The sequence below is a fragment of the Pogoniulus pusillus genome, chromosome 21 (assembly GCF_015220805.1).
Source record: "Pogoniulus pusillus isolate bPogPus1 chromosome 21, bPogPus1.pri, whole genome shotgun sequence".
NCBI lineage: Eukaryota > Metazoa > Chordata > Aves > Piciformes > Lybiidae > Pogoniulus > Pogoniulus pusillus.
This window is the reverse complement of record NC_087284.1, coordinates 4,453,591-4,594,399: the sequence shown is the minus strand read 5'-3', so window position 1 is coordinate 4,594,399 and position 140,809 is coordinate 4,453,591. Positions and strand designations below refer to the sequence as shown.

General features: G+C 47.6%; 5 protein-coding genes, 1 long non-coding RNA gene and 1 other non-coding gene across 16 annotated transcripts in view; 3 read left to right on the top strand and 4 right to left on the bottom strand.

Moving 5' to 3' along the window:
- SEMA5A (semaphorin 5A) overlaps positions 1 to 6,538 on the bottom strand; it is a 218,561-nt gene extending 212,023 nt beyond the window's left edge. The window contains exon 1 of one of the 4 annotated variants that reach the window (XM_064160820.1): positions 6,457 to 6,538. The gene's annotated coding sequence lies outside the window, so the exon portion shown is untranslated. Of the gene's footprint in view, positions 1 to 5,338; positions 5,401 to 5,532; positions 5,672 to 6,057; positions 6,129 to 6,456 lie in introns of those variants that run through there. The other 3 variants (XM_064160823.1, XM_064160822.1, XM_064160821.1) reach the window with 3 other exon arrangements.
- Positions 6,206 to 10,541, top strand: LOC135184763 (uncharacterized). The gene is made up of 4 exons (XR_010306155.1): positions 6,206 to 6,415; positions 6,490 to 6,666; positions 7,054 to 7,184; positions 9,797 to 10,541. It is a non-coding gene; the product is annotated as an uncharacterized LOC135184763 (long non-coding RNA).
- LOC135184987 (small nucleolar RNA SNORD123) lies at positions 9,631 to 9,699 on the top strand. Its single transcript, XR_010306309.1, has one exon. It is a non-coding gene; the product is annotated as a small nucleolar RNA SNORD123 (small nucleolar RNA).
- Positions 10,542 to 64,539: 53,998 nt separating the features above from the next.
- ATPSCKMT (ATP synthase c subunit lysine N-methyltransferase) lies at positions 64,540 to 78,622 on the bottom strand. 6 transcript variants are annotated; one of them, XM_064160811.1, is made up of 6 exons: positions 78,485 to 78,622; positions 76,683 to 76,963; positions 71,684 to 71,821; positions 68,826 to 68,876; positions 66,394 to 66,467; positions 64,980 to 65,070 (listed from the first exon to the last, which is right to left on the bottom strand). In XM_064160811.1, exons 2-5 carry the CDS (start codon positions 76,959 to 76,961, stop codon positions 66,456 to 66,458), a joined length of 480 nt encoding a protein of 159 aa, XP_064016881.1. In that variant the 5' UTR covers positions 76,962 to 76,963; positions 78,485 to 78,622; the 3' UTR covers positions 64,980 to 65,070; positions 66,394 to 66,455. The 6 variants fall into 6 exon arrangements, with proteins under 6 accessions (XP_064016878.1, XP_064016876.1, XP_064016877.1 ...); XM_064160808.1 differs by lacking the exon at positions 66,394 to 66,467 and having other exon boundaries at positions 64,540 to 65,070; positions 78,366 to 78,622; XM_064160806.1 differs by lacking the exon at positions 66,394 to 66,467 and having other exon boundaries at positions 64,540 to 65,070.
- Positions 78,623 to 78,704: 82 nt separating this feature from the next.
- Positions 78,705 to 91,976, top strand: CCT5 (chaperonin containing TCP1 subunit 5). The gene is made up of 11 exons (XM_064160804.1): positions 78,705 to 78,877; positions 80,081 to 80,141; positions 80,236 to 80,400; positions 81,832 to 82,030; positions 83,051 to 83,243; positions 83,971 to 84,120; positions 84,997 to 85,116; positions 86,452 to 86,637; positions 89,106 to 89,243; positions 89,883 to 90,063; positions 91,689 to 91,976. Exons 1-11 carry the CDS (start codon positions 78,773 to 78,775, stop codon positions 91,814 to 91,816), a joined length of 1,626 nt encoding a protein of 541 aa, XP_064016874.1. The 5' UTR covers positions 78,705 to 78,772; the 3' UTR covers positions 91,817 to 91,976.
- A 17,313-nt stretch (positions 91,977 to 109,289) lies between these two features.
- Positions 109,290 to 119,028, bottom strand: LOC135184705 (serine/threonine-protein kinase SBK2-like). The gene is made up of 6 exons (XM_064160721.1): positions 118,917 to 119,028; positions 118,478 to 118,763; positions 117,697 to 117,805; positions 112,839 to 113,028; positions 111,041 to 111,243; positions 109,290 to 110,448 (listed from the first exon to the last, which is right to left on the bottom strand). The coding sequence occupies exons 1-6, from the start codon at positions 119,026 to 119,028 to the stop codon at positions 109,879 to 109,881; spliced, it is 1,470 nt and encodes a 489-aa protein (XP_064016791.1). The 3' UTR covers positions 109,290 to 109,878.
- A 5,440-nt stretch (positions 119,029 to 124,468) lies between these two features.
- On the bottom strand, positions 124,469 to 139,520 carry LOC135184755 (carboxymethylenebutenolidase homolog). Of its 2 annotated transcripts, XM_064160802.1 has the most exons (6): positions 139,401 to 139,520; positions 133,860 to 134,082; positions 131,714 to 131,821; positions 128,749 to 128,891; positions 126,542 to 126,633; positions 124,469 to 124,658 (listed from the first exon to the last, which is right to left on the bottom strand). In XM_064160802.1, exons 2-6 carry the CDS (start codon positions 134,072 to 134,074, stop codon positions 124,479 to 124,481), a joined length of 738 nt encoding a protein of 245 aa, XP_064016872.1. In that variant the 5' UTR covers positions 134,075 to 134,082; positions 139,401 to 139,520; the 3' UTR covers positions 124,469 to 124,478. The 2 variants fall into 2 exon arrangements, with proteins under 2 accessions (XP_064016872.1, XP_064016873.1); XM_064160803.1 differs by lacking the exon at positions 131,714 to 131,821 and having other exon boundaries at positions 139,401 to 139,517.
- Positions 139,521 to 140,809: the final 1,289 nt, after the last annotated feature.

Here is a 140,809-nt window from a genome sequence, read left to right as displayed (position 1 = left end):
CACTGGAGCTTAGGAATAAATCATGATTTTAAAAGCTGGGAAAAGGAATGAAAATCTGTATTCTCTTGCTACCACACAAGAAATTTCCTAATACAGATAAGCTACTTAGATATGTCTGGAAACAACACTGCAGTTGCAGCTACACAGCATTTAAGCTCTTTCTAAAACAAATCATTCAAACTGTTTGATAAGATAACCTTTGAGAAGACAACTTTTCACAGCTGAGTTAAATTAAAGACTTTCATCTGCAAAGGCCAGAGTGCTGACTTCATATCAATCTCAGCTTTCTGCTACTATCACTGACAAACATCAGCTCCTCTGTGAAGTTGCTCGACTTTCTAATACATAGTGGGACACAAATATAGACATCATTTAGTGGGCATGGCAGTCTTGGGTTGACAGGTGGACTTCATGGATATTAGGGGCTGAAAGGGACCCAAAGAGATCATCCAGTCCAACCCCCCTGCCAGAGCAGGACCATACAATCTAGCACAGATCACAGAGGAACACATCCAGACAGGCCTGGAAAGGCTCCACAGAAGGAGACTCCACAACCTCTCTGGGCAGCCTGTGCCAGTGCTCTGGGACAATCACAGTAAAGAAGTTCCCCCTTGTGCTGAGGTGGAACCTCCTGTGCTGCAGCTTACACCCATTGCTGCTTGTCCTATCCCAGGGAGCAGTGAGCAGAGCCTGTCCCCCCTCTCCTGGCAGCCCTCAGATACTTATAAACATTTATCAAATCCCCTCTCAGTCTTCTTTTCTCCAGACTAAGCAGCCCCAGGTCCCTCAGCCTCTCCTCATCAGCCATGCCCTCCTGTCCCCTAATCACCCTCATAGCCCTCTGCTGGTCCCTCTCCAGCAGATCCCTGTCCCTCTTCAACTGGGGAGCCCAAAACTGAAGGCAGTATTCAAGATGAGGTCTCACCAGGGCAGAGTAGAGGGGAAGGAGAACCTCCCTCGATCTGCTGGACACACCAACCTTAATGATTCTATGATTTCTTCACAAAAGGTCTCCAAAGAGAGACTAATTTTATCAATATATTTATTAAAAAATCATGAGTAGGGAGATAAAGAAATGATTTGTAGAGCAGACAATTATTGGGTTGCATCAAAGTTCCTCAGGGAAGACACAAATTTGTGAACACAAACAAATTTGTTGCATGAATGAATCTCTTAAATGATAAAAGGTTTGCATGATTTATAATTCGGGGGGGGGAGGAGCGAAATCAAGAATGAAGCACTAATTTGATTGCAGCTTAGGGGTCATTAACTCAGTTGACATTTGCTGCCTTCCTGACAAATGTTACTATACTTAGATGCAACCTGGCAGACTTCTTAAACACTTAAGACACTTTTAGGAAGCAAACTAAAATAAAAGCCCCAACTTTTTTTGGAAACAGCTTTGCTTCTTTTTACAACAGTGGCTTTAACAGAAAAGTGTAGTTCAGTGGCACAGTTCCAGCTGTGGGTTGCCCAAGTTTGGGTAAAGATGGCACACAGCAGACTGCTACCTGCCTTTCAGAGACTACAGCTGCAGCACTGCAGCCTGGGAATTAAAACTAGCCTCCTGCCTTAGAATCATAGAATCAACCAGGTTGGGAGAGACCTCCAAGATCATCTAGCCTGCTGCCTTAGAATCACAGGATCAACCAGGTTGGAAGAGACCTCCAAGATCATCTAGCCTGCTGCCTTAGAATCACAGGATCAACCAGGTTGGAAGAGACCTCCAAGATCATCTAGCCTGCTGCCTTAGAATCACAGAATCAACCAGGTTGGGAGAGACCTCCAACATCATCTAGCTTGCTGCTTTAGAATCACAGAATCAACCCAGGTTGGAAGATACCTCCAAGATCATCTAGCTTGCTGCTTTAGAATCACAGAATCAACCCAGGTTGGAAGAGACCTCCAACATCCTCCAATCTAACCTAGCACCCAGCCCTATCTGATCAACCAGACCATGGCACTAAGTGCCAGGGTAGGTATAGGCTGGATATTAGGAAGAAGTTCTTCACAGAGAGAGTGATTTCCCATTGGAATGGGCTGCCCAGGGAGGTGGTGGAGGCACCATCCCTGGGGGTCTTCAAGAAGAGACTGGATGAGGCACTTAGTGCCATGGTCTGGTTGATTGGACAGGGCTGGGTGCTAGGTTGGACTGGATGAGCTTGGAGGTCTCTTCCAACCTGGTTGATTCTATGATTCTACAATCTAATTCCAAAAGGGTCATTTTAAAAGTGTTTATATAGTGTTTGACCAACAAAATTCAACCCACAAACCTCATTCTTTTTCATCAGTTACAGCTTTGTGAAACATATTAGTAAACAACAATTCTGGAGTCCGTAACTTAGACCTGTTCCAAATAGGGATGCATAGACACGCCAAAGAGAATGAAAGGGTAATAATGAAGAGAAAAAGGCTGATTAATAGTAATCCTGAGAACTCAGCACTAGCAACAATTCCCATTAAAACATCTCCATAAAATGATGTTACAGACAATGAGACGTTTCTCAGCAAGAGCCATCCCAATTCGTGTTGGAAGTTGTAGCCACTTTAGAACATACATTACCAAACATCAAGATCTTATAAAAAAGGAATTGTAGAGCAGATGTTAAATCCAAAGCTGAATCATAGAATCAATCAGTTTGGAAGAGACCTCCAAGCTCAGCCAGTCCAACCTAGCACCCAGCCCTATCCAGTCATCTAGACCATGGCACTAAGTGCCTCAGCCAGGCTTTGCTTCAACGCCTCCAGGGATGGCAACTCCACCACCACCCTGGGCAGCCCATTCCAATGCCAATCACTCTCTCTGACAACAACTTCCTAACAACATCCAGTCTACACTTTCCCCACCACAACTTGAGTCTGTGTCCCCTTGTTCTGTTGCTGCTTGCCTGGCAGAAGAGACCAACCCCACCTGGCTACAGCCTCCCTTCAGGGAGTTATAGACATCAATGAGGTCTGCCCTGAGCCTCCTCTTCTGCAGGCTGCACACCCCCAGCTCCCTCAGCCTCTCCTCATAGGGTTTGTGCTCCAGGCCTTTCACCAGCTTCATCATCTATCACTGCTATTCATAAGTCAGGCACCGCAACATATTACCTAATGACACTGGTTTAAGTTAAATACTGCGGTATCAGATTGCACTCACCACTGCCCTCCCAACTCCCACTCCCACGTAGTACTTACTGGTAGCACACGCCTACTACCAACTGATAGCACTCTCAACTATCCATTTACACATCCTACAATACCGCAATAACCCCCTGCCAAGACTGGAAGTGACACAGCACTTGCACACCAGAGTACAGAAAGGGGTCTGGCCCCTGCTCGTCCCAGAATTCAGCTGCTTCCTCGGATGAACTCTTTCACACAACCTCTAACAGAGAGACTGAAGCCTGCAGGAGGTGTTGCAGTTCGTGGCTTGTAGTATAGTTTACTCACTGGAAAGCGATGAACTCCCTTTAATGAAAATCCTGTACTTGTATCAGACTGTCAACAGAAGTTCACACCCAGGTGGTTTCTCCAAGTAGCTGGGGGAAAGAATTAAAGTCAAAACAAACAAACAAGGCCCAACAAACAACACCTCCACTCGATTCTCTTCCTTCTGAAAACAGCATCAACCCACAGTATCACAGTAGCACCAAGGTTGGAAGAGACCTCACAGATCATCAAGTCCAACCCTTTACCACAGAGCTCAAGGCCAGACCATGGCACCAAGTGCCACGTCCAATCCTGCCTTGAACAGCTCCAGGGACGGCGACTCCACCACCTCCCCGGGCAGCCCATTCCAGTGTCCAATGACTCTCTCAGGGAAGAACTTTCTCCTCACTTCCAGCCTAAATCTCCCCTGGCGCAGCCTGAGGCTGTGTCCTCTTGTTCTGGTGCTGGCCACCTGAGAGAAGAGAGCAACCTCCTCCTGGCTACAACCACCCCTCAGGTAGTTGTAGACAGCAATGAGGTCTGCCCTGAGCCTCCTCTTCTCCAGGCTAAACAGTTTCCACCCCTTGCATCCCTGCCCAACGGGAAACGAGTACAACAAACCCGACACAACCCAAGTTTATGGATCATTACAAAGTGCAGGAACACTCCTACTACCTGAAAATATTTTAAGAAAACAGCCCTGGTTAAAGATTAAAACAAGAAACAAATGAGGCTAATGCTTTCAGTTTCTCAACCAAAACAAAACTGCTACCACGTGCTAAGGAATAAGCAGTCCCACTTAAAAGCAAGTTGAAACACTGGAATGGGCTGCCCGGGGAGGTGGTGGAGTCGCCATCCCTGGGGCACTTCAAGGCAAGGTTGGACATGGCACTTGGTGCCATGGTCTAGCCTCGAGCTCTGTGGTAAAGGGTTGGACTTGATGATCTGTGAGGTCTCTTCCAACCCTGATGATACTGTGACACTGTGAAAACAACCACTGGAACTCAAAGTAAACTGCCACCCTCAAGAGCAAAATCTTAGTTCTCAGCAGGACTCCTCACAGCTGTTCACCATAAAAAAGAAGAAAATGAGATGAATCAGTTACTAAATGTAATAAAGTTAAGTCCTCAATACCTGCTGCAGAGCAAGGGGAGAATACAGCACCAAATACAGCCGACTACTAGAAGATTTCATTAGGCTAAGCAAAGCACCTAAGGCCATACCTCTGCTTTCCACAGCAAACACACACTCTTGGCTGAGTACACATGGTATATGTATGACATCACCAAGCTGAACAATTCTTAGTAAATCAAACTTTGCTAAACTGAGTCAGTCTTGCATAACCAACCGAGGACGCTGATACTGCTCGGACTGTGATTTGAGCCCAACTGCCAGTATGGAAAGTCCTATTTTTACAGCATCGTAGCTGGGCTAGCACCACACCTACCTACCTGAGGGCTGTTGAAGCATGCTATTACTATAACTTTAACAAGTGCTTTGGGTGCTAAGATGCTTTTCTTAGCTGTATTCTTGCAGATTCTAAGCACCTTCACAGCGAGCGTGTGTGCACAAGCATGCACAGACCTCTCCTGCTCATGGTCCGGTTTGCTGAAGGCAGGGATGCACTGACAGCTCCTCCCCATCCCTGCCGAGTCCTCCAGGAATAATCCCGTGCAGATTATCCTTCTGTCAATTTACTGAGCGCATTTAGCATCTGGGAATGACAGAACAAGTCCTAACAGCTGCTATTTATCTGATAAACCATCCTGACCAAAAGGTGGATTAATACAACAGACCGAGGCGCTTATCCAGAACGGTACCGCCAACTCCACAGCTTTCAGAATGCCAAAACGGGGTCAGGCCACAGACTGCAGCCAGCCAAGTAAAAGCGACAACAAAAGCACGTTGGGACTCCAAGTCGTACCGCAAGAATATCCCGCTGAAACTCCCACGTTTCTCAGACAAGTGCCGGTGCTCTTCGCGCCTCCTCTCCTCTGCTCCCACCAGAGAAGGCGGCAGACCAAACTTCACTCGCCGAAGTCTAACAAACCCCTTTCAAGACGTTTCAGAGCCACCAACTACCCTCCCGGCAGCCACGGCTCAGCGACAGCCACGCACCTCACGCTGCCAGGCGAGAAAATCCTCCCGAGAGGGGGATCCCGCGGGCCGGCGCCGGCGGGGAGCAGCTTCCACACCCGCTGGAAATGCGGTCCCAGGTCCGGCCGGTTCGGCCTTTCCCGAGCAAACAACACCGCCTTCGGGGAGACCAACTGCCTGCTCTGAGCGGCTCGGGGACTTTTGGGGGTGGAGCCCGGCAATACCCGATCCGCGCTTCGGCCGCCGGCAGCGCTCTCCGCCGCAGGCCGCCGGCAGCAGCGCCGCTTCGCCTCGCTCTCAGCTCCCCCTGCCGGCACCCCGCCGCAACGGCGGCCGAAACGGCGGCCAGCCTCCTTGCCCCCGGAGGGTGCCCCGCCGGAGCGAGGAGCGCAGCCCGGCGGAGCTCAGGCCAGGCAGCCCCGGGGAGGGAGAGCGCGGCCGAAGACGCGCCGTCTCCGCGGCTCCCCGAAAGCCCCTCTGCCCCCGGCACAGACAACCCCTGCCCGAGCACCGCGCGGGGAAACAGAGGGGCCGGGATGGGGTTACCTGAAAGCGCCGTAGGGCTACAATACGCAGGCAGGCACTGATGTTGGTCTCCCTGCCGCGGCGCTACCGCCTCACGCCGCCATGGCCGCAGCATGGACCCGCGCAGCCCTGCCGAGCCGCTCGCTCCCACCAAGTTCGCGGCGCAGCAGCTGAGCGCATCGCCCGCCGGCCGGACCCAGCGCCCCGCCGCGGGGGCGGAGTAGCGCTAGCTGCCCGGCCCCGCCGATGCGAGGGTCGCTCCTCAGCCAACGCTGCCCGGGGCTGTGTTCTCGGATTGCTCCGTTCCCTCCCCCGCGCTGCACCCTCCGGGCCAGCCGAGAAGTTGCAACTCGTTGAGATATTCGTGCTTGAGGCATAGGTTTGTTTGGTATATTTTTGGATCTATTTTCGTTTACTTACCGCAGCCCGGGTAAGTAGGCTTCTCGCCGTCAGATTTGAGCAGGGGCTCCCCAGAGTCAGGACAACTGAGCACAATACACCCGGGCGAGCTGCAGCAGCGACAGCGGCAGGACTGGAGAGACGGTGGCCGAGGCGTAGCTCCACGAGTGCCGGGGGCCGCAGGGCTCCCGGCCGTTCCCCAGGGATCTGAGGACCAGGGAAGCGCAGCAGGTAGAGGCGAAGGGGAGGCGGATGCCCTTGGCTGCCCCGGGGCGTGGGGACAGAACGGGAGCGCCCCGGGAGCGAACGCCCGTGCCGAGGCGGCGGGCTGCCGGCTGCTCGCTCCCCCGAGCGCGCCAGCAGCCGGGCACCCAAAGCCCAGCGCCCCGGCCCGGCGCCTCCGGGACGCGGGGTGGAACGGCGCAGGCAGCAGGAGCCGCGCACCGGCAGCCCCGTCCCACGGCCAGCCCCTCGGCCCTGCGCTGCGCGACTCGGCGTGGGCGGGCGGGGGAGCGCGGCGCTGACATTTTTGCGACCACGTCAAAGCCTGCAGCGAGTCCTTCTCCGCCCCCTCCCCTCTCCTCCTCTCTCCTCCCTTCTCTCCCCTCCCCGGCACAGATCGACGTGTCAGCCCCGAAAGTTCGTCTGTAGGCCCTGGGAGAATCCCGTATGAAGGTCCCGTGGCGTGAGCGGAGCTGAGACGTGGCACTGCGGCGCTGGCAGCCGGGGTGTGCAGGCATCTGCCCCAGGTACGTTCGTTTGCACATCCACACTCACCGTATTTTCCATGCATGCCTTTATGTTCAGCCAGGTACGTTCGTTTGCACATCCACACTCACCCTATTTTCCATGCATGCCTTTATGTTCAGCCAGGTACGTTCGTTTGCACAACCACACTCACCGTATTTTCCATGCATGCCTTTATGTTCAGCCAGGTACGTTCGTTTGCACATCCACACTCACCCTATTTTCCATGCATGCCTTTATGTTCAGCCAGGTAGGTACGTTTGCACATCCACACTCACCCTATTTTCCATGCATGCCTTTGTGTTTTGCCAATCCGCCTATGTTAAGCAAGGAGGTTACTTTTTGTTCGTATGTGTATTTCAGTGAATTCCAGCCAAGTGGCTTTGTCCTCTTTTTATGGCAGCATTTGCACGTTCCCGCTACACAGCGTAGCAGAAACCAACTTGTTTGCAGCAAGACTCGCATTTAATAAGCTTCCATTTAATAAGCACTGGGAGTTTCTTAAAATAAATCATAGAATCATAGAATCAACCAGGTTAGAAGAGACCTCCAAGATCATCCAGTCCAACCTAGCACCCAGCCCTATCCAATCAACCAGACCATGGCACTAAGTGCCTCATCCAGGCTTTCCTTGAAGACCCCCAGGGACGGTGCCTCCACCACCTCCCTGGGCAGCCCATTCCAATGGGAAATCACTCTTTCTGTGAAGAACTTCTTCCTAACAACCAGCCTAAAATAAAACTGTGGAACTGATCCTATTAAAAAAAAATAAACTATAATTAAAACAACCAGAATCAAAACTTACCTGAAAATCCAAATTGCCTGAAACAGCCAGCTCACAGGAGAGCTTCCTTTGGCTGTGTTAGAAAAGAAACTTGTTGAAGGAGAAGAGTTAATGAACGTTTGGAATTACTGTTACACAAATGAAGCTCTGGAATTTGGAACATTCTTTCTGATTGCTTCTTGGTATTTAAAAAAAAAAAGAAAAAACAAAACCACCAAGAAGAAAACAACCAAACCACAAACACAAATAACCAAGGGCCAAACTTTTTTTTTCCCATTGCAGTCACGTAACCCTGACAGATGGGGATGTTTCCTTATTTCTAATAATAGAGATTGTAAGACTCCAATAGATGTAGGAGCAGTTTGCTGTGAAAGTTCCTGAGCTCCATTTTATACTTAAAAGTTGCCATCAAAGTAATTGCAGTACAGGACAAGTCATATATGTACTCCATTGGAGATGTTCAAGTTGTGCTGGGAGGAATCTAGGCTGGATGTTAGGAGGAAGTTGTTGTCAGAGAGAGTGATTGGCATTGGAATGGGCTGCCCAGGGAGGTGGTGGAGTCACCATCCCTGGAGGTGTTGAAGCCAAGCCTGGCTGAGGCACTTAGTGCCATGGTCTGGTTGGTTGGCCAGGGCTGAGTGCTAGGTTGGACTGGATGATGTTGGAGGTCTCTTCCAGCCTGCTTGATTCTATGATCTGGAGGTTTCTTTAGAAAATATCTGTTCACATCATCAAGTCCTATGCTTTCTATATATCTTCACCTATTAGAATAACCTTACATTTTCCAGCTGCTGGGGAAAAAACCCAACCCTAACATCCATACTTTAGATGAGTTGTTCGAGAGAAGACTGGATGAGGCACTTAGTGCCATGGTCTAGTTGGCTGGATAGGGCTGGGTGCTAGGTTGGACTGGATGATCTTAGAGGTCTCTTCCAACCTGGCTGACTCTATGATTCTATGCAGAACAGGTCCTTAAGTGCCAAATCAGATGCACAAAAACTTTGCAGGGTTGTAGGCTTTTCTTCAAGTCTACGATGCCATTTTTTCTTTAGTATTTGCCTAATGCTACTCCTACAGCCACTTTCAAGTTGTTAGGCTGTTTGGGTTTTAACAGTTCTGGACCAAAAAGGAATGGGTGTAAGTAATACCACCTAGTTTTTGCTTAATGAGGAACAAGAAAAAGGGGATACAGTCTCAAGCTGTGCTGGGGGAGGTCTAGGCTGGATGTTAGGAGGAAGTTGTTGGCAGAGAGAGTGATTGGCATTGGAATGGGCTGCCCAGGGAGGTGGTGGAGTCACCATCCCTGGAGGTGTTGAACAAAGCCTGGCTGAGGCACTTAGTGCCATGGTCTGGTTGACTGACTAGGGCTGGGTGCTAGGTTGGCCTGGCTGATCTTGGAGGTCTCTTCCAACCTGGTTGATTCTCTGATTCATGATACTGGTATGATTTAGGCACTTTATATAAAGGGCTTAATTTTAGGAATGTTTAAGGTGATTGTTTTCTGCCCAACTGTAGAATACAAATAACTGCACAAGCTGAATTTTAGTCACTGTCTCTTTGTTTTCCTTAAAGTCACTGACAGATAATATGCTTAACGAAGTTGTTGTGTGAGCCTTAAAGAAGGGTTGGCTAATTTCAAGTCCCTAAGTGTAGCCAGGTATTTTGGTGAAAGTGATGAATTCTGGGATCCTGATTCGTGTGATCTGAAAAAGCCATCCATTTCCTGATTCACCTTCATATCTCCTCCAGGAACAAAACCAAACAAACAGAATATTTTACAATGAATGTGTGCAGTCAAACAATTTTTATATGTGTTTTTCTATCTTTCAGCCACTTCCCTGAGCAGATACTTTGAAAATGAAGAGGAAGGTAGAAGGGAGAGCGAAGAATGCCTTGGAGAATTCCAGCTGAAACATCTGAGTAGAAACAATAGGAAGTATTAATAACCCTGATCTCTTAACTGAGTCAGAGTTTGGACTGAAATTATGAAAGCCACAAACCTAAGGGCCACTGGGATGAGCAGATGGCCAAAGCTCCTGCTGTGAGCACAGACTGAAAGAGTTGGGGCTGTGCAGACTGGAGAAGAGGAGGCTCCCAGGTGACCTTCTTGTGGCTTTCCAGCATCTGAAGGGGGCTACAAAAAAGCTGGGGAGGGACTTTTTAGGCTCTCAGGGAGTGAGAGGACTGGGGGGAATGGAGCAAAGATGCAGGTGGGGAGATTCAGAGTGGAGGTGAGGAGGAAATTGTTGAGTATGAGAGTGGTGAGAGGCTGGAGTGGGTTGCCCAGGGAGGTGGTTGAGGCCCCATGGCTGGAGGTGCTTAAGGCCATGCTGGATGAGGCTGTGGCCAGCCTGATCTAGGGTAAGTTCTCCCTGCCCATGGTAGGGGGTGGAACTAGATACTCCTTGTAGTCCCTTCCGACCTTGACTGATTCTATGATTCTATAATTTAGGTAAATTGGAGCAACTCCTTTGTGAGCAGTTTTGCTTTGTTTTAACCATATCTTAAATCCAGCAAAAAAAATAATGCAAATTAAATTGATGGAATAAAAAATGACTAATGAGAAAAGGCTTTTCCTGTAGATGCTCACTGATGGTCTTTAATGTGTTTTTATTTAAACACAAGACATCTTTGTGACAAAAGTCTCACTCTGCCCTTTCCCTAAAACAACACAAAAAGCTCTAAGCACTTGCTGAGACTTTACACATGAATAGAGACAGGAGATTAACAAGATGCATATTATTATAGATTGATATTTCCAGCCTGGTATTCATTGCCAGATCAGATGATATAGTAGCAGCAGGGAGGGTTAAAGGACTAAAAGAGTTTGGGCTGTTCAGTGTGGAGAAGAGGAGGCTGTGAGGTGACCTTGCAGCCTTCCACTACCTGAAGGGGGCCTACAAAACAGCTGGAGAGGGACATTTTAGGCTCTTAGGGAGTGCCAGGACTGGGGGGAATGGAGCAAAGCTGGAGGTGGGGAGATTCAGAGTGGAGGTGAGGAGGAAGTTGTTGAACATGAGAGTGGTGAGAGGCTGGAATGGGTTGCTCAGGGAGGTGGTTTAGGCCCCATGGCTGGAGGTGTTTAAGGTCAGGCTGGCTGAGGCTGTGAGCAGCCTGCTCTAGGGTAGGGTGTCCCTGGGCATGGCAGGGGGGTTGGAACTGGCTGCTCCTTGTGGTCCCTTCCAACCCTGACTGATTTTATGATTCTAACAGCACCTCAACATCTCTCTTGAATTGAGGAGCCCTCTGCCAACAACTTCCTCCTAACATCCAGCCTAGACATCCCCCAGCACAACTTGAGACTGTGTCTCCTTGTCCTGTTGCTGCTTGCCTGCCAAACCTGGCTACAGCCTCCCTTCAGGTAGTTGTAGACAGCAATGAGATCAGCCCTGAGCCTCCTCTTCTCCAGGATAAACACCCCCAGCTCCCTCAGTCTCTCCTCACAGGGCTGTGCTCCAGGACCCTCACCAGCTTTGTTGCCCTTCTCCGGACACCTTCCAGCACCTCAACATCTCTCTTGAATTGAGGAGCCCAGAACTGGACACAGCACTCAAGGTGTGGCCTGAGCAGTGCTGAGTACAGGGGCAGAATTATTTAACAAATTACTTAACAAATCTTTTAATAACAGATATTATTTAGCAAATTATTTAGCAGTTCTGTCATGTTACAATTACATTTACAATTTTAGCCTTTAAAGTCTTTGTAAACACATGGCTGAGTGAAAAAAAGCCAACACTGACCAGCCTTGTTTATTTATGTACCACCATCAGTGCACACACCAAGGATGCACTCATCTCCTGCTCTTAATTGAGGATGTCCATTGGAGACAAGAAGTGCTTCAGAGTGTGTGTACAGTACCATTCTGGTATCATTTCGATGTCTTCTGGAAGCATTTCAAGCATAATGGTGCACTTAGAAGGTAAACATTGGTTTCATTTCCTTCCTCTAACACAGCCTCTTGATTGAACCACCAAGTCTCATTATGTAGTAAAAAAACCTTAGAAATATAAGTGGACCTGGGACTAATTAAAAAAAAAAAACAAACCAAAACAAAAAAACCCCACCAAAACCCATGGTTCTTACTATTTGATAGACCAGAGAAGGACAACAAAGCTGTGAGGGTCCTGGAGCACAGCCCTGTGAGGAGAGGCTGAGGGAGCTGGGGGTGTGCAGCCTGCAGAAGAGGAGGCTCAGGGCAGAGCTCATTGCTGTCTGCAACTCCCTGAAGGGAGGCTGTAGCCAGGTGGGGTTGGGCTCTGCTGCCAGCTAAGCAGCAACAGAACAAGGGGACACAGTCTGAAGTTGTGCCAGGGGAGGTCTAGGCTGGATGTTAGGAGGAAGTTGTTGTCAGAGAGAGTGACTGGCATTGGAATGGGCTGCCCAGGGAGGTGGTGGAGTCACCATCTTGGAGGTGTTGAAGCAAAGCCTGGCTGAGGCACTTAGTGCCATGGTCTGGTTGATTGGACAGGGCTGGGTGCTAGGTTGGACTGGCTGAGCTTGGAGGTCTCTTCCCAGCTGATGGATTCTATGATCATCATTTTAGGCAGCCAGAACAAAATAAAAGGCAACAAAAAGAAACAAGGTAATTTTTCAATCCTGACACTGTGCTTTCATACAGCAGCTTCTTTGTTAGTGGTGTTTTTTTTATAACTAGTTGTGAGTTTTCTCAGACTAGAGCAAGAAAGAAAATTTATGCATGTACCCCCAAAGTGTAATGGAAAAAAGAGAAAGCAAATAAATATATTTTATAGTCATCTTTGGCTTTTGAGTATTTATTTAATTTACAAAGGTTTTCTACTTCTGATTTGTGTTGTTAAAGGAGAGGCAACAGTGCCAGGATGTTTGTATAGGATATCCACATTTAGGTACTCTTAGAATCATAGAATGGTCTAGGTTGGAAGAGACCTCAAGGATCATCCAGCTCCAACTCCCACCTTAGGCAGGGACACCTCCCACTAGAGCAGGTTGCTCAAGGCCTCATCCAACCTGGCCTTGAACACCTCCAGGGAGGGAGCAGCCACAACCTCCCTGGGCAACCTGTGCCAGTGTCTCAACACCCTCACTGCAAACAACTTCTTCCTAACATCTAGTTTGAATCTCCCCTCTGCCAGTTTAAACCCATTACCCCTTGTACTGTCATTACAAGACCCTGTCAATAGTCCCTCCTCAGCCTTCCTGAAAGCTCCCTTCAGATAACTGCAAGGCCACTGTAAGGTCTCCTCAAGTCCTTCTCATCTCCAGGCTGAAGAGCCCCAACTCTGTCAGCCTGTCCTCATAGCAGAGCTGCTGCAGCCCTCTGAGCATCTTCATGGCCTCTTCTGGACTTACTCCAACAGTTCCATCTCCCTCTTGTGTTGGAGGCTCCAGAACTGCACACAGGACTCCAGGTGGAGTCTGATGAGGGCAGAAAAGTTCATCATCTGGCAAAAGGCAAAGCAGCTGCAAATGATGTATCAGATGGTTGATTTTGTTGCCTTTTTAAGGTTTCTTCACTGCAGGAATTCAGGTCTGGTCCAAATTTGCTAACTATTCCTTTTCCAAACTATTCATATTAGAATCATAGAATCATAGAATCAGCCAGGTTGGAAGAGACCTCCAAGATCATCCAGTCCAACCTAGCACCCAGCCCTAACCAATCAACCAGACCATGGCACTAAGTGCCTCAGCCAGGCTTTTCTTGAAGACCCCCAGGGACGGTGCCTCCACCACCTCCCTGGGCAGCCCATTCCAATGCCAATCACTCTCTCTGTGAAGAACTTCTTCCTAATATCCAGCCTATACCTACCCTGGCACAACTTGAGACTGTGTCCCCTTGTTCTATTGCTGGTTACCTGGGAGAAGAGGCCACCCCCCACCTGGCTACAATGTCCCTTCAGGTAGTTTTAGACAGTAATAAGATCACCCCTGAGCCTCCTCTTCTCCAGGCTGCACACCCCCAGCTCCCTCAACCTCTCCTCATAGGATTTGTGCTCCAGGCCCCTCACCAGCTTTGTTGCCCTTCTTTTCTCTCTTTCTCTTATGTTTTTAAAACTCACTTCTCAGAGACATAACTGAAGAGACATTCTGTTATTTGAGACAAAAAGAATATGAAGTGAAGGAGTTGTTTATGGCCATGAGTGCTTTCCTTCTGCTGCTGTGATTAAGAGCAATGTGTACAGACAGAATGCTGCTGTTTATGCAACTTGATGTTGCAACGCCTGAGGAAACGCAAGATGAACAGAGCTTCTAATCACCCTTTAATAGTTGGCGTTCCCAGGGTCAGCAGGCTTGGGCCTGCCATCAGGAATGTTTGGACATTCTTTACAGCAGATTGTCAGGAAGATCCTCCCACATGCCTGGCTCAGCAGGACCTTTCTTCCTTAATACGTGCGCTAAGAGCATCTGTAAACATTTGGTAGTTTCGGTTAATAGCAAATGCTTGGCAAAGATTTTCTTCTGACTTTACTGGGGGCAAGAATGGGGATATCCTTTCTAGGCTGATACAGCCAAAAGCCTTCTGAGTGTCTGCATCTTCTTGTACACCAACAGGATTTGCAATGGGAGGAAAACTACTCGAGACTAATATCTCAGGAAAGCACAGAAGAGTTTATATCTCCTTTTGCATTTATTTAGCTGGCACAGCATGACCCTGATTTGACTTGGATCTATCAATGGTTGTTACTTTTTTATACATGTAGATAGATAGATAGATAGATAGATAGATAGATAGATAGATAGATAGATAGATAGATATAGATATATGCCAGGCAACCAGCTACAGAGCAAGGGGACACAGTCTCAAGTTGTGCCAGGGGAGGTCTAGGCTGGATGTTAGGAGGAAGTTCTTGCCAGAGAGAGTGATTGGCATTGGAATGGGCTCCTCAGGGCAGTGGTGGAGTTGCCATTCCTGAAGATGTTTAAGGCCAGGCTGGATGGGGCTGTGGCCAGCCTGATCTAGGGTGTCCCTGCTCATGGTAGGGGGGGTTGGAACTAGATGATGCTTGTGGTCCCTTCCAACCCTGATTCTATAAAAGACTGGATGAGGCACTTAGTGCAGTGGTCTGGTTGATTGGTTAGGGCTGGGTGATAGGTTGGACTGGATGATCTTGGAGGTCTCTTCCAACGTGGCTGATTCTATGATTATATGTGTATATATATATATATATATATGTATGTTAATGATCCTTCTCTCTGATAAAAAGTTGTACACTATGACTTTCTGGGGAGGCTGTTCCAGATAAACCCTAAATATGATGAGGAAACCCCATAGGTGTTCAGCTATTACAGTCATAGATAGTGATCTGTGAATTCTATAATGCTGCCAGACCTAGCAATGGAGTGTCTAACTATATCCAATTAAAATATCCCTAAAAGTACATCTGGTTGCTCAGAAATTAATTACCTGACAAACATATGTCTTTTCCTGGTACATTTTCTCCTTTTCCTTACGACTCCATCCTCTGTAAATGAAGACAAAGTGCAGAAGGAACAAACGAGTCCTACTGGTGTGATTATAAATGAAAATGCCTTTGACTAAAGCTTGGAGAAAATCTAATTTGTTGTGCCACAGCCATCACTCAGCACATGTACAACTGGCTTTGATGATACCAGATTCTGCTTGTGATGAAATCAGTAACAATGGCCTCAAGGAAGGAAGGCTAAATGAAGAAAGACTGCTGGCTTGTGGTCTCCAACTAGTGTGGGTCACCTGGAGCTAAAAGGAAATGTTTTAACTTTACACTGAATTTCTATTCTAATGCCAAGGCAGAGGAGTGTAGGACAACTTGACATCTTCTGTTTCATTTTATTATTATTATTATTATTATTATTATTATTATTATTATTATTATTATTATTATTATTGTTATTTCAGATTGGAGAAGGAGGTAAAATATTGTGCTATGTAGGTGCCACTTAAAACATCTTCTACAAATAATGAGGGCATAACAAGAATTACTACATTTGGATTTTCAGTGGAGTTTGCCATGTGCCAATTTAAATTCCACCTACTTAAAAGGAAGGAATACACCACTTCCAAAAACCTAACAATGCCCCACTTGTTTGTGCTAGGTAAATTCAAGGTGATCTAGCAGATCCAGTGCACACAGGGGTAACCCTGCCAGATCCCATCAAGCAGTCAAGCGATGGTGCTGGACCAGGAGATTGGACAGTGCCATTGCCTTGTGTCGTGGCAGGCCTGATAGCCCAAAATAGGCTTATAAATGTCCTGGCTTGCCCAGGCATGTTTTTCATCTCTCCCTCCTTTTGTTTTGGGGAGAAGCTATGGCAGGAAAGAGGGCAAAGAACCTGGAGCCACTGAGTCTGCGGACTCTGTCCTGCCCAGACTTGTTTTGCTCCTGTGGTAAACAAGGTACACAGGCTTAGCTTCTGCTTGACTTGTGCAAGGCCTATGTTTTTCCCAAATTTGGGTAAAGCAAGCCTATGGCTTCACCTAATATGGCCAGTCTTGGTTAACTTCCATTCTGATTGGCTATTCTGTGTCCAAAGATCCATTAGTTTCAGGCTACATTGATAAAAAGAACAGGTAATGTATGTGCTCTGACGTTGTATTTGTGCTTGCTGCTTGCCTGCTGCCATTGCTTACTGCCTCAGTGCATCCTGAATTGCCTGGAAACTGCCTGCCTCCTGTTTACCAGGAACAGGCTCTAAATGCCTCCACTCAATGAGCCTGCATAGCCAGCATGACATCTGTGCTAAGACTGCACATCACAAGACATCCTGCCTGCACTGAAAGTCTCCTGCCAAGATGGGAAGTCCTGGATACACAGATCATCCAGAGGAGCCAGGAGACAAGGTCAGAGATTGTCTGCCTCCTTTCCTCAGAAGCCTGGGAAAATTCTAGTCTCAGCAGTCAACACCACAGTAAAAGAATTCCCTGAGAGCGTTTGGGTGCTGTCTGAAGCTGTACCTAGCCCTCAAGAGTTGAAAGATAATATATTGTGAGTAAATACTTAAAGCCTCTTGTGATTCACCATTGTCTTCTGCCATAAGCAGAAAAGAGCTCCTTCAGTCCATCTCGTGGGCAAGCAGTATATTGACTGCAAGAACCTTCTCTTCCAGTTCATTAATGTTTATGTATTTTTGCAAGTTATTTCTAGATCCTTTGTTACTATCTGTATAAAGTTTCCATGACCATGTGAAGAAACTATTATTGTTAAAATTATGGTCAGGCTGCTCAATTCAACAGAGATGTTGAGGTACTGGAATGTGTCCAGAGAAGGGTGACGAAGCTGGTGAGGGGCCTGGAACACAGCTCTGAGAGGAGACGCTGAGGGAGCTGGGGGTGTGCAGCCTGGAGATGAGGAGGCTCAGGGCAGACCTCATTGATGTCTACAACTCCCTGAAGGGAGGCTCTAGCCAGGTGGGGTTGGGCTCTTCTGGCAGGCAACCAGCAACAGAACAAGGGGACACAGTCTCAAGTTGTGCTGGTAGGTCTATGCTGGATGTTAGGAGGAAGTTGTTGGCAAAGAGAAAGTGATTGGCATTGGAATGGGCTGCCCAGGGAGGTGGTGGAGTTGCCGTCCCTGGAGGTGTTGAAGCAAAGCCTGGCTGAGGCACTTAGTGCCATGGTCTGGTTGATTGGCTAGAGCTAGGTGCTAGGTTGTACTGGATGATCTTGAAGGTCTCTTCCAACCTGGTTGGAACCTTCTATGATTCTATGATCTGTAAGTCACGTATTTATTTCTGTGCTGAGATTTATAATGCATTGAAGTAATGAGTCAAGGAGCTGAATTATTTTTTAATGTCCTTTTGAAACAATGGAGAAGCTCAATTACTCAGGCTCACTGCTGCTCTCAGTGCTATTTTTATAGCCTATTTAAAAATAATAACTGCTCTTCTCAAATATCAAAGAAAAATCCCAGCTCTTTTATCATTGTTCTATTTTATGTATGTTCCCTTCTCTGTTAGCCATAATTACTGCCCGATTCTCTTTGGTCTTCAACCTCATTCCCATCTCCTTCTTCAGAAATGGCAGTGTGAAACCAATCTCAGCTTTTGTGTGTGAGCTCCTTTTATTTGCTTAAATAGTAACAAAGAGGTGGGGGGTGGGGGGAGCTGTCTGATAAATGCTGGGTTTGCTACCTTTTGCACATTCTTTCCTTTAATTTTCTTCTAATATTCTGTGTTCATTAGTTTCCATACTATTAAGTTTCTCTCAAAGGTGCCTGATCTTTCTGACTGTGTTTTCCCTTTGACAGTATCCTCTGTTGCTTAGAAGGCTGTCTTTTGATGTCTCAGACCTTTTCTTTATGGGTTTGCCTTTCATTCTGCTTTCCCTTAGAATTACTTGAAAAACAGAAGTAAACAGAAGTTCAAGCCCATGTTATTAAAAGTATAAAACTTAGAAGTGCAAAAACCTTCATTTGGTGTGCTTGTGTTGTGCTTGCATTGTGCTTGTGTTGTGCTTGCATTGTGCTTCCATTATGCTTGCATTGTGCTTGCATTGTGCTTGTGTTGTGCTTGCATTGTGCTTCCATTATGCTTGCATTGTGCTTCCGTTATGCTTGCGATGGGCTTGTGTTGTGCTTGCATTATGCTTGCGTTATGCTTGCATTGTGCTTGCATTATGCTTGCATTGTGCTTGCATTATGCTTGCATTGTGCTTGCATTGTGCTTGCATTGTGCTTGAGTTGTGCTTGCATTGTACTTGTGTTGTGCTTGCATTGTGCTTGCGTTGTGCTTGCATTATGCTTGCATTATGCTTGCATTGTGCTTGCGTTATGCTTGCATTGTGCTTGCATTGTGCTTGCGTTGGGCTTGCATTGTGCTTGTGTTGGGCTTGCATTGTGCTTGCGTTATGCTTGCATTGTGCTTGTGTTGTGCTTGCATTGTGCTTGCATAGTGCTTGCGTTGTGCTTGCATTGTGCTTGTGTTGTGCTTGCATTGTGCTTGTGTTGTGCTTGCATTGTGCTTGCATTGTGCTTGCGTTGTGCTTGCATTGTGCTTGCGTTGTGCTTGCATTGTGCTTGCGTTGTGCTTGCGTTGTGCTTGCATTGTGCTTGCATTATGCTTGCATTGTGCTTGTGTTGTGTTTGAGTTTTGCTTATGTTGTGCTTGCATTGTGCTTGCGTTGTGCTTGTGTTATGCTTGCATTGTGCTTGCGTTGGGCTTGCATTGTGCTTGTGTTGTGCTTGCATTGTGCTTATGTTGGGCTTGCATTGTGCTTGCATTGTGCTTGTGTTGTGCTTGCGTTGTGCTTGCGTTATGCTTGCATTGTGCTTGTGTTGTGCTTGCGTTGTGCTTGTATTGTGCTTGAGTTTTACTTATGTTGTGCTTGCATTATGCTTGCGTTGTGCTTGCACTATGTTTGCATTGTGCTTGCGTTGTGCTTGCATTGTGCTTGCATTGTGCTTATGTTGGGCTTGCATTGTGCTTGCGTTGTGCTTGCATTGTGCTTGCATTGTGCTTATGTTGGGCTTGCGTTGGGCTTGCATTGTGCTTGCATTTTGCTTGCATTGGGCTTGCATTGGGCTTGCATTGTGCTTGCATTGTGCTTGTATTGTGCTTGAGTTTTGCTTATGTTGTGCTTGCATTATGCTTGTGTTGTGCTTGCATTATGTTTGCATTGTGCTTGCGTTGTGCTTGCATTGTGCTTATGTTGGGCTTGCATTGTGTTTGCATTGTGCTTGTGTTGTGCTTGCATTGTGCTTGCATTATGCTTGCATTGTGCTTTCACCTTCTCTGGAAAAGCTATGCTAATATGTCAAATAACTAGGCATAAATTAGACTAGATCTACAATCGCAGAATCAGTCAGGGTTGGAAAGGACCACAAGGATCAGCTAGTTCCAACCCCCCCTGCCATGTCCAAGGACACCCTGCCCTAGATCAGGCTGGCCACAGCCTCATCCAGCCTGGCCTTAACACTTCCAGCCATGGGGCCTCAACCACCTCCCTGGGCAACCCAGTCCAGCCTCTCACCACTCTCATGCTCAACAACTTCCTCCTCACCTCCACTCTCAATCTCCCCACCTCCAGCTTTGCTCCATTCCCCCCAGTCCTGTCACTCCCTGATAGCCTAAAAAGTCCCTCCCCAGCTGTTTTGTAGGCCCCCTTCAGATACTGGAAAGCCACAAGAAGCCCCCCTCTCAGCCTCCTCCAGACTGCACAGCCCCAACTCTTTCACTCTGTGCTCACAGCAGAGCTGCTGCAGCCCTCTCAGCATCCTCCTGGCCCTTCTCTGGACATGCTCCAGCATCTCCGCATCCCTCTTTTAATGGGGGCTCCAGAACTGGATGCAGTACTCCAGGTGGGCTCTCAGCAGAGCAGAGGGGGAGAATCACCTCCCTGTCCCTACTGGCCACACTTCCGCTGCTGCAGCCCAGGCTCTGGTTGGCTTTCTGGGCTGCAAGTGCACACTGCTGGCTCCTGTTGAGCTTCTCATCCAGCAGCACCCCCAAGTCCCTCTCCTCAGGGCTGCTCTCCAGACACTCAATACCCAGCCTGGATTTGTGCGCTTGACATTGTCTTGACCCAGATGCAGGACCTTGCCCTTGGTCTTGTTGAACTTCATGAGGTTGGCTTGTGCCCACCTCTGCAGCCTGTCCAGGGCCATCTGGATGGATCCCTGCTCTCCAGTGTGGCTGCTGCACCTCACAACTTGGTGTCATCAGCAAACTTGCTGAGGCTGCACTCAATGCCTCTGCCTATGGACCCCACAAAGATATTGAACAAGAAGGTCTTTATGAATCATAGAATCATAATACTTAGCTCCAGCCAGCACTTTCATTTTCCTGGCATGAGGCAGGATGGTTTTGAACAATAACATCATCAGATTCAACTTCAACCCATGACATCAGTGATTTTACTTTTCAGTTCAGTGTCTTCTAAGCAAATGAACTTTCTAAAGTTAATAGAAATCATTTTTCATACACTGTCTGCTTCTAGAAGTGATAATGCTTGATGTTTGTAGTTGCTACCAAGGACTGGTATGCAGAAAGGCTCTTGCCTATACTTGTTTCCATGGAGACCAAGGGCACCTAAATCCACACTGGGGGTACCATAAGGAAGAGGTCACAACTGCCAGACAAGAGAACAGGAGACGTGACACTAAACTAAGAAGAATTTATCATATTCAGGGTAAAGATCATGAGGGTCAAACCTCTTCTTCAATGGCCAGTGTCAAATGGGGATTCTGTCCATTCTGCCTCTGATGTCAATGCATGCATTCCTGAATCTAGTTCCAGAATCCAGCTCCTAAGTTCAGTTCCCATTTGCCACTAAATTAAGTTCTTGTGGACTGGATGCACGCTCATAGCAAGAGTGGCAATGGTGATGTAGTTTCTGTAAAGGGAGCTGGACTCCATGTTGATTTCCTATGCTTTCTTGTATTCTTCACTTTGTTATTATCATTGAAACTGTTTTAATTTCCTTTTCCAATCTGGAAGTGTCTCTGTTATTCCCTTTTTCTTCTAGCCCAGGCATAGTCCTCAACAGCGTGTTGTCCAATGACTGTTTTAAAGTAAAATGTATCAAAATTCCATAACAAGGAAACAGAAAGAATTCCATGGTGACTGGAGTTCAAAGATCCACATTGCCCAACCAATTGTCTGAAATAGTAGAATCATAGGATCAAGCAGGTTGGAAGAGACCTCCAAGCCAATCCAGTCCAACCTAGCACCCAGCCCTGTCCAGTCAATTAGACCATGGCACTAAGTGCCTCATCCAGGCTTTCCTTCAACACCTCCAGGCACAGCGACTCCACCACCTCCCTGGGCAGCCCATTCCAATGCCAATCACTCTCTCTGCCAACAACTTCCTCCTAACAGCCAGCCTAGACCTCCCCCTGCACAACTTGAGACTGTGTCCTCTTCTTCTGTTGCTGATTGCCTGGCAGAAGAGCCCAACCCCACCTGGCTACAGCCTCCCTTCAGGTAGTTGTAGACAGCAATGAGGTCTGCCCTGAGCCTCCTCTTCTGCAGGCTGCACACCCCCAGCTCCCTCAGCCTCTCCTCACAGGGCTGTGCTCCAGGCCCCTCACCAGCTTTGTTGCCCTTCTCTGGACACCTTCCAGTATCTCAACATCTCTCTTGAATTGAGGAGCCCAGAACTGGACACAGCACTCAAGGTGTGGCCTGAGCAGTGCTGAGTCCAGGGGAAGAATAACCTCCCTCATCCTCCTGGCCACACTGTTCCTGATCCAGGCCAGGATGCCATTGGCTCTCTTGGCCACCTGGGCACACTGCTGCCTCCTCTTCAGCCTACTGTCCACCAGTATCCTCAGGTCCCTTTCTTGCTGGCTGCTCTCCAGCCACTCAGTCCCCAGCCTGTAGCGCCAGTTGGGGTTGTTGTGGCCAAAGTGCAGAACCCTGCACTTGGCCTTGTTAAATCTCATCCCATTGGCCTCTGCCCACCCATCCCGCCTGTCTAGGTCTCAATCAAACTGAATCTGCTAATTAAGACTAATTTCTACATATAGTTTTGGGGGCAGGTTTCAGGAAAATAAAATAATTCTATTTTTATATATATTCCTGATTCAGCCACATTAATTCCCTGCCTCCACAACAATAACCAGAGTGACATTGTGCTAAGACTGCACATTGCAAGACATCCTGCCTGCACCTGAAAGTCTCCTGCCAAGATAAGAAGTCCTGGAGATATACAGATTGTCCAGAGGAGCCAGAAGACAAGGTCACAGATTGTCTGCCTCCTTTCCCCCAGAAGCCTGGGAAGAATCAAGTCTCAGTAGCCAGCAAGACAGAGTTCCCTGAAAGTGTTTGGGTACTGTCTGGGACTGTGGCTAGCCCTGAGAGTCAGGTAATAATAATTTTGTGAGTAAATGCTTAAAAGCTTCTTTGTAATTCTCCATTACCTTCTGCCATAAACAGAAGGGCCTCCTTGAGTCCATAGAATCATAGAATCATAGAATCAACCAGGTTGGAAGAGACCTCCAACATCATCCAGTCCAACCTAGCACCCAGCCCTAACCAATCAACCAGACCATGGCACTAAGTGCCTCATTCAGTCTTTTCTTGAACACCTCCAGGGACAGTGCCTCCACCACCTCCCTGGGCAGCCCATTCCAATGCCAATCACTCTCTCTGTGAAGAACTTCTTCCTAACATCCAGCCTATACCTACCCTGGCACAACTTGAGACTGTGTCCCCTTGTTCTATTGCTCTTTACCTGGGAGAAGAGGCCAACCCCCACCTGGCTACAATGCCCCTTCAGGTAGTTGTAGACAGTAATAAGATCACCCCTGAGCCTCCTCTTCTCCAGGCTAAACAGGCCCAGCTCCCTCAACCTCTCCTGATAGGATTTGTGCTCCAGGCCTCTCACCAGCTTTGTTGCCCTTCTCTGGACATGTTCCAGCACCTCAACATCTTTCTTGAATTGAGGAGCCCAGAACTGGACATAGTACTCAAGGTGTGGCCTGACCAGTGCCGAGTACAGGGGCAGAATAACCTCCCTGCTCCTGCTGGCCACACTGTTCCTGATGCAGACCACGATGTCATTGGCTCTCTTGGCCACCTGGGCACACTGCTGGCTCATCTTCAGCTACTATCTATCAGTACCCCCAGGTCCCTTTACTCCTGGCTGCTCTCCAGCCACTCAGTCCCCAGCCTATAGCGCTGCTTGGGGTTGTTGTGGCCAAAGTGCAGAACCCTGCACTTGGCCTTGTCCATCTAGTGGGCAAGCAGTGTACTGACCACTAGCAGCATTTGACCGCCAGAATCTTCTCTTCGAGGTTAATTAATGCTTCTATATTTTGCTGGTTATTACTAGATCTACTTATTACCTGTAAAATATTTCCATAACAATGTGAAGAACCCATTATTAGTATCATTATAGTTAGTGCTCAGGGTAGTGAGAGTTCTGAATATCAAAATTAATAAGCAATATTAATCTTACCAAAAATGCCATCATGCATTAATTAATTTGCCCTTCATAACACTTTTCTTTTCCCAAGTTTTATTCCATGAACATGAACACTGCAGATTTAGTACTGGCAGTCATCTGTCAATACTCTATCTTTAGAGGAATAGAGTGAGCTCAGACATGCACAACTCACTGCAGATTTATTTGTCTAGTTACGTGCTAGCAAGTGTGAAGCTTGTGGTGGCTATGTTGTTTTATCCACTTACACGTAAGAAATGGCATCATAATTCTCCACTCTAGCACAGGGCAGCAATATTCCAGGTCACAAACACATAAATGAAGGCACCAGGACTTGAGGCTCAAATCAAATGCCATCCTCTGTATCACTCATCTCTCTTTACACATCACTAAAGCCTCTCTCTGAAGGCTCATTTTGAACGGTTGAAAAGTTGAGCAGCTGAGGCTCTGTTTTTATTGCACCTCTCAAAGCCTGACAAGCAGGTCTACATCTTATTCTCTGCTGTGGGGGTACTCATCTGAGTCCTTACCAGAAGCAGAGAGACACATTTGGGGACTCTGCTATCAGAGGCCAAGCAGCAGGGGACCCAGAAAGCACAAGAACAATTCCAATACTGAGACATCAGTGTGGTAACCCTGTTCTTTTCTCCTGAAAGTGGCTAGCCAAAAGATATTCACAGCCTGCTTTGAGAGAAGGCCCGTGTATATCCACCCAGTAGTCAGACATGGGCCTCCTGAGTCCTGGACAGATGGACAGAGTCCAATGGGATGGGGTTCAATAGCTCCAAGTGCTGGTGCTGCACTTTGGCCACAACAACCCCATGCAGAGATACAGGCTGGGGTCAGAGTGGCTGAGAGCAGCCAGACAGAGAGGGATCTGGGGGTGCTGATTGATACCCACCTGAACATGAGCCAGCAGTGTGCCCAGGTGGCCAAGAGAGCCAGTGGCATCCTGGCCTGCATCAGGAATGGTGTGGCCAGCAGGACAAGGGAGGTCATTCTGCCTCTGTACTCTGCACTGGTTAGACCACACCTTGAGTGCTGTGTTCAGTTCTGGGCCCCCCAGTTTAGGAGGGACATTGAGATGCTTGAGCGTGTCCAGAGAGGCTGGGGAGAGGCCTTGAGCACAGCCCTACGAGGAGAGGCTGAGGGAGCTGGGATTGGTTAGCCTGGAGAAGAGAAGGCTCAGGGCAGACCTCATTGCTGTCTGCAACTACCTGAGGGGAGGTTGTGGCCAGGAGGAGGTTGCTCTCTTCTCTCAGGTGGCCAGCACCAGAACAAGAGGACAGAGCCTCAAGCTACTCCAGGGGAAATTTAGGCTGGAGGTGAGGAGAAAGTTCTTCCCTGAGAGAGTCATTGGACACTGGAATGGGCTGCCCGGGGAGGTGGTGGAGTCGCCGTCCCTGGAGCTGTTCAAGGCAGGATTGGATGTGGCACTTGGTGCCATGGTCTGGCCTTGAGCTCTGTGGTAAAGGGTTGGACTTGATGATCTAGGAGTTCTCTTCCATCCTTGTTGATACTGTGATACTGTGAGTCTGCATCCAGAGCAGATGTGTTTTTTAGGCACCAGCTGAGCTTTTCTTTATGAATTCAAAGAGTTGCTTTAGAAATCCATTTATACTTCTAGCCCTTGCAAGGTTGCTCAGAGAATTAATTTATAACATAAGGGTACATTGTGTGAAAAAGTATTTGATTTATTTTTAAATCAAATCATTCCATTGGGTCATTCAAGTCCCTGTATTTTGAGAAACAGTGATTAAATTATTTTGCACTTCTAGTCTTTGTGCCAGTCCTGATTTTACAGCTCTCTATGAGATCTTCCAAGCAACATGACTTAAGTTTTTTTACCTGCTGCTGACCAGCCTCATTGCAATTAATCTTGACAAGTTATGCTATTAAAAGCTAAACCTGAGTATTTGTCACATCCCAAATTTTGAATTCTCCTCCTCTCTGAGATGGTCTTGAAATAGGTACATAAAGTTTACACTTAGGACTTACAGAGCTGGGCTGTTGCAAGACTTTCTGTAAAGCATTTGACAATGTTTCCCACAGCCTCCTTGAAGCTCAACTGAAGTAATATGGTCTGGATGGTTGAATAGCGAGGTGAATTGTGAACTGGTTGAAGGAAAGAAGTCAGAGAGCTGTGGTCAGTGGGACAGTGTCTAGCTGGAAGCCTGTATCTAGTGGAGTCCCTCAGGGGTCAGTACTGAGACCAGTACCATTCAATATATTCATCAAAGACCTGAATGAAAGCACAGAATGCACTGTCAGCAGGTTTGCTGTTGACACAAAATTGGGAGGAGCAGCTGACCTGCTGGAAGCATACATTTGACTTGTGCCTGCCTCCTGCAAAGCCTATCTTTTTCCCAAATTTGGGTAAAGTAAGCCTATGGCTTCACCTAATATGGTCAAGCTCAGCTAACTGCCATTCTGATTGGCCATTCTATGTCCAAAGACCCATTAGTCTCGGGCTGTAGTGATAAAAAGAGATGAGCAGGTAACACAATGCACTCTGCCTTAGTATTTGTGCTTGCTGCCTGCTGTTGCCTGGTACCATTGCTCTCTGCTTCTGGCAGTGTTCTGCCTCACTGCCTTATTGCATCCTGAACTGCCTGGAAACTGCCTGCCTTGAGTTTACCAGGAACAGACTCTAAATGCCTCTATGCAATCAGTCTGCATAGCCCATGTGATGTCTGTGCTAAGACTGCACATTGCAAGACATCCTGCCTACACCTGAAAGTCTACTGTCAAGATGAGAAATCCTGGAGGTACCCATATTGTCCAGAGAAATCAGGATAAAGTCAGAGATCACCTGCCTCTTTTCCCCAGCACCCTGTGAAGTCTGGGAAGAATCAGAACCCTCAGTGGCTGACAAGACACCAACAGAACCCCCTGAAAGCATGTTGGGCACTGTCTGAAGCTGTAGCTAGCCCCACGAGTCAGGAGCTAATATTTGTGAATAGATACTTAAAGCCTCTTGTAATTCACCAATTGCCTTCTGCCATAAGCAGAAAGGAGCTTCTTGAGTCCATCTAGTGGACAAGTGATATAATTAACCACAAGTGGTCTGTTGACCACAGGAGCCTTCTCTTCCCATTCAATTGAGTTTGATTAATGTTATATTATTGCTAGTTATTTGATCTAGATACTATGTTATCATCTGTATAATGTTTCCATGACCTTGTTAATGAACCCTGCACTTGGCCTTGTTAAATCTCATCCCATTGGCCTCTGCCCACCCATCCAGCCTGGCAGAATAACCTCCCTTGTCCTGCTGGCCACACTGTTCCTGATCCAGGCCAGGATGCCATTGGCTCTCTTGGCCACCTGGGCACACTGCTGGCTCATCTTCAGCCTACTATCTATCAGTACCCCCAGGTCCCTCTCTGCCTGGCTGCTCTCAGCCACTCAGTCCCCAGCCTGTAGTGCTGCTTGGGGTTGTTGTGGCCAAAGTGTAGAACCCTGCACTTGGCCTTGTTCAGTCTCATCCCATTGGCCTCTGCCCACCCATCCAGCCTGGCCAGGTCCCTCTGCAGGGCTCTCCTACCCTTCAACAGCTCCACACCTGCTCCTAGCTTGGTGTCATCTGCAAACTTACTGATGCTGGACTCAATCCCCTCATCCAGATCATCAATAAAGAATAGCTCACTCCCTATTGTCTTTAAGAACCTTCCCCATGATGGTAAAGATTATTATTTTATAAACCTTTCAGCTTTTTTTGCTTCAAACTGAGCTAATGGATTTCACAGAACTATCAAGACAGACATGGCAATTCCAAGAGCTCTTTCCTGAGTTGTGACTATCAATTATGAGTACATTGAATATTATCACCATAGCATTCCAATCTAGCCTAGCCCCTGTGTTCCAGTGAATTCTTCAGGGCCAGGGAATGCTCTCACACATGAGCACCCCCCTCTGGGTACAATTTCAACACTTTATTACAGCTCAAATACTAAAATCACAGAGAGAAAGTTATACTGGAAACTGCAATGCTTAGAGCTTAAATACTGAAATCACAGAGAGAAAGGTATGCTGGAAACTGCAATGCTTAGAGCTTAAATACTGAAATCACAGAGAGAAAGATATGCTGGAAATTGCAATGCTTAGAGCTCAAATACTGAAATCACAGAGAGAAAGATATGCTGGAAACTACAATGCTTAGAGCTCAAATACTGAAATCACAGAGAGAAAGGTGTACTGGAAACTACAATGCTTAGAGCTCAAATACTGAAATCACAGAGAGAAAGGTATGCTGGAAACTACAATGCTTAGAGCTCAAATACTGAAATCACAGAGAGAAAGGTATGCTGGAAACTACAATGCTTAGAGCTCAAATACTGAAATCAAGAGAGAAAGGTGTACTGGAAACTACAATGCTTAGAGCTCAAATACTGAAATCAAGAGAGAAAGGTGTACTGGAAACTACAATGCTTAGAGCTCAAATACTGAAATCAAGAGAGAAAGGTGCACTGGAAACTACAATGCTTGGAGCTCAAATACTGAAATCAAGAGAGAAAGGTGCACTGAAAACTACAATGCTTAGAGCTCAAATACTGAAATCAAGAGAGAAAGGTGCACTGGAAACTACAATGCTTAGAGCTCAAATACTGAAATCAAGAGAGAAAGGTGCACTGGAAACTACAATGCTTAGAGCTCAAACACTAAAATCAATAGACAAAGGTATGTTGAAAGATAAAATGCTTAGAGCTCAAATACTAAAATCAAGAAAGGTATTCTGGAAACTGCAATGCTTAGACCTCAAATACTAAAATCAAGAGAGAAAAGTATACTGGAAACTACAATGCTTAGAGCTCAAATACTAAGATCAAGAGAGAAAAGTATACTGGAAACTACAATGCTTAGACCTCAAATACTAAAATCAAGAGAGAAAAGTATACTGGAAACTACAATGATTAGAGCTCAAATAATAGAATCAAGAGAGAAAGGTATGCTGGAAACTGCAATGCTTAGAACTCAAATACTGAAATCACAGAGAGAAAGATATGCTGGAAACTGCAATGCTTAGAGCTCAAATACTAAGATCAAGAGAGAAAGGTATGCTGGAAACTACAATGCTTAGAGCTCAAATACTAAGATCAAGAGAGAAAGGTATGCTGGAAACTACAATGCTTAGAGCTCAAATACTAAGATCAAGAGAGAAAGGTATGCTGGAAACTACAATGCTTAGAGCTCAAATACTAAGATCAAGAGAGAAAGGCATACTGGAAACTACAATGCTTAGAGCTCAAACACTAAAATCAATAGACAAAGGTATGTTGAAAGATAAAATGCTTAGAGCTCAAATACTAAAATCAAGAAAGGTATTCTGGAAACTGCAATGCTTAGACCTCAAACACTAAAATCATAGAGAGAAAAGTATACTGGAAACTACAATGATTAGAGCTCAAATAATAGAATCAAGAGAGAAAGATATGCTGGAAACTGCAATGCTTAGAACTCAAATACTGAAATCACAGAGAGAAAGATATGCTGGAAACTGCAATGCTTAGAGCTCAAATACTAAGATCAAGAGAGAAAGGTATGCTGGAAACTACAATGCTTAGAGCTCAAATACTAAGATCAAGAGAGAAAGGCATACTGGAAACTACAATGCTTAGAGCTCAAACACTAAAATCAATAGACAAAGGTATGTTGAAAGATAAAATGCTTAGAGCTCAAATACTAAAATCAAGAAAGGTATTCTGGAAACTGCAATGCTTAGACCTCAAACACTAAAATCATAGAGAGAAAAGTATACTGGAAACTACAATGATTAGAGCTCAAATAATAGAATCAAGAGAGAAAGGTATGCTGGAAACTGCAATGCTTAGAGCTCAAATACTAAGATCAAGAGGGAAAGGTGTACTGGAAACTACAATGCTTAGAGCTCAAACACTAAAATCAAGAGAGAAAGGTATGCTGGAAACTGCAATGCTTAGAGCTCAAATACTAAGATCAAGAAAGGTATTCTGGAAACTACAATGCTTAGAGCTCAGATAATAGAATCAAGAGAGAAAGGTGTACTGGAAACTGCAATGCTTAGAGCTCAAACACTAAAATCAAGAAAGGTATGCTGGAAACTGCAATGCTTAGAGCTCAAATACTAAGATCAAGAGAGAAAGGTATGCTGGAAACTGCAATGCTTAGAGCTCAAATACTAAGATCAAGAGAGAAAGGTATGCTGGAAACTGCAATGCTTAGAGCTCACACACTAAAATCAAGAAAGGTATGCTGGAAACTGCAATGCTTAGAGCTCAAACACTAAAATCAAGAAAGGTATGCTGGAAACTGCAATGCTTAGAGCTCAAATACTGAAATCAAGAGAGAAAGGTATGCTGGAAACTGCAATGCTTAGAGCTCAAATACTAAGATCAAGAGAGAAAGGTATGCTGGAAACTGCAATGCTTAGAGCTCAAACACTAAAATCATAGAGAGAAAAGTATACTGGAAACTACAATGATTAGAGCTCAAATAATAGAATCAAGAGAGAAAGATATGCTGGAAACTGCAATGATTAGAGCTCAAATACTGAAATCAAGAGAGAAAGGTATACTGGAAACTACAATGGTTAGAGCTCAAATACCAAGATCAAGAGAGAAAGGCATACTGGAAATTACAATGCTTAGAGCTCAAATACTAAGATCAAGAGAGAAAGGTGTACTGGAAACTACAATGCTTAGAGCTCAAATACTGAAATCAAGAGAGAAAGGTATACTGGAAACTACAATGCTTAGAGCTCAAATACTAAGATCAAGAGAGAAAGGTATACTGGAAACTACAATGCTTAGAGCTCAAATACTGAAATCAAGAGAGAAAGGTATACTGGAAACTACAATGCTTAGAGCTCAAATACTAAGATCAAGAGAGAAAGGTATGCTGGAAACTACAATGCTTAGAGCTCAAATACTGAAATCAAGAGAGAAAGGTATGTTGAAAGCTAAAATGCTTAGAGCTCAAATAATAGAATCAAGAGACAAAGGTGTACTGGACACTACAATGCTTAGAGCTCAAACACTAAAATCAAGAGAGAAAGGTATGCTGGAAACTACAATGCTTAGAGCTGAAACACTAAAGTCAAGAGAGAAAGGTATGCTGGAAACTGCAATGCTCAGAGCTCAAACACTAAAATCAAGAAAGGTGTACTGGAAACTGCAATGTTTAGAGCTCAAACACTAAAATCAAGAAAGGTATTCTGGAAACTGCAATGCTTAGAGCTCAAATACTAAGATCAAGAGAGAAAGGTGTACTGGAAACTACAATGCTTAGAGCTCAAATACTAAGATCAAGAAAGGTATTCTGGAAACTACAATGCTTAGACCTCAAACACTAAAATCATAGAGAGAAAAGTATACTGGAAACTACAATGATTAGAGCTCAAATAATAGAATCAAGAGAGAAAGATATGCTGGAAACTGCAATGATTAGAGCTCAAATACTGAAATCAAGAGAGAAAGGCATACTGGAAACTACAATGCTTAGAGCTCAAATACTAAGATCAAGAGAGAAAGGTATGCTGGAAACTGCAATGCTTAGACCTCAAACACTAAAATCATAGAGAGAAAAGTATACTGGAAACTACAATGATTAGAGCTCAAATAATAGAATCAAGAGAGAAAGATATGCTGGAAACTGCAATGATTAGAGCTCAAATACTGAAATCAAGAGAGAAAGGTGTACTGGAAACTGCAATGATTAGAGCTCAAACACTAAAATCAAAAAAGGTATTCTGAAAACTACAATGCTTAGAGCTCAAATACTAAGATCAAGAGAGAAAGGTATACTGGAAACTGCAATGCTTAGAGCTCAAATACTGAAATCAAGAGAGAAAGGTATGCTGGAAACTGCAATGCTTAGAGCTCAAATACTGAAATCAAGAGAGAAAGGTATGGTGGGAACTACAATGCTTAGAGCTCAAATAATAGAATCAAGAAAGGTGTACTGGAAACTGCAATGCTTAGAGCTCACACACTAAAATCAAGAAAGGTATGCTGGAAACTACAATGCTTAGAGCTCGAATACTAAAATCAAGAGAGAAAGCTGTACTGGAAACTGCAATGATTAGAGCTCAAACACTAAAATCAAGAAAGGTATTCTGGAAACTACAATGCTTAGAGCTCAAATACTAAGATCAAGAGAGAAAGGTATACTGGAAACTGCAATGCTTAGAGCTCAAATACTAAGATCAAGAGAGAAAGGTATACTGGAAACTACAATGCTTAGAGCTCAAATACTAAGATCAAGAGAGAAAGGTATGCTGGAAACTACAATGCTTAGAGCTCAAATACTGAAATCAAGAGAGAAAGGTATGTTGAAAGCTAAAATGCTTAGAGCTCAAATAATAGAATCAAGAGACAAAGGTGTACTGGACACTACAATGCTTAGAGCTCAAACACTAAAATCAAGAGAGAAAGGTATGCTGGAAACTGCAATGCTCAGAGCTCAAACACTAAAATCAAGAGAGAGGTGTACTGGAAACTGCAATGTTTAGAGCTCAAACACTAAAATCAAGAGAGAAAGGTATACTGGAAACTACAATGCTTAGAGCTCAAATACTAAGATCAAGAGAGAAAGGTATACTGGAAACTACAATGCTTAGAGCTCAAATACTAAGATCAAGAGAGAAAGGTATACTGGAAACTACAATGCTTAGAGCTCAAATACTAAGATCAAGAAAGGTATTCTGGAAACTACAATGCTTAGAGCTCAAATACTAACATCATAGAGAGAAAGGTATACTGGAAACTACAATGCTTAGAGCTCAAATACTAAGATCAAGAAAGGTATTCTGGAAACTGCAATGCTTAGAGCTCAAATACTAACATCATAGAGAGAAAGGTATATGACAAGGATCACCAATTAATTCTATTGATCACAGAGCAGGTTATACTCACCCTATCCAACTGACCAGCAAAACTCCTGGGATGTTTAAATGGCAGGGCTGGCAGGCACTCATCTTCTTAAGGCAGGTGTCCCAGCCAGGAGCCACACTGTCATGGTGGTAAGACTGGTGCTGCTCCAACCCAGCTCCCTAGGCTCTCAATACAGATGTGTTCTGAATTCTGTGATGTATGGCCTGGATGTCTGTGATGGTTTGGGTGTTCCCCACCCCCCACACTTAAGAAAATCACCCAGACTAGACTCAGCCACTCTGGAAATTAGAATGAAGCTTTATATGTACAGCTTAGCACAATATACAAGCAGGTATTTGCAGTATCTACAGCTATAGACAGAAATAGACAAGTTAAAAAGTAATACAGAAACACAGCAGCCCTGCCAGAAACCAGAATCCCTAGAGGGGGCTCTCAACCACCTTTCCACCTTCTCCCCACTCCTCTACCTCACCCCAGACTTAGTCTTACGCTCAAGTTACTTTGGAGGGTTAACCAGGGGGCAGGTTAGGTTAGAGAGAGAAGTTCATGCAGCCTCAGAGACAGAGAGCAAACAACTCTCCTATCTATCTTAACGTTCTTGCTCTTATACATCTCAGCAAGCCTATGAGTGCAGCAGCCATCACCATTGCTTCCTTTTCACAGCCTAGAATCTAATTCTTCTCACCAAACTATCCCAGCCAGGCTCAAACTAGCACAACATCCCAGAAAGCTGAATGAAGGAGAACAGAGCTCCTCCTTTATTTTGGAATCTGTTATGTCCCATCTTCTACTGCTCATGCACATACTTACAAGCCCTGGATCTTATCTCTGGTAACCTGCTGATTATCACCCTGTTGTAACTTCTGATCAAAACACATACCAACTCTTCCCTCTTACACTCTGTTTTCCCAAGTCTTCTCTGCAAAGAAAATATTGAGCTGTGCCAAGCTAAGGTATACTTGTTTGTTAAAGCTCAGTCTCTATTTACAACCAGAATAGATCCAAGTTTTGTTTTCCAGCTCTCTAGTCCCTGCAGTCTAAGCAATCATTCTGCAGGAATCCTCTCCCATCTCTTTTTAACCTGGATTCTTGAAAGAAGCAGGTCTCATGCAATTACATTGTGCCTGCATGTGATAATTTGGCATTCCATTCCCTAGTTTGAACATATTAAACAGAGGGGGGAAAAAAAAAAGCTCCAAGGCCATTATATCCTTAATTTTCATGGAAATAGGAACATGGAAAGAAGGAAAGACCCAAATCAACATCTCCACTAAAGGAAAAGCTTTAGCATGCAATCAGCCTTAACAGAAAAGCAGCACATAAAGATTTTTCAGGGCCTTGCTTGCACAAAAAAGTGTAACTCTTTGGAGTTTGTACTTCAGTAGACATCAGAGAATGCACTCATCAAATACAAACCCATCAGAGACCAATCCTCATTATTTCTACAGTACATACTTCTTTCCCTTGCATAATGACTCGCAGGAAACCACTTAAATTGTTTCATGGCAGGAGAGGAGCCTGGACTGGAGGCAGCCTCAGCTAGAGTTGCCAACAGTCCCTCTCTTCTAGTCTGAAGCTACTCTTGAAAAAAAGTTGTAGTTAGGGTTGTGATTACTACCCCATAGAGCAGTAGAACAGAGGAATAAAATCACAACCCAGCAATGCATAAAGTAAGCTTTTGCACTGCACCAAAAGCCGTATTTGCCAAATAGAAGTGCAACAGTTTGCACAACCAAAGCTAGCAATCAGTTTTGGTGGAAAGGATTAAGAGTAGAGAGAAAGAAGGGGATTGTCTCTACCCCATAGAGCAGTAGAACAGAGGAATAAAATCACAACAGAGCAATGTATAAAGTAAGCTTTTGCACTGCACCAAAAGCCGTATTTGCCAAATAGAAGTGCAACAATTTGCACAACCAAAGCTAGCAATCAGTTTTGGTGGACAGGATTAAGAGTAGGGAGAAAGAAGGGGATTGTCTCTACCCTATAGAGCAGTAGAACAGAGGGGAAAAAAAACACAACAGAGCAATGCATAAAGTAAGCTTTTGCACTGCACCAAAAGCCGTATTTGCCAAATAGAAGTGCAACAATTTGCACAACCAAAGCTAGCAATCAGTTTTGGTGGACAAGATTAAGAGTAGGGAGAAAGAAGGGGATTGTCTCAAGCTTTCCACCAAGCAGGCTTCCATTGGGAACTTTGTCAGCAAGGCAGTATCTGATAACAGCAAAACCCTACTGATGGGTGAGGCAGCAGCCCTCAGCCTATGGTCAATGATGTGCGTACTAGAGGACCTCCAGGAGAGGCAATATCATTCCTCTGTCCCAGTCCCACTGAAACTGAATTGTGCTGCTACTCAAAGAGGCAAAATACTCCAATGCACCCAGTTCCCATGGTTTCCACTAAGCACCAGTCTCTAAAAGAGATATTGCATGTAAGAGTGTTTTGGAGGGGGTTCTCTCAGTACCTATGCCTATTTGGCAGAGGTGAGAAATTTATTTGGGGTGATTTAGATATAAAATTTATATTAAAATATATATTTATTAAATTCAATATTTTGAACTCTTGCCACCCCCAACCACTGTATATTAATATTCAGTTCAGTGCACAGTTATGGAAACAGTTTAGGATAAGATATGTACAGGGATTTGTTCTTTAACTAGCAAACATTCAAACTATAAACAGAGAGAGGAGTTTTCCCTGTAGCTTAATGCTGCTTGGGATCTTTATGCTATTTACCCAGCAGGGTGTGCTGAAACTCTTTCTGCTCTATGGCAGAGATAACTTATATTAGAGAGGTATCAAAGCTTTTACTCACAACTCTTTATCAATTATTAATCACCCTCCGGGGCTGTGTCACAGCCTGTGACTAATGTCCAGACTTCAGGGTCTCTGCCTGTGGACTCTTTGAGGCTGGAATCTTCCTGGCTTGAGGAATCTTCCCAATTTGTGGGGAAATGTTTCTGACCTTTGTTCTCCTGGCGAGGGATGATCTCTGCCGTTGATGCTGCTGTCTTCTTCTGGATGCTGTGTCCAGAGATGTCTTCAAGAAAAGACTGGACGAGGCACTTAGTGCCATGGTCTAGTTGATTGGTTAGGGCTGGGTGATAGGTTGGACTGGATGATCTTGGAGGTCTCTTCCAACCTGGTTGATTCTATGATTCTATGATTCTATGTCAGCTTGGCAGGATTTCAGGAGCAAGAGAAGAATATCCATGCTGTCTCTGGCACAGTTCTTCATGGCTTCAGACCGTGTGTGCGGCTGCTAGGAGTCTGAGCTCCAAAGGTAAATCAGTGCAGGATCTGGTCCTGATAGCACGATAGCTTGCAGTTATGCACAGCTGGCTTAGGAGGCTATAGGCTCCTTATATATATATATATATGCAGGCTTAAATGAGTGAATAGATCAAAGCATGAGGTCTGAGTCTCTAAGCATCGGAGCTATGCAATAGCATCCGAGCGTGGGAGTCTGAGCTGAGCGCTGCAGTGTGGGTCAGAGCTGTGTCTGATCCGTGCAAGTGAGTCAGAGCAGCAGGGCGCTGCAGTGTGATCCGAGCTGAGCTGTGGGTAGGGTCAGAGAGCACTTTGTTTGCCTGTGCAGCCCTATTTATTGACTGTGGGCTGAGATTAATGGCCTCTTTGGCCACTAGAATGACCAATCAGGTTGGCAGTCAGCCAAACCTTACCATAATAGGCAGAAGGCTCTTGCCTGGACTTTCCCAAATATGGGGATCACATGGATTTGCCCCAGGAAGACACGAGCTGGGTGTGTGTGGGCTTACACAACTTGTTTACAACCAGGGGTCCTGGCAGAAAGATATGTCCAGGCAAGGCAAGGCATAAACAGGCCCTCCACAACAAAGAGCCACAAGGATAGCTTCAAACTAGCACACTCTTTTCCCCAGGAACAAGAAAATTCTACTGCACCCAAAATTTCAAGCCAGGCTTTCTCAGGGACTATATTTTACTAATAATTAGTCTACTAGAAATGTTGTGGTTTGTGGGTTTTTTTTCTTTCCTGACTTGTTTTGTGAGATTTTTTTAATCTGTTTTTGTTTGATTGATTGTTTTTGGTTGGGAATAGAGGGGGGGATTGTTTCGTTGTTTGTGGTTTGGGTTTTTCTGTTCCTGGTTTGTTTTTTCTTATGCTCAGGAAATATTTTCTGCTAATAATCTGCAGATTCATACATAATTTGGTGGTTTTTTACCCCAAATTACTAATATTGTGTTGAGAGAAGAAGCAGGCTATAATGTATCTTTACTGAGAGAAACAGCATGAATTTAAAGCTCTAAAGATGCAGTACTAACTCATGCTGCCAAATGCTCATTAATAGCAACAACCTCATTAAAATTTATCAGGTTCCTTGGGTGAAATCACCAAATACAGAAGATCAGCTCAGAGAGACAGAGGAAATGTTTCACTGTAAAGCTACTATAAAAAAAATATTAGTATGCTTAGGAATAATTGCAAAAACTTTCCTTGCAGTCATCTCAACTTTAGGCTGTCTTGGAAACGCCTAAGGGTAAGAAATGAGCAAGCAACAGAAGAGACAGGGCATTTCAATTTCCCAATGCCATACTGCACTGTCTGCAACCTTACACAGGATGTAATAGTGGAATGCAAATGGTTTTCAATTATATAGAACCATAGGATCAATCAGGTTGGAAGAGGCCTCTAAGCTCATCCAGTCCGACCTAGCACCCAGCCCTAGCCAGTCAACCAGACCATGGCACTAAGTGCCTCATCCAGGCTTTGCTTCAACACTTCCAGGGATGGTGACTCCACCACCTCCCTGGGCAGCCCATTCCAATGCCAATCACTCTCTCTGCCAACAACTTCCTAACAACATCCAGCACAGACCTTCCCTGCCACAACTTGAGACTGTGTCCCCTTGTTCTGTTGTTGGTTGCCTGGCAGAAGAGACCAACCCCACCTGGCTACAGCCTCCCTTCAGGGAGTTGTAGGCAGCAATGAGGTCACCCTCGAGCTTCCTCTTCTCCAGGCTAAACATTCCCAACTCCCTCAGTCTCTCCTCACAGGGCTGTGCTCCAGGACCCTCACCAGCTTTGTCACCCTTCCCTGGACACCTTCCAGCACCTCAACATCTCTCTTGAATTGAGGGGCCCAGAACTGGACACAGCACTCAAGGTGTGGCCTGAGCAGTGCTGAGTACAGGGGAAGAATAACCTCCCTTGTCCTGCTGGCCACACTGTTCCTGATGCAGGCAAGGATGCCATTGGCTCTCTTGGCCACCTGAGCACACTGCTGCCTCATCTTCAGCTACTCTCTGCCAGCACCCCCAGGTCTTTTTCTTCCTGGCTGCTCGCAGCCACTCTGTCCCCAGCCTGTAGTGCTGCTTGGGGTTGTTGTGGCCAAAGTGTACAACCCTGTACTTGGTCTTGTTCAATCTCATCCCTTTGGCCTTTGCCTACCCATCCAGCCTGTTAAGATCTCTCTGCAGGGCTCTCCTACCCTGCAACAGATGAACACCTGGTCCTAGCTTCTTGTCATCTGCAAACTTACTGCTTCTGGACTCAATCCCCTCATCCAGATCATCAATAAAGATATTGAACAGGACTGTGCCCAGCACTGATCCTTGGGGCACACCACCAGTGCCAGCTGCCAACTGGCTGTGGCACCATTCACCACCACTCTCTGGGCTCTGCCATCCAGCCAGTTCCTGACCCATATCAGAGTGAATCTGTCCAAGCCACGAGCTGCCAGCTGTGCCAGGAGCTTGTTGTGGCAGGCAGTGTCAAAGGCTTTGCTGCAGCCCAGGTATACTGCATCCACAGCCTGCCCCACATTCCCTAGGCAGGTAATGTGATCATAAAAGGAGATCAGGCATTCAGGCACGACCTGCCCATCCTAAACCTGTGCTGACTGAGCCTGATCCCTTGGCCATCCTGTCGCTGGGCATGGCAGGGCGATTGGAATTAGATGATCCCTGTGGTCCCTTCCAACCCTGCCTGATTCTATGATTCCTTCTCTAAGAATCCAATTCAGATTCTAATGAATGTTTTTTAGCCTTTTTAACCCCTGATACCTGTGTTTCCACCCATCTACCACCTCTTATTTATTTATACAATCATTTATACAGTATTTATGCAAAGTGCCAGTTACAGCAGCTACCTTTAAGAAATGGAAAAGTCATTGTAGATATTGAAGTTTAGCTTTAGTTAGCAGAAGTTTTGGAAGAGAAATGCAACTACTTAGCAAGACTGCAACATTTAGAGCAATCTTTATTTCTTGGAGGTTATTTGTCTCACTGTGAGGAGGATGAGACTCTTTTAAATGTCAGAGTCACAGGTGAGGAAGAAAATAACAGCATTTTGAAACAGAAGCAGCAGGCATTTTTATCATGACAAGGGAGCATTGTTCAAAATATATGTCAATATAAAACCTTACTACAGGGAGAATATGAAAATAATCTCTGGAACATCTCAGTTAGATGAGGTTAAAGTGAGTCACAGTGAATAAGCTCTAGAGTTAGTTCCACTTCTCTTGAAACAAACTACAAAGCACTTTGCTGCTACAAATATTTTCAGAGCAGACAAATCACCAGCTTCTCAAAAGTACTATTTGAGGTGACTTCAATTTTCTTTCTTCTCTTGTCTTTGGTTCAAACCTTCTCTCCCTGCTTGTTGTACAAATTCCCAATCAGCTGATCAAACTGTTTCCCACGGAAGAGTTCCCCAGTGGCATTTCACTGCTCTGCTTTAGAATCAGTAAGGGTTGGAAGGACAAATGCATTTAGAAGTACATACCTCATCTTCAGCTACTACTATCTATCAGTACCCCCAGGTCCCTCTCCTCTTGGCTGCTTTCCAGCCACTCAGTCCCCAGCCTGTAGCGCTGCTTGGGGTTGTTGTGGCCAAAGTGCATGAGAAAGCCCAGAAACACTCCCATGGAGAAGAAGATAGCATCAGAAACTTTGGCCAAGAATGTGACCCACAACTGGTGCCAGATGGACAAAAGATGAAAAGGAGAAGTGAGGAAGATGTTGAGCCTTCATCAAAAATACCCCAAAAGATGACCACCAGGTGGCAATGAACATAGGTGAGGAGGTGGGACATTATGGAAATGAGTTCCAAGAAGTGATAATACTGGAGTAATAACTCTGCCTATTCCTAGAACTAATTGTTCTAGCTCTACCTATGCACTGAGTATGTCTGGTTTTGGGGATTGGTTAGCCTGGAGAAGAGGAGGCTCAGGGGAGACCTCATTGATGTCTACAACTACCTGAGGGGAGGTTGTGGCCAGGAGGAGGTTGCTCTCTTCTCTCAGGTGGCCAGCACCAGAACAAGAGGACACAGCCTCAGGCTACACCAGGGGAAATTCAGGCTGGAGGTGAGGAGAAAGTTCTTCCCTGAGAGAGTCATTGGACACTGGAATGGGCTGCCCGGGGAGGTGGTGGAGTCGCCGTCCCTGGAGCTGTTCAAGGCAGGATTGGACGTGGCACTTGGTGCCATGGTCTGGCCTTGGGCTCTGTGGTAAAGGGTTGGACTTGATGATCTGTGAGGTCTCTTCCAACCTTGTTGATACCGTGATAAGTACCTTACCTAAGCAAGGTGCAGGTGTGCAGGGTTTTGGAGGAGCGATCCTCCCCTGTCACCCAGCGCCAAATAAATACACCTTTCCTTACAACACTCTGAGTGCTGTGAGATATCATTTTCCCTAAGTCAACCTCTATTTTATGCCATGAGCGAGCACATGAGGTCAAGAACAAAGCTCACAAATGTGTGAATAAAATCGACCCTGAGTGAAGAGGTGTGGAGACAATTATCTTTCTGCTCTGTAGATTAACCTTTAAATTGAATGTCCCTCCATTGAGCAAGGAATAGGGGGTGGCCTCTTCTCCCAGGCAACCAGCAATAGAACAAGGGGACACAGTCTCAAGTTGTGCCAGGGTAGGTATAGGCTAGATGTTAGGAAGAAGTTCTTCACAGAGAGAGTGATTGGCATTGGAATGGGCTGCCCAGGGAGGTGGTGGAGGCACCGTCCCTGGGGGTCTTCAAGAAAAGCCTGGCTGAGGCACTTAGTGCCATGGTCTGGTTGATTGGACAGGGCAGGGTGATAGGTTGGACTGGATGATCTTGGAGGTCTCTTCCAACCTGGTTGATTCTATGATTCTATGATTCTAAGGAAGAGATTGCCTTGGGAAATGAGAAATGATCTTCATATTCACAACTATATCATTATCAAGCTGAGCAAAGATGCCTGCACAGAAGTAACAAAAACAGTTGTACAGGGAGAAAAGCAGCAATTCCCAACAACTGCAAAGATTCAGCTTCCACAGGCAGCTTCACAAATTGACTCCTGTCATCACCAGCCAACTGACATCCTTTTCACAGCAAGACAGCCTTAGATGCATTTTCATGAATACCACCCCCAAAATCCTGCTCTGAAGTACTGAACAAAACAGCAGACTCTTGGAGCATGAAGACACTGAGCAGCTGCATACATTGGATGGCTCAGTCCAGAGCCATCACTAAGGGCAGTGAAGTTATTTCTGCCGAGCAGCTAATGTTCATTAGGTTGGGCACAGAGAGCAGGAGAGCTTAGCTGCAGGCAACCGATAAATCCTCATACTCTCACCCAATCTCAGCTAAAGCAGCAGCTGTCATTTTGGGTGCAGATGATATTAAAGAGGGCTGAAAGACTGCAAACTATCTCTGGACTCTAGCCATATCTCCCTGCGGGATCTGGAGGTCACACCAGAGCAGTGGGAGGGCTGTGCAGGTGATCCATTATGAAGAACCAGGCAGGAGCCAAGAGTAGCCACAGCACAGGGTTCCCCTTCACAGTGGCACAGCCCCATATCAGGCAAGGGGAACTGGGCTGATGAGAGCACCACGATTCATCAACAGACCACGAGTATCCTTTTACTTCTAGACCATTAAAATCTGATCACCAAGCTATGAGCAGAAATCATGCAAACTAACACCAAAAAAGTTAAATGCCCTGCAATTGTGCTGCATGAGAGACTCTCATGTGCCAGTTCTTTCCTTCTCAGTTTTCATCTTCCTTACCAAATTCTTCTATCTAAAGCAGACAAAAGTATACCAGGTTTTTAGTTAATAATTCATATGTGTTGATGTGGTTGCTAATTCAATAATTAAAGTCATTGAATCGTGGAAGACATTTCAGAGTGAATCCCAAATCCCTTGTGTTTCATTGAACTGGATTAATGTGATAACCTGAACTTTAAGAAAGCTGATACAGGCATGCTGAGCCCCAGGTCTATACTGAACTTGGAATTGGAAAGCTGGGACTTGGAGAGGGATCTGGAGGTGTTGTTTGACAGTCGATGGAATATGAGCCAGCAGTGTGCCCAGGGGACCAAGAAAGCCAGTGGCATCCTGGCTTGTATGAGAAACACTGAAGCCAGCAGGAACAGAGAACTGATCATTCCCCTCTACTCAGCACTGGTGAGGCCACACCTCAAATACTGTGTTCAGTTTTGGGCCACTTACTACAAGAAGAACATTGAGGTGCTGGAATGTGTCCAGAGAATGGTAACAAGGATTGTGAAGGGCCTGCAACACATAACCTATGGGGAGAATCTGAGGGAGCTGGGGTTGTTCAGTCTGTAGAAGAGGAGGCTGAGAGGAGACCTCATTGCTGTCTACAACTACCTGAAGGGAGGCTGTAACCAGGTGGGGTTGGCCTCTTCTCCCAGGCAACCAGCAACAGAACAAGGGGACACAGTCTCAAGTTGTGCCAGGGTAGGTATAGGCTGGATGTTAGGAAGAAGTTCTTCACAGAGAGAGTGATTGGCATTGGAATGGGCTGCCCAGGGAGGTGGTGGAGGCACCGTCCTTGGGGGTCTTCAAGAGAAGCCTGGATGAAGCACTTAGTGCCATGGTCTGGTTGATTGGTTAGGGCTGGGTGCTAGGTTGGACTGGCTGAGCTTGGAGCTCTCTTCCAACCTGGTTTATTCTATGATTCTACGAAGCGAGGAGGGGCCCTGGCTCTTCTTCTTGGTGTGAGGTGACAGGACTAGAGAAGCAGAGAGGTGGATATTAGGAAATATTTCTTTCTTATAACCCCTTATAACAGAAAGGGTTATCAAACATTGGAATGGTTTCCACAGGGTAGTGGTGGAGTCACTGACCCTGGAGGTGTTTAAGCAGCCTGCAGACCTGGCACTTACGAACACAGTTTAGTGTTGTCCCTTCAATGCTGGGTTAAGGGCTGGACCAGGTGATCTTTCAGGTCACCTCCAACCAGATGCATTCTGTGTATTCTGTGTGCATTGATATACTGAACTCCAGGGAGATCTTGACAAAGGGAATTGGGCAATATCTTGCTACCATGTTTCGAAGAGAACAGTATTCTGTGCTTCTTGTGCTGTCCAGGTCAGAAGAGCAAGACCATGGCACTGATTGCTCTGTCCCATTTGTGCTAATTAGAGCCTCTGCAAATTCAAAGGCTACAATTGAGTGTGAGCTCTGAAAAAGTAGTTAAATGAAGGAAAAAATCTTCTTGCATTCTCCTTATCCTATATGTACCAACAAGGAAAAAGCTCTTTTCAGCTTCACATAAAATATAAATCTGTGGGTTTGAGAAAACAACCAACCAAACAAAAACTCAACCCCCCACAACCCTCTTCTTCCATACAAGACAAGCATTGGTAGAACTAGGGAGCTGGTTTGCAACTTCATGCATAGTCAAGCGTCAAGCTGTAGAAGGAAGGTGTTAGCACCAGAAAATACTTCATGCAGCAATAATTGCAGAAGATTTTGCCAAGATTGAAAATACTGCAGAGAACATGCAAATTTTCATTCAAATGTCTGGAATATATCATTTTATAATCTGTCTACAGCACAAGGAAGGCTGGAAGAGGACGAGGGAGCTGGGGTTGTTTAGCCTGGAGAAGAGGAGGCTCAGAGGTGATCTTATTACTGTCTACAACTACCTGAAGGGACATTGTAGACAGGTGGGGGGTGGCCTCTTCTCCCAGGCAAGCAGCAACAGAACAAGGGGACACAGTCTCAAGTTGCACCAGGGTAGGTCTAGGCTGGATGTTGTTAGGAAGTTGTTGGCAGAGAGAGTGATTGGCATTGGAATGGGCTGCCCAGGGAGGTGGTGGAGGCACCATCCCTGGAGTTCTTCAAGAAAAGCCTGGCTGAGGCACTTAGTGCCATGGTCTGATTGACTGGCTAGGGCTGGGTGCTAGGTTGGACTGGATGAACTTGGAGGTCTCTTCCAACCTGGTTGATTCTATGATTCTATGAATGTGACCTTTCAGTTGTCACTGACTCAGGAGACCTAAAAGAAAGGTCTCCTGTAAGAGGTTTGTTGAACCAGTGCTTGTGTGTCAAGTTCACATGTATAAACATTTCACAAAGCTTCTGCACTTTTCTACACAGCTTCCCCTTCCCTGTCTTTTCTCAGATCTCAGCTTAACTTCTTTGTAGGTTCAGACTAGCTGTTTTGGGATTCATGGGTGTCATGGAGAATTAACTTGGCCGAGCCAGGAATTATAAAAGATAGAATTATTTTCTTTTCCTGGAACCCTGCCCCCAAAACTACAGACAAAAATTAGTTTAGTTCATTAACAGATTCAGTTCTCCTGGGCATTTCTTCCAAAATGATACTATAGACAAATGTAGATATTTAGGAAGGCAGGAAATGGAAAAGACTCAGCTATAAACACAGCTTTACCTCACTATCAATCAGGCTGAGCAGAAGATGAAGGGAACAGCAGGTCAGTATCACTGTACCACTAAGGTTGGAAGAGACCTCACAGATGATCAAGTCCAACCCTTTACCACAGAGCTCAAGGCTAGACCATGGCACCAAGTGCCACGTCCAATCCTGCCTTGAACAGCTCCAGGGACGGCGACTCCACCACCTCCCCGGGCAGCCCATTCCAGTGTCCAATGACTCTCTCAGGGAAGAACTTTCTCCTCACTTACTCACAGGTCTTACTCACACAGGTGAGATAGGCATTTGGCAATGATCCCTCGCTGGATTCCTCTGCAGGAGCAGCCTTCTGACGCTGCAGGCAATACCCAGTAATAGAGACTCAACCACAGAAGCCTGAGGAGAGTATTTGGGCTACCCCTGGACAATGGCCCACTCCATTGATTCTATGATTCTATGTTTTGCATTCAAAATGCTCAAGAACATTTATTGTCTGCTAAAACCCGTTAGAAATTAAACCCTGTCAAGAGCTAACTCTATGAGAATTATTCAACTGGCAGAACAGAACAGCATACAGGGGGAAGTATAGGCTGGATGTTAGGAGGAAGTTCTTCACAGAGAGAGTGATTTGCCACTGGAATGGGCTCCCCAGGGAGGTGGTGGAGTCACTGTCCCTGAAGGTGCTCAAGAAAAGACTGGATGAGGCATTTAGTGCCATGGTCTAGATGACTGGCTAGGGCTGGGTGCTAGGTTGGACTGGATGATCTTGGAGGTCTCTTCCAACTTGGTTGATTCTATGATTCTATCAGGAGTGGCGTTACCACTTGTAGCACAACAGGAAAAAGGGGTAAGAAACAATCAGTGTAAGCATCTATTTCAGCCTGTATTCACTCACATCTAATTCCAACCCACCTCTGTTTTCTGTGCATGGCTGTTGTGAAACGTCGGTGGAGCGCTATGGGAAAATGACTGTGGCCGTTTGAGCTGCTCCTCTAGCTCAGACATGGGGGAGAGATGAACATTCCAGGGATAGGCCACATAAATGGCAACAATAGATAAAGTAATATCATTTCATTGGAGCATCAAGAACTTAATGTCTAGAAGCACAGTTTGTTCTCCCCCTTCTCCTGCTGGCTTCTGCTGCTGCAGCTTCGCCTATCTTCCCCGGCTGCTGTTTTGGCTACTGCTGCTTCTGCTGCTTCGCCACCACTTGACCCCTCCCCCATCTCCCTTAAGGTTATTGTATTGGGTTTTTTCCCCTTCCTTCCTTCTCTAGTTATTATCTCTCTTTACATTGTTATACTATAAGAAAATACAATTTCATCTTTCCCTGACTTTCAAATAAAAGGGTTCTGTGTTGTGCTGAGTCCACTTCTCCCCGGGGGGAACCTCCCCCAACCCGGGACAATGACTCTTTGTTCACCAATATGGCTAGATGGTCAAATCCACTTTATTTCCATGATACAGTGACTTATTGCACTTCTAGCAATAGACGTGCTCCACCAAGATTGGTTACAGTCAGAGGGTCCAGAGTTACATGTAAGGTGTGCATAGGTTAACTTATCACAACATTCTAAGGGTCAGCCTCCTAGACCACCCACTCCAGCCCCCTTGGTTATCTAGTCTCTGCCCACTGCAGCTGTGTGTGGGGTGCTCAGTTGTTTGCAGCTCGATTTCCTGGGCTAACAGGGCTCCAAGGACATTCTCAGCACGGGTGGCTCATGTTTATCAATTCTTGTGTGCTGTGCTAACAAGAATTTCTCCAACACATGGCCTTCTAGAACAAGTACAAAACTAACTTTCTTGCTAATGATATGAAGCACAGCAGATTCACAAATCTGTTGCCGTTCATTAGACATGCAAATTTGCCTTTTGCAACACCCCAGAATGCCAGGAAATTATGGAGAAAGAACAATAATTGATGTCAACCATTTGGCATATCACTGAGCAAAGGAAAGGAATTCGTTGTGCCTTACTGCAGGATAGCAACGTTCTGCCTGACGTCATTAAGAGAGATGCTTAGCATTTGGGTCAGCTGACTGAAACTGCAGTGTGAAGACAAGACTAAGTGGTCTACAGTATTATCACTGTGTTTCCATTTCTGCTACATTTCTTCATCAGAGAGAAAAGAAAATTTCAAAGTTAGATTTTTTTTGTAGACAGTTTAGTATCAATAAAGAGAGGCCTTGAGCACAGCCCTACGAGGAGAGGCTGAGGGAGCTGGGATTGGTTAGCCTGGAGAAGAGGAGGCTCAGGGCAGACCTTATTGCTGTCTGCAACTACCTGAGGGGTGGTTGTGGCCAGGAGGAGGTTGCTCTCTTCTCTCAGATGGCCAGCATCAGAACAAGAGGACACAGCCTCAAGCTGCACCAGGGGAGATTTAGGCTGGAGGTGAGGAGAAAGTTCTTCCCTGAGAGAGTCATTGGACACTGGAATGGGCTGCCCGGGGAGGTGGTGGAGTCGCCGTCCCTGGAGCTGTTCAAGGCAGGATTGGACGTGGCACTTGGTGCCATGGTCTGGCCTTGAGCCCTGTGGTAAAGGGTTGCACTTGATGATCTGTGAGGTCTCTTCCAACCCTGATGATACTGTGATAACATTAAACTCAAACACAGGGAGCAAATTAATAGAAAGCTCCATTCTTCCCACAAAATATCTCCCATGGTGTGAGAGTCTAAATCCTCTCTCTTGTTCATCAACAAAGATAAAGATTGCATCATCTCTCCCTAATCAACAAAGATAGAGATTACCTTTGTCAACTTCCAGGACTCACACTATTTGCTTGGCCGAAAGCTCAGGGATGCAAATCAACAGACAATGCTTTGGAAACTCCTGGACCTCAGCCTGGCTGGAATGCCTAAGGTGCCTACATCTTGTCTCAGCTACCCCAAAGAGAAAAGGCTTATGTGTATTCAGGGTACAGACAGATACAGCCAGGGAGGGGGGGGAGGACCTCTCCCCAGTGGCACCGGACCCCTGCGAATGCATAAGTATGCTAGTCTGAAGCAGAGTGGAATGTTTGGTGAGAAGAACTAGATCATAGGCTGTGAAAGGAAAACAGTGGTGATGTCTGCTGCACTCAGAGTCTTGCTGAAGAAGAAACAAAAACATTAGATAACACTCTGGCCGTTTTGTCTCACTCTCACTCAGGCTTCTGACTGAGCTACATCTCCCTAACCTCACCTTCCACTCACCTTTGCTTCTTAAACTCTTGGCTGAACCTCTGTTCTTCTTTAGGACTGGGGTAAGGTTGAGAAGGGCAGGGGGAAGGTGCAGGGGTGGTTGAGAGCCCCTCCTGGGGACTCAGGTTTCTGGGAGGGCTGCTGTGTTTCTGTATTACCTTTTACTTGTCTACAACTACCTGAAGGGACATTGTAGCCAGGTGGGGGGTGGCCTCTTCTCCCAGGTAACCAGCAATAGAACAAGGGGACACAGTCTCAAGTTGTGCCAGGGTAGGTATAGGCTGGATGTTAGGAAGAAGTTCTTCATAGAGAGAGTGATTGGCATTGGAATGGGCTGCCCAGGGAGGTGGTGGAGGCACCGTCCCTAGAGCTGTTCAAGCAAAGCCTGGATGAGGCACTTAGTGCCATGGTCTGGTTGATTGGTTAGGGCTGGGTGCTAGGTTGGACTGGCTGATCTTGGAGGTCTCTTCCAACCTGTCTGATTCTATGATTCTATGATTCTATTTCTGTCTATAACTGTATATAGTGTAAATCTCTGCTTGTATATTGTGCCAGCTGTAAATAAATAGCTTCATTTGTATTCCCAGAGCCGACAGAGACTAGTCTGGGTGATTTCTAAAGTGGGGGGGGGGGTGGGGGTGGTGGAACACCCAAACCATCACAATGAGAATACACAGGAAGATTTCCTGGAGAGCTGCAGCCAGACACTGAGCAGAAAACTGTATAAAAAGCCAGACTACCAGGTGCACTTCTACCAGACCACCAAGGGCAGACCACCACCAGAGCTGCACCACCACCAGCAGAACCCCTGATGAACTCCACAGAAGATCATCCCTGGGCCATGCACCTCTCTCTGTCCCCCACCATCTGTGACTAAGGGTAATATGATCCCAGCTCTTCTCCTTCCCTGCTTCTTCTCTTCTTCTCCATCATTCTCTTTATCTCTCCCTCTCTCTCTCTCCCTCTGTTTAGTCCAAACTTATCTGCCTCTGTAATAGGATCCTCTCTGACAGCTTCCCAAAGATGTACTTTCCCCCATACACCCATAGCTGAAAAGAGACATTGAAAGTTTCATCCATCTCTGACTCAAGTGTATTGAAAGGTCACTGTGAAGGTTTACATTAGTCATGGAGGCAGGGAATGAACGTGGCCACGTCAGGAATTAGAAAAGAAAACAGAATTATTTCAGTTTCCTGGAACCCAGCCCCCAAAACTACAGACAAAAATCAGTTTAGAAACAGATTCAGTTCGCTCAGAAATTTCACCCAAAAGGATATTGTAAATGCATTTAGATATTTAAGAAGTCAGGAAATGGGAAAGGCTAAGCTACAAACACAGCTTTGCCCCACTGTCAATCAGGCTGAGCAGAAGGTTAAGGAAAAAGCCCATTCCAATGCCAATCACTCTCTCTGACAACAACTTCCTCCTAACATCCAGCCTAGACCTGCCCTGTCACAGCTTGAGACTGTGTCCCCTTGTTCTGTTGCTGCTTGCCTGGCAGAAGAGACCAACCCCACCTGGCTACAGCCTCCCTTCAGAGAGTTGTAGACAGCAATGAGGTCAGCCCTGAGCCTCCTCTTCTCCAGGCTGCACACCCCCAGCTCCCTCAGCCTCTCCTCACAGGGCTGTGCTCCAGGACCCTCACCAGCTTCATCATCCTTCTCTGGCCACATTCCAGTATCTCAACGTCTCTCTTGAATTGAGGAGCCCAGAAATGGACACAGCACTCAAGGTGTGGCCTGAGCAGTGCTGAGTACAAGAGCCAAGTAACCTCTCTTGTCCTACTGGCCACACTATTCCTGAGCCAGGCCAGGATGCAGGCCATTTGTTTGCTAAAAGCAAAGTTCACTGAAGTGCAGGTGGAAAGGAAGAAAATGTTGCTTTATGCTTTAGAGATAGCAGTGCTGTAAAACAAGATACATCTGCATGAGCTACAGGAGGAAAATAATTCACTATCAATCCTCTTTGCAATGATAAGCAGCCACCAGAATGTCAAATGAGAGGCTGGGAAATTGTACTGAATCACAAGCTTGTCAGTCTTCTGACAAATGTGTCAGCTCTGGGTATTTTAGTCAGCAATTTCAGCAACAACCAAATGGCCTTTTGTACACTGAATATGAAGGCAGCCTTCACTTGGCACAGAAAACAATATATCTCAGGCTTTTGATCCTTTAATTCTCATTATTTTTCTGGATGTGTTAGAAGAGATAAATGGGAACTTTACTGATCTCCTTGCTCACATTGATCCAGAATGTAATTTTATTAAGCTGTATAAATTGCATGTCTCATTTAAAAACCTGGAATAAAATGTTGCCTTCATGTGGCAATGGTGCCAGGTCCAGCTGGAGAGCTGTAGCCAGTGCAGTCCCCCAGGCATCAGTGCTACGTCCAGTTCTGTTCAACATCTTCATCAATGACACTGATGAGGGCACAGAGTGTCTGCTCAGCAAGTTTGCTGACAACACCAAGCTGGGAGGCTTGGCTGATGCAGCTGAAGGCTGTGCTGGCATCCAGAGAGACCTGGACACACTGAGAGCTGGGCACAGAGGAACCAGATGAGGTTCAACAAGGACAAGTGCAGAGTCCTGCACCTGGGCAGGAATAACAAACTGCACCAGCACAGGCTGGGAGGTGACTGCTGGAGAGCAGCCCTGGGGAGAAGGACCTGGGGGTGCTGGTGGCTAACATCCATGGCACAGCAATGTGCCCTTGTGGCCAAGAAGGCCAATGGGATCCTGGGCTGTATTAGGCAGAGTGTGTCCAGCAGATCAAGGGAGGTTCTCCTCCTCCTCTACTCTGCCCTGGTGAGACCTCATTCTTGAATACTGTGTTCAGTTTTGGGCTCCCCAGTTGCAGAGGGACAGGGATCTGCTGGAGAGGCCCCAGCAGAGGGCTAGGAGGATGATGAGAGGACTGGAAGGCACTGCCTGATGAGTAGAGGCTGAGAGACCTGGGGCTGTTTAGTCTGGAGAAGAGAAGACCGAGAGGGGATTTAATAAACATTTATAAACATCTGAGGGCTGCCAGGAGTGGAGGACAGGCTCTGCTCACTGCTCCCTGGCATAGGACAAGCAGCAATGGGTGTAAGCTGCAGCACAGGAGGTTCTGCCTCAACACAAGGAGGAACTTCTTGACTGTAAGGGTCCCAGAGCACTGGCACAGGCTGCCCAGAGAGGTTGTGGAGTCTCCTTCTCTGGAGCCTTTCCAGCCCTGTCTGGATGTATTCCTCTGTGATCTGTGTTAGATAGGATTGTCCTGCTCTGGCAGGGGGGTTGGACTCTATAATCTCCTTGGGTCCCTTCCAAACCCTAATACCCTGTGATCTTGTGATCCTGTGAACTTAAAGACACCAGGCTGTATGCACAGCATAGCAGTGCTCATAAATAAATACCCAACTGGCAAAGGAACTCATGGTGCTTTGAAACCCACTTTGAGGGGCAGATAGAAAGTGTTCAGACTCCAAATGTGCTGAAGCTGGGTCCTTGGTAAATGTATTGCTTTTGGCAAAGCATACATGTCAGCTGTGCCTCTGCCAATCACATCCTGCTTTGTAAAAATAATCAAGTTCACTTTTTCTCACCAAAGAGCCACAGGGGATGGAGGCAGATGAAGGACAAGTCTGAACCAAAAGAAGAGTCTCTCTATCAGCGGTAGTTCTGCCAATATGATGAAGTTATTGCATGTTTATTATAGATTCACACCATGGCTTTGGTGAAAATCTGAGTGTAAGGAACTTAGGTGAGAAAAAGATGCCAAAAAGTAATCTTATTTTCTGAGGTAGATATTCATGCTTCTGATAACTCTGTGACCAGAAAAAGAAGATGGCATAAAATCATGCAATCATAGAATCAAGCAAGTTGGAAGAGACCTCCAAGATCAGCCAGTCCAACCTAGCACCCAGCCCTATCCAATCAACCAGACCATGGCACTAAGTGCCCCATCCAGGCTTGGCTTCAACACCTCCAGGGACAGTGACTCCACCACCTCCCTGGGCAGCCCATTCCAATGCCAATCACTCTCTCTGCCAACAACTTCCTCCTAACATCCAGCCTGTACTTCCCCTGGCACAGCTTGAGACTGTGTCCCCTTGTTCTGTTGTTGGTTGCTTGGCAGAAGAGGCCAACCCCACCTGGCTACAGCCTCCCTTCAGGTAGCTGTAGACAGCAATGAGGTCACTCAATTTGCAGCACTCCTGGGGGCACTAGCACGAGATTGGCAGTTCCTAGCAAGAATCCTAGCCAGAATCATTCAAAACCAAAGAGTGATGACAGCCACAGGCTAAGAAAGAAGTTTTGTTACTGTGCCTGTTTTAACAGTTGGCTGACAACTCTCATGTGGCAAACTCAGGCATCTTAGAGCCCAGGCAGCATCTAGGCTCACAAAGGTGACATATTGCCCAGGTTCCTTTCCAGATGGCCCAGGAAGCATCAACTTGCAAGCACAAAAGGGAGCTAGCTGAGGAACTCCTGTTGTCACTGATGCCAGTCAGTGCCATTGTAACCAAGAGTGGTAAGAGTTTGAGCTGTTTTTCACACTGACAAATGCAACTGTGTGCCTGCCCTGAGCCTCTCAGAAATGCTGAACATTCACTTAAGACCACTGAGTGCTTCTTAGAAAGCAAACTTCTGAGTAATGTATTTTTTGTAGACATTTTGGGGGTTTTTTTGAAAAGTATAGATCTGTTTGGGAAGGGAGGGAAGGGAGGAAGGGAGGGGAGGGAGGAAGAAAGGGGAGGGAGGGAGGGGAGGGAGGAAAGGGAGGGAGAGGAGGGAGGGAAGGGAGGGAAGGGAGGGAGGGGAGGGAGGGGAGGGAGGGGAGGGAGGGGAGGGAGGGGAGGGAGGGGAGGGAGGGGAGGGAGGGAAGGGAGGGAGGAAGGGAGGGAGGGAGGAAGGGAGGGGAGGGAGGGGAGGGAGGGAGGAAGGGAAGGGAGGGAGGAAGGGGAGGGAGGAAGGGAAGGGAGGGAGGAAAGGAAGGGAGGGAGGAAGGGAGGGGAGGGAGGAAGGGAGGGGAGGGAGGAAGGGGAGGAGGGAAGGGAAGGGAGGGAAGGAGGGAAGGGAAGGGAGGGAAGGAGGGAAGGGAAGGGAGGGAAGGAGGGAAGGAGGGAAGGGAAGGGAGGGAAGGAAGGGAAGGGAAGGGAGGGAAGGAAGGGAAAAGAAAGAAAGAAAGAAAGAAAGAAAGAAAGAAAGAAAGAAAGAAAGAAAGAAAGAAAGAAAGAAAGAAAGAAAGAAAGAAAGAAAGAAAGAAAGAAAGAAAGAAAGAAAGAAAGAAAAGAAAGAAAGAAAGAAAGAAAGAAAGAAAGAAAGAAAGAAAGAAAGAAAGAAAGAAAGAAAGAAAGAAAGAAAGAAAGAAAGAAAGAAAGAAAGAAAGAAAGAAAGAAAGAAAGAAAGAAAGAAAGAAAGAAAGAAAGAAAGAAAGAAAGAAAGAAAGAAAGAAAGAAAGAAAGAAAGAAAGAAAGAAAGAAAGAAAGAAAGAAAGAAAGAAAGAAAGAAAGAAAGAAAGAAAGAAAGAAAGAAAGAAAGAAAGAGAGGCATAGATAAGAAAGTGGTTGTGTGTCCCTGTCTGTAGGAGTCTGTGTTTCTCCCTGGGCTGCTTCTGTGTAACTAATCTTTCTGCTTCTAACTCCCCTTGATCATCCTCTGAACTCACCTTGCACATAAGGCATACTCTAGGGCAAGGTAGAGGGGTGGAAAGCAAGTGGCAGGGTGGTTGGGAGCCCCTCCTGGGGACTCTGGTTTCTGGGAGGGCTGTTGTGTTTCTGTATCACCTTCAACTTGTCTATTTCTGTCTATAGCTGTAAATACTGTAACAACCTGCTTGGGTATTGTGCTCAGCTGTCAATATAAAGCTTCACTCCTTAACATCCATCGCGGCTGAGTCTAGCCTGGGTGATTTCATAAGAGTGGTGGGGCAGGTAACTCCCAAACCATCACACACCCACACTCATTAATTAATGAAATGGATTCAATCACAACAACCCTCAATTATGTAAATAGAGATCTTGCCTCTGGAAACATTTGGAGCCTGATTGGAAGGTTTAAATTGCTTCAATAGCGAGGCTGAAAAACGCTCATGTATGCCAAATAAAAACCTCTGCACTCATTGAACTGAGATCATGTTATCATTGAGGCAGTTAACTGTTAATGATTTAGATGCTGGCATCAACTCAACATTTTAATCTGAATTTATTTTACATGGGTATGTGAGAACGGCAAGAAACCCTTCAGGGAAAGATTGTAAGACTCTGGGATGAAGTGTAGGCACTGATACCTTAATTATCTAACAGTTTACAGACCTGGATATCTTGGCCCCAAAATATCACAGTATCATCAGGGTTGAAAGAGACCTCAGAGATCATCAAGCACAACCCCTTACCACAGAGCTCATAGAATCAACCAGGTTGGAAGAGACCTCTAAGATCATCCAGTCCAATCTATCACCCAGCCCTAGCCAGTCAACCAGACCATAGCACTAAGTGCCTCAGCCAGGCTTTTCTTGAAGACCCCCAGGGACGGTGCCTCCACCACCTCCCTGGGCAGCCCATTCCAATGGGAAATCACTCTCTCTATGAAGAACTTCTTCCTAATATCCAGCCTAGACCTACCCTGGCACAACTTGAGACTATGTCCCCTTGTTCTATTGCTGGTTGCCTGGGAGAAGAGGCCACCCCCCACCTGGCTACAATGCCCCTTCAGGTAGTTGTAGACAGTAATAAGATCACCCCTGAGCCTCCTCTTCTCTAGGCTAAACAGGCCCAGCTCCCTCAGCCTCTTCTCATAGGATTTGTGCTGTCTCTGGAAAGCCCATACCACCCAAATGCAATTGCAAAACTTAAATAGGGTCATTACTAGAACTGTAGCAGGGAGGTCATTCTGCCCCTGTACTCTGCACTGGTTAAACCACACCTTGAGTACCATGTTCAGTTCTGGGCCCCCCAGTTTAGGAGGGACATTGAGATGCTTGAGCGTGTCCAGAGAAGGGCAACGAGGCTGGGGAGAGGCCTTGAGCACAGCCCTACGAGGAGAGGCTGAGGGAGCTGGGATTGGTTAGCCTGGAGAAGAGGAGGCTCAGGGCAGACCTCATTGCTGTCTACAACTACCTGAGGGGAGGTTGTGGCCAGGAGGAGGTTGCTCTCTTCTCTCAGGTGGCCAGCACCAGAACAAGAGGACATAGCCTCAAGCTGTGCCAGGGGAGATTTAGGCTGGAGGTGAGGAGAAAGTTCTTCCCTGAGAGAGTCATTGGACACTGGAATGGGCTGCCCGGGGAGGTGGTGGAGTCGCCGTCCCTGGAGCTGTTCAAGGCAGGACTGGACGTGGCACTTGGTGCCATGGTCTGGCCTTGAGCTCTGTGGTAAAGGGTTGGACTTGATGATCTGTGATGATCTCCTTGGGTCCCTTCCAACCCCTAACATCCTGTGATCCTATGATCCTATGAATTCCTTGTTGAAATAAAAGAGTACAGTTCTATCTGGGCCAATGCAATAGCATCTATCCACAACAGGAGAAGACCCATACATTTTTTTTCCCTTTTTTTTTTCAGCATAAATAGAACATTTGACCTTTAGCAAGTCACTACAGCATGCTTGATATATGTGCTGCAATTTACAAGCAGTGTCTTAATTGTAGATTGTAAGTAGAAGAATTTGAGAGTGCATCCCAAAAAGGGCTGAACAGAACATGAGATAAATGTATCTGCAGGGGGCCTACAGAAATGCTGGGGAGGGACTTCTTAGGCTGTCAGGGAGTGACAGGACTGGGGGGAATGGAGCAAAGCTGGAGGTGGGGAGAGTCAGAGTGGAGGTGAGGAGGAAGTTGTTGAGCATGAGAGTGGTGAGAGGCTGGAATGGGTTGCCCAGGGAGGTGGTTGAGGCCCCATGGCTGGAGGTGTTTCAGGCCAGGCTGGATGAGGCTGTGGGCAGCCTGATCTTGGGTAGGGTGTCCCTGGGCATGGCAGGGGGGTTGGAACTAGAAGATGCTTGTGGTCCCTTCCAACCCTGACTGATTCTGCGAGTCCATGAAAGCTTCTCCTTTAACAAACTAATTTTCCTTTCCAGGACAATCTCAAAAGCACTGCCTTTTTCTTCAGCTGTTACTGGCTTCTTTCACTTTCTTCACCTCTGCCACATGTAGAAAGAGAAATTTTTGTATTGATTTTTCCTGTTTCCTAGCCTCATGAACAAAGAGGCAATGATGTTGAGGATGGTGCTTCTGGGGGAGAATGGACTTCACCAGCAGAGAATTTTGAGTCATGGCTCTATTCTGGGTTGTTTTTTTCCATGAAGTTAACAGACTTATCACCACAGAAGCACACTTTCAGAAAGTGCATTCTGTTGATTGCTCTGCACACATCAGACCAAAGAAGAGCAATATGCATCTATCAGTAGAGTTTTTTCTGGGCACAGTGCAGCAAAACGAGTGGTTCTTTTTTGCCTCTGTCCCACTCCCTTTGCTCTTTCATGTATTTTATGAGTGCACTGTTCTCAGTGTTAGTGCTTTGTGCCTGTTCCTCCACCTGATACCATTAATGTGCCCATAAAAACTATTCTCCTAGTAGATCTGCCCCAGGTGATGCATCACTGGCAATTTCAGCCCTAGGTCAGCAGTCACTGTGCCACAATTCACTCTGCTGTGCACAATTTAGGCTACAAGAGGTTACCTTTTTATTGAACACTTTAAATCCCTCAGCTATAAATGGCAGAGTTTTCAGAACTCATCAGTGAAACAATAGTCCATTCCTCTCCTCTTCCAGCATACTTTGTGATGCTAATTTAGCTTTGTTAACAAACACAATGAGGAGAGTTCATAGAATCAAGCAAGTTGGAAGAGACCTCCAAGATCATCATAGAATCACAGAATCAAGTAGGTTGGAAGAGACCTCCAAGATCATCCAGTCCAGCCTAGCACCCAGCTCTATCCATTCAACCAGACCATGGCACTAAGTGCCTCATTCAGGCTTTTCTTGCACACCTCCAGGCATGGCAACTCCACCACCTCCCTTATATACAAATCCAGACTCACTCCTGGACCAAAAAAAGACTGAGCAGGAGGGGCTGAGAGCTACCTTCTCTTTCTCCCTCTACTTTCCTAGACAAACAAAACAACCAGCAAAGCTTCCATTGCCAAGAGTAAGCCAAGGTTAGTGGAGAGATACTAGAGGGATGGTGACTCCACCACCTCCCTGGGCAGCCCATTAAAATGGCAAATCAGTCTCTGTGAAGAACTTCCTCCTCCTCACAAGGTATTTTGCTATTTATTTGTTTTCTTAAGTCCTCAGCCAGAATAGATTCATAAAATCATAGAATCATGGAATCAACCAGATTGGAAGAGACATCCAACATCATCCAGTCCAACCTAGCACCCAGCCCTATCCAATCATCTAGACCATGGCACTAAGTGCCTCATCCAGGCTTTGCTTCAACACCTCCAGGGATGGTGACTCCACCACCTCCCTGGGCAGCCCATTCCAATGCCAATCACTCTCTCTGCCAACAACTTCCTAACAACATCCAGCCTAGACCTACCCTGGTGCAACTTGAGACTGTGTCCCCTTGTTCCGTTGCTGCTTGCCTGGGAGAAGAGACCAACCCCACCTGGCTACAGCCTCCCTTCAGGGAGTTGTAGACAGCAATGAGCTCTGCCCTGAGCCTCCTCTTCTGCAGGCTGCACACCCCCAGCTCCCTCAGCCTCCCCTCGAGGTTGAGAAATCTCAGTATCAGGTAGATGAGTGCAACAAAAGGCAGTATGATAACTGACTTTAGGAAAGGTCTTTGGTTTTGAGCACAAGAACTGCAGTTATCACTGCATAACTTAGAATGTCATCAAAGTAGGCAAAGCAGACAAGAGAGAGGTCTAAGGTGTGAGGATATTTGTATCAGTAATTAATAATGGTTATGAATGCTGAATATTAATTTCTGCATGAATGTTATTTTTTCTATTATTAATATTAAAAAATCAGGACAATTCCCTGAGGCCCTTTGGGGTTTTTGGTTGACAGGAAGCAATTGCACAGAATTAAACAGTTTAAACAATCAGAACTTGGAAAATAGGAACTTGAGAACAGGAGGAATTCTAACTATGCCCGTGGAGTCTTGGCATTCACTCCAGTAGATGTACTCACGATGCTTTTGGCCCCTGAGTAAGTCTCCTGTATCAAAGATGCTTTCAAGCTCACAGTGATGATCCCAGGGTAAAATACAATCTATTCCAGGCAGAGGGAAGGAGATGCTGCTGAGCTGGCAGGTATGAGCTGCATACACGTGGCTGCCTTTAACCATCTGCAAACCAGGAGAGGCAGGAAGGCTCCCTGCAGACAAGGGCTGATGTAGAAAGGCAGGGTGCAGAAAGGCATGATCACTAAATCATCCTCTGTTATATACCTCAGTTTGAAATCAAACTGGCCAATAGGTACTAGCACCATTGTTCTGGCCAATGAATTCAAAGCTTGGTGCCTCATTTGACCACGCAGGCACAAGACACCTGGCACCTGGTGCTAAGCCTCCTAGCCCTCAAGGCTTTGCTCTAGCCAAACCCTTATTGTTTGCTCATCTGACTCACTCCCTGACCTGCAACAGGAGGAGGACAGCAAGGGTTAAACCCTGCCTGGGAGGCAGGACAATATTACCTCAACCTTTTCCAGCAAGTTCTCCTGAATTTGTATTCCACTCCTTTCTTGGCAAAGTGCTTAACTGAGAAGCAGGGACACAAAATACAGTAGTAGATCTCCTAGACAACAAAACCAGCTCGTATGTGGATCAGGTAGTGGCAAATGGCTGGCTAACGATACCAAAAGGCAATTAGCAGTGTCCTGAATGTACTCAATTGAGACAGAAGATGCTCAAAAAGTTCTGAAGAGAAAGGTAATAATAAGAGAATTGAGAAAATCAACTACAAAAAACATCTAGAGAGGAAATAGAGGAACTGAAATGTCACAATTCTCAGTCTGCCTTATGTATACTGTGCACAGTTTAAGACAGGAAACCCTATGAAAAGAAGCTGAGGGACCTGGAGTTCTTCAGCCTGGAAAAGAGGAGGCTCAGGAGTGATCTCATTGCTGTCTGCAACTACCTGAAGGGACACTGTGGCCAGGTGGGGGTTGGTCTCTTCTGCCAGGCAAGCAGCAACAGAACAAGGGGACACAGTCTCAAGTTGTGCCAGGGGAGGTCTAGGCTGGATGTTAGGAGGAAGTTGTTGGCAGAGAGAGTGATTGGCATTGGAATGGGCTGCCCAGGGAGGTGTTGAAGCAAAGCCTGGCTGAGGCACTTAGTGCCATGGTCTGGTTGATTGGCCAGGGCTGGGTGCTAGGTTGGACTGGATGATCTTGGAGCTCTCTTCCAACCTGGTTGGACCTCAATTTTATTTTTCATATATTTTTTCTTGTAATTTAACTGACTTCATAAATTCATCAGGTCTTTTAATTTCCTGTATTTCTCTAATAAAGTAGTTTCCTTTCTCTCTCCCCCCTCCACCCCAGCCCCCTCCCCCAGCACTAAATATGTTAATCAGTGCCCTGTTTCTCTCCCCCAACATTTTAACACATATTTATCTAACCTCCTTGGTTTCTTTAGTAGTTTGCATGCTGTCCTAGAATGAGTTTTGTTTCCAGTAAATGAAAGAAAAATACATCCACCCATATGGTATTTAGACTGGAAAATAGCCTTGGCCTACAAGAGTTCTGGCTATTAGTCATTTTAAGCACTTTATTTGATAGGTTTCTTTATTACATATCATCACTTTGAAAATGAACAGAGGCTTTTCATCCATTCAGCAGCTCTTTAGATTTGGGTTATTTGCTCAGGTGGGACTTCTGCTGATTTCTTTTTCTTAGTGTGGCACTGAGGTTTCTATTAGAGGTTTTGTTTGAAATGCTGGACCCATGTTTTTCCTGCAAATTGCTGTGTAGTCCTGGAGGAATGATTGCAGAACAACCCAGGGAGCTGCTAGCATTGGTGAAAATTAAGTGAAAGCTGCTTACCAGCAAAAATGCAGGGAAATTACTGTGCAGCTTATCACAGTATCACCAAGGTTGGAAGAGACATCACAGATCATCAAGTCCAACCCTTTACCACAGAGCTCAAGGCCAGACCATGGCACCAAGTGCCACGTCCAGTCCTGCCTTGAACAGCTCCAGGGACGGCGACTCCACCACCTCCCCGGGCAGCCCATTCCAGTGTCCAATGACTCTCTCAGGGAAGAACTTTCTCCTCACCTCCAGCCTAAATCTCCCCTGGTGTAGCTTGAGGCTGTGTCCTCTTGTTCTGGTGCTGGCCACCTGAGAGAAGAGAGCAACCTCCTCCTGGCCACAGCCTCCCCTCAGGTAGTTGTAGACAGCAATAAGGTCTGCCCTGAGCCTCCTCTTCTCCAGGCTAACCAATCCCAGCTCCCTCAGCCTCTCCTCGTAGGGCTGTGCTCAAGGCCTCTCCCCAGCCTCGTCGCCCTTCTCTGGACACACTCAAGCATCTCAGTGTCCCTCCTAAACTGGGGGGCCCAGAACTGAACACAGCACTCAAGGTGTGGTCTAACCAGTGCAGAGTACAGGGGCAGAATGACCTCCCTGCTCCTGCTGACCACACCATTCCTGATGCAGGCCAGGATGCCACTGGCTCTCTTGGCCACCTGGGCACACTGCTGGCTCATGTTCATGTTCATGTTTCTTTTTTCTTTAAAAGTAGATTTTTAAAGACTCCTGTAAAGCTCATGGCATAAAGTTTTGAGGTGAGCAGAGGTCTTTTGCAAGGTCAGAAGCAGTAAATGAATGGCTTTCAACCTGAGGTTTGTGTCTGCTTTCTCAGGAACCCATGGAAAGTAATTTAAACCTCAGATTTAGCATCAAAAGATTTATGTTGCCATCACTAGTTGTGTCCTTCCATTGGAAGATTTTAATGTGCCTGAAACTGTCATTTGAGAATCCCTGATGTAAAAATAGAATCATAGAATCATAGAATCAACCAGGTTGGAAGAGACCTCCAAGATCAGCCAGTCCAACCTAGCACCCAGCCCTAGACAAGCAGCCAGATCATGGCACTAAGTGCCTCATCCAGGCTTTGCTTCAACACCTCCAGGGACAGTGCCTCCACCACCTCCCTGGGCAGCCCATTCCAATGCCAATCACTCTCTCTGCCAACAACTTCCTCCTAACATCCAGCCTAGACCTGCTCTGGCACAGCTTGAGACTGTGTCCCCTTGTCCTATTGCTGGTTGCCTGGGAGAAGAGTCCAACCCCACCTGGCTACAATGTCCCTTCAGGTAGTTGTAGACAGGGACCACAAGGGTCATCTAGTTCCAACCTCCCTGCCATGGGCAGGGATATGCTACCCTAGATCAAGCATTAAATAAGGGTTTATGTAAAACATCAGCTAAAGGGATGAGTTTATTAAAGCAAAGAGTTTTTCATCTTCTTTCTGTGTTGGCTTCTGTGGCCTGGTGAGCACTGAACCTCTGCTGTATGCAAATTAATGGCCTTCTGTATGTCTTCTAATAGCCATGTAACATCATAGATCTCTGTGTGAGAGCAGCCAAATGGTTTTACACATCCCTGTTGTGTTCTGATAATTCTTGCTTCTTAGCTAATCTGTGATGGATCTATTGGACAGGGCTGGGTGCTAGGTTGGACTGGATGATCTTGGAGGTCTCTTCCAACCTGGTTGATTCTATGGTTCTATGATTCTATGATAGTTTAAGGTTCTCATTGCCTTTTAGTTTTTTAGCAACTTGGGATGGTTTGGGTGTTACCCACTCCCCTCCCCACTTAAGAGATCACCTGGAGATCCTGGGGTGTATTAGGAGGAGTGTGTCCAGCAGATCAAGGGAGGTTCTCCTTACTCTCTACTCTGCCCTGCTGAGACCTCAGCTTGAATACTGTGTTCAGTTTTGGCCTCCCCAGCTGAAGAGGGACAGGGATCTGCTGGAGATGGTCCAGTGGAGAGCTACAAGGATGATTAGGGGACAGGAGGGCATGGCTTATGAGGAGAGGCTGAGGGACCTGGGGCTGTTCAGTCTGGAGAAGACTGAGAGAGGATTTGATAAATGTTTATAAATATCTGAGGGCTGCCAGGAGAGGGGGACAGGCTCTGCTCATTGCTCCCTGGGATAGGACAAGGAGCAATGGGTGTAAGTTGCAGCACAGGAGGTTCCAGTTCAACACAAGGGGGAACTTCTTTACTGTAAGCGTCCCAGAGCACTGGCACAGGCTGCCCAGGGAGGTTGTGGAGTCTCCTTCTCTGGAGCCTTTCAAGGCCTGTCTGGATGTGTTCCTCCGTGATCTGTGTTAGATAGGATTGTCCTGCTCTGGCAGAGGGGTTGGACTGGATGATCTCCTTGGGTCCCTCCCAACCCCTGACATCCTGTGTGCCTGTGACTTCCTGACATTTTCAATCTTCTGTAACATTTACTCCTACCAATTTCTATTTGATTTGGTATTTGAGCTGGTGCTTGGCTTTATATAGTTTTCAACTCTTTCCCTTGCTTATTTATTTAATCATTAAGGGTTTTTTTTACCTTAACTATGAGAACAGCATCAAGCATGTGAAAGATAGAATTGTACTTGATATACACCAAGTGTTTAACTTTTGCCACTTCCACTTTATTTTTTTTACTCCTTCTATATTCCTGTTTTGTTCATAGTCACTGGGCAGAGACCAACACTGCTGTGCTGGGCCCTGGTCCAGCAAACATCATGCAATGTATTTCACTTTCTGCAAATGGCCTTAATGATATTTATTGTCATTAAGAGAACACTTAATCTGAAACAACTCTTATTTGTTAAGGTTATTCTTTAAAGGACATAGCTATGCATGTTGCCCTTTGCTAAATGGATGCCAGAGGGAGAAATCATATTGATGCAATGGGATCTAAGTCTTTGATCACCAAGTAATATAAAGGCCATGAAAATGTCAGACCAAAATTATTTGAGATGGCAAAATGAGCAAAGTGTAGCCATTCTGAGAGTAGTGCAGAATATTTAGCTTGCCTGCAAATAAAATGTTCTTAGATTTTAACTTTTGGAAGAGAAATGTGGAAGAAAATCATTTTGACTTCTGGATTATTTTTCCTGATCAAAGCTACTTACCAAATTGTGACCCAATTCACAAACAGGTTTGACCCCAGAACTGAATTTTCTGTGAGTTAATGAGATTTGATGCACAGTGCACAAGTCTCTATGCAACATCCCATAGCAAGCTGCACGTGGACAATTGTGCAATTTGAATTTCTAATTGCATGGATGATGCTGGCAGTTTTACAAAAGCTCAGGAGGAGAGAGTGGCTGGCATTGGAATGGGCTGCCCAGGGAGGTGGTGGAAGCACTGTCCCTGGAGCTGTTCAAGCAAAGCCTGGATGAGGCACTTAGTGCCATGGTCTGGTTGACTGGATAGGGCTGGGTGCTAGGTTGGACTGGATGATCTTGGAGGTCTCTTCCAACCTGGTTGATTCTATGATCTAGATGTAGTCTCAAGTTGTGCCAGGGGACGTCTGGGCTGGATGTGAGGAGAAAGTTCTTCACAGAGAGAGTGGTTGGCATTGGAATGGGCTGCCCAGGGAGGTGGTGCAGTCACCATCCCTGGAGGTGTTGAAGCAAAACCTGGATGAGGCACTTAGTGCCATGGTCTGGTTGACTGGACAGGGCTGGGTGCTAGGTTGGACTGGATTGGCTTGGAGCTCTCTTCCAACCTGCTTGATTCTATTATTCAGCTTAAGAACTATGTGTCTGTTTGGTTCAAAGAAACAATTTTCTTTCTGCTGGGCTATTAATGAAGTTTTCCACTTTGACCTAAAGTAATGTGAGATGTCATTAATTTTAATTGGCAATTATTAAAGAATAAACTATGTCTGTATTTGTGATTTCTTTAACAACTTAATTCTTTTCTAGTGTCTCAGTTCAGTTTGAGATACCAAAGTAGGTTTATTTCTCTCATTTATTTAAGGTTGATTCTATGAAATCTGCTCTGCCTCCTGGGCAGCCCATTCCAATGCCAATCACTCTCTCTGCCAACAACTTCCTCCTCACATCCAGCCTAGACCAATCCCTGCCACAGCTTGAGACTGTGTCCCCTTGTTCTATTGCTGGTTGCCTAGGAGAGGAGACCAATCCCCATCTGGCTAAAACCTTCCTTCAGGTAGTTGTAGACAGCAATGAGGTCTGTCCTGAGCCTCCTCTTCTGCAGGCTGCACACTCCCCAGCTCCCTCAGCCTCTCCTCACAGGGTTTGTGTTCCAGGCCCCTCATCAGCTTCATTGCCCTTCTCTGGACACCTTCCAGTACAACATCTCTCTTGAATTGAGGGGCCCAGAACTGGACACAGTACTCAAGGTGTGGCCTGACCAGTGTTGAGTAGGGTCAAATTAGTTATTAGCAACTGAGACAAAGCAAGCAGCTTTTCCTTATCTTTGGTTGAAGTATCAGGGAAGTGATCATTCCCTTGTACTCAGCATAGGTGAGGCCACACCTCAAATACTGTATCCAGTTTTGGGCTCTTCACTACAAGAAATTGAGGTGCTGAAGCAGGTCCAAAGAAGGGCAAAAATGGTGGTGAAGCATCTAGAGAACAAGTTCAATGAGGAATGGCTGAGGGAACTAGGTTTTTTTAGCCTGAGGGAAGACATTATTGCTCTCTGCAACCGCCTGAAAAGGTGGTTGCAGAGAGATGGGTACTGGTCTCCCAGGTAACAAGCAACAGGGCAAGAGAAAATTTCCTCAAGTTATACAAGGGGAAGCCCAGATCAGACATTAGGAAAGATTTATTCACCAAAAGGTTTATTAAACATTGGAACACACTGCCCAGGGAAGCAGTAGAGTCACCATCTCTGAAGGTGATGTGTAGCTGTAGTGCATAGGGACATGGGTTAGTGGGAGATTTGGCAATGTGAAGTTACTGGTTGGACTCAGTCTTGAAGATCTTTTCCAATCTAAATGATTCTATGATCATGATATTCAATCTGCATCAGTTTGATATACTCAGCATTATGCCTACTTGGCATACATAATGAAGACAGCTGGGAATCAGAGCTCATTTGATAAGCTGCTTGCACACCACTTCCAACACCACCACCAAATGCTGTGTAGGCTCAGAAAGAATGCATGTATTAACTTCACCAATTTGAGCATTTCAACTTCCATTTCATTTAATATACCATTCCAATAAAATACATTCTCTTGAACAGTACTGAACTGTGTTTTATCCCATCTTCCATATCAAAATCTTCTGCTTCTATAAAACTCCCGTAATTGTCACTAATTAAGTCATTGAACCACACTCTTCCAGAACCTTCCTGTACTTTCAGATAACCAGCATACTGCATTTATTTTAGGGGCTATATTCACATTAATCTCCTCTTCAAGAGATGAAGTCAAAGTGAAAAACTCCAATACTAAACAAAATTAGATGTTTAGGATTTCATCTCTGGTGTAATTTCCAAGCTTTTTGTTTTACAGGCTCTAGAATGTTTCAAATCATAGACCCACACAGTGTCTGTTCCTTCTCCAGCAGTATGATCTGGGATCCAGGAAGGGAAAGGAAAACGACAGGCAATGATTCTGGCATTATACTCAAGTTCTTCTTCCAGCTTCCTCTCCAATTGTGGCATCTGTTGGGCAACAATAAAAAGCTTTTCAAGCAGTAAAGAATAGGAATGCCATTTTTAGAATCTAATTCAAGTGTTCAAGGGAAATCTAAAGTTTGAACAATTACTGAGAAATAATTTAGGAAAAGTATTCCTGATACAGATTTTGGCTTTGATGCATTGACAAAGAACATGTAAAAGTAGAAAATGGTTATTGTGCCCTGAATGGTGGAATAGAATAGAATCAACCAGGCTGGATGAGACCTCCAAGATCATCCAGTCCAACTTATCACCCAGTCCTATCCAGTCAACCAGACCATGGCACTAAGTGCCTCATCCAGACTTTGCTTCATCTCCTCCTGGGACAGCAACCTCCTGGGCAGCCCATTCCAATGCCAATCACTCTCTCTGGCAACAATTTCCTCCTAACATCCAGTCTAGACCTTCCCTGGCACAACTTGAGACTGTGTCCCCTTGTTCTGTTGCTGCTTGCCTGGCAGAAGAGAATCACAGTATCACAGTATCACCAAAGTTGGAAGAGACCTCACAGATCATCAAGTCCAACCCTTCACCACAGAGCTCAAGGCCAGACCATGGCACCAAGTGCCACGTCCAATCCTGCCTTGAACAGCTCCAGGGATGGCGACTCCACCACCTCCCCGGGCAGCCCACTCCAGTGTCCAATGACTCTCTCAGGGAAGAACTTTCTCCTCACCTCCAGCCTAAATTTCCCCTGGTGCAGCTTGAGGCTGTGTCCTCTTGTTCTGGTGCTGGCCACCTGAGAGAAGAGAGCAACCTCCTCCTGGCCACAACCTCCCCTCAGGTAGTTGTAGACAGCAATGAGGTCTCCCCTGAGCCTCCTCTTCTCCAGGCTAACCAATCCCAGCTCCCTCAGCCTCTCCTCATAGGGCTGTGCTCAAGGCCTCTCCCCAGCCTCGTTGCCCTTCTCTGGACACGCTCAAGCATCTCAACATCCCTTTTAAACTGGGGGGCCCAGAACTGAACACAGCACTCAAGGTGTGGTCTAACCAGTGCAGAGTACAGGGGCAGAATGACCTCCCTGCTCCTGCTGGCCACACCATTCCTGATGCAGGCCAGGATGCCACTGGCTCTCTTGGCCACCTGGGCACACTGCTGGCTCATGTTCAGCTACTATCTACTTCCTGAATTTATTCTAAGCCCTATACCTACTCTTCTATCATAGCTGTCGCTAATTTATCCTACCTTATACTATCACAGTTAAACTTGAGCCAGTGTTTTTGCTACTCACGTTTTCCCAAGGCATTTGTTTATTTCGAGTTTACTGAAATAATTCAAGTATTTATATTGCCCCTTCCCAGCACTCACACTAGAGAGCAGGTAACATCCAACACCAGCAACATCTGTAGCACAAGTAACACGTGGTCTCACTAATGTGTCACCTACCAAATGGAAAGGGTGGTGGCTGTCAAAATAAAAGCATTTGCACTTTAGTATCCAGTGAGAGTTACAATTTTAATCTGAAGCAGGTATTTAACTCCAGTTCTGTTAAATAAAAAGAATTAGGAAGCTTTACTATGCTTCTTGTTGCATCTGTTACCACTACAGAAATATTACCAGTGTATGGTTTATGGTATAGAATCACTTAAGACCCTTCATTCATTTCATCCCACACTGGCCTTAGTAGAGGAAGAAGCAACACAGAAGAATTTATAGGATACTTCTGTTTCATTTCTCCATATGCATTCAACCTAATGATAAATCAAAATATCAAGATTATTTAATCACAGAATCACACAGAATTTGTTATATTGGCAAAGCCCTTCAAGCTCATCGAGTCCAAGCATTAGTTTCACACTGACAAGTCCTTGACTTAAACCAAAGCCCTCAGCACAACATCTCATCACTGTGAATTGCTATGGTTGGAAAGGACCACCAGGATCAGCCAGTCCAACCTTCATCCCAGCAGCCTTCATCACCAGACCATAGCCTCAACCACCACATCCACTCTCCTTTTAAACACCTCCAGGCACAGTGACTCCACCACCTCCCTGGGCAGCCTGTTCCAGTGCCTGACCACCTGCTCAGGAAAGAGCTTCCTCCCAACAGCCAACCTAAACCTCCCTTGACACAACTTGAATCCATTTCCTCTTGTCCTATCATTAGTAAATGGGGAGAAGAGACCAACTCCAGCCTCACTACAACCTCCTTTTAGCTAGAGGGCAATAAGGTCCCCTCTCAGCTTCCTCCTCTCCAGACTAAACACCCCCAGCTCCCTCAGCCGCTCCTCACAGGCCATGTTTGCCAGACCTCTCCCCAGCCTCGTTGCCCTTCTCTGCACCTGCTCCAGCACCTCAATGTCCCTCCTGTACTGTGCTGACCAAACCTGGATGCAATACTCGAGCTGTGGTCTCACTAGTGCTGAGTACAGGGGCATGAGCACCTCCCTACTCCTGCTGCTCACACCACTGCTGATCCAGGCCAGGATGCCAGATTTTTTTTCCACTTCAGTAAAAAGAAAACTAGATCAAGCCAAAAGCTGAAGTGAATGTAAAGTCAGACTGCATTTACCAAACATTACTAAAGCAGTTATTATGCAACTCAATTTCTATACCATACTTGAAACACATTTTCCCCAGGAACACAATGAACATCAGCTGCAATGCCTTCCTAAAAGGCAAAGAAGTAGTGGCAACTAGTACTACAGCTATTATATTTGAAGTATTTGCCTCCCTTTCTGATCCCTTGCTTATGTTAGACTGCAAGAGTGCATTTCAGTGTATCAGATGCTGGCCTATTTCAGGTAATCCCATTTTTGGAGAACAACATAAGCAAAATTCAATACTCTCCTCTAACAAGGTTCCCAGAAATCAGCTGTAGACAATTTCCTACTCCATCTGGTGCCTCTGTTTTTTCACTACGAAAACCTGAAGTTTCCAAGAACCAATCTATCACCTTCCTGTCAAACAGCCTCAGCACAGCAGTTTCCATTTTGATTCTGAACTAATAATGGACAGAAAATACTTCTCAAAAAGCATGTATATTTTCAGAACTCCAGTCTGTAGACTGTAACAAATTTTACCAAGCTTCATCATGGACATTCTAATTGTGTCAGTTCTCATTTGAATTCCCAGAGACTCAAATATATTTGATAGAACCAACAACAATTTTATAGAGTGCCATTCCCACTTCCCCCTTCTTTCCCAAAAGAAAGGGATTAGATGTAGAGAGAGGAAAAGGTAAGCACACCCAAATAAATAATCTCACTCTGATTTGGAAGTTAAAAAGAAAACAAAGTAGTTTAACAACAAATTAAAAAGATCTCTGTGGTAGAGAAGTTACAAAGGTATAGGGAAGGGAAAACAAATACACAATGGTGATGGCTTTGTCTGCCTGGTGGATGATGGCCACGTGGCAAAAACAAAGAGAACCAGGAGCAGGATGCTGATGCTGGTAAGCAGGGAGTGCAGAGAGAGGAAACAACCAGTTCCCCTGCTTTTATGGATCTTTAGACAGGAAGGGGGAGTGGGCTAACCATGAATCACCTGGTGGTGTTCAGACCCACCCCTGAGGAGGGGTCAAGACCACCTAGGGTCAGGTTCAAGGTCACTCCCCCGGAGGGTTAACCCTGTACATCCACCCAAAGCATTCTCTGATTCTATAAGCAATGATGAGATACCAAAATGTTGGTATTAGCTGCTTCTGGCATTCTACAGGTTGGTTTATCTTGCAGATGAATGTACTAACTCTGAACACCTTGGTATTAAAACAATTGAACAAGGCAAAAATAGTAAACTTACCATCTGAGGTACCCCAAAAACAACAACATTTGTGTAACAGGAAAAGGAAACCTAAACAAAAAAATTGAGAGCACATCTTAATGAAAAATTGCATTTGCATTGGTAGTTTTCACCATTAGTCTCCAAAATCATAGAATCAACCACCTGATACCATTAATGTGCCCATAAAAACTATTCTCCTAGTAGAACTGCCCCAGGTGATGCATCACTGGCAATTTCAGCCCTAGGTCAGCAATCACTGTGCCACAATTCACTCTGCTGTGCACAATTTAGGCTACAAGAGGTTACCTTTTTATTGAACACTTTAAATCCCTCAGCTATAAATGGCAGAGTTTTCAGAACTCATCAGTGAAACAGTATTCCATTCCTCTCCTCTTCCAGCATACTTTGTGATGCTAATTTAGCTTTGTTAACAAACACAATGAGGAGAGTTCATAGAATCATAGAATCAACCAGGTTGGAAGAGACCTCCAAGATCAGCCAGTCCAACCTATCCCCCAGCCCTGGCCAATCAACCAGACCATGGCACTAAGTGCCTCATCCAGGCTTTGCTTCAACACCTCCAGGGATGGTGACTCCACCACCTCCCTGGGCAGCCCATTCCAATGCCAATCACTCTTACATTCCACTGCCGTTGGAATGGGCTGCCCAGGGAGATGGTGGAGTTGCAACCCCTGGAAGTGTTCAAAAAGACTGGATGAGGCACTTAGTGCCATGGTCTAGTTGATTAGACAGGGCTGGGTGCTAGGTTGGACTGGATGAGCTTGGAGGTCTCTTCCAATCTGGTTGTATCTATGATTCTATGACTCTCTCTGGGAAGAACTTCCTCCTAACATCCAGCCTATACCTCCCCCAGCACAACTTAAGACTGTATCCCCTTGTGCTGTTGCTGGTTGCCTGGGAGAACCTCTAGCTGCACTCTATTAAACAGGGAATTAGATCAAACACAAGAAGAGATCTAGCATCAACTTTTCATCACACAAATTTCCACCTAAAGACAAATTTAAACTGCTGAACAGACTTCTATTGCCCAGCCAAGAATATGGCACCAACTCTAGTAGCACATAAAATATTACACCTCCACAATTTTACTCATGGCTGGTTTTCCACAACTCCTGTATATGTTAAAATGATGTATGCTTTAAGTTTCTCCCCACTATTATTCAATGTTAACCAGCTATGAAAACTTGTCAGGCATTCCAAAGCCTGGATTCTTTCAATTAGTGCCACGAAATCTACAACTGCCTGAGGGGTGGTTGTGGCCAGGAGGAAGTTGCTCTCTTCTCTCAGGTGGCCAGCACCAGAACAAGAGGACACAGCCTCAAGCTACACCAGGGGAAATTTAGGCTTGAGGTGAGGAGAAAGTTCTTCCCTGAGAGAGTCATTGGACACTGGAATGGGCTGCCCGGGGAGGTGGTGGAGTAGCCATCCCTGGAGCTGTTCAAGGCAGGATTGGACGTGGCAGTTGGTGCCATGGTCTAGCCTTGAGCTCTGTGGTAAAGGCTTGGACTTGATGATCTGTGAGGTCTCTTCCAACCTTGGTGATACTGTGAAATTTTCCTATGCTCCTCAATGAACAATAACAAGAACATACATTCACATTTTTTTCCCCAAAATTCCTGTTATCCACTTCAGACATTACAAAATGCCATGCTTAAAAACAACCAAACCAAAAGTCACAAGCAATAAACACACAAACCAACCCAACCGACCAAAAAACCCCACATGACAAGCTCCCCATAGGAATAGCAGGTGAGAGGCCCACACAAACATGACACCAAAAAATTGCATCCAATTAAAGAAGCAATTTTAACACAAATGAGTGAAAATTATGGGGAAAAAACTCCATGTCTAGGTAAGTTACCTTAAAGCCCCACTCAAATCCAGCTAACCTGTTGTATAGCTATTAGAGAACACATCCAATGAAATGCCAGATGAAGTTGTGATCTTACACATCAGCATCAATCTTACAGAATCATAAAATCAATCAGGTTGGAAGAGACTTCCAAGATTATCCAGTCCAACCTAGCACCCAGCCTCTGCCCTTCCTAAACCCATGCTGGCTGGGCCTGATCCCTTGGCCATCCTGTAGCTGCTGTGTGATGGCACTCAAGATGACCTGTGCCATGCCCTTGCCTGGCAGGGAGGTCAGGTTGGCAGGTCTGCAATTTCACAGTTCCTCCCTCCAGCCCTTCTTGTGGATGGGCATCACATTGGCAGCTTCCAGTCTCTGGGGACCTCTGCAGTGAGCCAGGACTGTTGATAAACGAAGAGCAGCTTGGCCAGCTCTCTCAGCACCCTAGGATGGATCTCATCTGGTCCCATGGACTTGTGAGGATCCAAGTGGCTCAGCAGGTCCCTTCTTCCTCCTGGATTACAGGGAGACTATACTGGTCCCTAACTTCATCTGCCAGCTCAGGAGACCAGATGTCCTAGAGACAATCTGTGCCACTATTGAAGATTGAGGCAAAGAAGGTGTTAAGCACCTCTGCCTTTCCCTTGTCCTTTGTTACTATATGCCCCTCTCCATCTCATATTATTACTTACAATCTCATTACTGACTCCACAGAATCAGCTCTCAGTGAAGCCTGACGTTACAGCACCCCACATCATTCATCAAACACAAGCACAATGTACTGTGCTTGAGGAGCCTGCTCTGAAAAAGGACAGCACTCCACCAAAGCACAAAACCAGCAGAGGAGTGTGAAGAGTAATGCTTATGGGATGAAATATACTCTCAATGCCCACTACAGCACCATGAGTCCAGTCAGCATTTTGGGTTCTTTTAAAGAAGTACTTCCCAATTATGGAAATCTCACAAACATCCCAGATTCATTCTTGCATACTTCACCACCTACCTTCCACAAGTCTGAAATATAAAATTTGGTATTCTGATGTACCCCATCTCTCCAGGCACGGTACCTGGAGTACCAGACCAGCCAGGGATTTAATTCACAGCCAACAGCTTTGAATCCCTTTTTTGCAGCTGCTATCACCTACAAAGAAGAAAATTCATTTTTACTTAGAAAGTGTATTCATATAAATGGAAGCACATAGTTTCATTTATAATATCATAGAATCAACCAGGTTGGAAGAGACCTCCAAGCTCAGCCAGTCCAACCTATCCCCCAGCCCTGGCCAATCAACCAGACCATGGCATTAAGTGCCTCATCCAAGCTTTGCTTCAACACCACCAGGCACGGCGACTCCACCACCTCCCAGGGCAGCCCATTCCAATGTCAATCACTCTCTCTGCCAACAACTTCCTCCTAACATCCAGCCTAGACCTCCCCTGGCACAACTTCAGACTGTGTCCCCTTCTTCTGTTGCTGCTTGCTTGGCAGGAGAGCCCAACCCCACCTGGCTACAGCCTCCCTTCAGGTAGTTGTAGACAGCAATGAGGTCACTCTGAGCTCCTCCTCTCCAGGCTGCACACCCCCAGCTCCCTCAGCCTCTCCTCACAGGGCTGTGCTCCAGGCCTTTCACCAGCTTTGTTGCCCTTCTCTGGACACCTTCCAGCACCTCAACATCTCTCTTGAATTGAGGAGCCCAGAAATGGACACAGCACTCAAGGTGTGGCCTGAGCAGTGCTGAGCACAGGGGAACAATAACCTCCCTTGTCCTGCTGGCCACACTGCTCCTGAGCCAGGCCAGGATGCCATTGGCTCTCTTGGCCACTTGGGCACGCTGCTGGCTCATCTTCAGCAACTATCTACCAGAACCTGCAGGTCCCTTTCTTCCTGCCTGCTCTCAGCCACTCTGTCTCCAACTTGTAGTGCTGCTTGGGGTTGTCATGGCCAAAGTGTAGAACCCTGCACTTGGCCTTGTAAAATCTCATTTTTTAATCCCCAGCAGATTAGCAATATAGGGAACAAAAACTATATTTTACTATTATGACTATCCCCACTAAAATTAATACAATATATTCAGATAAACAAAATGAGCCACTTAAACATTCACAAGGCAAAGCTGTGAGCTTTGTAGTATGCCTATGATTTACATAAAAGTTTAATATACCATATTCATGATACTATCTTGGATTCAAAGTGTACCACAGTTGTCCATTCAAAATCAGAGTGCTTAATCTGAAATACACTGATGGGTAGGCACTTCAGAGACCCCTGAATCAGTGCTAAAGTGACCTATCGACTAAAGTTATCTCTTGACATGTTTTGGGTTTTTTCTAAAGGAAGGTAAAGAATTTGCAAGAAGGTTAAAAACTGAAAGCCACCTACACATAAATCTCACACTACAGTTTTCATTCATTTCAAATCCTCATGTATCTTTTTAAAAAGCAAAAGAAAGTTCAGGGAGCAAACAGATTTTCAAAGACATTCATCTTAATTTGAATCTTAAAATTTAAGATCTAGAAATATTAAACTGTATTCCAAGTGTCTTCAAAAAAGAGCAGTGCCTAATAATTTTACAAGAAGGGCAGGGATCCATCCAGAGGGACCTGTGCAGGCTGGAGAGGTGGGCACAAGCCAACCTCATGACGGTCAACAAGATCAAGTGCAGTGTCCTGCATCTGGGTCGAGGCAATGCCAAGCACAAATCCAGGTGGGGCAGTGAGTGGCTGGAGAGCAGCCCTGAGGAGAGGGACTTGGGGGTGCTGCTGGAGGAGAAGCTCAACATGAGCCAGCAGCGTGCACTTGCAGCCCAGAAAGCCAAGCAGAGCCTGGGCTGCATCAGAAGTGTGACCAGAAGGTGGAGGGAGGTGATTCTCCTCCTCTACTCGGCTCTGCTGAGACCCCACCTGGAGTACTGCATGCAGTTCTGGAGGCCCCATTACAAGAAGATGTGGAGATGCTGGAGTATGTCCAGACAAAGGCCACTGGGTTGATCAGAGGCCTGCAGCACCTGTCCTATGACAGACTGAAAGAGTTGGGGCTGTTTAGTCTGGAGAAGAAGAGGCTCCGAGACAACCTTATTGTGGCCTTCCATTATCTGAAGGGGGCCTAAAAAAAAGCTAGGGGATGACTTTTCAGGCTATGAGGTAGTGACAGCACTAGGGAGAATAGAGCAAAGCTGGAGATGGGTAGGTTCAAACTGGACATGGAGAAGAAGTTGTTCATCATGAGAGTGGTGAGAGGCTGGAATGGGTTGCCCAGGGAGGTGGTTGAGACCCCATGGCTGGAGGTGTTTAAGGCCAGGCTGGCTGAGGCTGTGTGCAGACTGCCCTAGGGTAGGGTGTCCCTGGACATGGCAGGCAGGTTGGAACTGGCTGCTCCTCGTGGTCCCTTCCAACCCTGATTCTATGATTCTAAGAAAAGAGGGGGGAAAAAAAAGGAAATACAAAAAGACATAATCTTCTATAATCAAAGTTAGAATCTAAAACATTACTACCAAGTTTTAATTAGGAGTAGCCTGAAGGCAAAGTAAACCTGGAAAGAGGTACATGATTCTTGTTAGAAATTCTCAAACAGCACTACCTGGACAGTGTGTTTCACACTTAATTTATCCTCCATCATGCACACAGCATTTTTGAAAACACTACAAGACTGTGACATTTTTACCATGCTTGGAAATAAAAACAAGCTCATAATTATCCACCAGTTACACTTGAGAACATGCTAATTTTTTTAAAACCATCTAAAGAGAAGCTCATTTTTTTTCAGGACAGGTGCATTAAGGCAATACAAAGTATTCAATTTTAGCCACCTGGTTCTCCAACTAGTCTGCAGCCTCTATTTAGGCACCTACAAATACATATATATATATATATATACATTAAACATGTCATAGTCAAATTAGATGCCTCAGATGAGAGTCAACAACTCTCACTGCTGAGCAGAGAGGCATCAGAAACTGAAATGCTCTTGTACCTGCATGTTTTTTTTCCTAATGAGGCACAGTTCCCTCTAAGCTACCTTTCTCCACACAAAAAAAAAGTGTGAAATATGGCAAAAAGCAGCATTCAACAATTGACTTGTTTCCATCAGAAACCTATATAATCAGAGAATGCTTTAGGTTGGAAGGGACCTCAAAGATCATCTAGTTCCAACCCCCCACCATAGGCAGGGACACCTCCCACTGGAACAGAAAATCTGTGTGTCTGTTCAAGAACATCAATGTCTTATGTTGTAGAGATGCAACATCTGTAGTTTTGCAGTGAACATCTAGCAGGAGGTTTGGGCAGCAAGATGCAAATTCCTACAGCAGCTAGATACTATTGGGGAGTGGTCTCTGAATCAACAGTCTGGTGACTTTCACCTCAATCCTACCTTTTATAGCTCAGTTTTCAGGAACAGGACACAGGTTGTGCTCAAATTAGAACACAGAGCAGCTAAGAAATATAAGAACCAGCTTTTCTGTCTTACAGTAAGCTTAAAATGGTGCCACTAGATGATATATAGAGGCTGTGCTAAGTGCAGGTAGCTTCTTGGAGCAAATAGCTTTCAGTGAGATACAGAAGTCTTACTGAAAATATCAGATTCAAACTCTGAGTTTGAAGGTTTTAATGAGCCAAAAGGCTTTTATTTAAGGCTGGATGCATGAGGACATCATTTTGCAAAGTCCATGCATGCTGAAGAGGGTTTGGATAGTTTTATAAAATACACATCAATACACATTCATTGCTGATATGAGAAACCATTAGAATACTCATCCACCTTTCAGAGCTGCTAATATATATTAGCTCGTGCTAATACAATAATATGCCATCCTGTTGCTAAAACTGCCTTGAAGCAGACCATTATGAAATGGTACACAAAACATCACCACTACAAAAAAATCCCACAACACTCTGTTGCATCCAGACAGGCCCTGAAAGTCTCCAGAGAAGGAGGTTGTGGAGTCTCCTCCTCAGGAGACTTTCAAGATCTGTCTGAATGCATTCCTCTGATCGGTGCTAGATTGTATTGCTCTGCTCTGGCAGGGGGGCTGGACTCAATGATCTCCTTGGGTCCCTTCCAATCCTTAATATCCTGTGATTCTCCACCACAACCTCACCACTTTGGGCATTCAGACAACATCTTGCAAGTACAGTTATGGCTCTGGTGATTCTCACCATTTCTCTTGGCAGGGATTTCATTTCACCGCATTGATTTTGGAGTGAGGCAGAAAGCACTGCACAAAGGTGTGAAAATTACAGTTCTAACAGCACCAGGACTTTAATTTTTTTGTAATCCATGATTCATTCCTTATTCTATTTTTTCTGTCACTTTCATACAATAAGCACAGAGATGAAGCTCCAAAAAGCACAGTGCTATTTAATCTCACAGCCTCACACGCTGTAGCTGTAAATCTGTGTTGAATCACAGCTCCCTGGCAATCACAATACAGAATCACAGAACTCCTTAGATTGGAAAAGACCTTCAAGATGATCGAGTCCAATCATCAGTTTTCATAGTGACAAGTCTTTGACTAAATCAAATCCCTCAGCACAACATCTAATCACTATGAATTACTATGGTTGGAAAGGACCAGCAGGATATTTGTATTTGTCTTTTTGGGAATCCTGCTGATAACATAGGCAGTGTTCAATGTTCCTTAGTACACCCTGAGTACATCAGCAAATGAATTTGCTGTCAGGTGTGCAGGTAGGATACTTCAGTTAAAGAATACAACCCTCCCAAAGTTATTCATTTTCTCCAACACCTGGATCGCGTTGCAGTGTGGTTCCCTCTAGGGAGGAGGGAATAATTTTGTACACTGCCCCCTCGCCAATCTGCAGGTTAAGACTGCAGTCATCTAAACTGCATGCAAAGTTTTCTCAGCTTTGAGCCTCTTCATTAAGATCCAAACCAAACCACCAGATGCCAAATACAGGGAAATATAAGAAAACCACAAGCAGCCTCGGTGAGACCATTAGGGACTTGAGAGGATATGAAAAGGGAGGTGACATCCATAACTTACAATACGGCCATCTCCACTACCAATGTCAACCAGTGAGCCACTTCTGTTTTCTAACATTTTCAGGACGTTCTGGATCTGGGTGGAAGTTGCAGGAACGAAGGGCAGGCACACTTTCCTCAAAGCTGGGGTCACAAAGGGGATAACCACAGCATAGAGCGCCAGCAAGGTCCCACCGACACCAGCTGTGACCATCTGACCCCAGCTCCTCCCGGAGCTGCTCCCGCGGTCTTCCTGCGGCTCCGCTGCAGGGTTCTCCTCCGCTAGTGCCTTAAATATCATACCTAGAGACAGACATTAAAGAGCATTTTCACTAATAGCTGTACTACATACTAAAGAAAAAGCAGTCCAGAATATCAGACACAGGACACCAGGAAGAGCCCTTAAACGCCTTTACCTGCTTCCTCGACCCTGGGGAAACGTTACTAGTAGCTGAAGCAGTAGCTTCGCTCTCTTGAGCAGGGGTCCTCGAACTTTTTAAACAGGGTGACGGTTCACTGTCCCTGAGGCTGCCGGGGACCGGACTATAGTTTGGTTCCAGCCCAGCAGCGTCGGGAGCCGGACTATGGCTTGGTTCCAGCCCAGCAGTGTCGGGAGCCGGACTATGGCTTGGTTCCAGCCCAGCAGTGTCGGGAGCCGGACTATGGCTTGGTTCCAGCCCAGCAGTGTCGGGAGCCGGACTATGGCTTGGTTCCAGCCCAGCAGTGTTGGGAGCCGGACTATGGTTTGATCCCAGCGCAGCCCCGGCGGATGCTTGGGGGCTGCGGAGGCAGGCGAGCAGGAAGTGGCTGTTTGGTTTCCCCCCCGACAGCGGGTCTGTAAACACCGGCGGGCCAGACTGAGGACCCTGGGGTGCCGTATCCGGCCCGCGGGCCGTAGTTTGAGGACCCCTGCTCTTGAGCAACAAGCTTCCACTGAAGCCCGCAGGCCGGGCAGCAGAGCGCGTCCGAACCACCCGAAGGCGGCGCAGGCGCAGACGCTCCCAGCAGGGAACGTCCACACTCAAGGAAAGGTCCCCGAGCCACCGTCGCCCTTCCCTTCAGGAGGCGTTTCTGTGCAGAGCGCACCGCACCCAGCTGCGCGGCCGCAGGCTGCCCAGCCACACTAGGACTGCCCGCGGCGAGCTCCAGCGCAACCCGCAGGGAGCGCCTCTGGGCCGGCAGAGGGAGGGCAAAACCACTTTGGTACGCGGGGGAAGCCGAATGCAAATCGCTCTCCGTGGCTGTGCCTGAGTGGAAGCACAAAGCGGAGAGACAGAGGCACAGTCAGAGGTGGGTGCAGTGCAAGAGAGAAAGCCTCGCCCTGTGCCAGCAAAGGTGTCTGTGCTGACACACAGAGAGACTGCCTGGAGTTGAGCTTCCTTCTGCCGGAGTTGAGAGTCGAGACCCAGGCAAAGATGCCCTGGGCTGTGAGCACCCAGACACAGCTGCACTGGGCTGTCCGGTGACAAGCTCCCAGGCCATAGGCAGGGCAGTACAAGGTTGGGAGCACAAGGGCTCAGCGCACCAAAGTGAGCCCTCAGTGCTCCGGTTCTGCTTTTCCCAATCCATGCTTGGCTCAGCCTGGGTTGATTCACGGCCGAGGAAAGTGAGTGTGGGGAGATCACATCAGGTGTCAGTGGGCTTTGAGTGAGAAGGGGACGCTGCCAGCACGCTCTGCCCCATGTCTAAAGCCCATTGATCTCACCCAGAGAGCGGGCGCTGTCCTGGGTTAGCAGTCTGCTTTTCTCTCCGTCAGAGATCCCCGACAGCCCTTCGGAGAGAAGCAGCGGGCACTCATCTCCTATATATGTCTCCAGTCCATACCTTTCACCTCACCCGGTGCAGCCTGTCACCACCACCCAGGCCGATACGGCGTTCTCCCCTCCGCACACCCTCCCGCGGCCCCCGCCGCGACCTCCGCGCCTTCCGGATGCTTCCAGAAAGCTCCACGGGAGGCGCCATAGAGGTCCCCCCTCAGCCCGATCGGCTGCCTGGCGGCTAAGTGCGCACGCGCGGTGGCGCGCGGGCGGGCGTGCTGCGTCACGGCGCGGCGGGTTCCGGCGTCCGCCTGGGCGAGGTGCGGGAGCAGCAGCCGCGGGAGCCGCCGCCATCATGTCGGCCATGGGCACTCTGGCGTTCGATGAGTACGGGCGCCCCTTCCTCATCCTCAAAGACCAGGAGCGCAAAACGCGCCTCATGGGGCTCGAGGCGCTCAAGGTGAGCGAGCGGCCGCCGGGGCCGCGGATTCGTCTACGGGCCCCGTTGGGCGGGCCGCGCCGCGCCGCGCCATGCTGCCTTCAGGAGTGGGGAGCGGGCGCGGTTGGGCCTTGGCGGGAGGATGGGAGCCTGGCGGGAGGGTCTTGCGTTTGTCTTCCTGCCTGTGTCGGGCGCAGGGCGCCTGTGCGGGGAGATGGAGAGACAGGTCATCGCCCTCCGGGCTGGAAATCCGCCACCCGCAGCATAAGGTCTGCATAGTCCTTGTCTGTCATTCATTGGGGTCGTCTCACCTGTGAGTGCAGCGCGCCCCTCCCAGTGGCTCTGGGTCGCCGCAGGCAAGGAGCCTTCCTGCAGCCCCTGCCCCTAGATGCCTTTGCCCGGCCTGAAGCATGGTCTTTGTTAAGAAGAGCTACGCTGCGCGAGTAGGCAGTCTTGTGCGAATGCGTGCGAGTTAAATACTGGCGGAAAAGTGGAACAAAGCTGCTGGCTTCTCCTTTTATGATTAATTCCTTCTGTTGATTCCCTGCTTTAAATCTCACAGTATCACCAAGGTTGGAAGAGACCTCATAAATCAAGTCCAACCCTTTACCACACAGCTCAAGGCTAGACCATGGCACCAAGTGCCACGTCCAATCCTGCCTTGAACAGCTCTAGGGACGGCGACTCCACCACCTCCCCGGGCAGCCCATTCCAGTGTCCAATGACTCTCTCAGGGAAGAACTTTCTCCTCAACTCAAGCCTAAATTTCCCCTGTTGTAGCTTGAGGCTGTGTCCTCTTGTTCTGGTGCTGGCCACCTGAGAGAAGAGAGCAACCTCCTCCTGGCCACAACCTCCCCTCAGGTAGTTGCAGGCAGCACTGAGGTCTGCCCTGAGCCTCCTCTTCTCCAGGCTAACCAATCCCAGCTCCCTCAGCCTCTCCTCGTAGGGCTGTGCTCAAGGCCTCTCCCCAGCCTTGTTGCCCTTCTCTGGACATGCTCAAAGCTGTCATTCTAGCTGCTCTGCTTTTGCATGCTTTAGCTGTGCAAGAAAAAGCACGAGGAACGTTCCTGGCAAAAAAGCAATAGGCATACAATGATTATTTTCTTCTTCAGTCATAGTTGACTGTTCTCCCTTGATTTTACAATATTTGTGTATTTTGCTTCGTGTAAAACTACGATTTTGGGATGCATGATAACAGTTTCATTTTTCTTCTTTATTTTCTAGTCTCACATAATGGCAGCAAAGGCTGTAGCAAGCACTCTGAGAACATCCCTTGGGCCCAATGGTAATAATGAAATAATTCTAACAGTTCTTTCCAAGTAATTGTTTGGGGGGAGGCCTTCTGTATTTTCCTTCATGCTTTGACTGTATTTTTTTAGGCTTGGATAAAATGATGGTAGACAAAGATGGTGAAGTGACTGTGACAAATGATGGTGCTACTATCCTGAATATGATGGATGTGGATCACCAGATAGCCAAACTTATGGTGGAGCTGTCTAAATCCCAAGATGATGAGATAGGTGACGGAACTACTGGAGTTGTTGGTAAGAAAAGATTTTAAGTTTAACTTAGTTTTTTTAGCTTCAAAATAAGGCTTCTTAAACAATTTTAATAAATGTTGTGCAGCTTTTCTGTAGTAGGCTTTCAGACTATTTACTGCTTTGTCATTCTTGTCAGTTGTTGTACTAGAATTGTAGAATGGCTTAGGTTGGAAGGGACCTCGGAGATCATCTACTCCAACCTCCCTGTTGTGGACAGTGATACCTCTCAACTAGACTCTGCTGTTCAAAGCCTCATCCAGCCTTGCCTTGAATACTTCCAGGGAGGAGGCATCTACAGTCTCCCTGGGCAGCCTATTCCAGAGTCCCACCACCCTTTTACTGGATCTTTCTGAGATCCAGTCTAAACCTACTTTCCCTCAGCTTAAAACTATTCCCTCTTGTCCTGTCACTAGACACCCTTACGAAAAGGGTCTTCCCATAGCGATCTCTTCATGTATTGGAAGGCATCTCTAAGGTCACCTCAGGGTCTTCTCTAGGCTGAGCAACCCCAGCTCTCTCAGTCTGTCTTCATGGGAGAGGTGTTCCCAGCCTTCGAATCATGTTTGTGGTCCTCCTCTGCACTTGTTCCAACAGCTCTGTGTCCTTAAATGAGGACATGAGAACTGGATGCAGTATGTGAGGTGGGGGTCTCACAAGAGCAGAGTAAAGGGGCAGAATCACTTCTCTTGACCTGCTGGCCACAGTTCTCTTGATGCAGCCTAGGATACAGTTTGCCTGTGTGAGTGCACTGCTGGGTCATGTTGAGCTTCTCATCAATCGATACACTCAAGTCTCTTTATTCAGAGCTGCTTTCAACCCACCATGCAACCAGCCTATCTTTGTGCCTGAGATTGGCCCAACCTGGATGCAAGACCTTGCACGTTTACTTGTTGAACCTCTTGCAGTTGTGACTGGGCCACGTCTCAAGCCTGTCCAGGATCCTTCTGAATAGCATCCTTTCTCCCAAGCACAGCACTCCACAGCTTGCTGTTGTCAGCAGACTTGCTTGGGGTGCATTCGTTGCCACTGTCCATGTCACTGGGAGAGTTGTTAAACAGCACTGAACTCAGTACTGATCCACTTGTCACTGGTCTCTAGTCTTAATTGGAAAGAAGCTTTTGTGTCTTTGCTAAGTGGAGTTTTGAGTTTAGTGTTGAAAGTCCTATTTGTACTTTAATTATTTTCCAGCATCATTTTCTTCCACCTGTCCCATCTTGATGCCCATGCTTGCTTTTGGTCTTCACATAATGCAGTTTTCTTTCTAAGCATATCAAGTATTGGGGAATTTTCAGAGTTACTTTGTCATTTAAGAAACCTCAAACTGTTAAAACATAGGAAAAAATGGGAGGACATGCTTGTTAATCTTCTGATGTATTAAAAATGTTGCTTTAGTCTGTGGAAGAATAATTGGTATTTCAAAATTTTGTTTTCTAGTTCTGGCTGGAGCATTACTGGAGCAGGCTGAGCAGTTACTAGACCGTGGTATTCACCCTATCAGAATAGCAGATGGTTATGAGCAGGCAGCCCGCATTGCTATTCAGCATCTAGACAAAATCAGCGACAGCTTTCCAGTTGATCCGCAGAACATTGAACCTCTGATCCAGACGGCAAAGACAACGCTCGGTTCTAAAGTGTAAGTCACAAGAACTTGAGAGGAACGTTTGAAGTTTCCTTTTGCAAACCACTTCAATTTGAAATGAGAAATCCTGGTGTTTCGAAGGACTGCTAACATCTTTGCATGCTCAGAATGTCTGCCAAAGGTTCTTTTATGTTTGATTTTTGGCAAGTTTCTCAATGGGTCTGTGTCTTGGGATAAAAAATTGTGAATTCTTTTTCTGCAGATGATCAATTCCATGAGGATAAGCAGCTGCAAAGTCAATTTCAGTTTGACCTGTTAGCTGCAGATTTTTGCACGATAGCAAAATTCAAGAATAATGCAAACTTTTAAAAGAAATTGTTGTTACATTCTGAAGGTTTGGGGTTGGTTTTTTTCCCTAAAACTATTTGGAGAATCATAGAATCAACCAAGTTGGAAGAGATCTCCAAGATCATCCAGTAGGAGAGTTCCCATAAGTCCATTTTTCATTATAGATTCTATGAGTGGTGTTTAAATTAGACACTGTGCGGAGCTGTCATTAACAATGGTTTCTGTCACTTGAATGTTAGTAATTCTCCTCACTTGTTTCAAATCTATTTGAGATGATGGCCACAAAGACTACTTAGACAAACCACATCATTGGTTCTGGTTTGTACCATATTTACCATCTTTTATTTCTGGGAACAAACTCAGACTGGATGTGAAGAGGAAGTTCTTCAGCATGAGAGTGGTGAGACCTTGGAATGGATTGCCCAGGAAAGGTGGTTGAGGCCCCGTGCCTGGAAGTGTTTAAGGCCAGGCTGCATGAGGCTGTGGCCAGCCTGATCCAGGATAGAGTGTCCCTGCCCATGGCAGGGGGGTGAAACTAGATGATCTTGTAGTCCCTTCCAACCTTGAATGATTCTGTGAAACAAGCAGAATCCCCTCTCTTGATCTAGCATACAGCAGTTTACAACTGTAAGAGATTTTTTTTTTCCTCTGATAGAATCCCTTTTTTTTATTTCCTTCCAACTTATGGAAATGTAATGCAACTTTCTTGTGTTTTTTAAAACTTAGAGTTAATCGTTGTCACAGACAAATGGCAGAAATTGCTGTAAATGCTGTACTGACAGTAGCAGATATGGAACGTAAAGATGTTGATTTCGAGCTGATCAAAGTACAAGGCAAAGTGGGAGGTAGACTGGAAGATACACAGCTGGTTAAAGGAGTGATTGTGGATAAAGATTTCAGTCATCCACAGATGCCTAAAGTAAGTTTGTCTCTTAAAACTGCTCAAATAAGGTTGTGTATCCCACTTAAAGTACTGTGGAGTGTTTAAACAATGTTTTGTTTTGGTGTAGTTTGTAACCCATGCATTGGTAGAGAAAGGGAAAAGGAGCATTAAAGTCTTCATGTTAGAAGAGACAAAGTTAGAATTTACAATGGTCTTAGAGATTGAGAAATGTTTGCTGTACAACTAAGTGAGGAGGACAGGTACAGAGTTGTATGTTGAAGCAGAAATAATCATTTGTAGTGTATAATGAACTTAGTGGAACTCAGTATGAAGAAATGCTTTTTAAGCTTTATGAGATACCTTATTGTCCTGCTTGGAACACAGAAAAAGCTGTCCTTTTATTTGTTTAGATAAGGTCTTCAAGTCTTTGTGTGGTGTGCTTCAAGAAAGATGGAGGCAATTTAAAATTCCTACTGTTCTAAAATATTTTTCCAGTAGGTGACAATTGTTTATCCTGTAAAAAGAAAGACTGGTGGAAAATACCAGTTTTATGTTACATAACAGTTGTCTGTGTAGATGAGTACATAGCATTCTCAGTGGTCGTGGTGTCTAGTGGAAGTAATGATTTCGCTGATTTCTTTTGTGAAACATTAAACTTTACAAAGCTATCACTGGTAAAAATTGTTAAAGGCTTTGCATGTATAAGAAAAAAAAGTGTTACTGAGGTAAAAACCTAACTTCCTTATTTCTTTTTATTCTACAGGAGCTTAAAGATGCTAAAATTGCAATCCTTACTTGTCCTTTTGAGCCACCTAAGCCTAAAACCAAGCATAAGCTTGATGTCACATCTGTGGAAGATTACAAGGCACTGCAGAAATATGAAAAGGAGAAGTTTGAAGAGATGGTGAAACAGGTAGTCTTTAAGATTCTCTCTGTTTTCTATGTTTTTCTTGGCCTTTATACAGCATAGGATAGCACACTTGATTTATTTCTGGGAATGAGTTAATGATTGTGATAGAAAGAAGCAATTGTAAGACTGTGAATAAAAGTTAGACTTATGTAAGAAACAGATATCTCTCTGCTTTGATCTCTCTGTATGCCAGATGGTTCTTTACCAAACTTGTGTTTTGCATAAATTAAGAGAATTAAAACCATAAAGAGGCTGTTTTTTGCTCCTGTGTTAACTTCTGATCAGAAGGTTGATGTTGTGTACATTTCTTTCAGATAAAAGACCAGACCTGTGTTTTGAATAAGAGAATTAAAACCATAAAGAGACTGTTTTTTGCGTCTATGTTAACTTCTGATCAGAAGGTTGATGTTGTGTATATTTCTTTCAGATAAAACACCAGACCTGTGTTTTGAATAAGAGAATTAAAACCATAAAGAGGCTGTTTTTTGCTCCTGTGATAACTTCTGATCAGAAGGTTGATGTTGTATATATTTCTTTCTGATAAAAGACCTGACCTGTGTTTTGAATAAGAGAATTGGAACCATAAAGAGACTGTTTTTTGCTTCTATGTTAACTTCTGATCAGAAGGTTGATGTTGTGTGCATTTCTTCCAGATAAAAGACCTGACTTGTGTTTTGAATAAGAGAATTGGAACCATAAAGAGACTGTTTTTTGCTTCTATGTTAACTTCTGATCAGAAGGTTGATGTTGTGTGCATTTCTTCCAGATAAAAGACCTGACTTGTGTTTTGAATAAGAGAATTGGAACCATAAAGAGACTGTTTTTTGCTCCTGTGTTAACTTCTGATCAGAAGGTTGATGTTGTGTGCATTTCTTTCAGATAAAAGATACTGGTGCAAACCTTGCTATTTGCCAGTGGGGTTTTGATGATGAGGCAAATCACTTGCTGCTCCAGAACGAGCTGCCTGCTGTTCGTTGGGTTGGTGGACCTGAAATAGAAGTAAGTAAAATCTTCAAAATTGAGTTTTGTCCAAGTTCTCAAGCACTTGTTAACTAATAGGCTGTACCAGTTGGTGGAGTGAAACTGCTCTGAATAGAGATGCACGATCCAGTGTATGGTTAGGTATTGAAGAAAAATCATTTAATCTTTAGGAAGAACCAACCATAAACTGGATTATGGTTTATTGTTGGAACGTACACACATTACTTGTTAATAAGTTTTATGTGTTAAAGGATGTTTCTGGTTTAGTTTTGCTGTTTGCAGAAGCAAATTATTGCCTAAAATACTTCAATAACCTTTTGGGGTAAGCACTGGACAGATTGCCTTCCAATAGTTTTGTGTTATGAAAAACATAGAATCATAGAATCAGCCAGGCTGGAAGAGACCTCCAAGCTCATCCGGTCCAACCTAGCACCCAGCCCTAGACAGTCAACCAGACCATGGCACCGAGTGCCTCCTCCAGTCTGCTTCAACACCTCCAGGGACGGTGACTCCACTCCCTGGGCAGCCCATTCCAATGCCAATCACTCTCTGCCAACAACTTCCTCCTAACATCCAGCCTAGACCTACCCCAGCACAACTTGAGACTGTGTCCCCTTCTTCTATTGCTGGTTGCCTGGGAGAAGAGGCCAACCCCCACCTGGCTACATTGTCCCTTCAGGTAGTTGTAGACAGCAATGAGGTCACCCCTAAGCCTCCTCTTCTCTAGGCTAAACAACCCCCAGCTCCCTCAGCCTCTCCTCATAGGGTTTGTGTTCCAGGCCCCTCACCAGCTTTGTTGCCCTTCTCTGGACACCTTCCAGCACCTCAACATCTCTCTTGAATTGAGGGGCCCAGAACTGGACACAGCACTCAAGGTGTGGCCTGACGAGCGCTGAGTACAGGAGAAGAATAACCTCCCTTGCCCTACTGGCCACACTGTTCCTGATGCAGGCCAGGATGCCATTGGCTCTCTTGGCCACCTGGGCACACTGCTGCCTCATCTTCAGCCTACTATCTATCAGTACCCCCAGGTCCCTCTCTGCCTGGCTGCTCTCAGCCACTCAGTCCCCAGCCTGTAGTGCTGCTTGGGGTTGTTGTGGCCAAAATGCATAACCCTGCACTTGGCCTTGTTCAGTCTCATCCCATTGGCCTCTGCCCACCCATCCACCCTGTCCAGGTCCCTCTGCAGGGCTCTCCTACCTTCCAGCAGCTCCACAGCTGCTCCTAGCTTGGTGTCATCTGCAAACTTACTGATGCTGGACTCAATCCCCTTGTCCAGATCATCAATAAAGATATTGAACAGGACATAAAGGAAATTCTTTTCAAGATAATTTGATGATTGTTTCCCTTCAGCTAATCGCCATTGCAACTGGAGGACGCATTGTTCCTCGCTTCTGTGAACTCACAGCAGAGAAACTGGGGTTTGCGGGTATCGTCCGAGAGATTTCCTTCGGAACAACAAAGGACAGAATGCTTGTCATCGAGCAGTGTCAGAATTCCAGAGCTGTGACCATTTTCATCAGAGGAGGCAATAAGATGGTGAGATGCTTCATTTGGTCTGTATGTTTGATATGTAAGTTGCGGTGTGTGTGGTTTCTTTCAGAAGTGTATTAACTCCTGTCTCGGTTTTCCTCGCAGTGTAGGCGAGTGAGGGGAGAGTAATAGGCAGTCACAACTGTGCATTAGAAGTCAGTCATTAGATTCACATCCTGTGTTTTTATGTGATAAGTTTTTCTCACTTCTAGTTTATATAGTTACTGATAAATACACGTGGTGGGTTAATAACTTACCCCACCACCACTATTCAGATGTACCAGGCAAGGTCAGATGGCTTGGCAGTAAGATGAAGCTATATTTACAGCAAAGCTGAATTTACAAGCATATAGACATGATGTATTTGCAAGTATTTCATAGAATCAACCAGGTTGGAAGAGACCTCCAAGATCATCCAGTCCAACCTATCACCCAGCCCTATCCAATTAAGTAGACCATAGAATCAGCCAGGCTGGAAAAGACCTCCAAGCTCATCCAGTCCAACCTATCCCCCAGCCCTGGCCAATCAACCAGACCATGGCACTAAGTGCCTCAGCCAGGCTTTGCTTCAACACCTCCAGGAACAGCGACTCCACCACCTCCCTGGGCAACCCATTCCAATGCCAATCACTCTCTCTGCCAACAGCTTTCTCCTAACATCCAGTCTAGACCTCCCCTGGTACAACTGGAGGCTGTGTCCCCTTGTTCTATTGTTGGTTGTCTGGCAACTCCACCACCTCCCTTATATACAAATCCAGACTCTCTCCTGGACAAAAAAAAACTGAGCAGGAGGGGCTGAGAGCTGCCTTCTCTTTCTCCCTCTACTTTCCTAGACAAACAACCAGCAAAGCTTACGTTATTAAGAGTTATCCAAGGTTAGTGGAGAGATACTAGAGCAGAGCAAATGAGTATCAGTATCACAGTATCATCAGGGTTGGAAGAGACCTCACAGATCATCAATTCCCAGACCAGAGTGGGGACAAATTGTTTATGGTTTGGCTTTTTATCCCTTCCAGCAAACCAATGAATGATGTAGACTTCATCATTATTTCCTTTTCAGAACCAGTGATCTAATTTCTCTTATTAAAATACTCCAATTAACCTCAAACCAGCACAATCTAAAACCGATTTTACTTGGGGATATTTTTTCTCAAGGGAGAGCCATTTCTGTTGGTAAAGACATATAAGCATTTCTGAAATACTAGGCCTCCTCTGGTTTATTTCAGTTTAACAAAAAAGAGAACCAGCCAACCCCCAAACACAGAATGAGACCATTTCAAAGGTTTATGTACCTAGAGTGGTTCTTGCTTGTACTGTTAAGGTTAGATTATATTTAGTGTAGGTCAAGTCCTGCCTTGAGTGGAAGAACCTTAGGAAGAACATAACCCCTAATCTTACAAGTTTTTTAGAAGGCAAAAGTACTGCTTTAAAGGTTAGCACAACTGGTTAAATTACAGCCTCATAGAATGGTTTATCTTGGAAGGCACCTCAAGGATCATCCAGTTCCAACCCCCTGCCATAGGCAGGGACCCTCTCACTAGAACAGATTGCTCAAGGCCTCATCCAGCTTGGCCTTGAACACCTCCAGGGAGGGAACAGCCACAACCTCCCTGAGCAACCTGTTCCACTGTTTCACCACCCTCACTGTAAAGAACTTCTTCCTAACATCTAGTTTGAATCTGCCCTCTGCCAGTTTAACCCATTACCCCTTGTCCTGTCATTACAAGACCTTGTAAATAGTCCCTCTCCAGGCTTCCTGTAGGTCTCCTTCAGATACTGGAAGGCCAGTCTGTGGTCTCCTCAAAGCCTTCTCATCTCCAGGCTGAAGAGCCCTAACTCTTACTCAACATCTACATCTGTTGAATCTGGGGATTGGCACAAATTACAGTCTGAAAGTACTGTTGCCATTACAATTTTAGTGGTTTGTATCTTGCAAATGTGAGGGGGGACAGGCTTTTTTCACTTAATCCCTGTGACAATGGACAAGGAGCAATGGGTGTAAGTTGCAGCACAACAGGTTCTGCCTCAACACAAGGGAGAACTTCTTTACTGTAAGGGTCCCAGAGCACTGGCACAGGCTCCTCAGAGAGGTTGTGGATTCTCCTTCTCTGGAGCCTTTTAAGGCCCGTCTGGCTGTGTTCCTCTGTGATCTGTGTTAGATAGTATTGTCCTGCTCTGGCAGAGGGGTTGGACTGGGTCCCTTCCAACCTCTAACATCCTATGAATTGAAAACCTCACCATGTAAGGGTTTTTTTGCTGTTTCAATTCATAGATTTAACAAAGAGCACTGCCTTTTATTATACTTCACCTCTGGATGTCTTAACATTTTATATTTTGAAGTAGTGTGATGTAGAGCTGCATTTAAAGCCATGGATAGATCATAAGAGCTTGTTTGCAGCTTCCATTTCTGTTTTAGGAAGTGCATCTTCATAGCCTTCAGTGGTATATATTGTAACATGTTGGTTTACTGGCAGATTATTGAAGAAGCAAAGCGATCTCTTCACGATGCATTGTGTGTAATCCGGAATCTTGTTCGTGATAATCGCATTGTGTATGGCGGTGGTGCAGCTGAGATTTCTTGTGCCTTAGCAGTCAGTGAAGCAGCAGATAAGGTAAGAAACAAACACTCACAACTTTCAATTTCTGAAGGGAAAATAAAGATTAAACCTGTTTCCAAGGAAAATTAAAAGAGCTTCCAGAAGATGCATGTTATGGAAGTTCCTGCCATAGAATCATAGAATCAACCAGGTTGGAAGAGACCTCCAACATCATCCAGTCCAACCTAGCACCCAGCCCTATCCAATCAACTAGACTATGGCACTAAGTGCCTCATCCAGTCTTTTCTTGAAGACCCCCAGGGGCGGTGCCTCCACCACCTCCCTGGGCAGCCCATTCCAATAGGAAATCACTCTCTCTGTGAAGAACTTCTTCCTAACATCCAGCCTATACCTACCCTGGCACAACTTGAGACTGTGTCCCCTTGTTCTATTGCTGGTTATTCACCGATACTCAGAGTTAAAAGTGCTCCTTCTCTCTAGAAAGTGGATGTTTTTTCCCCTTTATGGTAGGAGCAGTTCAAAATTGTTTTAATTTGCAAGTGGCTATCATGCAAAGGTATTTGTTGAGTTACTGAAATGCATATTCCCGAGAAAAAGTGCATTTTATATCTGTATTTTGTATGTAATGTGAAAATCTGCTTTTGCTAGCATTGGAGTTTATAGTTGTATGAATTTAAATGTCTTTTCCCCTAGTGCCCATCCCTGGAACAATATGCCATGAGAGCTTTTGCAGATGCCCTGGAGGTAATTCCCATGGCACTGTCAGAGAACAGTGGTATGAATCCGATCCAGACTATGACTGAAGTGCGGGCTAGGCAGGTGAAGGAGAATAATCCTGCTCTTGGCATTGACTGTTTGCAGAAAGGAACAAATGGTAAGAGCTGTGGCATGGGGGAGAAGAATCATAACTGGCTTTACATTCTCAGAAATCAAAATGCTGCTGTTTTGCCCCTTGGAGGTTTTGGGGTTTTGGTTGTTTTGCCTTTCAGTTAACACTTCAATTAAGAACTCTTGCCCCTTGTCACGATAAATGGCAATGCAAGTGGAGAGACATGCATGCCTACAAGGCAGAAAATGTACAGTTGCTTGAAAACCTTTATTTGGTGGCAAGATCAGTTGAAGTTGCTGATTGACTTTGTGGTACAGCAATAAAAGCTGTACTGTGAGTTAAGAGCAGGCTGTGGTTTAAATACTGCATTTTTGGTAATTGATTTTAGACTGCAGCTGACAGTTGTTCTCAGAAACAGCTTATGAAGGAGGAAACAACAGGTTGGGAGTGTCTTTGGTTAAGCTTTATACACGCTAGTACATTTGCATACATGTACATACAACAAACATGTGAAGGCCAAAAAACCAGTGTATGAAACCAGTGTATGATTTTAGACTGCAGCTGACAGTTGTTCTCAGAAACTGCTTATGAGGAAGGAAACAACAGGTTGGAAGTGTCTTTGGTTAAGCTTTATACATGCTAGTACATTTGCATACATGTACATACAACAAGCATGTGAAGGCCAAAAAACCAGTGTATGAAACCAGTGTATGATTTTAGACTGCAGCTGACAGTTGTTCTCAGAAACTGCTTATGAGGAAGGAAACAACAGGTTGGAAGTGTCTTTGGTTAAGCATTGTTCACACTAGTACATTTGCATACATACACATACAACAAGCATGTGAAGGCCAAGAAACCAGTGTATGAAACCAGTGTTATGATTTTAGACTGCAGCTGACAGTTGTTCTCAGAAACAGCTTATGAACAAGGAAACAACAGTTTGGAAATGTCTTTGGTTAGGCATTGCAAATGTACTACTCTGAACATGCATATACACACAACAGGCATGTGAAGGCTAAGAAACCAGTGAATGATTTTAGACTGCAGCTGACAGTTGTTCTCAGAAACAGCTTGTGAAGAAGGAAACAGGTTGGAAATGTCTTCAGTTAGGCATTGCAAATGTACTACTCTGAACATGCATATACACACAACAAGCATGTGAAGGCTAAGAAACCAGTGTATGAAAACTGGACATACACATTTCACACTATTATGGGTGGGATTTTTGTTTGCTTGTTTGTTTTTTTTCAGAGAAGGTGGTAATTCTTGCAGCCTGATGCAAGTTTATTTTGATGTAAAACCCTTCTTTGATGGGCTATCTGTGCTTTATGACATTTGAACTTCTTTTAGAGGTTGCTCTAGCCCTTGGGGTGCTTCTAACAGTTCTGTATGCAAACAGTACTTCAAAAAATGTAATGCAGAAAGGTAAAAAACTGCAGTTGGGGAAGACTCAGTGGGGAAAAGGACTTTGGCTCTTAATGTTCCAAGGTCTTTGGTAAGAACCCAGATATAAAGCTGGTTTGTACAAATCAGTTCATACAAAGTGTCAGCTACAGTGGACAAGAGTAATGATTTTAAACATTGTTTAAAATTATATGGAAATGACTACCTCAGGTTAAAATTATCTCGGCTCAAAGAGTGAATCTAATTTCTGCTTTGTTTTTTGGCAGATATGAAGCAGCAGCACGTTATAGAAACGTTGATTGGCAAAAAACAGCAGATTTCTCTGGCAACTCAAGTTGTTAGGATGATTCTGAAGATCGATGATATCCGTAGGCCTGGAGAATCTGAAGAGTGAAGGTTGAAAAGCAAGAAAGGCTAAGGGGGCCACAGCAGTAGCGAAGACGATAGTGTTCTGATGCTTCATCTTCAGCTATTTATTTTGGACACACTTTGTTTCAGATACTGTAATGGCTAATAGTTGGAAATAAAACACAGTTTAGCACTGATGCTTTCAAGATGTGTTTCCAAACTGTCATTGCATTTTTTCTTAGAAAGGTGTGAGTAGTCGTAGAAGAAGCTTCTTGAATGTATAGGAAAACACTGATAATGCAGCAGTAAAATACCATGGGTCATTTACCATTCCTCCTGCAGCTACCTCTCTTAGCTGCTTGTAAGCAAAGACCACAGATTGGCCTTTTAAGAGATTTGTCAATCCTCAATGGAGAAAGCAGAAAATCATTGTAGCCTACAGTAGTTATATCAATATTATCAGCTCGGTGTGTGTGTATGTATATATATATATATACACATACACATAAAATAACCAGGTTGGAAGAGGCCTCTAAGCTCATCCAGTCCAACCTAGCACCCAGCCCTGGCTGATCAACCAGACCATGGCACTAAGTGCCTCAGCCAGGCTTTGCTTCAACACCTCCAGGGACAGCGACTCCACCACCTCCCTGGGCAGCCCATTCCAATGCCAGTCACTCTCTCTGACAACAACTTCCACCTGACATCCAGCCTAGACCTCCCCTGGCACAACTTGAGACTGTGTCCCCTTGTTCTGTTGCTGCTTGCCTGGCAGGTGAGACCAACCCCACCTGGCTACAGCCTCCCTTCAGGGAGTTGTAGACAGCAATGAGGTCACCTTTGTGCATCCTCTTCTGCAGGCTGCACACCCCCAGCTCCCTCAGCCTCTCCTCACAGGGCTGTGCTCCAGGCCCCTCACCAGCCTTGTCGACCTCTGGACACGTTCCAGCACCTCAACATCTCTCTTGAATTGAGGGGCTCAGAACTGGACACAGTGCTCAAGGTGTGGCCTGACCAGTGCTGAGTACAGGGAAAGAATAACCTCCCTTGTCCTGCTGGCAAAATTAAATAATAAAAACAATAAGATCATCAATAAATAAGCAGAGGTGACCTTGCTGTGCTTCAAGCACTGTTCAGCAATAACTAAAACATTGATTTGTTTTCAGCATTGTTTTGGTCACAGATCTAAATCACAGCACCCTACTCTGTTAATTAAACCATTACTGCTCAAACTGGTACACTTTTCTCAACAGGAGTAATTGAATTTCAGGGTCCGTCTCTTCTGTCAGGCAAACGGCAACAGAACAGGGGGACACAGTCTCAAGTTGTGCCAGGGGAGGTCTAGGCTGGATGTTAGGTGGAAGTTGTTGTCAGAGAGAGTGATTGGCATTGGAATGGGCTGCCCAGGGAGGTGGTGGAGTCGCCGTCCCTGGAGGTGTTGAAGCTAAGCCTGGATGAGGCACTTAGTGCCATGGTCTGGTTGATTGGCTAGGGCTGGGTGCTAGGTTGGACTGGATGATCTTGGAGGTCTCTTCCAGCCTGCTTGATTCTATGATCCTATGAACTTGAGCAAGGACAGAAGAGGGGGCCAGCACTGTGATGTCATGCAGTGATCTGCCTCTGGTCAAGTAAAACAGAGCCAATGTATCTGAAAAAACGTTAAGGTTGTGAAAGACGAACACTGCTATTCGAAGCAGCCATGTTCTGGTCGTATCCCGCAGCAAACAGGAGGTTTGCCTGGCCGTGTGCCTGGGGCTGAGTGCCGTCGCTGCCGCTACTCCAACGCAAAGGCGAGGTTGGCCACTGGAGGGCGCCGTGTACGCGTCACTGCCTGGAGCAGCCGAACAGGTCCCTGGAGCGACGCTGCCGTGGCACAGGTAGTCACGGGTGAGCCTTGAATGCTGCTGACTTCATGCGATCACAGGATCTCAGGGGTTGGAAGGGACCCAAGGAGATCATCCAGTCCAACCCCCCTGCCAGAGCAGGACAATCCTATCTAACACAGAGCACAGAGGAACACATCCAGACAGGCCTTGAAAGGCTCCAGAGAAGGAGACTCCACAACCTCTCTGGGCAGCCTGTGCCAGTGCTCTGGGACCCTTACAGTAAAGAAGTTCTCCCTTGTGTTGAGGCAGAACCTCCTGTGCTGCAGCTTACACCCATTGCTCCTTGTCCTATCCCAGGGAGCAGTGAGCAGAGCCTGTCCCCCACTCCTGGCAGCCCTCAGGTGCTTATAAGCACTTATTAAATCCCCTCTCAGTCTTCTCTTCTCCAGACTAAGCAGCCCCAGGACCCTCAGCCTCTCCTCATCAGGCAGTGCCCTCCTGTCCCCTAATCATCCTCCTAACCCTCTGCTGGACCCTCTCCAGCAGATCCCTGTCCCTCTTCAACTGGGGAGCCCAAAACTGAACACAGCATTCAAGATGAGGTCTCATCAGGGCAGAGTAGAGAGCAAGGAGAACCTCCCTTGATCTGCTGGACACACTCCTCCTAATACAGCCCAGGATGCCATTGGCCTTCTTGGCCACAAGGGCACATTGCTGTGCCATGGATGTTATCCACCAGCACCCCTCAGGTCCCTCTCCACAGGGCTGCTCTCCAGCAGTCACCTCCCAGCCTGTGCTGGTGCAGTTTATTGCTCCCCAGGTGCAGGGCTCTGCACTTGTCCCTGTTGACTGCCCCTCAGGGACTCAGTGGCTGTGCTTCTTTCATAGCTGGCCACATGTGTTTTTCAAATCCGAGTTTGCACATCTCACAACCTTACCCTGGCCCTGCCTCTTTGTCCTGCTACTTCTAGTTCCTGCTACCTGCCAGCTTTCCCAGCCTCATTTCCTAGTCTCTTCTGCTGCATTCCACGGTGTGGGCTCTGTTTCTTCCCTTGCATCTCCACGCTGACACAATGCTCGTCTTAGCAGGAACATGAGGCGAGGTTGCCAGGAGTGCAGCATGCAGATTCCCTTGTGTCCTTCACAGTCACAACCAACCCTCAGCAGCTGCTGGGTACTGTGTAGCCAGGAATGGGGTTACTGACTTTGGGCACCTGTCCTGCTTTTGCTGGGACAGAAGCTGGCCGTGGTCTGCAGGCCATTATGAGTTTTGAGTCAGCCAGCACAGCTGACTCAAGTTGGCTCACAAATATATTCCAGACCATAAAGGTCATCTTCCTGCTGGAGGCTGTTCATTAAATCTGTTTTCATTTCAGCCTGCAGAGTTTCTCTTCTCCATCCTGCTTATCTGCTTCAGAGGGGTGATGGAGTGGTTGAGCAGCTGCTGTATAGGTACGCAGACTGCAGCGCAGCAGTCCTGAGGAACCAGGTCTGAGTGTAGTTTTCCAGGACTAGGGTTCATAGAATCATAGAATCAACCATGTTGGAAGAGACCTCCAACATCATCCAGTCCAACCTAGCACCCAGCCCTAGCCAGTCAACCAGACCATGGCACTAAGTGCCTCATCCAGTCTTCTCTTGAACACCCCCAGGGACGGTGCCTCCACCACCTCCCTGGGCAGCCCATTCCAATGCCAATCACTCTCTCTGTCAACAACTTCCTCCTAACATGCAGCCTATACTTCCCCCAGCACAACTTGAGACTGTGTCCCCTTGTTCTGTTGCTGGGTGCCTGGCAGAAGAGACCAATCCCCACCTGGCTACAATGTCCCTTCAGGGAGTTGTAGACAGCAATGAGGTCACTCCTGAGCTTCCTCTTCTCCAGGCTGCACACCCCCAGCTCCCTCAGCCTCTCCTCACAGGGCTGTGCTCCAGGCCCCTCCCCAGCTTTGTCACCCTTCTCTGGACATCTTCCAGCACTTCAACATCTCTCTTCAATTGAGGGGCCCAGAACTGGACACAGCACTCAAGGTGTGGCCTGACCAGTGCTGAGTCCAGGGGAACAATAACCTCCCTTGTCCTGGAACTGGCCACACTGCTCCTGATGCACGTTAAGTAGAGCTGCAAAACAACACTCCTGTTTCTTGGAAAACTGACACTTCTCAGTACAAACAAACACATTTCTCCTTTGCTTAGCTATTTGATCATCTTGGACTGCGTTCTGCATGGGGAAAGATGCCTCATAGTGGGAGCAGTTCCTGTTGTAACGATCTGGTCTGACGAGCTTCCAGGCAATCACAGATAGCATCTCAAGTGGAACAAGCGAAGCTGTCTTGCTGACACAAAGGTCTGGTAGATCACTCGGCAGTATCGAGGCACCTGAACATTAGGATACTTGGACCCTGTGGTGGTTTGAGTGTTCCCACACACACACACACTTTGGTAATCACTCAGACTAGACTCAGCTGGCTCTGGAAATATGAATGAAGCTTACATTTACAGCTAGCACAATATACAAGCAGATATTTACAGTATAGACAGAAATAGACAAGGTAAAAGGTAATACAGAAACACAGCAGCCCTCCCAGAAACCTGAGTCCCCAGGAGGGGCTCCCAACCACCCCTTCACCTTCCCCCTACCCCTCTCAACCTTACCCCAGTCCCAAGGAAGAATGGAGGTCCGGCCAGGGGGTTAGGAAGCAAAGTGGGTTAGAAAGGAAATGGAGGGTGAGATTAGAGATGCAGCTCAGCCAGCAGCCCAAGTGAGAGTGGTTACCTATGTTTTTATTTCTTGTTCCTATACATTTCAGCAAGCCTATGAGTGAAGCAGACATCACCCTTGTTTTCCTTTTACAGCCTGTAATCTAATTCTTCTCACCAAAACATTCTAGCCTGCTTCAAACTAGCACATTTGGTTTGTTTTGAGGTTTCTTTGTTTGCCTTCCCAGCAGCCTATTTTCAATCTCATCCCAGTCCCAAGGAAGAATGGAGGTTTGGCCAGGGGCTTAGGAAGCAAAGTGGATTAGAAAAGAAACAGCAGGGTGAGGTTAGAAGAGAGATGCAGCTCCAAGCTCGCCAGCAGCAGAAGTGGTTATCTATGTTTTGCTTTTTGATTTTATACATCTCAGCAAGCCTACAAGAGAAGCAGACATCACCATTGTTTCCCTTTCACAGTCTGTAATGTAGCTCTTCTCACCAAAACATCCTAGCTAGCTTCAAACTAGCACAGACCCAGACCTATCTGAAACTAAGGTGACTAGCTGCAGAACCTGTCCAGGCTGTATGTCTGCTGAGGCTACACAGAGAAGAGGGCACTGTAGAAGCTGTGTGGCAGAACACCACGACTGCCTCTTACACTGATAAAAACGACTGCTATCTTGACCATGGTGATGGTTGTTCACCCCCCAGACTCTTACCATCATGCATGGAGGGATGATTCCGTTGTGGGGCTTGAGTCTGTGGATCTAGCCTTGCTTGTCCTCTCTGCAGAAAAGCACCTCTCCATTTCACATCTTGGAGGGTTTCCCAGATTCTCTCTACCAGGGAACATTTCTCACCCTGTTAAAGAGCTAATTAAATGGACTGACAGTGTTTGCTTTGTAAACAACTCATCTCTGTGATTCAAGAGAGGCAGTTTGCTAAACTCAGGTGACTGAGTGGTAAAGCTTTAGTACATTCTCTGTAAGGTGTGGTCAGCAGGAGCAGGGAGGTCATTCTGCCCCTGTACTCTGCATTGGTTAGACCACACCTTGAGTGCTGTGTTCAGTCCTGGGCCCCCCAGTTTAGGAGGGACATTGAGATGCTTGAGCGTGTCCAGAGAAGGGCAACGAGGCTGGGGAGAGGCCTTGAGCACAGCCCTACGAGGAGAGGCTGAGGGAGCTGGGATTGGTTAGCCTGGAGAAGAGGAGGCTCAGGGGAGACCTCATTGCTGTCTACAACTACCTGAGGGGTGGTTGTGGCCAGGAGGAGGTTGCTCTCTTCTCTCAGGTGGCCAGCACCAGAAGGAGAGGACACAGCCTCAGGCTGTGCCAGGGGAGATTTAGGCTGGAGATGAGGAGAAAGTTCTTCCCTGAGAGAGTCATTGGACACCGGAATGGGCTGCCCGGGGAGGTGGCTTGGCTTCAACACCTCCAGGCACAGCGAGTCCATCACCTCCCTGGGCAGCCCATTCCAATGCCAATCACTCTCTCTGTGAAGAACTTCCTCCTAACATCCAGCGTAGACCTCCCCTGCCACAACTTGAGACTGTGTCCCCTTGTTCTGTTGCTGGGTGCCTGGCAGAAGAGACCAACCCCACCTGGCTACAGCCTCCCTTCAGGTAGTTGTAGGCAGAAATGAGGTCAGCCCTGAGCCTCCTCTTCTCCAGGGTAAACAACCCCAGCTCCCTCAACCTCTCCTCATAGGATTTGTGCTCCAGGCCCCTCACCAGCTTTGTTGCCCTTCTCTGGACACCTTCCAGCACCTCAACATCTTTCTTGAATTGAGGAGCCCAGAACTGGACACAGCACTCAAGGTGTGGCCTGAGCAGTGCTGAGTACAGGGCAGAATAACCTCCCTTGTCCTGCTGGCCACACTGCTCCTGATGCTGGCCAGGATGTCATTGGCTCTCTTGGCCACCTGGGCACACTGCTGCCTCATCTTCAGCTTACTATCTATCAGTACCCCCAGGTCCCTTTCCTCCTGACTGCTCTCCAGCCACTCAATTCCCAGCCTATAGCGCTGCTTGAGGTTATTGTGGCCAAGGTGCAGAAGCACAGCCAGTTGATACAAAGGTGGAAGAAAGAAGTCTGTCTTGATTTTGAGGGAGGCAGAAGTTTAGCTCCAGCCAGGCAGAATAGGAATCTCTGAGATATGACTGCAGTTTCTCTCAGTGCCTGTGCTGCTGCTGTTCTCTGCTGCCTGGCAGGAACCCCCACACAATTGCTGGTCTCAAATAGCTCAGAGAGGGATTGCAGAAGGATGTGGATTCTAAGGTATGCATGCCACGCAGGTATTGCAGGGTCCACATCACAGTATCACAGTATCAGTATCACAGTACCATCAAGGTTGGAAGAGACCTCACAGATCATCAAGTCCAACCCTTTACCACAGAGCTCAAGGCCAGACCATGGCACCAAGTGCCACGTCCAGTCCTGCCTTGAACAGCTCCAGGGACGGCGACTCCACCACCTCCCCGGGCAGCCCATTCCAGTGTCCAATGACTCTCTCAGGGAAGAACTTTCTCCTCACCTCCAGCCTAAATCTCCCCTGGCACAGCTTGAGGCTGTGTCCTCTTGTTCTGGTGCTGGCCACCTGAGAGAAGAGAGCAACCTCCTCCTGGCCACAACCACCCCTCAGGTAGTTGTAGACAGCAATAAGGTCTGCCCTGAGCCTCCTCTTCTCCAGGCTAACTAATCCCAGCTCCCTCAGCCTCTCCTTGTAGGGCTGTGCTCAAGGCCTCTCCCCAGCCTCGTTGCCCTTCTCTGGACACGCTCAAGCATCTCAATGTCCCTCCTAAACTGGGGGGCCCAGAACTGAACACAGCACTCAAGGTGTGGTCTAACCAGTGCAGAGTACAGGGGCAGAATGACCTCCCTGCTCCTGCTGACCACACCATTCCTGATGCACTCCAGATCAAGAGGGAGTGGTTTCCCTGCTGGCACCAACAGAGTCCATGTACATGAGAGACTATTTAGTATCACTTCAGCTGCTCTCATCTCAGGGCATCAGTTCTTCAGACTGTCTCAGTTTCAAGAAGCTACTTTGATTTATGTGCCTCATGACACCTCCTTCTCAGAGTATCATAAAAAAACTTGTCCAATATTAAAATTGCTGAGTTCTCTCTCTCTAACTGGTCTGCCTCATGGTGAATGTCCCTGTCAGCTGCTCATATTCTTCACTCAGTGACCATTCCCATCGCCCAGCACACAAGTGAAAAGCCCTCTGCAATCTCTTGACCTTTCTGCCCCACATTCACCACTGACTCCTCTGCTCCCTGCTGCCAGGTACGTGTCCCAGTAACCCACTGGCAGGAGCTGATGATCCTCATGCCCATCTGGGTTTGCCAGTGAATAAAATGCTTCTCCATAAGCCCCTGAATTATCTTTTGCTGTGGCAGCCCATGTGGTCATCGATCGTCCCTGCTCTCTGCTGCCGTTTGAATTTGAGTCTTGGTCTGACCTGACATGAGCTGGTTTCCTGTTCTTCACATCCAGCTACTGTGCTGGGTGTCATTTTCCAAGTGCCTCGACTAGACAGCTAGCTATGAGGTCTTCTCATTAACACCTCTCTTGCAATTGGAAGAAGGCCAAAGGCTGGGAAAGGCAAGTTTCCAGCATCGCCTTTGATTCCAGGGCAGCACTCGTAGCTAAGGTTGAGTGTGAGTGCCAGTGCCAGGGATGGAGCTCAGAGGGACAGAAGGTGAGGTGAGGAGAGCTCTAGGGAAGAAGGAGTTACCAACATGACTGAAAGCACACTTAGGAAACATCCTTCACCGAGTAACTTCAGCACAAGTTGCAGTGGCACATCCTCTTAATGCTTGTTACGCTGCCTTGCATGCTGGCTGCATTGACTCACTGCCTAAGAAAAGCTACTGCTACAAATCCCATGGGAGTTCCATTTCTGACTCCTTAGGATTTGGGTCAGGCTCTCTCACTCCTTCACGCTGGAATCATGCAACTGCCCATGAGGTGGACAGAGCAGCACAGCAATCATAGAACCATAGAATCAACCAGGTTGGAAGAGACCTCCAAGATCATCCAGTCCAACCTAGCACCCAGCCCTGGCCAATTAACCAGACCATGGCACTAAGTGCCTCAGCCAGTCTTCTCTTGAACACCTCCAGGCACAGTGACTCCACCACCTCCCTGGGCAGCCCATTCCAATGCCAATCACTCTCTCTGCCAACAACTTCCTAACAACATCCAGCCTATACTTCCCCTGGCACAACTTGAGACTGTGTCCCCTTGTTCTGTTGCTGCTTGCCTGGCAGAAGAGCCCAACCCCACCTGGCTACAGCCTCCCTTCAGGTAGTTGTAGACAGTAATAAGATCACCCCTTAGCCTCCTCTTCTGCAGGCTGCACACCCCCAGCTCCCTCAGCCTCTCCTCATAGGGTTTGTGTTCCAGGCCCCTCACCAGCTTTGTTGCCCTTCTCTGGACACCTTCCAGCACCTCAACATCTCTCTTGAACTGAGGAACCCAGAACTGGACACAGCACTCAAGGTGTGGCCTGAGCAGTGCTGAGTACAGGGGCAGAAGTACCTCCCTTGTCCTACTGGCCACACTGTTCCTGATGCAGGCCAGTGTCTTCTCTTCCTTCACCTGGAAAGGTTGCACCACTCTCTTCTCCTTTGCTAACACAAGAAGTGTGTACCCTTTGGCTCCTGCTTGTTAAGGAAGAGTAGAGAACGTAAGCAGAGTTGTTCAATTTTCAAACCTGAGCACTGAGTGTTATTGCTTTCAAGTAGAAGTGCAGAAGCTAACAGGGCCAACAAACTTCAGTGGATCACAGGATGTTAGGGGTGTGATGGTTTGGGTGTTCCCCATCCCCCCAACACTTTGGAAAATCACCCAGACTAGACTCAGCAGCTCTGGAAATTAAGTGAAGCTTATATTTACAGCTTAGCACAACAGACAAGCAGAGATTTACAGTATCTACAGAAATATACAAGTTAAAAGGCAATCAGAAACACAGCAGCCCTCCCATAAACCTGAGTCCCCAGGAGGGGCTCCCAACCACCCTTCTGCCTTCCTCCCCCCCCTTTTCCTTACCCTAGATCTTGCCTTATGTTTAAGGCAGTTTGAGGGTCGTCCAGAGGAGTTAGGAAGCAGATGGATTAGTCACACAGACAGCAGGTTAGGTTAGAGAGAGAAGTTCAGCCCAAAGCCCAGAGAGAGAGCGACTCTGTTATCTATGTTTGTGTTCTTGTTCTTATCCATCTCAGCAAGCCTATGAGTGCAGCAGATATCACCATTGTTTCCTTTTCACAGCCTGTCATCTAATTCTTCTCACCAAAACATTTTAGCTAGGCTCAAACTAGCACAAGGGATTGGAAAGGACCTCCAGAGATGATTGAGTCCAAACCCCCTGCCAGAGCAGGACCAGTTGATGTACATTCCAAAGAACCTTTCAATCAGGAGAAGAGGGAGTATGCAGCATGCTGGAAGGGAAGTGTCAGGGCTGAAGCAGCAGCAAACATCTTTGAAGTGAAAGAGGAGGAAAAAGAAACAAAAAGGAAAGATAAATGGGAGCCTTTAAATCATCTACCTCCCCCTTATAATCCACCTACAGCTCCTGTGGAAAGCCTGGCCCCAGTCTAGTGCAGGGCACACAGGAATGCATCCAGATAGATCTTGAAAGGCTCCAGAGGAGAGGACTAAATTATTTCATTTCTTGGCTGAAGCTAATCATGAGAGGTGAAACACAGTTCTGGAGGAAGTGGTCTTTAAAAGATAACCAACTTGCTTGGGCTCCTTTACCCTCTAGAGCCTTAGCCCATGGGATTTCTGCAAGCATGCCCCTGAAGAGCACAAAGTTAGCTCTGCAGAAGTCCAGGGTTGTAATTCTACTTGTTGCTCTGATTCTACCCTGTAGAATACTGAACTCCACCATGTCATGATCACTGTCATCCCCAAGGCTGTTCCTGACCCTCATGTCCTCAACCAGTCCCTCTTTATTAGTTAATGCAAGGTCCATCAGTGCACCTCTCCTTGTTGGTTCCTCCACCACCTGTATCAAGAAGTTATCATTGATACACTGCAAGAGCCTCCTGGACTGTGTGAGCTTCCCTGCAAATACCTGGTTGAAGTCACCCTTGGTACAAAGGAGCTAGCACTAGAGGCTACCTCTGTCTGTTGAAGGCCTCATCAACATCTTCCTCTTGATTTGGTGGCCTATAGTAGACACCTACAACAATTTCACCTCCTTTCCCACATCCCTTAATTCTTACCCACAATCTTTTAACCTGTTCTGCCTCTCCCCTTGGATAGAACTCAGCACATTTCAGTTGCTCTCGCACATAGAGAGTAACTCCCCCACCTCATCTTGCTGGTCCTGAACAGTACTGAGCCATCCATGGCAACATTCCAGTCATGGGAGCTGACTAATGGTAAGAAAGGAAAGGGTGGAAAGGAAAAGAAGAACTCAAGAGTCAGGACTCACAATCCTTTGCCTAACTCAGGGACAAAAGTGATATACCTACTGGCTAAGAATACCTGAAGTTAGGATTACTGAATACTATTTCCAGCCTCAGCCTGCTGGGTGGCCTGAGTTGCAGGTCAGAACTTCACTCAGTGTCCAGATTTCTCATCAGTGAGGTTTCCACCCATTCAACCCAACTGATTCTTGATGGTGGGAGGCCAGGCACCTTTTCTTCTTGAGCTCCTCTAATTCCTTTGGTCAGTGCCCCTTGGCAGCCCTCACATACCACACATAAGCTCATCTTTTTCTCACACTGATGGAAGGAAAGTACAGTACAGTGGCATCCTGTTACAGACAGGTCTCTGCCAGCCCCATCCAATTCCTGACATGCCCTTGTGCAGCCAGAAACAAGTGGGAGGGTGGCAGGCTGCTCAAGGGCAGGGCAGAATCACTGCCTATTGTGGCTCCCACTTAATCCTCAGATTTCCACTATGGAGCAGTAGAGAACAGACCAACCAGTTCAGCAGTTTCTACGGTAGCCCAGCAACAGTAAACTCAAACAGAGATTGGCAGTGTCTGTCCTCAAACACATGCAGAGTGCCACCAGGAGGTTCAGTTTTCCTCTGCCTAATCTCCTACACCTGTGGGAATAGAAGCCACCCAATGTGCCTGCCAAAGTCCCTGCTACCAGCAAAACCCAACCAGCAGCAGCTCTTTGTGCAAGTGTTTGCTTGGGTTAACAGCTGAGTGAGAGACAGTCGTGGTGGGTTGAAGGTGCTGTAGTCTTCTCTGCAGTACTATGAGGAGTATAGGTATGAGGGAGGGAAGCTCTAGGAGACAAGTGAATGCTTCTTGCTACAGCTCCCCAGATCAGTGGTGCAAGGAAATGAACCTGTTTGAACGAGTGAGAAATGAAAGGGAGTTCCACTTCCCCAAGGAGAGGCGAGGAGTCATTGAGTTATACACTGAGCACCCTGCGCTTCCTCTTGAGAGTGCAAAGCCTTCTAGAGCATCACAGTATCATCAGGGTTGGAAGAGACCTCATAGATCATCAAGTCCAACCCTTTACCACAGAGCTCAAGGCCAGACCATGGCACCAAGTGCCACGTCCAGTCCTGCCTTGAACAGCTCCAGGGACGGCGACTCCACCACCTCCCCGGGCAGCCCATTCCAGTGTCCAATGACTCTCTCAGGGAAGAACTTTCTCCTCACCTCCAGCCTGTTGTATTAAGACCTACTTCTTTTGCAGCAGGCTGACCCCCAGGGAGGTGAAACAGTCAATGAGCAAGTGATACAGAAGCAGGGCTGAAGGAGTGAGAAAGATGGGGCAAAGAGCAAGAAGGGCAGAGAAAGGAAACAGCACAACACAAGGAACATCCCAGAAAGCTCCTCATGAGCTGCAAGATGAAAGAAGTCCCTTGAGTCTTTCTTCAGTGTGAGGGATGGTAGGGCCATAGCAGCATGAGCACTGCAGTATCAATAAGGCCTTATACACATGAAGCAGCTCTCACTGTCCAGTTAGAGTAATCTACACACTCAAGTGCAGCACAGCTATGACAGTCATATCTCCATGACACATACATGCATGGCTGTATGCAACAACACTACAGGTCCTGAGCTAGGTCAGACTTGTGTCTGTCTGTGGTCAGCTTCATCACTTCATCACTACTTGACCCTACCTGACGGGAGGCTGTAGCCAGGTGGGGTTGGTCTTGTCTGCCAGGCAATCAGCAACAGAACAAGGGGACACAGTCTCAAGTTGTGCTGGGAGAGGTCTAGGCTGGATGTTAGGAGGAAGTTGTTGGCAGAGAGAGTGATTTGCATTGGAATGGGCTGCCCAGGGAGGCGGTGGAGTCACCATCCCTGGAGGTGTTGACTGCAGCTGACTGCAAAGCCTGGCTGAGGCACTTAGTGCCATGGTCTGGTTGACTGGATAGGGATGGGTATTTGGTTGGACTGGATGAGTAGACACCTTATACACAGCTGTGTGTCAGATACAGACTGCTCTATCACATAAGATTAATTTTAGCCTAAGTACCTAACTGAAATAATTCTGTGGGGTCACAGACTGTCCTTCTCTCTGGCCCCAAGAAATCTGTCAACAAAACTCAGGTGGAAGCTGCACTTAGTCAGAGTTAGCACACAGAAGGTGGCTACCAGGGCCCAGAGTGGGAGTAGGAGCCTTGTGTGATTCCACCCTGAGACTTGAGGTCCAGCCAGAGACACAAGCCCTTAGAATCACAGAATCAGTCAGAGTTGGAAGTGACCACAAGGATCATCCAGTTCCAAACCCCTGCCATGCCCAGGGACACCCTACCCTAGAGCAGGCTGCACACAGCCTCAGCCAGCCTGGCCTTAAACACCTCCAGCCATGGGGCCTCAATCACCTCCCTGGGCAACCCATTCCAGCCTCTCACCACTCTCCTGCTCAACAACTTCCTCCTCACATCCAGCCCAATTCTCCCCACCTCCAGCTTTGCTCCATTCCCCCCAGTCCTGTCACTCCCTGACAGCCTAAAAAGTCCCTCCCCAGCTTTTTTGCAGCCCCCTTCAGATCCTGGAAGGCCACAAGAAGGTCACCTGGGAGCCTCCTCTTCTCCAGCCTGCACAGCCCCAACTCTTTCAGGCTGTCCTCACAGCAGAGCTGCTGCAGCCTCTGAGCATCCTCCTGGCCCTGCTCTGGACACTCTCCAGCATCTCTACATCTCTCTTGTAATGGAGGCTCCAGAACTGGATGCAGTACTCCAGGTGGGGTCTCAGCAGAGCACAGCAGAGGGGGTGAATCACCTCCCTCCACCTGCTGGCCACACTTCTGCTGCTGCAGCCCAGGCTCTGCTTGGCTTTCTGGGCTGCAAGTGCACACTGCTGTGTCCTGTTGAGCTTCTCCTCCAGCAGCACCCCCAAGTCCCTCTCCTCAGGGCTGCTATCCAGTATTTGTGCTTGGCATTGCCCTGACCCAGCTGCAGGACCTTGCACTTGGTCTCGTTGAACCTCCTGAGCCTGGCTTGTGCCCACCTCTCCAGCCTGTCCAGGTCCCTCTGGATGGATCCCTGCCCTCCAGCCTGGCTGCTGCACCACACAGCTTGGTGTCATCAGCAAACCTGCTGAGGCTGCACTCAGTGCCCCTGTCCATGGCACTGACAAAGCTGTTGAACAAGACTGGTCCCAGGCCTGACCCCTGAGGGATCCCCCCTTTGCTGGGGGGGGGGCAGCTTGTAAACAGCAAAGACAGGTTAGAAGTGCAATTAGTCTGTGTGACAACTGTGACCATGTTCTGTCACCACCCTGAGCCAGGCCAAATTTCCCTTACTCCCTCCCTTGCTGGGCCAAGGCACAGGGCTTAGGAACATGCCCAGCTGCCTGTCAGCCCAGGGGAAGAACAACAAACACAGCCACAGCCACAGGCAGGGCTGTATATGGGCAAGCCCTGAGCACTGGCTGGCATGGCTGGCGGGCAGACTGCAGGGGGATTGTCAGCAGCCAACGCTGGGACACTGCAGAGCCACTATGGAACTCCCTACCAGTGGATTCTCTTCCTGTGGCCAGCACTGACACAGATAGCCCAGCACAGCACAAGGACACCTAAAATTATAGTGTGGTGTCTCAGTTCTAGGTTAAATTGCCCAGAGACTCAAATGTAGTGAATAGAACCAAGAGCAATTTCTAGGATGCCTTTCCCTCTGCCCCCTTCTTTCCCAAAGAAAAGGAATTAGATGGAGAGAGGGAAAGGTGAAGCACACCCAAATAAATAGTCTCACTTAGATTTGGAAGTTAAAAGGGAGAACTTCAACAATAAGTAAAAGGTAGAGGAGGTAGGGAAGTTACAAAAGGTATAGGGAAGGGAAAAACGAGATACAGAATATGTAAATACAACCAGACCTGATGGCAGTGGCATCGTCTGCCTCCTGGGTGATGGCCATGGGGCAAACCAGAGAGGAGCAGGAAACAGGGTGGTGATGCTGGCAAGCAGGGAGGCAGGCAGGGTCCAGAGTTACTTGTAAGGCATCAATAGGTCAGCATCACAGTATCATCAGGGTTGGAAGAGACCTCACAGATCATCAAGTCCAACCCTTTACCACAGAGCTCAAGGCCAGACCATGGCACCAAGTGCCACGTCCAGTCCTGCCTTGAACAGCTCCAGGGACGGCGACTCCACCACCTCCCTGGGCAGCCCATTCCAGTGTCCAATGACTCTCTCAGGGAAGAACTTTCTCCTCACCTCCAGCCTAAATCTCCCCTGGCGCAGCCTGAGGCTGTGTCCTCTTGTTCTGGTGCTGGCCACCTGAGAGAAGAGAGCAACCTCCTCCTGGCCACAACCTCCCCTCAGGTAGTTGTAGACAGCAATAAGGTCTCCCCTGAGCCTCCTCTTCTCCAGGCTAACCAATCCCAGCTCCCTCAGCCTCTCCTCGTAGGGCTGTGCTCAAGGCCTCTCCCCAGCCTCGTTGCCCTTCTCTGGACACGCTCAAGCATCTCAATGTCCCTCCTAAACTGGGGGGCCCAGAACTGAACACAGCACTCAAGGTGTGGTCTAACCAGTGCAGAGTACAGGGGCAGAATGACCTCCCTGCTCCTGCTGGCCACATCATTCCTGATGCAGGCCAGGATGCCACTGGCTCTCTTGGCCACCTGGGCACACTGCTGGCTCATGTTCAGGTGAGTATCAATCAGCACCCCCAGATCCCTCTCTGTCTGGCTGCTCTCCAGCCACTCCCACCCCAGCCTGTATCTGTGCATGGGGTTGTTGTGGCCAAAGTGCAGCACCCTGCACTTGGAGCTACTGAACCCCATCCCCTTGGACTCTGCCCATCTGTCCAGGCAGTCAAGGTCCTGCTGCAGAGCCCTTCTGCCTTCCAGCATACCATAACAATCTGAGGGTCAGCCTCTGGGGCTGGCTAAACTCTGCCCACCTGCAGGTGCACTCCACCCCCTGCAGCTGCATGTGGGGGGAAGCTACCCTGTGCCTGCTATCTAAACTCCCAAGATGGATTCAAGGACATTCCCAGCACGGGTTGCTCATTGTTTATCAATTCTTGTGTGCTCTGCTAACAAGAACTTCTCCAACATTGATCTTCACAAGGGGAACCAGAAACAGACTACTCATCCTACCAAGAGCCACGGGATCTGTGCTCCCAGCCTGTGCATGCAGCATGGGGTAGGCACTAGGACACTAGGGCCTGGATTCACCCAGCCAGCACTCAGTGTAATTACCTTATTTATCTCTCCATTCCATCCACAGAGGAGTGAAGTAATGCATCTTTCCCTCCCCTTTGCAGCCACCTGATTCCTCTTTGGGGATGATACCAGATCCCCCCTACACCTTGTGCCTACATTAGCTGAAATGTTGCCCTTTACAGTGCCGGGCACCTGGCCAGCCCTGCTGCAGCCATCAGCTGCCTGTGCAAGGGGCCAGCGTGTTTGCATGCAGCTCCATTCCATTCAGCCTCTCCCAGCAGCTGCTCCAAGGCTATTTGGGATCTTTTGCCAGGCCCCGTGGGGAATAGGCTTCAACAGATCTGCTTATTCATTGATTTAAGAAAACCAGTTGCAATTATAATTAAGCCACTGAGAAAGGTGCCTGAGCTGGGCACTTGGCTCAGGGTAGGGCTTTTGCCACTGTGCTTACTGCTCTGCTTTCTTCATTGTAACCCTGTCTGCACCACCATCATACCCATGGTGCAGCCACAGTGCAATTTGTCACCTAGCTACATACTGTACAACTTCCTGGCAGCCAAAACCCTTAGGACCTGACAACAGTAGAAGGGCAAAGGTGCAGCAGAGCTGCAGTTGAATAGTCTTAAAAATGGTTTCTTTGGACTGAAGGATTCAGAAACAGGGAAGAAGTGGTAGTGAAGGCTCACACACAAAGGCACTGGCTCCACGAGGAGGGATCACTAAGGCTGGAGGAGATCAAGGCCAAGGTACAGGACTGCTTTGAGGTTGTCACCATGGAAATCTTGCTGGGATTACTTGTACAGATAAATGCATGCAGCCTGTGATTACAGGTCCTTTGTTAGCCTTTCCCATCCTCACAGTGCTACTATCTTCTCAGATGAATCATACATGTGGATGTTTGTGGCAGGTAATTCACCTTTCCATTTGCACCTCAGCTATTCAAGGTGGGAGAGGAGTGAACTGTACTTCAGTAGGGCTACTGGTGTTTGCAGAAGGCCTGAGTGAAGGGAACTAGAGGGTAAGAGTTTTGCATACTGAGGCTCCTCCTGCTAACAACCCTCCATGTGAACAATCTTTTCTGTCACCTGGTCTTGAACACAAGCAAAAAGGAAGAAACTCATAGCAGTACAGGTTACAGTGTGCAAATCCCTCTGGCCTTCCCCAACAACCTACCTACACCTTTTTGGCATCAGTCACCACCCACAGCCACGTGCTGGAGGCTCCTCAGCCCCTCCACCCAGCTCACATGAAGCTACCCTTCAAGAGTCCTGGCTGCAACTCAAGCAGCATCTGGGGGTGGTCCCTGCCTCATACAGTTTTCCCTCAGGTGGTCACAGGTTCTGTCACTCCCCTACTCTCCCACAGCAAATGAGCCACCACAGGCATTTTATTGTAAGGGTAAAAGAGCCACATGCAGAAACACAAAAGTATATGTTGTGCTCTATTTCAAGGAAAAGACAGGTGCTGCAGTCCACAGAACCCATCCTGGAGTCCCTGTGGCCAAGAAGCAAGTAGGTGCTTCACATGCAGACAGCCATTTCCAGGAGGAAGGAGACGTTTTCAAGCCCAAAGGAAGCATGAGGAGATGGAAGTTCTTCACAGAGAGAGTGATGTGCCATTGGAATGGGCTGCCCAGGGAGGTGGTGAGTTGCTGCCCCTGGAAATGTTCAAAAATAGACTGGATGAGGCACTTAGTGCCATGGTCTAGTTGATTGGATAGGGTTGGGTGCTAGGTTGGACTGGATGAGCTTGGAGGTCTCTTCCAACCTGGCTGATTCTCTGATTCTATGGGACTAGGCAGCACTGAGCCATGGAGTGAGGACCAGCAGCTGGGAAGGGAGCCTGGCTTCACGGTGGTGAGGACAGTGCAGCAGAGGAATTCACCTCTGTGTCACCATGACCCCATGCCCCTGGGCCACTGTGATGCCCCAGACCCTGAAGACCCTTGCAAGGTGAGACCTACTTTCCCTCTCTTTGTGAGGAGTGGGGTCTAGGGTGTCACTGTAGCCTTTTCACTACGGCCACCCTCCAGCCGCCACGGGCAATCCACATAGCGCAGTGCTCCGCTGACAGGGCTGCGCTTGGTGGGATCTAGGGCCAGCAGGTCCCGTAGCATCAGGGCAGCCTCAGCTGTCAGGCGCCTCCAGTGGCGGGGCAGGTCTTTCTCCAGGCCAGTTTCCTGCCACAGCATGAAGTCCTCAAAGAAAGGGTCATCTGGCAGGCTCTGCTCCCAGGGGAAGTAGCCAGTCAGCAGGCAGAAAAGCAGCACACCAAAGGCCCAGGCATCCAAGCTGCTATCGATGGGCAGCCCCTGGGCATCAGTGGTGTTGCTTAGCTCAGGGGCAGTATAGGGGAGTACTCCAGCCACCAGCTTCAGCTTGGTACCCTTGGGCCTCGTGAGCCCAAAGTCCGTCAGCTTGATGCGCCGGCACTCGGGGTCGAAGAGCAGCACGTTCTCGGGCTTGACGTCACGGTACACGAGCCCCCGGCTGTGGATGAACTCCAGCGCGCTCACCAGCTGCTTGGCACAGTGCTTGGCAGCCAGCTCGGGGATCCCATCCTGCACAGGGAGAGAGGCAGGCAGTACAGCATGCATGGGCCACCTTGCAGCCCTGGCAGCTGGGGTTCCACCTGCCTGCTCCGCACCGGGGAAGACTTTTGCCTTTTTGGTCTCACGAGCATGAAGCTGCTTCAACAGTGAAGAGCCAAGAGATGTGGTACTGTCTACAACTACCTGAAGGGGCATTGTAGCCAGGTGGGGGGTGGCCTCTTCTCCCAGGCAACCAGCAATAGAACAAGGGGACACAGTCTCAAGTTGTGCCAGGGGAGGTATAGGCTGGATGTTAGGAAGAAGTTCTTCACAGAGAGAGTGATTGGCATTGGAATGGGCTGCCCAGGGAGGTGGTGGAGGCACCGTCCCTGGGGGTCTTCAAGAAAAGACTGGATGAGGCACTTAGTGCCATGGTCTGGTTGATTGGTTAGGGCTGGGTGCTAGGTTGGACTGGCTGAGCTTGGAGGTCTCTTCCAACCTGCTTGATTCTATGATTCTATGATTCTATGACAGCCCATGGCTTTTACCTCCCTACCTCTGGCCAGCCTGCATGGGGTCAGATGCTGCAGTCCCAGCCCTGCCCCCTTGTAGCAGCACTCACCCGAGGTTTGATGATAGAGATGAGGTCTTTATGCAGCGCTGGTTCATAGAGGAAGCCATAGTACTGGCTAGACTCTATGGCAATTCCAAACATGCTGATGATGGCAGGGTGGGTGGCCAGGGAGAGTGCCACACAGTACTCATACAGGAAGGTGTGCAGCTTGGTGCTGGCTTTGGGTAGCAGCTTGAGAGCCATAGGAGTCCCTGGAGAGAGAAAGAGTGGGCTAAGCTCCCCTGAATGTTCCTTGTATGAAGGCAGAGTAGGCAGTGAGACATCATGGGTTTGGACACTTTCAGGTACAGGGAGGACTCTGGCCCAACACTTTTCATGGATATATAATGTGGACACCTGATCTGGGAGCAGGCACTGCTGCTGGCATGAGTTTGGAGCCAGTTGGTGCGTGCATAGAAGCACTGGGTAGGGGAAGGAAAATTCAGGCTATTTGGGCTTATCAACCCAAGCTGGCATGAGTGGGCAAAAGTAGTGTCAGGATCCAGTGGGCACTCATAAGCCTGAATGGCCTTGGCAAGCCCCACCTGGGACTTCCACCTTCACCCTCTGTCTATGGGCTTAGGGGCACCATTTACACTAAGACCTGGGGCTTCATTCCCTGCCTAAGATGTGTGGTGGTGGTGTCAGTTTCCATGCCAGTGCCTTGCCCTGAAGCCTATTGATCCTGACTCATGGATTGATTTCCCTCTTGACCTTGGACCTGCCTTATCACCATAACCTTGTCTGGTGTTCTGGGCTGCTCCCTGGATGGGTGCAATGAGAGGATTCCCAGGTTGCAGATGGCACCAAACTGGGGGCAGATGTGGCTGGGTTGGAGGGCAGAAGGGCTCTGCAGCAGGACCTTGACCACCTGGACAGATGGGCAGAGTCCAAGGGGATGGCTTCAATAGCTCCAAGTGCAGGGTGCTGCACTTTGGCCACAACAACCCCATGCAGAGATACAGGCTGGGGTCAGAGTGGCTGGAGAGCAGCCAGACAGAGAGGGATCTGGGGGTGCTGATTGATACCCACCTGAACATGAGGCAGCAGTGTGCCCAGGTGGCCAAGAGAGCCAGTGGCATCCTGGCCTGCATCAGGAATGGTGTGGCCAGCAGGAGCAGGGAGGTCATTCTGCCCCTGTACTCTGCACTGCTTAGACCACACTTTGAGTGCTGTGTTCAGTTCTGGGCCCCCCAGTTTAGGAGGGACATTGAGATGCTTGAGCGTGTCCAGAGAAGGGCAACAAGGCTGGGGAGAGGCCTTGAGCACAGCCCTAGGAGGAGAGGCTGAGGGAGCTGGGATTGGTTAGCCTGGAGAAGAGGAGGCTCAGGGCAGACCTTATTGCTGTCTACAACTACCTGAGGGGAGGTTGTGGCCAGGAGGAGGTTGCTCTCTTCTCTCAGGTGGCCAGCACCAGAACAAGAGGACACAGCCTCAGGCTGCACCAGGGGAGATTTAGGCTGGAGGTGAGGAGAAAGTTCTTCCCTGAGAGAGTCATTGGACACTGGAATGGGCTGCCCGGGGAGGTGGTGGAGTCGCCGTCCCTGGAGCTGTTCAAGGCAGGACTGGACGTGGCACTTGGTGCCATGGTCTGGCCTTGAGCTCTGTGGTAAAGGGTTGGACTTGATGGTCTGTGAGGTCTCTTCCAACCTTGGTGATACTGGGATACTGTGATCCTGTGACCCTTTGTCCTGCCAGTCTCCCAGAGACTGCTGTCTGGTCCCAGGAAGCTCCAGGCTACGCAGCACGCTGGCAAGAGGAGAGGAGGCAAGGCACAGCAGCACATGGGCTGCAGTCAATTCCTCACCTCTCTGTCTGTGAGTCACCAGCATCACGTGGCCGTATTTGCCCCTGCCCAGCTCCCGAATAACCTCGTAGTGCTCGGACACCTCAGTGTGCAGCAGGCTTTGAGCCGTGATCTCCAGGAGCTCATCTAAAATGGTTGGTGCTGCTGTCCTTGATGCTGCCACTGCTGGTGTCTCAGCCATTCCTGAGAGCTGTGGAAACAACAGAGCCCAAGTCAGACACAGCCCAACGGGCACAGAGGAAATGAGATCAGACACATCCCAATGGGCACAGAGGAAATGAGATCAGACATGCCACACGGACTTGTTTCAGAGACCCAGACATCCTTCCTGTGTCCATTCTAAAGCTTGGCCTTCCAGGTCTCTTCCTATTTTAGCCCCCAGGGTGTTAGGCAACAAGCAAACCATTAACAGATTCCCAGATTATCAATCGTGACCCACAAAATCAAAGAATGATAGGGGCTGAAAGAGACCTCTGGAAATCATCTAGTCCAACCTCCCCACCAGAGCAAGTTCACCTACAGCAGGTTGCACAGGGCAGCATCTAGGTGGGCTCGGAATGACTCCATAAAGAGAGACTCCAACACCTCTCTGGGCAACCTGCTCCAGCGCCCAAGCAACCTCAGCATAAAGAAATCCCTCCTCGTGTTTTGATGGAACTTCCTATCTTCAAGTCTGTGTCACAGTATCACAGTATCACCAAGGTTGGAAGAGACCTCACAGATCATCAAGTCCAACCCTTTACCACAGAGCTCAAGGCCAGACCATGGCACCAAGTGCCACGTCCAATCCTGCCTTGAACAGCTCCAGGGACGGCGACTCCACCACCTCCCCGGGCAGCCCATTCCAGTGTCCAATGACTCTCTCATTTACCTCTTGTCCTGTTACTGGGAACCACTGAAAAACAACTGGTCCCAACCTTTGGACACCCACCCTTGAAGTATTTACAAGCATCAATAAGATTCCACTCCAGTCCTCCCCAGGCCCCAAGTCCCTCAGCCTTTCTTCATAAGATAGATGTACGAGTTCCCTTCACAGGCCTTTACTGCAGCCTCTCAAGAACTTCCCTGTCCTTTTTGAACTGGTGAGCCCAGAAATGGGCTCAGTACTCCAGATAAGGTCTCACCAAGGCAGAGCAGAGGGGGAAGGGAACCTCCCTCGACTTCCTGGCCACAGTCTTCTTGATGCATCCCAGGATACCATTGGCCTTCCTGGCCACAAGGACACATTGTCATCATGTTGTCCACCAGGGCTCTCAGGTCTTTTCCCATAAAGCTGCTTTCCAGCAGATCAGCTCCCAGCTGGTACTGACTGAGGTATGCAGTTATTCATCATAGGCTCACAGGACGTTAGGGGTTGGAAAGGACCCAAAGAGATCATTGAGTCCAACCCCCCTGCCAGAGCAGATCACAGAGGAACACATCCAGACAGGCCTTGGAAGTCTCCATAGAAAGAGACCCCACAACCTCTCTGAGCAGCCTGTGCCAGTGCTCTGTGATCCTTACAGAAAAGAAGTTCCCCCTTGTGTTGAACTGGAACCTCCTATGCTGCAACTTACACCCATTGCTCCTTGTCCTATCCCAGGGAGCAGTGAGCAGAGCCTGTCCCCCCACTCCTGGCAGCCCTCAGATACTTATAAACATTTATTAAATCCCCTCTCAGTCTTCTCCAGACTAAACAGCCCCAGGTCCCTCAGCCTCTCCTCATCAGCCATGCCCTCCAGTCCCCTCATCATCCTCCTAGCTCTCCACTGGACCCTCTCCAGCAGGTCCCTGTCCCTCTGCAACTGGGGAGCCCAAAACTGAGCACAATATTCAAGATGAGGTCTCAGCAGGGCAGAGTAGAGGTGGAGGAGAACCTCACTTGATCTGCTGGACACACTCTTCCTAACAGACTCCAGGCTCCCATTGGCCTTCTTGGCCACAAGGGCACATTGCTGTGCCATGGATGTTATCCACCAGCACTCCCAGGTCCCTCTCCACAGGGCTGCTTTCCAACAGATCACCTCCTAGCCTGTGCTGGTGCAGTTTGTTATTCCTCCCCAGATGCTGGTGGCTTGGATGAGCACAGCTTTGCTGGAGAAAGCAGTGGCTGCACAGATGGGCCCAAAGGGTGGTGGTCAATGCACTTACATCCAGCTGGTGTCCAGTCACAAGCAGCGTTCCTCAGGACTCAGTGTTGGGATCACTTCTCTTTAGCATCTTTACTAAATATCCTGATAAGGACAGAGAGAATATTATCAGTAAGTTGGCAGATCTTTATTGATGATCTGGACCAGGGGATGAGTCCAGCATCAGTAAGTTTGCAGATGACACCAAGCTAGGAGCAGGTGTGGAGCTGTTGGAAGGTAGGAGAGCCCTGCAGAGGGACCTGGCCAGGCTGGATGGGTGGGCAGAGGCCAATGGAATGATACTGAACAAGGCCAAGTGCAGGGTTCTGCACTTTGGCCACAACAACCCCAAGCAGCACTACAGGCTGGGGACAGAGTGGCTTCAGAGCAGCCAGGAGGAAAGGGACCTGGGGGTGCTGATAGGTAGTAGCTGAAGATGAGGCAGCAGTGTGCCCAGGTGGCCAAGAGAGCCAATGGCATCCTGGCCTGCATCAGGAGCAGTGTGGCCAGTAGGACAAAGGGAGGTTATTGTTCCCCTGTGCTCAGCACTGCTCAGGCCACACCTTGAGTGCTGTGTCCAGTTCTGGGCCACTCAATTCAAGAGAGATGTTGAGGTGCTGGAAGGTGTCCAGAGAAGGGCAACAAAGCTGGTGAGGGGCCTGGAAGACAAACCCTATGAGGAGAGGCTGAGGGAGCTGGGGGTGTGCAGCCTGCAGAAGAGGAGGCTCAGGGCTGACCTCATTGCTATCTACAACTACCTGAAGGGACATTGTAGCCAGGTGGGGTTGGGCTCTTCTCCCAGGAAACCAGCAACAGAACAAGGGGACACAGTCTCAAGTTGTGCCAGGGGAGGTCTAGGCTGGATGTTAGGAGGAAGTTGTTGGCAGAGAGAGTGATTGGCATTGGAATGGGCTGCCCAGGGAGGTGGTGGAGTCTCTGTCCCTGGAGGCGTTGAAGCAAAGCCTGGCTGAGGCACTTAGTGCCATGGTCTGGTTGATTGGCCAGGGCTGGGGGATAGGTTGGACTTTGTGAGCTTGGAGGTCTCTTCCAACCTGGCTGATTCTATTCTATTCTAAAGAAGAAAGAAGCATTTTCTCTTAGGTTTTGCATTATTCTATCTGTGACTAGAGCTCATTACTCTTCCTTCAACTTCCAGATCCCACCCCTGCTAAAAATCTGGTCCCTCTTAAGAATCCAGCAACATAGCAACAAAATTAGTTAAACCTAATAAAACTACCCAAACAAAAAAGTTGGATTTCTACAGAAGAAGTACTCATGTGAGAGTTTCCCTCCTTTCCACTTCTCTCCTAGGCTTCATTGCTCAATTTATCCAGTTCAGGAGTGCCAAGTAAATTGCCCTACTTCACTGCCAACAGCAGCCAAAGTTAATACAGTCCATAGGGAATTCAACACTCAACAAGTGTGGATATGGGAGGGGATGAATGGAAGAGTGGGGAGGCATTCATGCAGAACGGCAGCCTGGAGAGCAATTTGAAGACTTTTGCTTTGATGTCCTCCTCCTTCCTGCCCAGTTGGCACAGCTTCTGAAATTCTACACAGCAAGGACCCACAGATGGACCCACATATGCACCCACTTGGTCACTGACATTTCCAAACTCGTGAGGCCACATTTAGGTGTCAAAATGAAGGCCTGGAGAAGCTTTTTGTGCTAGCTTGAGCCTAGCTAGAATGTACTAGTCCCCCTGCTCCTGGCAGCCCTCAGATACTTATAAACATTTATCAAATCCCCTCTCAGTCTTCTCTTCTCCAAACTAAACAGCCCCAGGTCCCTCAGCCTCTCCTCATCAGGCAGTGCTCTCCAGTCCCCTAATCATCCTCCTAGCCCTCCGCTGGACCCTCTCCAGCAGATCCCTGTCCCTCTGCAACTGGGGAGCCCAAAACTGAGCACAATATTCAAGATGAGGTCTCAGCAGGGCAGAGTAGAGGTGGAGGAGAACCTCACTTGATCTGCTGGACACACTCTTCCTAATCCACCCCAAGATCCCACATTTGCTTTCACTCTGCTGAAAAGAACACCCTAAACCATCAGACAAAGGGAACAGCAGCAGTAAAAGACAATCTAGCGTTTTCCAGGTGCCAGATTAAGACAAAAAGCTTCAGCTGAAACATTAAAAATAAAAAAAAAAAATAAAAGAATCATTTACAAAATCAATCCAACCCCAAAGAAACAAAAAAATCCACCACCAGGTATAGCCATGCAGCTTTTACACAGAATAAGACAGAGTGGAACAAACCAGGAGATCTGTTCGGAGACACCGTGCCGCTTACAGTGAATTCTTGCCTCTGCAGTGCTTCCTACATCCAGATGTCCTGAGACACCCTGAAACTTAATCTCTGAAACTCAGCTGAGTAGGGAAAATTGTATTTCTGAAGAGCTGGCCTCCTGCTAATAACATCTGCACCAGAACTGAGACTGTCCTGAACCCTTGGATGTGTGTTTGTGTTAGAAATGCGTTCCTTCCACGTGCTCTGCTTGGCTTTGATATTAATCATTCTGTTTTTTTTACAGAGGGTTTTTTTTTTGGTAATGTTAAAAATCTAGAAAATGTGAAAACCTGTTTTCTCCAGGGAATACTTCCTTAAGTCCTTTAGAGGCCAACTGATGGGTCAAAAGAATTAGTTATGAGAGGTTTTTGCGTGGTACTGGTTCAGCAAGCTACCGCTAGCGTCCACTGTTGGAAGGAAAAAGGACCAGAGAAGAACCTTGAGAATCACAGAATGATAATTACAAGAGGAATTTCCAAGGGGAGTCGTCTTTTAAGCTTTTCAAAGAGTGAAGAAGAGACTCTACCATCTGCAGGTATCTTTGAGGGTATCAGGAGTTCGTTCAAGCGAACCCTTTGGATTAAAGGGAGAACGCGGTAATAGAAAACCCCAATAGCTGCAGCTGACATGAGGCAGCTCCAGACACGGCTGGGTAGGTTTAGTGGAAGAAAAAAAAACCCTGAAAATCTCATCAAACAACATGGGAAGAATATCTGCCCATCTCTGGGACTTTTAACTGAAGAGTGGAACTTTTTTCCCCCCCTCTACGGGGTCCACTCTAGCGTGAACCCTGCTTAATACAGGCAAGGAATCAGAGCAGATTATTCCTGTCCTTCTTGCAGATAGCTTTATGATCTGCCTTATCAAACTGATCGGCAGGCCAGTGCTTCATCTCACTGCGGAGGAACGAGTGACTGACCCCTTACCAGGACTGCAGCCTTCCCTGCAGAGAGCCCCCTAAGCCTGTCCCCAGCAAGCAGCACTCCGCAATCCCCGCGCAGCAGCCTCCCCGCACAGAAATCAGCCGCAACTCTGCTAGGGCTAAGCCACATCACACCCTCCTCCCAGCCAGTGAGTGGGTACCACGGCGCTATCCCACCAGATACAGCTGGACGCGAAGGAACCTTTCGGGCAGAGCCACCTAAGAGTCTCACACCAAGCCGATGCGGAGCGTGGGTGCAGCCCGTGTCGCGCCGGCACGCTGAGTCTCCTAAAGCCAGGCGTGAGGGGTGGGTGCCCATTTACATGCCCGGACAGCCTTTCATCCCGCCACGGCTGTAGCTTCTCTTCCCACGCTTCTTCCTTGCCCGTCCGTCCGTCCTGAGCCTCTCACCTCCTGCAGCGGGCAGCGCTGGCGGCCGGCCGGGGGCTGCCTCGCGTCCCCCTGGCTGCCCTGCGCTCCCCTGGCCGCGGCAGCCTGCGCCGAGCAGCCGGGAGGGCTGCCGGGCACTGCGGGACCGAGCCTGGCGCTCCGCCCCCTCCCCGTGCCTCTGGGCCTGGGGGCACACTGCCTGCCCGCTGAAGGTGACCTCTGGGAGGGAAGAAAAGAGCTGGAACCAGTGGGGGAGGAAGGAAGCCAGCCATCTGCCCTGCTAACGGAGGGGGAGGTGTTGCAGGGTCCGGTTCTGGTTTCTGCTTTAGCCATACAGCCAGAGCCCCCCAGGGACGCTTCAGCAGACCGCACCCTTTTCACTTCTGCCATCCAGCTTAGGCTCTCTTAACAGCTGAGAGCGCAAAGCAGCTTCCCGGGCTTCTGCGTGGTCCTTGTTCTGGGGCCACGCCAAGTACAAGTGCATCCCTGACGGTGGACTGCCAGCACTTACTCTTGGCTACCAAAAAGGCCAAAGAAAGGTCAGTCACAATTGCCTGACTGCTGGAAACTAGGCAGGAACCATAACAAATTCAGGCTGGGTGGGGAATGGCTGAGAGCAGCCCTGAGGAACAGGACCTGGGGGTTTGAGGTGATGAAAAGCTCAACAGGAGCCTGCAGTGTGAGTGCAGCTCAGACACAACCCTGTGCTGGGCTGCAGCAAGAGCAGTGTGGGCAGCAGGGTAAGGGAGGGGATTCTGCCCCTTGGCTCTGCTCTCCTCAGACCCCACCTGCAGTCCTGGGTGCAGTTCTGGAGCCCCCAGCACAAGCAGGACATGGAAGTGTTGGAGCCAGTCCAGAGGAGGCCACCAAGATGCTCAGAGGGCTGCAGCAGCTCTGCTCTGAGGACAGGCTACAAGAATTGGAGCTCTTCAGCCTGAAGAAGAGAAGGCTTTGAGGAGACCTTAGAGTGGCCTTGCAGTATGTGAAGGGGGCTACAGGAGGGCTGAGGAGGGACTATTGACAAGGTCTTGTAATGACAGAACAAGGAGTAATGGGTTTAAACCGGCAGAGGGGAGATTCAAACTAGATGTTAGAGAGTGAGGGTGGTGAGACACTGGCACAGGTTGCCCAGGAAGGTTGTGGCTGCTCCCTCCCTGGAGGTGTTCAAGGCCAGGTTGGATGAGATCTTGAGCAGCCTGTTCTAGTGGGAGGTGTCCCTGCCTATGGCAGGGGGTTGGAACTGGATGATCCTTGAGGTCTCTTCCAACCTAACCCAGTCTATGATTCTATGATAACTTATTCAGGATCCCTTCGTGTAGCCTCTTTGGCTGGGCTTGTCACACCCACCAGTACTAGAGAGCTGCAGTGATGAATGACTTTCCATCTATTCTCAGTGCCTCTACCCTGACTATGTTCTTGTGCCAAAGTCATAGCATCACAGAATCATTACACTTGGAAAAGACCTTTAGGATCATTGAGTCCAACCATAATGCCACTACCATGACCACTAAATTATGTCTTGAAGTGCCACATCTACACAACTCTTGAACATCACCAGGGATGGCAACTGCACCATCTCCCTGGGCAGCCTGTTTCAGTGCCTTGCCACTCTTTCAGTAAAGAACTTTTTCCTAATATCTAATTTAAACCTCCCAAGTCACAACTTAAACCCATTTCCTCTCATCCTATCACTGGTTACTTGAGAGAAGAGATCAACTCTGACCTTACTACAACCCTTGGGGGATCAATAGCTCCAAGTGCAGTGTGCTGCATTTTGGCCACAACAACCCCATGCAGAGATACAGGCTGGGGTCGGAGTGGCTGGAGAGCAGCCAGACAGAGAGGGATCTGGGGGTGCTGATTGATACCCACCTGAACATGAGCCAGCAGTGTGCCCAGGTGGCCAAGAGAGCCAGTGGCATCCTGGCCTGCATCAGGAATGGTGTGGCCAGCAGGAGCAGGGAGGTCATTCTGCCCCTGTACTCTGCACTGGTTAGACCACACCTTGAGTGCTGTGTTCAGTTCTGGGCCCCCCAGTTTAGGAGGGACATTGAGATGCTTGAGCGTGTCCAGAGAAGGGCGACGAGGCTGGGGAGAGGCCTTGAGCACAGCCCTACGAGGAGAGGCTGAGGGAGCTGGGATTGGTTAGCCTGGAGAAGAGGAGGCTCAGGGGAGACCTCATTGCTGTCTACAACTACCTGAGGGGAGGTTGTGGCCAGGGGGAGGTTGTTCTCTTCTCTCAGGTGGCCAGCACCAGAACGAGAGGACACAGCCTCAGGCTGTGCCAGGGGAAATTTAGGCTGGAGGTGAGGAGAAAGTTCTTCCCTGAGAGAGTCATTGGACACTGGAATGGGCTGCCCGGGGAGGTGGTGGAGTCGCCGTCCCTGGAGCTGTTCAAGGCAGGATTGGACGTGGCACTTGGTGCCATGGTCTGGCCTTGAGCTCTGTGGTAAAGGGTTGGACTTGATGATCTGTGAGGTCTCTTCCAGCTCTGATGATACTGTATGCTGCTATTCTGCTTCAGGGGTGGAAATGCATAGGCTATCTGGGACAATCTGGCTGTGGCATGAATTATGTGCCTCTGTGTAGTGTTGTGCAGTGGCTCTCAGCCACAGTTTCCAAAGCTGAATGCCATCCAGCTAATGCATTTTCTTCCAATGATCTCACATTTAACATCATCTCCTTAGCCCTAGGCTCTCTCAAGGGGTCAGTACATTCCACACTCAGAGAAGATTTTAATTCCTTGGTGAGTGACAAGCTGGAATGGCAATTTGAGCTCTAATCCCTCTCTTGAGTGAAGAATGGAGCATCTCATCATTAGTGCATCAGACAGATGCTGCTGAAGACACCATGGGAACAGCAAACACTAGCAAGCTGAGACAGCTGGAAAACAATAACGTTTGAGATGGTTCCCTCTCATCTCCATCAGCCTGCAAGGGTTTTTGCTGAGCCCTCCCCACCTCCCTCCTACTAGTATAAAAGAAGACAGTACAGACATCTTTCTTTCCCTGTCTCTTCTATCTCTTTTCCTTCTTTCAGATCCACTGGTTCCAAATTTGCCTGGGATGAAGAAGAAACAAATACTTACAAGTTATTCTATTTCTTTTTCATTCCTGTTTTGTTTCCTCCTCCTTTGAATTGCTTTTCTTCTTTCCACTGAAACATCCTGACATGTTCCTTTTCAACTGCTTTGCATGTCCCACTTGACATCAGCCTGGCAGAATATCTGGGAGACAGTAAAATCAGGGCTTAACAAGAGTGATCTGTGCTAGCTTGTGTGGTCCTGCTCTGGCAGGGGGGTTGGACTCAATGATCTCCTTGGGCCCCTTCCAACTCTTCTATTAATTTCATCACCCCATCAGCTTTGGATGAGGCACTTAGTGCCATGGTCTGGTTGATTGGACAGGGCTGGGTGCTAGGTTGGACTGGATGAGCTTGGAGGTCTCTTCCAACCTGGCTGATGCTACAATTCTATGAACTTCCTGCCATTATCCTGGGTTCAGCAATTCCTGGGAATTTAGTCTTTTTGCTTTGCAGAAGGTCTACAATTCATCCAGCAACAGACGTTTGCACCTGTGTGTTACAGTGCCATTGGTCAGTGCCATGGAGAATGCCATAGTGACAGCAAGCAGCCTGTATCTCCTCAGTCTCTATGGCACCTGGAAACAGACATTTCCCTCACCTTACCTTTCCAGTGCTGCCTCTCCTTTGAGGAAGATCTCTCTCCATAGAGGAACTCTACCTCCAGGTACTAATGCTGGCTTTATGCTTCTTTACAACTGAGGTACCTCTGCTAATATTATCTGATTTTTAGCTGGATCAAATTATTGGCCCATAAAGTTGGGGAGATGGAGGAGAGGGATATCTGTGATCTTCAGGAAGCATCATCACTTCCAGTGCCTTTCCCCACCAGGACACACTTCTGCAGCCCCCAAGACAAGAAGGACATGGAAATGTTGGAGCCAGTCCAGAGGAGGGCCACAAAGATGGTCAGAGGGCTGCAGCAGCTCTGCTGTGAGGACAGGCTGAGAGAGTTGGGACTGTTCTGTCTGGAGAAGAGAAAGCTTCAAGGAGACCTTGTAGTGGCCTTCCAGTATCTGAAAGGGACCTACAGGAAGGCTGGAGAGGGACTGTTGACAAGGTCTTGTAATGACAGGACAAGGAGTAATAAGTTTAAACTGGCAGAGGGGAGATTCAAACCAGATGTTAGGAAAGGGTTCTTTGCAGTGAGGGTGGTGAGACACTGGCACAGGTTGCCCAGGGAGGTTGTGGCTGCTCCCTCCCTGGAGGTGTTCAAGGCATCTGAGATTCTGATAAGCAAGGGTCAGCTTTAAGAATCCTCTTTACATTTACAGCTGACAGAACTTTAAAAGCCATTTCTAAGCATCTAGTAAGGAAGTAAGTGCAGACAGGTAGTGTTGTTGCAAAAGAGATTTGCAAACTACTTGCATAGACTCAAGAATATTTTAATGAATTTATTCTGTATCACAGCCCAGCAGTGTGCCCAGGTGGCCAAGAAGGTCAATTGCATCATGGTCTGTATCAGTGTGCTAGTTTGAAGCAAGCTGGGATGTTTTGGTAAAAGAACTAGATAACAGGCAGTGAAATGAAAAACAATTGTGTCTACTTCTCTCACAGTTACGCTGAGAACTCTGGGAAGAAGAAAGACTTTTTCTCCATTTTGTCTCTCACTCTTGCCTTTGCCTTAGACCTGGTCACATCTCATTAACCCTGCTCCTACTAACCCTGCTCCCTAACCTCTTGGCTGCACCTCTATTCTTCCTGAGAACTGGGGTAAGGTTGAGAGGGGCCGGGGGAGGTGTTGGGGTGGTTTGAGAGCCCCTCCTGGGGACTCAGGTTTCTGGGAGGGGAGTTGTGCTTTTGTATTGTTTATCCTTTGTATATTTCTGTATATAATTGTATATAACTGTATATATTGTAAATAGCTGCTTGTAAATTTTGCTAGCTGTAAATAAATTGCTTCATCTATATTCCCAGAGGTCCGTCTGAGTTAGCTGGGGCAAATACAAAAGTGTGGGGGGGTGGGGTAACCCCCAAACCATCACAATCAGGAATAGTGTGGCCAGGAGGACCAGGGAAGTCCTTCTGCCCCTGTGCTTAATCACAGAATCACAGAATCAACCAGGTTGGAAGAGACCTCCAAGATCATTCAGTCCAACCTAGCAGCCAGCCTTATCCAGTCAACCAGACCATGGCACTAAGTGCCTCATCCAGGCTTTACTTCAATACCTCCAGGGATGACAACTCCACCACCTCCCTGGGCAGCCCATTCCAATGCCAATCACTCTCTCTGACAACAACTTCCTCCTAACATCCAGCCTAGACCTCCCCTGGCACAACTTGAGACTGTGTCCCCTTGTTCTATTGCTGCTTAGTGCTGGTCAGGGCACACCTTGAGTACTGTGTCCAGTTCTGGGCTCCTTGATTTAAGGAAGATGTTGAGGTGCTTGAATATGTGCAGAGCAGGGCAGCAAGGCTGGTGAGGGGGCTAGAGCACAACACTTATGAGGAGAGGCTGAGGGAGCTGGGGGTGCAGAAGAGGAGGCTCAGGGCAGAGCTCATTACTGTCTGCAACTATCTGAAGGGAGGCTGTAGCCAAGCAGGGGTTGGTCTCCACTCCCAGGCACCCAATGACAGAACAAAAGGACACAGCCTCAAACTGTTCCAGGGCAGGTCTAGGCTGGATGTTAGGAAGAAGAGTGATTGGCATTGGAATGGGCTGCCCAGGGAGGTGGTGGAGTCACCATCCCTGGAGGTGTTTAAGAGGAGGCTGGCTGAGGCACTTAGTGCCAGGGCTTAGGTAATTAGAAGGATTAGGTGATAGGTTGGAGTCAATGATCCTCGAGGCCTTTTCCAACCTGTTTAATTCTGTGATTTCCTACAACTGATTCATTTCACAGTCATTTATTGACACTAAAGGTATTTATTCAACCAGTTGATCATATCCTTTCTCCCTTCCTCAATATAAGGTCTGTCTTGAGGATTGATATCTTCTCTTCTGCGATGTACAAACCCATGTGTCTGTCCAGGATAAATTTTCACTGTGTAATCAACTTTGCAGTTCTCTTTCAGCTTCTGCTCCAGTCGGGTGACCTGTAACATAGAATGTTCCATGTAGGGTGAAAAAGGAGTTAATAGGTTACATATTTACAGTCTTCAAGTTGTCCTGGCTTTTCATTTTTCTGGGAAGCAGGCAGAGTGTGTTTTTTTTCTGGCTTTCTCTTCTATTAGTATTCTATCCAAATGCATTTCTGCTGCTACACTTTATTTAATAATTAGGCTTTCTTTCTCCAGCAAAATAACAGCACAGGACTGTAGAAACCAGCAAAAATGGTATTTGTGTTGCTGCAGTAATAGCTGTGAAAATAAACCCACCCCATTGCTGAGTGTCAGGAGAAAGGGGTAACGTGGAGAGATCACTGTAAAAGTTAACAGTGGTAGATATCACCAAAGAAAAGGGTTAATCTGAAGTCAAAGGAGAGGCACAGATACAAAAACAGCAGTTCAAAGCTGCTGGCATTTTTCAGCAGAAAAATTAAAGTCATCAGCACTAAATGAGAGAATGGCTTTCTCTTTGACCCACTTGGTAGATCAAGCTAGGAGCAGCTGTGGAGCTGTTGGAGGGTAGGAGAGCCCAGCAGAGGGACCTTGCCAGGCTGGATGGATGGGCAGAGGCCAAAGAGATGAGATTTAACAAGGCCAAGTGCAGGGTTCTGCACTTTGGCCACAACAACCCCAAGCAGTGCTACAGGCTGGGGACAGAGTGGCTGAGAGCAGCCAGGCAGAGAGGGAGCTGGGGGTGCTGGTAGAGAGTAGCTGAAGATGAGGCAGCAGTGTGCCCAGGTGGCCAAGAGAGCCAATGGCATCCTGGCCTGCATCAGGAAGAGTGTGGCCAGTAGGACAAGGGAGGTTATTCTGCTGCTGTACTCAGCACTGCTCAGGCCACACCTTGAGTGCTGTGTCCAGTTCTGGGCTCTTCAATTCAAGAGAGATGTTGAGGTGCTGGAACATGTCCAGAGAAGGGCAACAAAGCTGGTGAGGGGCCTGGAACACAAACCCTATGAGGAGAGACTGAGGGAGCTGGGGGTGTGCAGCCTGCAGAAGAGGAGGCTCAGGGCAGAGCTCATTGCTGTCTACAACTCCCTGAAGGGAGGCTGTAGCCAGGTGGGGCTTGGTCTCTTCTGCCAGGCAACCAGCCTGAGAACACAGTCTCAAGCTGTGCCAGGGGAGGTCTAGGCTGGATGTTAGGAGGGAGTTGTTGTCAGAGAGAGTGATTGGCATTGGAATGGGCTGCCCAGGGAGGTGGTGGAGTTGCTGTCCCTGGAGGTGTTCAAGCAAAGCCTGGCTGAGGCACTTAGTGCCATGGTCTGGTTGACTGGATAGGGCTGGGTGCTAGGTTGGACTGGCTGAGCTTGGAGGTTTCTTCCAGCCTGGCTGATTCTATGATGCTATGCTCTTTATCCAGTCATCCTGTATTTGGGATCTCCAGGAAGACTGTTGCCAGACTACCAGAAAGGAGAAGCTCTGCAGAGCAGTGGAGGAAGGAAAAGGATCTGACTACAGAATTTGTGAATTCTTCTCCAACCAGTGATTCCACTGGTACAGGTGGGACTTTTCTGCTGATTTTATGCACTATCAGCAGAATTAAGGTGGCTCTCCTGGCCACCTCGGCCACTGCTGGCTCATGTTCAGGTACCAGTACCCCCCAGGTCCCTTTCTGCCTGAGAATGCCCAATCTTAATCCCAATGGAGCTCTTCTTTTAGATGCTGTCCTTTCTCTTCCTAGGAAATCTCATTTACAAGAAGGCATTTTTAGTGTTACTCTAAAGCTTCTTGATTTGTGAAGAACTACTGTAAGAGTGAGTCAAAGAGGAAGGAAATCCAGGCTGTTCTCATGCTTTCTCTGAATTCAATGTCAGCTGACAAAATTAGTGTGAAAAGCATTAAAAAGTAAATCTCTCTGATGGGGAACTCACTTCCTCCAATGGGATGACTTCATCCTTTTCAGCAAAAATGAACAACGTGGGGTGAAGCAAACTGGATCCATCCTCAAAGAACTTGATGACTCCTAGGGAAGAAGTAGAGTGATAAACAATGAGTTACACTGCATCAAATGGCTACATCAGTACCAGAGCTACTGCTCAGGACACAGCTTGAGTGCTGTGTCCAGTTCTGGGCCCCTCAATTCAAGAGAGATGTTGAGGTGCTGGAAGGTGTCCAGAGAAGGGCAACACAGCTGGTGAGGGGCCTGGAGCACAGCCCTGTGAGGAGAGGCTGAGGGAGCTGGGGGTGTGCAGCCTGGAGAAGAGGAGGCTCAGGGCAGAGCCCATTGCTGCCTACAGCTACCTGAAGGGAGGCTGCAGTCAGGTGGGGTTGGGCTCTTCTGCCAGGCAAGCAGCAACAGAACAAGGGGACACAGTCTCAAGTTGTGGCAGAGGAGGTCTAGGCTGGATGTTAGGAGGAAGTTGCTGGCAGAGAGAGTGATTGGCATTGGAATGGGCTGCCCAGGGAGGTGGTGGAGTCACTGTCCCTGGAGGTGTTCAAGCAAAGCCTGGCTGAGGCACTTAGTGCCATGGTCTGGTTGACTGGATAGGGCTGGGTGCTAGGTTGGACTGGATGAGCTTGGAGGTCTCTTCCAACCTGATTGATTCTATGATTCTATGAAAATAGAAGATGTTCTGACCTGATAGAGCTTAGTCAGCTTGTAATGAGTTTAAACATACTTTGCTTTTCCTTTCTTTTTCTCTTTCATGGAAAACTCCTATGATTTCAGATGTCATTAAACACAAAAGGACCATCTCTGTCTGAAAAAGGCAGTGAAGAATTGTTGCATTTGCTCCACTTTTGGCATTTTCTTTAGGCATCTGCTTCTGAAACTGCCAGAGAAATGGTCCTGTGAAAGAGGTACACTTCAGAGCTGCTCACCTCTGGCCTGTAAACATTCATCACTCCAGATAGATGGATAGGATTTCAGTGTACATATAGGATCATAGAATCAACCAGGTTGGAAGAGACTTCCAAGATCATCCAGACCAAACTAGCCATCCAGTCCAACCTATCCAATCAAGATTATCCAGTCCAGCCCTACCCAGTCAACCAGACCATGGCACTAAGTGCCCCAGCCAGGCTTTGCTTCAACACCTTCAGGGATGGTGACTCCACCACCTCGCTGGGCAGCCCATTCCAATGCCAATCACTCTCTCTGACAACAACTTCCTCCTAACATCCAGCCTAGACCTGCCCTGCCACAACTTCAGACTCTGTCCCCTTGTTCTGTTGCTGGGTGCCTGGCAGAAGAGCCCAACCCCACCTGGCTACAGCCTCCCTTCAGGGAGTTGTAGACAGCAATGAGCTCTGCCCTGAGCCTCCTCTTCTGCAGGCTGCACACCCCCAGCTCCCTCAGCCTCTCCTCACAGGGCTGTGCTCCAGGCCCCTCATCAGCTTTGTTGCCCTTCTGTGGACACGTTTGAGTACCTCAATACCTCTCTTGAATGGAGTAGACACAGTACTCAAGGTGTGCCCCAACCAGTGCTGAATACAAGGGAAGAATAACCTCTCTTGTCCTGCTGGCCACACTGCTCTTGAGCCAGGCCAGGATGCTATTGTCTTGTAACGACAGGATGAGGAGTAATGGGTTTAGATTGGCAGAGGGGAGATTCAAACTGGATGTCAGGAAGAAGTTCTTTGCAGTGAGGGTGGTGAGACACTGGCACAGGTTACCCAGGGAAGTTGTGGCTGTTCCCTCCCTGGAGGTGTTCAAGGCCAGGTTGGATGAGGTCTTGAGCGACCTGTTCTAGTGGGAGGTGTCCCTGCCTATGGCAGGGGGTTGGAACTGGATGATCCTTGAGGTCCTTTCCAACCTAAACCATTCTATGAAATCATTTTGTCCCTGCCAGCCAGGAGGAACCTGAGCCACAGTGAGTCCTTGGCACTTGGTGTTTCTCGTACCCAGTGCTGCACAGGAGCAATCCCAGCCCTGCCACTTGGGACACACAGATCTTGCTGGCTACGACTGAGCTCCAAAATAGGAGTGTGCAAAATCAAATTGCTTAAAGATTTAGTGCAACAAAATCATCTTCTTCTACAAGATGCTGCATTGTATTTTGCACTGATAACATCCCTGCAGAACAAGCTCCTGTGCTGCTGATACCTCCTCAGACTGAGAGAGTTATGTGAGACTTACCATAGACAGACACCCCTGTCTTTAAGTGAGGGTTTTTCAGCATCAGGTGGTGTACTGCTGCTCCACCCCAGCAAAACCCAACGACTCCAATCTTCTTTGCGCCGCACTGTTCCCTTAGATACTTCAGGACGACATCGACTTCTCTGAGACGTGTAAATAGAAGGGAATTAAGGCTTTAGGTCTTTTTCTTTGGCCTCCAAAGTGGCTTCCACTCAGAGACTGGCTGGGCATCAGTCTGCTTGTGGAATCTGCTGAATTATTGTCTTTACAGCACTTCTGGCTTTTCTCTTTCCTGCACTTACCAAACTGTCTTTATCTCAACTCATGAATTTGGTTGTTGTTTGAGGCTAACTGGAGTATTTTACTGAGAGAAATTAAATCCTTAGCTGTGAGAAGGAAGGGGGAAAAAAGGCAACAGTATCCTATATCACTCATTCCTCTGCTGAGAAACACAACTGGTCAAAATACAGGTAAGACACTTCCACACACTGCTCAGCTCTCACTTCTGGCTGTGCCTTCTTTCTGGTGGTCTGCTCTCTGGCTGTCTCTGCCTTAACTTTTTAATCCTACCTTATCCTTTTTCTTCTAACCTCCTTGTCATCTTTTTGACATCTCACCTCAGATCTCCAGGTTTATCATGTGAGATATATATGGGTCGATCTGGTTAGTTCTGAATGGAGGGAAAGAGGGAGGGGGAAGGGGGCTTGGGTCAGGAGCCCTCCTGGAGACTGATTGTTTTGTGAGGGGCTTTGTGTTTCTGTATTACTTTTAATGTATCACAGTATCACAGTATCATCAGGGTTGGAAGAGACCTCACAGATCATCAAGTCCAACCCTTCACCACAGAGCTCAAGGCCAGACCATGGCACCAAGTGCCACGTCCAGTCCTGCCTTGAACAGCTCCAGGGACGGCGACTCCACCACCTCCCCGGGCAGCCCATTCCAGTGTCCAATGACTCTCTCAGGGAAGAACTTTCTCCTCACCTCCAGCCTAAATTTCCCCTGGCACAGCCTGAGGCTGTGTCCTCTTGTTCTGGTGCTGGCCACCTGAGAGAAGACAGCAACCTCCTCCTGGCCACAACCACCCCTCAGGTAGTTGTAGACAGCAATAAGGTCTGCCCTGAGCCTCCTCTTCTCCAGGCTAACCAATCCCAGCTCCCTCAGCCTCTCCTCATAGGGCTGTGCTCAAGGCCTCTCCCCAGCCTCGTTGCCCTTCACAGAGAGAGTGATTGGCATTGGAATGGGCTGCCCAGGGAGGTGGTGGAGGCACCGTCCCTGGAGGTCTTCAAGCAAAGCCTGGATGAGGCACTCAGTGCCATGGTCTGGTTGACTGGCTAGGGCTGGGTGCTAGGTTGGACTGGGTGATCTTGGAGGTCTCTTCCAACCTGATAGATTCATAGAGTCAATGATCCTATGAAGTCTGTGTAGGTTGTGCTTGCCTGTGGGAACTGACTCGAACTGAAGTGGAAGCAGTGAGCTGCATTTTCCAGCCCTAGCTTTTCTTTTGAGTCGTTCATCTCACTTCTGCTCTCTGCATGGCTGAAGAGTGGGCACTTCTATTGTTGTTCAAGGTTATGTAAAGGGTTAACCCTCCTGGGGGAGTTGTCCTGACCCTGACCCCAGCTCCTCCTGACTCCTCCCTGGGGGTGGGTCTGAGCCTTTCTCCAGGTGTGGTGGTTAGCCCATTCCCATTTCCTCTCTAGCCCCCTATAAAAACAGAGGAACCTTCTCTTCTGCTCTCTGTCGCCCTGCCTCCCTGCTTGACAGCATCATCTTCCTGTTCCTGCTGCTCTTTGTTTTAACCACATGGCCATAACCCATGAGGCAGACAAAACCACTGCCATCACTCTGGTTGTATTTATGTATTTTATACCTTCATTTCCCTTCCCTATACCCTTTTTGTAACTCCCCTACCTCAAATACCTTTTATTTACTGTTAGAGTTTTCTCTTTTAACTTCCAAATCAAAGTGAGACTACTTATTTGGGTGTGTTATACCTTTTCCACTCTACATCTAATTCCTTTTCTTTGGGAAATAAGGGGGAAGAGGGAAAGGCATCCTATAAATTGTTATTGGTTCTATTAACTATATTTGAGTCTCTAGGAAATTTAAACTAGAACCCAGAGAGTAACAATTTGCATTAGCTCAAAGGCTGGTTGTGGATTGGAATTATGATTATGGCAGCAATGTCCTGCCTTGAGCTCTGTGGTAAAGGGTTGGACTTGATGATCTGTGAGGTCTCTTCCAACCCTGATGATACTGTGATACTGTGATATTAGTATTAAAATGATGCTAACCAGGAAAATGGGAAAAAAGTCTCCTTTTCACAGAAACACAGAAATTCTTAGATTGGAAAAGCCCTTCAAGCTCACTGACTCCAATCATTAGTTTCACACTGACAAGTCCTTGACTAAACCAAAGCCCTCAGCACAACATCTCATCACTAGCAATCGCTACGGTTGGAAAGGACCACCAGGATCAGCCAGTCCAACCTTCATCCCAGCAGCCTTCATCACCAGACCATAGCCTCAAGCACCACATCCACTCTCCTTTTAAACACCTCCAGGGATGGTGACTCCACCACCTCCCTGGGCAGCCTGTGCCAATGCCTGAGCACCTGCTCAGCAAAGAACTTCCTCCCAACAGCCAACCTAAATCTCCCCTGATGCAACTTGAGGCCATTTCCTCTTGTCCTATCATTAGTCACTGGGGAGAAGAGACCAGCTGCAGCCTCACTGCAACCTCCTTTTAGGTAGCTGTAGAGACAAGACAGCTTTCCTCCAAAAAAACACCCCTCCTGTATCCATGGACGTAACACAGAAGCTGCATCAAATTTCTGTTTGTGGAGGCCCAGCTGTAACTGACCCATTAGTACATCAGGATCTAATAGTACATCTTTGAAGAGGCAAAAATTCCTACAGGAAGGAAGGATGTCCATTTGCTGGACAAAGAACAAGGGCTGTACTTGTCTATCTTGCTGGAATCTCGGGTTTTCCGCCACTCCTCGAAAGACGCCCAGTCATTGGAAGGCTTCCAAGCTTCTTGACCTACAAAAAAGTCTGGGCAGATGGCTCTGCAAGGGAAAATGACAACATTTTAGGCTCATGAAATAATACTGGGAAAGGGTTAAAGGGAAACCCATGTGCACTACAGGAAAGGGTTAAAGGGAAACCCATGCGCACTACAAGAAAGGGTTAAAGGGAAACCCATGGGCACAATGCAATAAATCCACGTTGTTGAAAACACAAAGAATTTAATCTACATCACAGGACTGTACAAGCAACCTTCATTATTTTCTCTGTCTACTAAGGAGACTTACAGAATCATAGAATCAACCAGGTTGGAAGTGATCTCCAAGATAAAATCCAGTCCAACCTATCCATCCAGTCCAATCTATCCAAACAAGAGCATCCAGTCCAGCCCTATCCAGTCAACCAGACCATGGCACTAAGTGTCCCATCCAGGCTTTGCTTGAACACCTCCAGGGTTGGTGACTCCACCACCTCCCTGGGCAGCCCATTCCAATGCCAATCACTCTCTCTGCCAACAACTTCCTCCTAACATCCAGCCTAGACCTCCCCAGGTGGGGGGTGGCCTCTTCTCCCAGGCAACCACCAATAGAACAAGGGGACACAGTCTCAAGTTGTGCCAGGGAAGGTCTAGGCTGGATGTTAGGAGGAAGTTGTTGGCAGAGAGAGTGATTGGCATTGGAATGGGCTGCCCAGGGAGGTGGTGGAGGCACCATCCCTTGAGGTCTTCAAGAAGAGAGTGGATGAGGCACTTAGTGCCATGGTCTGGTTAACTGGATAGGGCTGGGTGCTAGGTTGGACTGGATGATCTTGGAGGTCTCTTCCAACCTGGTTGATTCTATGATTCTACGAGTTAGTTAATTAGAAGGTGTTTAGGTGATAGGTTGGACTTGATGACCTCAGAGGTCTTTTCCAGCCTGATTAATTCTGTGTTTTTTTTCCTGTGAAAAACAGGAGAGAGGGTACCCAATATGCTTTTCACCTATTAAAAGACTTGTTTCTTTCTTTGGCACAAGCCAGTACAGTTTACCTTGCTGGAATGACTCTCAGCTTCTCTGGAGTTTCTAACATACTAGAATGGATACTAGAAGGGGCTGCCCAGGGAGGTGGTGGAGTCGCCGTCCCTGGAGCTGTTCAAGGCAGGACTGGACGTGGCACTTGGTGCCATGGTCTGGCCTTGAGCTCTGTGGTAAAGGGTTGGACTTGATGATCTAATCTTCATGATACTGTGATACATTACAGCAAAGTTGCTCAGATGTGACAATGAGAGGGAGGAATCAGGCTTCTCTGGGCTCACAGAGGATGAAAGAGGCAGAGTAAGATTTTTCTCTATTTCCCTTTTCTTCTCTACCAGCCTATTACCTCATTACAGTAGTACTACTCAACTCAGATAGACTTACACTGTGTTAACACACAGAAAACTCTTTAGAGAAACAGGAAAAGGAGACCTATTTGTGTTTGTATGGTTTATATTAAAAAAACAAATAAATAAAAGAAATCATAGAATCAAGCAGGTTGGAAGAGACTTCCAAGATCATCCAGTCTGTCCTAGCGCCCAGCCCTGGCCAATCAACCAGACCATGACACTAAGTGCCTCATCCAGGCTTTGCTTGAATCATAGAATCAACCAGGTTGGAAGAGACCTCCAAGATCAGCCAGCCCAACCTAGCAGCCAGCCCTGGCCAAGCAACCAGACCATGGCACTAAGTGCCTCATCCAGGCTTTGCTTGAATCATAGAATCAACCAGGTTGGAAGAGACCTCCAACATCATCCAGGCCAACCTAGCACCCAGCCCTGGCCAGTCAACCAGACCACGGCACTAAGTGCCTCAGCCAGGCTTTGCTTCAACACCTCCAAGGATGGCAACTGCACCACCTCCCTGGGCAGGCTGTTCCAGTAGCACTGCTTGGGGTTGTTGTGGCCAAAGTGTAGAACCCTGCACTTGGCCTTGTTCAGCCTCATCCCATTGGCCTCTGCCCACCCATCCAGCCTGTCCAGGTCCCTCTGCAGGGCTCTCCTACCCTCCAACAGATTGACATGGTTCAACAAACTTTTGCACTGAGAACAGCCATATTTCTTACATGTATCCATTAGAGGTCAGCATATCAGCTATGTATCTGGTGTTGGGAAGTTGCCATCCAAATATGTCATGAATCACAAGCACAGCTTTGTCGGTGCTCACAGGTGGTTTGCCAACATACGCCTTGATATGCTCGATTTGCACCTCCTGCCCACGGCCTCCATAGTCAAACCTGTCCCCAATGTCGCATGGGCAGGGTCTTGATTCGTTAGCCATGTGTGATACTGAAGAAAAACAAAACCAAAACAAATCAGTTGTGAGTACTACAGCATAGCATGTTGAAAGAGATGCAAAACACAGCAGTATCCACCTCTCCAGGCCAGTCACTCTCTGACAACAACTTCCTCCTAACATCCAGCCTAGACCTCCCCCACCACAGCTTGAGACTGTGTCCCCTTGTTCTGTTGATGGGTGCCTGGCAGAAGAGCCCAACCCCACCTGGCTACAGCCTCCCTTCAGGTAGCTGTAGACAGCAATGAGCTCTGCCCTGAGCCTCCTCTTCTGCAGGCTGCACACCCCCAGCTCCCTCAGCCTCTCCTCACAGGGCTGTGTTCCAGGCCCCTCACCAGCTTCATCACCCTTCTCTGGACATGTTTCAGTATCTCAGCATCTCTCTTGAATTAAGGAGATCCTGACCACTCTTGCTGGGAAAAAATGTTTCCTATGTCCAGTCTACCCAGTTGCAGCTTGAGGCCATTCCCTCTTTTTCCATCAGTATTTACCTGTGAGAATAGATCAGCACCGATGTCTCCTGTCCTTTCAGGCAGCTGTAGACAGCTATGAGGTCTCCCCTCAGCCTCTTCTTCTCCAAACTAAACAGCCCCAGGTGCCTCAGTCACTCCTCATAAGATTTATTCTCTAGGCCCTTCCCCAGCTTTGTTGCCCTCCTCTGCACTCACTCCAGCACCTCCACATCCCTCGTGTAATGAGGTGCCCAAAACTCAACACAATACTCGAGGTGTGGCCTCACCACAGCTGAGTCCAAGGGGACAATCACCTCCCTACTGCTGCTGGACACAGCACTTCTCATACAAGCCTGGATGCCACTGGCTTTCTTTGCCACCTGGGCACACTGCTGGCTCATATTGAGTTGTTTGTCTATTACAACCCTCAGGTCCCTTGCTGCTAGACAGTTCAAGACAAACTATCTCACTTGAAAGCTGTATTAACTTTAGGCAAATATTTATGGCAACTCTCTACTTCTTTTTTTTAAATAAGCCACACTCACTTATAGGTGGAGGCTTTTTCACCTGTTAAAAATCCACTCTGTGCTGGGTTAGGAACTGGCTGGAGGGCCAGACCCAGTGAGTGGTGGTGAATGGTGCCACATCCAGCTGGCAGCTGTCACTAGTGGTGTCCCTCAGGGATCTGTGCTGGGCCCCATCCTCTTTAACATCTTCATAGATGATCTGGATGAGGGCATGGAGTCAGTCATCAGCAAGTTTGCAGATGACACCAAGCTGGGGGCAGATGTGGCTGGGTTGGAGGGCAGAAGGGCTCTGCAGCAGGACCTTGACCGCCTGGACAGATGGGCAGAGTCCAAGGGGATGGGGTTCAGTAGCTCCAAGTGCAGGGTGCTGCACTTTGGCCACAGCAACCCCATGCAGAGATACAGGCTGGGGTCGGAGTGGCTGGAGAGCAGCCAGACAGAGAGGAATCTGGGGGTGCTGATTGATACCCACCTGAACATGAGCCAGCAGTGTGCCCAGGTGGCCAAGAGAGCCAGTGGCATCCTGGCCTGCATCAGCAATGGTGTGGTCAGCAGGAGCAGGGAGGTCATTCTGCCCCTGTACTCTGCACTGGTTAGACCACACCTTGAGTGCTGTGTTCAGTTCTGGGCCCCCCAGTTTAGGAGGGACATTGAGATGCTTGAGCGTGTCCAGAGAAGGGCAACGAGGCTGGGGAGAGGCCTTGAGCACAGCCCTACGAGGAGAGGCTGAGGGAGCTGGGATTGGTTAGCCTGGAGAAGAGGAGGCTCAGGGGAGACCTCATTGCTGTCTACAACTACCTGAGGGGTGGTTGTGGCCAGGAGGAGGTTGCTCTCTTCTCTCAGGTGGCCAGCACCAGAACAAGAGGACACAGCCTCAGGCTGCACCAGGGGAGATTTAGGCTGGAGGTGAGGAGAAAGTTCTTCCCTGAGAGAGTCATTGGACACTGGAATGGGCTGCCCGGGGAGGTGGTGGAGTCGCCGTCCCTGGAGCTGTTCAAGGCAGGACTGGACGTGGCACTTGGTGCCATGGTCTGGCCTTGAGCTCTGTGGTAAAGGGTTGGACTTGATGATCTGTGAGGTCTCTTCCAACCCTGATGATACTGTGAGAATCTCATATATAGGGCTTCTGAATTAAAGTAAGTCTACCAGGAAAAATGGATTAATACATGAGCATACAACACAAAATACAGTCTAAATATATAGTATGAAAGGCTTGATGACTGATTTCCTCATCATTATTTCCTTTTGATTCAACTAAAATTAGAACCAACCAGCAGTTAAACATTAAAGAAACCTGTATTTCAGAACTACAGGAACATAAATGCAATGCCCTTAGCAGTCAGCATATCATTAAAGGCTTTAATTAAAAGCATTTCACATTATCTGATAAAATGCAAAGGAACATGTAAAACATGAAACACTCAAAGGTGAAGGTAGAACAGCTGAGGAAAAGATTGCTTCAGACTTTGAGAGGTGCTTATGTGGCTTATAAGGCTTATAGACTTTGCAAGCTTAGAATCATAGAACTAACCAGCCCAGAAGGGACCTCCAAGATCATCCAGTCCAACCTAGCACCCAGCCCTGGCCAATCAACCAGACCATGGCACTAAGTGCCTCATCCAGGCTTTGCTTCAACACCTCCAGGGATGGTGAATCCAACACCTCCCTGGGCAGCCCATTCCAATCCCAATCACTCTCATAGAATCAGTCAGGGTTGGAAGGGACCACAAGGAGCAGCCAGTTCCATCCCCTCTGCCATGCCCAGGGACACCCTACCCTAGAGCAGGCTGCCCACAGCCTCAGCCAGCCTGGCCTTAAACACCTCCAGCCATGGGGCCTCAACCACCTCCCTGGGCAACCCATTCCAGCCTCTCACCACTCTCATGCTCAACAACTTCCTCCTCACCTCCAGCCCACTTCTCCCCATCTCCAGCTTTGCTCCATTCCCCCCAGTCCTGTCACTCCCTGAAAGCCTAAAAAGTCCCTCCCCAGCTTTCTTGGAGGTCCCCTTCTAATACTGGAAGGCCACAAGAAGGTCACCTTGGAGCCTCCTCTTCTGCAGCCTGCACAGCCCCAACTCTTTCAGTCTGTGCTCACAGCAGAGCTGCTGCAGCCCTCTCTCTGTGAAGAACTTCCCCCTAACATCCAGCCTAGACCTCCCCTGGCACAACTTGAGACTGTGTCCCCTTGTGCTGTTGCTGCTTGCCTGGCAGAAGAGACCAACCCCCACAGTAGCTTCATAGTGTTGCCCAAACACTGAAATGTTTCTACATTTGCTGTAGAAGGCATTACAGACAAACAGTACATCTTTTTTTTTTCCATTTCTAAGATGATGCTGAAACATTCTGTGATGGTTTGGGTGTTCCCTGTCCTCCCCCCACCCCCAATTTTGGAAATAACCCAGACTAGACTCAGCCAGCTCTGGAAATGGAATGAAGCTTATATTTACAGCTAGCACAATATACAAGCAGATATTTACAGTAGATACAGTTATAGACAGAGATAGACAAGGTAAAAGGTAATACAGAAACACAGCAGCCCTCCCAGAAACCTGAGTCCCCAGGAGGGGCTCCCAATTGCCCTTCACCTTCCCCCTGCCCCTCTCAACCTTACCCCAGTCCCAAGGAAGAATGGAGGTTCAGCCAGGGGGTTAGGAAGCAAAGTGGATTAGAAAAGAAACAGAGGGTGAGGTTAGAGATGCAGCTCAGCCAGCAGCAGAAGTGCTGAGTGTGTTACCTATGGTTTGCTTTTTGTTCTTATACATTTCAGCAAGCCTATGAGTGAAGTAGACATCACCACTGTTTTCCTTTCACAGCCTGTAATCTAGTTCTTCTCACCAAAACATCCTAGTTAGCTTCAAACTAGCACAGACTCTTTCCAAGTTATTCCATTTCTCATACATCTTTCGAAGCTTCTCCTTAAGGAGGATCTGTGAAACCACAGGCTTGGTGTCCCACCATCTCCACCCACAAGCACTTCAACTTTCATCTGAAAACCAAACAATAGCTTTTGTTCCCAGAAAGTTGAATATAGCTTCAAGAGGAAGTTCTTCACAGAGAGAGTGATTGGCATTGGAATGGGCTGCCCAGGGAGGTGGTGCAGGCATTGTCCCTTGAGGTCTTCAAGCAAAGCCTGGATGAGGCACTTAGTGCCATGGTCTGGTTGACTGGATAGGGCTGGGTGCTAGGTTGGACTGGATGAGCTTGGAGGTCTCTTCCAACCTGCTTGATTCTATGATTCTAAGAGGGGTGTGTTATTGGCACCTTAGGACATGGTTTGGTAGCCACAGTGGTGTAGGGTTGAAGGTTGGACTCGATGATCTTGGAGGTGATTTCCAGCCCAAAGGGTCCCATGATAAAAACAGATACTGTTGTATAGCTCTCTCAGGTGCAAATTACTCTCCTGAGTTCACCTTCTCAGAGGTCCTCCTTAACTCGGGGAGGGGGGGGGTGGAAAAGAGGCTTCTGAAACATCATAGAATCATGGCCTCTGCTCACCCATCCAGCCTGGCCAGGTCCCTCTGCAGGGCTCTGCTACCTCCAAGAGATCCACAGCTGCTCCTAGCTTGGTGTCATCTGCAAACTTACTGATGCTGAACTCAATCCCCTCATCCAGATCATCAATAGATATTGAACAGGACTGTGCCCAGCACTGATCCTTGGGGCACACCACCAGTGACAGCTGCCAACTGGATGTGGCACCATTCACCACCACTCTCTGGGCTCTGCCATCCAGCCACTTCTTGACCCATATCAGAGTGAATCTGTCCAAGCCAGGAGCTGCCAGCTGTGCCAGGAGCTTGTTGTGGCAGACAGTGTCAAAGGCTTTGCTGCAGTCCAGGCAGACTCCATCCACAGCCTGCCCCACATGCACCAGGCAGGGAACCTGATCATAAAAGGAGCTCAGGTTGGTCAGGCAGGACCTGCCCTTCCTAAACCCATGCTGGCTGAGCCTGATCCCTTGCCCATCCTGTAGGTGCTGTGTGATGGCACTCAAGATGACCTGTGCCATGCCCTTGCCTGGCACTGAGGTCAGGCTGACAGGGCTGTAGTTTCCTGGCTCCTCCTTACCACCCTTCCTGTGGATGGATCACCTCAGCTGTAGGGAGCAAAGCAGCTCCCTGCGAGCCTTTCAACGAGCACGCACACCTTAGAGCACGCAGCTGACATGCGAGTCCCCAGCACGCTGAGGCAGACCTCGCCACGCACTTGGCTTTGTGCATCGCAGGAGGAAGACACGCGAAAGTAAAAACTACAGCCAGAAACAGGAGAAAAAAGCCAGAAAAAAGCCAGTCTAAGGTCAGAAGCAAAACAGCATCCCCCACGCACGTACCTGTGACTCAGCAAGCGTGCAAAGAGCTCCGAGGGGATGGCTGCCGCTGAATGTGCCCCCGAAGGAAAGTGCTGACGCAGAAAGGGAAAGGGGTGGGGAGAGGACAGGGATCAGGCTTCCTCAAATTGGAGTTGCGTAAGTTGCTGCCTTTGTCTTTGCATGTGACAGTCACAATGCTAAAAGTCCACTCCTTTTAAAGCCGTACTTAGTGTAGGCAGGGTGTGCTAACCTGAGGGTGGAGCTGCACATCAACAAGAGAAAGATTGCCATCCTCTCTCCCCAGTCAACAGAGAGATTGCCATCCTCTCTCCCCAGTCAACAGAGATTGCCATCCTCTCTCCCCACTCAACAAGAGAAAGATTGCCATCCTCTCTCCCCAATCAACAAGAGAAAGATTGCCATCCTCTCTCCCCAATCAACAAGAGAAAGATTGCCATCCTCTCTCCCCACTCAACAGAGACTGGCATCCTCTCTCCCCAATCAACAGAAAGATTGCCATCCTCTCTCCCCAATCAACAGAGACTGGCATCCTCTCTCCCCAGTCAACAAAGAGAAAGATTGCCTCTGTTAACCTCCGGGACTCAGAGGAGGTGCCTGGCTGGAAGCTGAGGGATGCAAATCAGCAGGCAATTTTCCTTTGCGAAAATTCCTGCACCTCAGCCTGCACCTGAGTCGAGGCAATGCCAAGCACAAATGCAGGCTGGGCAGGGAGTGGCTGGAGAGCAGCCCTGAGGAGAGGGACTTGGGGGTGCTGCTGGAGCAGAAGCTCAACAGGAGCCAGCAGTGTGCACTTGCAGCACAGAAAGCCAAGCAGAGCCTGGGCTGCAGCAGCAGAAGTGTGGCCAGCAGGGCCAGGGAGGGGATTCTGCCCCTCTGCTGTGCTCTGCTGAGACCTCACCTGGAGTACTGCATCCAGTTCTGGAGCCTCATTACAAGAGGGATGTGAAGATGCTGGAGTGTGTCCAGGGAAAGGCCAGGAGGATGCTCAGAGGGCTGCAGCAGCTCTGCTGTGAGCACAGACTGAAAGAGCTGAGTCTGGAGAAGAGGAGGCTCCCAGGTGACCTTCTTGTGGCCTTCCAGGGTCTGAAGGGGGCTACAAAAAAGCTGGGGGGGGACTTTTTAGGCTGTCAGGGAGTGAGAGGACTGGGGAGAAAGGAGCACATCTGGATGTGGGTAGGTTCAGACTGGAGGAAGTTGTTGAGCAGGAGAGTGGTGAGAGGCTGGAATGGGTTGCCCAGGGAGGTGGTTGAGGCCCCATGGCTGGAGGTGTTTAAGGCCAGGCTGGTTGTGGCTGTGGGCAGCCTGCTCTAGGGTAGGGTGTCCCTGGGCATGGCAGGGGGGTTGAAACTTGATCATCCTCGTGGTCTCTTCCAACCCTGACTGATTCTATGATTCTATGAAGCCCATGT

What these genes read in the sequence shown, in the direction of transcription:
- LOC135184755 (XM_064160802.1), bottom strand. Translation starts at nt 134,074, where the DNA reads ATGGCTAACGAATCAAGACCCTGCCCATGCGACATTGGGGACAGGTTT. An exon ending in GATTCCAGCAAGATAGACAA is followed by an intron (nt 128,892 to 131,713) that starts GTACAGCCCTTG and finishes TACACGTCTCAG; the next exon opens with AGAAGTCGATGTCGTCCTGA. An exon ending in AAGTCATCCCATTGGAGGAA is followed by an intron (nt 124,659 to 126,541) that starts GTGAGTTCCCCA and finishes TCTATGTTACAG; the next exon opens with GTCACCCGACTGGAGCAGAA.
- LOC135184705 (XM_064160721.1), bottom strand. Translation starts at nt 119,028, where the DNA reads ATGCACTTGTACTTGGCGTGGCCCCAGAACAAGGACCACGCAGAAGCC. An exon ending in TCCCCTTGGAAATTCCTCTT is followed by an intron (nt 113,029 to 117,696) that starts GTAATTATCATT and finishes TTGTTTCCACAG; the next exon opens with CTCTCAGGAATGGCTGAGAC. An exon ending in TCTCTATCATCAAACCTCGG is followed by an intron (nt 110,449 to 111,040) that starts GTGAGTGCTGCT and finishes CTCCCTGTGCAG; the next exon opens with GATGGGATCCCCGAGCTGGC.
- CCT5 (XM_064160804.1), top strand. Translation starts at nt 78,773, where the DNA reads ATGTCGGCCATGGGCACTCTGGCGTTCGATGAGTACGGGCGCCCCTTC. An exon ending in TGGGGCTCGAGGCGCTCAAG is followed by an intron (nt 78,878 to 80,080) that starts GTGAGCGAGCGG and finishes TTTATTTTCTAG; the next exon opens with TCTCACATAATGGCAGCAAA. An exon ending in TTTGCAGAAAGGAACAAATG is followed by an intron (nt 90,064 to 91,688) that starts GTAAGAGCTGTG and finishes GTTTTTTGGCAG; the next exon opens with ATATGAAGCAGCAGCACGTT.
- ATPSCKMT (XM_064160808.1), bottom strand. Translation starts at nt 76,961, where the DNA reads ATGATATTTAAGGCACTAGCGGAGGAGAACCCTGCAGCGGAGCCGCAG. An exon ending in GTAGTGGAGATGGCCGTATT is followed by an intron (nt 71,822 to 76,682) that starts GTAAGTTATGGA and finishes TCTTCTTTGTAG; the next exon opens with GTGATAGCAGCTGCAAAAAA. An exon ending in TTTTTGGGGTACCTCAGATG is followed by an intron (nt 65,071 to 68,825) that starts GTAAGTTTACTA and finishes GTTGCCCAACAG; the next exon opens with ATGCCACAATTGGAGAGGAA.